Source organism: Syngnathoides biaculeatus, chromosome 5 (assembly GCF_019802595.1).
Source record: "Syngnathoides biaculeatus isolate LvHL_M chromosome 5, ASM1980259v1, whole genome shotgun sequence".
Lineage (NCBI taxonomy): Eukaryota > Metazoa > Chordata > Actinopteri > Syngnathiformes > Syngnathidae > Syngnathoides > Syngnathoides biaculeatus.
Genome location: NC_084644.1, coordinates 10853232 through 10997410, shown reverse-complemented (window position 1 = coordinate 10997410; position 144179 = coordinate 10853232). Strand labels below are relative to the sequence as shown.

Here is a 144179-nt window from a genome sequence, read left to right as displayed (position 1 = left end):
CTGTTTTTTCATTAATAACACTAAAAAACATCCATTTCATGACACTTGACCTTTAAAAAAGCATGGCAACACAAAGAGGCTGAAATCTAATTGGACAAGAAATCTAACATCTACATAGACACACAGCTAAGGGAAAGGCTATGAAATGGAGAGAAAGAATAGAATACTGTGAATAAATGAATACAAATTGAGGTTTCATATGCGTTAAAGCAGCAGTTCTTTGAAGATTTATAGTGATTGTAATGTATGATCATTTTTGTTAGTCCGTCTATGGTGTTTCATATGATACGGACGCTTAATTGTCTTTTGTTGAACGTGTCAAGCCGGCAAGTGTTTTTTTTTACATGTTTAAAGCCTATAGGAGTTGTAAAACCGTTTATAAATGTTTTTACATGGATTATAAAATGCAGATTTTCACTTGTCAAGGGTGGAACGTCAACTTCATTAACGACAACGGGGAAAATATGCAGTGAATAAAAAGGGGACCTTCATTAATTAGCTTTCATTAAACAACGAGCACACAAACACACACTCTCCCACAGTGGAGCACATTAAAAAGCAATTAGGCTTTTTAATTTTTTTGGATCAGTGACCTGCTGAGTGCAGCTGGCTCCCCCCCTGGCCTCAGCGGGGCGCTGTGAAGCGAGTCAGCAGCTGAAAACCCGAATCAGCAAATTGCGGACAGCAGTCGGCGACAATTAGCCGTGGCAATTAGCCGCTCTCGGATGACAACGAGATGACAACACCGCCAAGTTGGGTCTTTTTGTATCTGACAGCTCACAGGCTAAAATGATAACATGCCAACATGCTAATATTCCTATGTGTTTTTGGTTTTCGGTATTTGTCGGTATTTATCACCAGGTAGCAAAAGACGACACGTACGCACCGCTAATTAGAAACGACAAAGCCGCTCGCTTCCTCCAGGCAGGTAAGCTTTATCCTATTACTCTTCATGTGGGGTTTAAAAGCTTTTCTTAAAGCACAGCAGATGGCGACATTATTGATATGTTAGCAATGCTAACATGTAGCCACCTAGCATGATGTCTCAAGGGGAAAAGCAGAGGCAAGTAACATAACCGGGAGGTTAGCAAACTGTGTTGTTGAACAAGAAAAATGGAATCTGATGGCATCACTTGGAAAAATATTTCACGATGTAACGCATACTCACGTGTAGCCGCCTAGCATGGCGACGTAACGGTAAGATTTGGATCACGTGGCCCAACCAGGAGAATTTCCTGAAGTCTAGACCATCCCGTTTAGCAGAGAATAATTACATTTTCCATGGTACACCTAAAAGTATCAACTCCACTTCGTGTTACGTGTTAATCGGGTTGCAAATGTGCGCGTGTGTTTTTTTCACGCAATTAGCGTGCGGCACAACATTCATCAACAAGATAAACATACGCACAGTAAGATCTTCGTGTTAATAGCTCGTTGCAGATGAGCACAAACTCATGATTAGCGCTGGATTATGTCCTTGTACGTGTGTGTGTGTGTGTGCGCGCCAAGGAAGCGTTGTGACCTTTTGCAGAAATGTCAAGGTCAGATGCATAAATGGGAAACATTGAGGAGACACCCATCCTCACATACACATGCACACGCGGTGGTTTTTGTTTAGATATTAGGAGGCTTGGTGTAAGAAGTTGGAAACCAAAATGGGATGTGTGTCCTGAGGCTTGTTGACTGTAACTGTACCGCACAAACACACACATGTGCAAATCATGCACACCTTACACACACTTTTTGTGTGAGAAGTTGGCAGCCATTTTTCCACACTACTGTCATGCACCCTCACCACAACTCCTACATCAGGTACAGTCAACAAGAACTAAGTTGTGCATCTTTACCTCGGTTTCCAACTTCTTACAACAAAAGCTTTACATGAATATAATTTTTAAAAAATTATATTTGTGTGTGCATGTGTGTGTCTCGCCGTGTGGGCTCACACATACTGCAGTTGCATTCAAGAAGACCTTGAGTTTTTTCTTGGTTTGCAACTTCTCACGCCGAAAAGTCTCTTCACCTTTCCTTCATCCACTCTTACCACAACAACAAGACTGCTTGCAAACATAAACACACACTCGGGAGGCTCTTAAATCAACATTGTTATTGTTTGAGTCAAACTTCCTGTGCAGTGTTCTTAAACACTTTGTCAGAATGTACCAATAAATTATTGGATTTTTATGACATGACATATTTGTCAAACTGAGAAGCGCAGGCTGGTATAAAGCTTCTGTTGTTCTTTTTTTTGGTTTGTTTGTTATTTTTTTTCACATTTGACACCCTGCCAGAGTGCTCCTGTCTTGTCTCATAAAATGTAAATAGAATAGCAATGTGATATATGTCCTCCTTTTGCCTCCTAGCATCAAATACTCGCTCGTCTCTCGCTGTTCGCTCAATTCAGCGGCAGATTAAAAACATAAAAAATATGAGCATAACCATCTCCATGAACCATAACTGTGAAATAATGGGCAAACCATACAAGAAGTTTGCGGGAAGAAACGCAAACACGACAATAAACCTTTCGGGAAGTTCTCTACGCAACTGTTGGGAACTACATAGTCAAATAATACAAAGTAGCGTGTAGACTGAATTGCGGGGGTCTATTTTAGCTGACTTTTGCGAGGAGAAGCAAGGGAAACCCTAGACTACTCGCCAGGCATTGACAGGGCAATTTTAGTCTTCAGTGAATCTCACGTTTATGGAAAACCCACAAAAAATACAAAGAGTCCAGCCCAAAACCCATCGACTATGTGACATTCATGCTAACCAATAGTGTTGTGTGCTGCCCGCCCCAAATCCAACTGCTTATCTTGACATCTTGGTCGTGGGACCGCTGGAGCCTATCCCGGCTATCTTCAGGAAGTAGGCGGGGTACACCCTGAACTGGTTGCCAGCCAATCGCAGGGCACATGGAGACAGACAACAGTCGCACTCAAAATCGCACCTAGGCGCAATTTGGAGTGTCCAATTATTGCATGATTTTGGGATGTGGGAGGAAACCGCAGTGCCCGAAGAAAACTCGCGTATGCACGGGGTGAACATACTAACCCCAAACAGGTGGAGCCGGGATTTGAACCCCGGTCCCGAGAACTGTGAGGCGAATGTTCTAACCAGTTGGCACCAGTGTGCCGCTCCACCCCACATACAATTCACAAATACAGGGAGTCCTCGGTCTCCGACTGAGATCTGTTCCTACAATAGTGACTTAACTCGACTTTCTACTTAAGTCAGATTTAAAAGTCAGAATTTACGTCAAAATACTTTGTATAAAAAACAAATACATTAAAATAAACAAGATGATGTATTTAGCATTACTGCTGAGAGGTGGATGGAGAGAAGGGGAGGCCGTGCTTAGCTATTGCGAAGGAACCTGGTCCTCAATCCTCTCCCCATCCCGACAAGTATCAAAGAACCTTGTTTTGTGATCATTGTATCCGACACAGGAACGGAACCCTTCACATGTGCTAAAATATACAGGCTTTGTCTTTAATAACTGTCACCAAGGTCGACCGGCTGAAGCCTTGGTGGTCTTGCCGTCTCTCCTTTCTCCAATCTTTTTATGATCTTGAGCTTCGTTTCCATGGTCATGGATTTTCTTTTGGCTGCAGAAGCATTGCTAAAAGACACAGCTTTCTTCTTTGGGGCCATAATGTCTAAAAAGGAGGCCAAAAAATGCAAAGATAAAAACACGGACAAACATTTGCCAGACAAAATGGCGGACGGGCGACAGGTGTTGTAAAGTCGAAACGTCTTAGGCTGAGACCGTCTTAACCCGAGGACTCCCTGTACAGTATTTATAAGTGTAAAAATAGCGGAAAGGAAGTAGAGGCACAGGTGGAAAAAAATGCACACACACACACACACACACACCTATCACACTTGAGGTATATGGCGCTTTTTGCGGGCCTTCATATGCTTGAAAACTCATAAATTTTGGCAAGTGCTTCCGCAGTAAATTATCCATCCATCCGTTTCCTACGTGGCTTATGCTCACTCGGGTCATGGGTACGCTGAAGACCGTTTCAGCTAATTGCTTGAGAGAGGCGTGGTACACCCTGAACTGGTCGCCAGCCAATCGCAGGGCACATTCACACCTACCGGCAATTTAAACTCTTCGATTAACCTACTATAAGTGGAGAAATCTGGAACACAGTGGCCGAAATGATTTGCCCTGGAAATAGGAAAAGGAATTTAGCTGCTATCATCAGTTTCACCATCCATCCATTTTTCACCAATCGACGCAAAATGTGCTCGTCTATCATAACGTGCATTAAAAAAACATTCTAAAGAGCCATGTCTGAAATTGAACAGGAAAGAGTCCATTTAGATTTGAAGCAGCTATTGGGGGGGGGGGGGGGGGTCTCACACTTTAACAAAATTCACCCAAAAGGGCCCCAACTCGAAGCAGCAATCTTTGGACACATGTTTTTTTTTTCCAACCCCACCATCCAATGTGTGTCAAGTATGGTGTCAAACCCATTTCAAAGACTTAAAAAAATAACAATAAATCTGCCCCGACACTAGTTTCACCAGTGGAACTTGGTCGACGTGGCTATGGTGACAAGACAGGCAAAATAGTCCCAAGGACGCATAATATGAAATCGAAACAGGAAGTCAGCCATGTAATTGCAGTCGGGCCGCAAATGGAATTTTCCACGACGGCAACGTCAGAATGACACACCTGCGGAGCGAGGCCACACTGATAGATATTTCACAAAAGTTCATCCGACGTCCCCGTGAGCAAAATGGACTCTGCGACGTTGTTTATTTGTGCTGAGCTAGGCAGAAGGCGCCCGCTCCTCCGCTTCGAATGCCGACTTTCGAAAAAGCGGGAAGCGACGCCGGCGGAATGTCAACGCGCGTCTTTGACCTTCGAAAGGTTATTAGCCGCTGTGCTAACACGCCAACCCAACGGTTGCATTCAAGTATTCTCATCACGCTAACACGCTAACAGTTGACGGTGCGTTCGGGGCAGATGGGAAATATGTAAATTCATATCTGGGTTAAGGCAGGTGAGTGAATACTTTTGGCAAAATGAAATGGTCAGAGAATCAAAAAATAAATGAATAAATAATCCAGAGGAATCTAGCTTCATCATCAAGACGATCTATTGTCATATTAGCTGATGTTCAAACAATCATGCGTCGAAAAAGAGTAAAAGTGCTGACTAGGCGCTTTCAATGAGAATGAAGTGATGAAAAATGTGATAAATAATGCGTGCGATGAATAATGCGCGTTATGAATAATAATACGTGATGAAGGATGCGTTTCATTTGAAGGAAGGGTCTCGTGCGTTCTGTAATTTCCCAAAAGACAAACACGACAATCGAGTGAGGCCGCGGCTGATATTAAAAACACCGGCGTTAGATTGAAAGCGCAATAATCACATGATGCAATATTCATGATAAAAGTAACCTCACCAAATATCCTGTTCACGGTGTACATGCACACTGCATCATATTGGATAAAGAACATGCATACATAATCAGCAACGCGGACACAGGATGAAATAAAACATACGCAAACACGGGATGAAATAAAACATACGCAAATGCGCGATGATGTGTCATATATGATGTATTATTCAAGTGAAATTCATCACGCGCGATATGACATTGAACATACTGTAATGCGGTGATCAAAGCGCCATTGGGCTCACGTTAAACAAAACTCGCAATGACTATGAACGTATGAATAATTGAACTACGGATCAATTACAGTCAAAGAATTGCACAAGTCAAATATTCATGTACGTATGGTCTCATTTGAATAATTCCTGCTTTACATCGAAAACCCGGAAAAGCTACGGAAAATGAAAATGCATTTTATAGCTCCGTGAAAAGTTCATGTAAAATATTATTGTCAATAAAGTCATAGAAATATTGTATGGATGGCATAAAAGAAAATGGGACAATGTCAACCAATCACATTCAAGCACACATCACGTCGTCATCATAAAAATGCACAACAGAGCGCACACCCATGTCGGCCTAACAATAAAACGCACATCATACATTTTTTTTTGTCATGATAAGTTGTCATTTTGACCAACTTAAAGGGCCACTGGCGGGAAAAGCACGATTTTTAGGATGTTTTTGATGAAAAAGACGCAGCCGGAATGGACCCATCTGTTTTTTCACCACACGTTATGATCTTGTTGTATATGGATTTTTGTATCTCCTGCCATGAAAATCCTTTCGAGGCATACGTTTTGGAGAAGAAACAGGAAGTGATGTTTTTACCAGAAACCCACACTAGCGGTTTCGCGTATTTTATCCCTGTTTTACCGACGCGAATGTCGCCATTTTTTTCCCCCTGCGTGTTAGCCAAAACGCCATCTCGTCGTATTGCTGGATTTTGCTCGAACACTCGGGAGGATGGATTCGCTCTTCACACCTTTCCAATAGACTCGCTTCGCCGTGAAAAATGAATTGCACAGGTGCGAAGGACGAGAGGTTCGTCGGTTCCAAATGACAAATTGGTGTGTATAGCGCTCTTAAAAAAAATAATAGTTGAGGGTGACGACGTAACGCTCTCAGAAGTAACAAAAGATCTGCGTCATAATAAATTAAAGTACATAAGTCTGGGGTGTTACAAGTGTTAAATGTGTCGCGGCGTTCGTTGTCGTCGCTCGCCGGCGGCGTTGTTCATCGCCACGGAGGTGGCTCGGGCGGGAAGGTGGTTTACCGTGTGCAGGAGGAGAAATGAGCTTCCCCCACAGCCCCCATCGGCCACTGGTGTTTCCCTTAGCATGGGTCCTCCTGAGCACGCTACATACTGTCATACATACTGTAAGGGAGTCTGTTTTTAGTTAGAAGTGATCCGCATATCATCTAAATATGGTTCGAAACGATAGGGTAATATTGCCCTGGCCACTTCACTCGATTGTGAGATGTTCTCTTCTCTTCTTCTGTTGTTCCTCTCCCATAGCAGGTGCCACTCCGTGTTTTCAATGGCGACTGTACCGGTGTGAGGTCTGCTGATGACGTAGCAGGCAATATGGCTGCCACTGGGATGTCGAGCGAGACTTCCGCAACTTGGCGTGTGGATGACACCCTCTCTGCTCATATTTATTTTTTCGTATAGACATTGAGTGAATAATGTTATATGTATTTTTCATTACAATATCTATTTTAGAATGTTTATGGGGATGTCAGTGGCACTTTGTTTGCGTGATTATTAATTAAATGATTAATTCATTCATTCTCTTCCGGTTTTCTGAGTAAGAGGTGAGGGGTCGCGGGGGGCAGTTTATGTGAAGCAGCCCGACTCCTAAGAATATTGTGACACACAAAACCTCCCCGCCAGAATAAAGTGATGGCTTGGGGGTGGTGGTAGGGGGGGGGGGGGGGTGTTGATTATTCTGCACAGAATTCTAATGAACGCAGAGCAAATACCGGCGCACAGCCTGACACCTTGTCTTTACTCTCGCTCTCGCTTCCCCTGCCATCACTTTTCCAGCTGCGTCAGCAGAATAATAAGAAATTAAAAAAAGAAATAGAAAGAGAGAGAACGCCGCCGCCGCCGCCGCCGCCGCTAAGCAGATCTTCTTCAAAGGTGGATTAATCCGGTCTGTCATTCAAACGGCGGCCATGACAGTCAGCAAGAAAATGGTCAATCAGAGTCTGCCGGAGTCAGCCAGAGGTTATGCGTGGAGCAGTGACGATATTTGACAATAGTGACGGACGAGTGCACAATAGTACACCACAGTACACACGAGCACACCATAATAGACATCAGAGTTGGCTACAGTACACCACAGTACACGGCAGTTCAGTAATAATCGACATATTGGTAAACCAAAATACATGATACTCCTGTATAGTCAGCAATAGTACACTATAGTACACAATAGTGCGCTATTGTGTATACAGTGTACAGCACTCAATGTGAGTAGTAATACACTAATAATAGAGCACAAGGTACACAGTAGTACATCACATTACACAGTAGCACACCATGCTACACAGTAGTACACGTTTTAAACTTTTGTATACAATCGTGGACCACAGTGTGAAATAGTACACCACAGGACACGTTAGTAAACCAATAATCAAGCATAGTAGTACACTTTAATATAGACAAGTAAATCGAGTACACACTATGATGTTCTATTAGTAGACCACATAAGTTCAGCAATTTCTGGAATGTATTGCTATGAAATAATACACACCGATATTCATAATACATACATACATACATGAACATAAGTGTACATCAGAGTCGACTCATATGCCATAATACACGCTATTACACATTCTATGCTACACACAAGTTCAGCAAATATCAAATATATTTGTACCCCAAAATGCACTCCAGTATAACAGCACACACTATTCCAGAGTAGTACACCACAGTACACACTTGCGCACCATAGTACACTGATACACCATAGCAGACTAATAGATGCAAAGACTGGTACAGCATTGTATGCAACAGTACACAATGGTACACACGCAGTAGTAATAGCGTAATAACTAATAATACACTGATATGGAACAATCCACATCGTTACACTACTATATAGGTGATACACTATAGTATACACAACCACAAAGCAGTACAATAAAATACACACTGGTACACCATATTACACTCAATACACCATAATACTTACTCATATATAGTACAATAGTATGGATAAGAACACCAACAATACAAAACACTTTGAAAAAACAGAACATCTTATTACACTATAGTGGCAATTGTAAACAAGTACACACTAGGACACCATAGTAGACAACTGTAAATACTAGAACATCGTGGGAGACAACAGTACACATAATATTGCACTACAGTACAGACTGCTACACCATATAGCCACCAGTACACAACAGTAAACTACTGTACACAATAACAGTGTACTGGTACACAACAATATGCACTTGCTGACTTTACACATGGTATACAGTAATACACAATTGTAGACAATCGTAAGAAAGATCAGATCACAGTAGACTCAAGTACGCAAATTTACACACTAATACAATAAACCATAGACTACTACAACATAGATACAATAATACACTAATAGTAAACACTAGTACACACTAGGACACCATAGTAGACAACTGTAAATACTAGAACATCGTAGGAGATAACAGTACACACGAATACATCTTACACCACAGTACGTACTGCAACACCATATAGCCACCAGCACACAACAGTAAACTATTGTACACTGCTGTACACAATACTTGGGCAATAACAGTGTACTGGTACACAACAATACGCACTTACGATAACACGTACAGATGGTATACAGTAATACACCATTGTAGATAATCGCAAGAAAAATCACATCTCAGTGAACTCAAGTACGCCAATTTACGCACGAATACAACAAAGCATAGCCTACTACACCATAGACACAATAATACACGATAATAGTAAAACATAGTACGTCGTGGTAGACAACCATAAAAACTGGAAGACTGGTCCACACCATTATTTCACAGTACACCACAATAAACACTAATTCAACACGAAATACCCAAGTAGTACACCGGAGTGACAATAGCACACTGTAATACACTCTACATTACAGATATGAAATGAACAAAAAAAAAAAAGATAAACCAATGAACGGAAGATTGAAAGCGGATTGGTCGACCGCGCGCGGTTGCTGAGCGCCTTTTTCTGCGACTCATCACTCTTTTGCTGCTCTCATTGGGTTATTAATATTCATGAGCTCTCCACTTTTTTTGTTCCGTTTTTTTTTTCCTCCCAAGGTGTAACTCTTCTCTTCGCAACACGACGTTTGGCGCGCCAGCTCAACGCAAATCTTCACCGCCGCGCTGACGAGCCTGCGACGAGCGCGGCGGAAAGAGACACAGCGGCGCTTTTAGTAGCCTGTTAACAGGTTTTTTTTTGGTCCCTCTTCATCACACTTTAATTGAAAGTTTCACCACGACACACCTCTTTATCGCGACAAATGCGACGTCTCGTCTCGCTCCCTCGCGACACACGGCTACGCTAGCAGCGCCGGCGGCGGCAGTACAAGAGCTAACTTTATCATCGTTTCAAACGGACACTTAATGTTCGTTTCTCTGGTTACTCTGCAATCGTCTAGCCGGGTCGGCTCTCCGCTTGTTGCTCCGGCGGTACAATTTTGCGGCTCATCCAGACTCGCAGGAAGTGGAGGTGCGTCAATCTGCCTCTTTGAAGAAACACGTCACAAGCGGTTAAGTCCGTTGGCATTAAAGCCTGCTTGCAGAAGACCCGATTGTCTTCTCCAGCACGGCCCGTCAATCTGTTGGGCCGCCGCCTGCTGAGAAATCTCCTGACAGCGTGATACCCGTGTGGAATCTTAATGAAAACGCCAGTCGCCGCCTTCAGCGGCCAAGTTGTGAGAAATTGATTAGCGTCTCTGGGGAGTTTTGACGAGTTAACTTAATCCCTCGCGGAAGAACCGGCAACAAAATCCTTATGTGTCCGTGCAGGTCTGAGAGCACGGAAATAAGATGGCGGTGGATGAAAACTGCAGTTAGCCTCGCTAGCTCTGGCTATTTGGATCACCGCTAGTCTTGAAGTAGTTTTGCCAGCTGCAGTGGAACCGCGGGACTATTTAACAAAATATTTCTCGACGTGAGACTGATCCATGACACAAAAAAACGTCGGGAACTGCTGCATTGCCTTTCAATCTGCTTTCATTCCAATTTCATCATTTTATCGTCCGTTGAAAAAAAAAACTAAAAATCTCAAATCATTCACCATAAAATTTTTCCCCCCATTCTGTTTATTAAAGAGGAAATACAGTGCTTTGCATGAACAGTGTATCACTAGATCATGTAATACTGTATGTACCCTATCTTGACAATGTGATGTTAAATTAAATTCTCATTTAATAGTGTTTTGAGAAGATTTTTATCGACAATTTCGAATTTTCAGCGACGCTGCCATTTCCGCCAGTCACATGATCTACGTGGGCGTATGTGACGTGTACCGTGCCGTTCCAAATGCTGGATTACACGGGACACCATTTATGCCCAGCGCCGATTTCTCGGATTTATCTTCACCTGATGAAGAAATAGCAGTATCGGTTGATCGGAAAGACGGAGGAATACTTCCATACACATTTGAACCTGTGGCTGTAATTAATGTTGAATATTCGGATGGTTCTTCTTTAGCTGAGCTTCGGTGGTGGCGGAGGCCTTTAGCCTAGCTTCGGCATCCAGGGCTAACGGCCTCCACACGCTTCGTTAGCCCCGGACGCCAAAGCTAGGCTAAAGGCCTCCGCCACCATCGAAGCTCAGCTAAAGGCCTCCGCCATCCGAAAGCTCGGCTCGCGGCCTGACGCCGAGCTCGCTCGTCAGACTCTGCGTCATTCGCTTCCGAAGAACCATCTGGGGCTGCCGGCCCGGAGCTCCCAGGGACCTTTGCTTACGCACTTATGTCACGCGTAGGCCTCCACACTCCGCGTCATTCCGCCCGAAGAACCATGCTGCTATTTCTTCATCAGATGAGGATAAATCCGAGAAATCGGCGCTGGGCATAAATGGTGTCCCAGGTAATCGAGCCTTTGTTCCGGCACGGTACACGTCACATCCGCACACGTAGGTCATGTGACTGGCGAAAATGGCTGTCGCCCCTGAAAATTCTCAATTGTCGACAAAAATCTTCTCAAAACGCTATTAAATGAGAGAGGATTTAACATGACGTTGTCAAAATAGGGTACATATTACATGACCTATTGGATACATTATTAATGCAAACCAGTGGATTTCCCCTTTAACGTTATCAATTGTTAACTTTTTAAACCAGGCTTTTATACTGTCAAAATTATGTGTTTCCATAGCATTGGTAACGACGTGAACTGAATGCTAAAAATGGCTAACGATAACTACTGAAAAAACACTTACATATATATATATTTTTTTTTTCCGATTAGACAGAGAATTTCTGACTGCCAGAAGCTAGTGACAGCAGTTCTATTTCTTTTGTGAAGAAGTTGATCTTTGGAGTATTGCAGACTTTAATTGCAGCGCACGGCTTTGGGAGAGACTGCAAAATAAAAGCCCGAGTATGCGTCGTCTCCCTTGAAGACGCCGAGGCTGAGACGACCTCGAACGGAGCCAGATCAAACCCGGGACACCCGCGGCGGCTACGGGCCACGGAGACGAGAACGAGCGTGGAGGGCCCGCTTCAAGGACGGTGTTCAGAAGTGAAGTTGCCGCGGGAATGAAGACGGAACGTCGGCGTCAATAGTGCTCGGCGCCGCATTTTCAGGGGTCGCAGTGCCGGCGGACATGCAAATGTTTCATTTTGTTGCTTGACTTTGAAAACTTAGCACATAAAGAACACGAATAGCATGTATGATGGCGGCATGGTGACCCGCCTGTGTGGAGTTTGCATGTTCTCCGCGTGCCTGCGTGGGTTTTCCCCGGGCACTCCGGTTTCCTCCCACATCCCAAAAACATGCAACGTTAATTGGACACTCTAAATTTCCCCTAGGCGGGATTGTGGGTTCGGCTGTTTGTCTCCTTTTGCCCCGTGATTGGCTGGCGACCAGTTCAGGGTGCACCCCTCCTCCTGCCCGTCGACAGCTGGGATAGGCTCCAGCACTCCCCGGAACCCTCGCCAGGATAAGCAGCAAAGAAAATGGATGGATAGCATGTATGATGGAAGTAGCGCAAGAGTAGAGGAAACCATGCTAAAAATTTCTGTAGAAATTCTATAGAAATCTATAGAATTTGTACAAAACATCACCAAAACGTCACCTCAAGCTAATCCACGCTAACACCAGCTAACATGCTAACAAAGATCCAGCAAAATATTTCACATTTTTCATTCTGTTAGTCTAAATCATTTTGTATAGGCTGCTGAATGCTACTTAGTTAGCTTAGAATTTGGCCAGTTATTCAAAGGGCACTGTCATGAAATGCATGATTTTTAGTATGTTATTAATTTAAAAAAAAACAGCAGCCGGTATGGACCCATCTGTCTTTTCACCACAAAACATGATTTTGACGTGTATTGCAATTTTGTAACTCCTGCCATGAAAATCCTCTCGAGGGATTTGTCTTTGACAAGAAGCAGGAAGTGATGTACGGGGCAGGAGCGCCATCCGGCGGACTTGTTTGTCTGGACTAGTTTTACCTGCGGGAAGGAAGCTCGTTGTTCCTTCATGTTAGCCAAAATGCCGGCTCGTTGCATTGCTGGACATTGTGTGAACACTCGGGAGGATGGATTTACCCTTCATAAGTTTGCAAGAGACCCGGTTCGTTGTGAAAAATTAATTGCACGGGTGCAGAGGACAAGAGCTTGGTGGGCTCCAAATGACAGGTAGGTGTGTGTACAGCTACTAAAAAAATAATAGTCTGGGACAGACCACGTAATCCGTCTCTCATAATGTAACAAAAGATCCGCGTACCTATAACAGGTGTGCTAAATGTGTTGATGTGCGCGTCGGACGGCGTCAGGCTCGCCGGCGAAGGCTGCCGTGTTGGCTCGCGGACGGCAGCGGCTATGAACAACTCTCCCACAAATGGCGCACTCAGCTGCGTGCGACGACCACGCTGTACAGCAACCCGGCTCGGCTCCGTGATAAGCCCCCTCGGCGGCGAAAATGAGCCATCCTGGCCGAGGCACTGCGTCCGCCGGTCACGGCTTCAGCGAAGGCTGCACATCGGGCTCGCGGATGGCAGCGGCTCGGAACAATGCTGCCGACAACGCCGCACTCAGCCGCGTGCAACGACAATGCCGTAAAGCGCCCCGGCTCGGCGGTGTTGCTCATCGCGGATGGCGGCGGCTATGAACAACGCCGTAAAGCGGCCCGGCTCGGCGCCATGATAAGCCACCCCGGCCAACAAGGGGTAGTTCACCTCTGCCACGGAAGGGGATCGGACAGGGAGGCGGTTTGGTCGTGATCCTCATATCATCTAAATATGGCTCAAAAGAATACGATAATATTGCCCCGGTCACTTCACTCGATTGTGAGATGATCTCTTCTTCAAAAAGAGCTTCCGTGTCGGAAGGGGCGTGTTCGTCTCCCATAGTAGGAACCACAGCGTCTTTTTTCAATGGCGAATGTCTGGGGTGACGGACAGGAGATGCAGCCAATATGGCGACCACTTGGATGATGAATTACATTTCCGCAACTTTGCGCATGGATGACGCGCTCTCCGCTCATATTTATTTTTTCGTATAGACATTGAAGTGAATAGTGTTATATGTATTTTTCATTAAAATATCTATTTTAGAATGTTTATAGGGATGACACTTGACTTTTAAGATCACTACAGGCCAACGCTAGCTAGCCTTCAAACAATGATGCGTCAAAATCAACCTTTTTGATGGTGTGCTGCTCTGCCTACGTGAAAATCATTTTGTAAAGGCTGCATGATGCTTTTAGCTGAGCATTTTTGATGGCGATTTGCTGCTTATTACTGTATTTGTTAATGGTTAGTTAAAACTGTTAAGTACTAACATGGTTTTTCTAGGAGAGAATGTGAAGATGTTTCATTCCTCACCGGCCTCTTGTTTTAATTTTATTTCTCCCCCCCTTGCCTTGTTGGCTCGGTGTCACCGTGGCGTTGCGAACAGCCCATAATAACACCGGGACACGCTCCAGCGCCCACTCTTTCTGACTTGTCTAAAAGCTTGTTACGTCCTAATTGCATTTGGAAAATACGCCGTGAAATCAAGCCTAATGCACAGCAAGAACACACACGCGCTACTACACAATTTATTACTCAACTGTGTGTGTGTGTGCGTGTGTACTTTACCTCAAGTATTATTATTATTTTTTTCTTTGTGTGCTCCGAGCACACACGCCAGACACGCACGCGTTCATGAAGGTGATGCTGAGGTTTCATAAACAGGAGTAATTTGTTTACGCAGATCAACATTAATGCGGACTTTTACGCAGACACGTCGATTAACATTAACGCGAACCTTTATGGAGACATTTTGACATTAATGCGGGTGTCATAAAGTTACATAAACGAGGCGCGCAGTTAGTTGGGGATCCATTAATGTGAACAACGTGAACGTAAATGTCACCGTCGTAAAAAACACACACACGAAAAAAAAAAAACAACAATAACAGTGACACCGACACGCTGCTGCGAATTTACACTTTAATCCATCAGACTTGTTGAATCTGTAGAGCGCATTTTACGCTGGCGCGCGCGACGTGTCGTGATGTCTCGCCTCGTAAAGGAAAAATTGATAATCGTGGATCTTCTGCATCGTGCCTTTGTGTGTATTTTTATGGAAATTAGTGTGTATGTGTTCATGTTTGTATTTGTGTGTACTTATTTTTCTATAAATGTGTAATAATGTATCTTATGCGCGTAGCTATATTGCATATAAATAGCTGTATGTATTTCTGTGAGCGTTTACTCATCTGTATTTGTGTGTGCATGTTATGAATTATAGTGAATATAAAAGGTCAGCACACCACTGTTTAAAAGACTCAAAAACTTTTCCACCATTATTATATCCTGACAAATCAAAAGAATATTGTTTGTACTGTTTTGAGAGTGGAGGAAAAAATAACCGAGACAATCTGGTTGCATAAGTGTGCACACCGTCTTGTTACTGGGGGTGTGGTTGTGTTCAGAATCGACCAATCAGATTCGTTTAAAGTTTTAACTGTTCTAGGGGCGTCTTCAATTGTGTTCAGGTCAAATTCATGATTTTTTTTCGTGTGTAATGCTTTAGCTTTGTCTATTTTTACATCACAAAATTCTAGCATTGGTGTCCCTGATGGTGTACACACGTCTGACTTTTGTGCGGGCAGCGTGGGATCGATTCCCGCTCAGTGATGGTGTCGATATCTGCCCTGCCACTGACTGGCGACCAGTTCAGGGTGTAGTCCGCCTTTCGCCGGAAGGTAGCTGGGATGGGCTCCGGCTCTCCAGTGACCCTTGTGAGGATAAGCGGCTTGGACAATGGCTGAATGGAATCCTAGTATTTTAACAGGGGTGTGTAGAAATTTTATATACACTACATATTAATGTGTGTGTGTGTGTGTGTTTGTATTGATGTGGTTATATACTTTTCTTTGTGTCTATTTGCGCGCACACAGGCTCGTGTTTATGCCCTCCAGAAACCTCGTCGGAACATTTGCTGCCTCTTCATCCCGTCCTGAATTTTCTTCCTTAGCGGATCGGCGAGGAGGATCGCGGTGGCTCAATAAAATACACAAATCATCCAACCACCCAACACCATCCCTCCTTACCCGTGATACCGCACCCAAACCCCCCACCACCTCCCCAAACACCCACCAGGCAGATTTAGGTGACAAAAGCAGAAGGTCTGGTGCGGGGGAAGCGCCGTCTTCCCTTTCAGGCATCTAATGAGGATAAGAATAAAATATGGAGTCTTTTTCTGAGCGTTTCAGCTCCTTGGGAAGTCTGGCGCGGATGATAAAAGTGTCGGGAGCTGATGGAGCAGCTTTGCGCGGCCTGGATCGGGGACGAGGCGAGTGGGGAGCACGGGAGGGGGGCTGAGGGATGGGGGCGGGGGGTGTCCGGATATAGACAAAGACATCTCAAGGATGGAGATCAACAGAGAGGGAAAATGGCCATAAGGTGAACTTTAGAACTCATCTCCTTGAAAAGTTTTCATCACTCCAGTATCCCACACACGAGTCGCATCAATGGACAAGAAGGAGAAGAAGAAGAAAAGGAAGAAGAACAAGAAGAATCTCTTTGTACTCGTCTCCGAGAATAGAACAATCGTCATTGTGTCACTAATAAGTAGTCACGGTTCGCAAGTAACTCATTACAAATTACATAATTTATCAAATCTATAACCTTACTGGGAGAAATTTTCTCGTTAAATTATAGTTGTTTTTGGAGGTCTGAATGGTTACAATTTTAGTTTAACTTTAGTATGCTGGAAAAATAGCAGCGAAAGCTCTGATTTTTATCCCCCATACATCACAACCACCCTCAAAAGATGACGACACTTCTGATTTTGTGCCAATCTGCTGTAGTCTCAAAAGTGACATATTTTTCCAAATATGACCTTGAACCACCACTTTGTCATGCAATCAATTTGTCCGAGATGTTGAAAAGGTTGAACTCTCAAGTTAGATTTTTGAAGACACACATCTTTTTCTGAGCGTTTCAGCTCCTTGGGAAGTCTGGCGCCCATGATAAAACCAATTTTCAAAACCTACTGCAATTCTGTACGCCAGCCCTGAAACGCTAGTATTTCAAAACCTTAACCATGTCTTAAAACCCGACTTTGAAATCCTAATCCTAATTTTAAAACCCGAGTTTGAAACCCTGTTTTAAAACATAACCCAGTCTTGAAACCCTATTTTCTTACCCTATCGCTAATATGAAACCCTAATCCTGTCTTCAAAACCTACTTTGGAACCGCTAACATTTCTTGAAACCTTAACCTCAATTTTAAAACCTAACCCTGTCTTGAAACCCTAACCCAGGGCTCAGCAACCATTTTGAGGCTGAGGGCTACTTCGTGAGCACCGATTACATGAAGGGCTCCATGACTTGTTTGCGGCAAATTTCAGACTCAGTTCATGACACGTACGTAAAATATTTTGGTTTTAATTTATTGTAGTAAATGACATTACAGGTATTTTAAAATTGTAATTCACCTAAGCAAGTCAGATTCAGAATTTAAACCACAAATAATAGTAACAATTTGCGGCCTATGGTATTTTTAGAACATACCCCGAGGGCAACTTATATGGTCCTCGCGGGCTACCATTCGCCCGCGGGCACTGCGTTGGTGACCCTTGCCCTAACCTATGAATTGAAACTTTGAAGCCGGACCATGTCTTGAGACCCTATTTTGAAAATCTACTTTGAAACTCGAACACAGGCTTGAAACCACAATTTAAAACCCTAACATGAAACGTTAATCCGTGCTTAATACCTTACTTTGTTTGATTTGATGGGCTGAGGATGACATACATTATGTGAGGACCCATAGTGTCCAAATGACTTCAAAAAATTGAAACTTGTCAGTCATTTCCAATAATACCAATACATTTTGGGGGAATGGGTAAACAATTAATTGCCCTGTAACGCCAGTTTAGATTTCCAAAATTGACATGCCCATTATCGATGTTTGTAACAGAATTGGAGACCAAATTCGCCATGAACAAAGGAACGTACTACCATATAATATTATATTATCGCTGTCAGGCTGAACACCCCCCCCCAATTCTCAACAGCTTTTCAGGAAATACATTTTAAAAATGCATCTTCAAACAGAGCGTTGTTGAAATTAGTATCATACTTTCCATTGCTGTTACATACTGTTGCTATATACTGTTGCATATTCACATCAACAAAACAGCGCCTCTAAATCATGTCAAGCAGTAATTTAAAGCTCAAGTGTCATGCCTTTAAGCATTCTAAAATAGATATTGTAATGAAAAATACAAATAACATTATTCACTTCAATGTCCATACGAAAAAATACATATTTTACGTGGTAGCCATATTGCCTGGATCGTCTGTTCATTACGTCACAGTGGGACATTCGCCATTGAAAACACGCTGTGGCCCCTACTATGGGACAAAGAAGAGAACATCTCACAATCGAGTGACGTGACCGGGGCAATATTACCCTATCTTTTCGAGCCATATTTAGATGATATGCGGATCACTTCTAACTAACAACAGACTCCCAGGCAGTATGCATGAGCCAGCCTGGCTGAAGCCGTGCTTGGCGCCGACGGGTACATTGACACATTTAGCACCCCTGACTTACGTGCGCGGATCTTTTGTTACATTCTAGAGGATTATGACCCCCCTCCCTCCCAAACTTTTTTTTTTTTTTAGTAGCTGTATACACACCTATCAGTCATTTGGAACCCAAAAAGCTCTCATCCTTTGCACCCGTGCAATCCATTTTTCGCGACGACCCAGGTCTTTTTGAAAAGTGTGAAGAATGAATCCATCCTCATGAGTGTTCGAACAATATCCAGCGATACAACGAGCCGGCATTCTGGCTAACACGAAAGAACAAAGAGCTACCTTCCAGCTGGGAAAACTAGTAGAAACATACGAGTACTACTACTACTACTAACATCACTTCCTGCTTCTTCTCGAAAACAAACCCCTCGAGAGGATTTTCAATGGTGGGAGTTACAAAAAGCTGGATACGTCAAAATCATGTTTCGTGGTGAAAAAACACATGGGTTCATGTTGGCTGCCGTTTTGTCATTAATAGCATACTAAAAATCCTGCATTTCATCACAGTGGTCCTTTAACCAGTTCCTTTGAGCACCACGGTCTGTTACAAAAAGCCATATACGTCAAAATCATGTTGCGTGGTGAAAAAACAGATGGGTCAATTCCGGCTGCTTTTTTTTTTTCATGAAAAACATACTAAAAATCAGGCATTTCATGACAGTGGACCTTTAAATCGATCATTTATCATGCTGTCATTGACTAAAACGGTACCAATACAGTGCTAGCTAGCTGTACCCATCAAAGTCCGCCAGAGTCACATGACGCCACCGACCGCACAAAAAGCCTCGAACGTCACAAAAGCAAACGCCCGTGTTAGTCATCTTCTTGAACTCTTTTTCAAAAGTGGGAGATGCAATGAACAATGAACTGACTAAAACCGAAATGAAATGAATTTGCGTGCTTACATCATGGCTGCATTTCTGCCGCGAAGCATTACAGCATAGCTCCCAAGTGTCCTGTTTTGGCCCGGACAGTTCTGTACCTTACCTTCTGTCCCGCTGCCCTCCGGATTAGTATTATTCTTGTAAATCTCCATCGCTGCCCCAAAAAACAAAGAGGCCCTGTAAATATTTAGAAAAATGGGCCAATGAAAGTATGTCCCTAGATGGGGCACAATAACCCATTTTGTAAGCTCCGTGACAAGGATTTTGGTGTCTCATATGGATCATAAATAGTAATGCTGGGTGCCATAAACTTTGCTTTCACCTTTTCTGACGACTTCAACAAGTGCATCGCTGAGTTTTAAAGTCCAGAACTATGGAATAAGTACCTGTCATGAGCAAGGCTGGACCACGGCCGAGAGGGGCGTGGCCTGGCCCCCGCTCCAAGCGGTTTCATCTCTGACACCTGTCGCCGGTCACATGAGGCACTGTGATTGGACAATGGATTTAAGTTGGAGTTTTACCACTGGTTTTTGCCAGTTTGTTGAGTATGCTTTCCCGCATCCAGGGTTACTCCGCCACTGTGCCAGTAGAGCCCAGTTACGCTCTTTAGTTGACTCGTAGTTATCGGACATTGTTTCTTGTGTTTTGGATCCTGCCTTCTTGGACAGTGTTGTCATGCACAACTTTCGTTTATAATAAAACCCACTGAACATCATGTCCTCTTCTTGGAGTCCTGCATTTGGGTCTGCCCGTGCAACGTTGGTTCGTGACAAGTACCAATGTTCACAGCATTTGAGAGGTCATCTTCGAAGGTCAATCAATGGACAAAATGATGCATTTAAGGGCTCCACTAATCACGTCTGCTTGAGTTAGGTCAGGACACAAAAAAAGGACAGAACCATGGCTGCTGGGAGAGCGTTCGCCCTGATTGATGCTTCGCGCACGCCCATCTCCGCTTTTGGAGCAAACTTTTGGACCTCCCGAGGCTGCCTGGCCAGTCGTCATGGCAACCAAGCGAGTCACCATGTCCCGCTCAATGGAGACATCTCACAATGACAAACACCCCGGGAATGTGTCCATTCAGAACAAGGTCACTTTGGGCCAGGGAGGGAGGGCCGGGGTGGTGGTGGGAGGTGTGCAAGCGACCGGTGCTGCCCTGACACGTCCAATTAGAGGGACGCCATCCTCGTTAGCCACGGGTCAAATTCAATTAGACTCACGCTCTGTACGCCCTGCTTACAGTCCAGGAGGCAGTGCTTGCGGGGGCCGACGTTTCTATTATGTTTGTGAGCGAAGGGGCAGAAAGTTCTTTACGTTACGCGTGTGAATGTAATAAATCATATTGCGGCATCGAAATGAATGGAAATGTCAATAATCTGTTCAAGCCGCCACCCCCCCCAAGAAACAAAACACTTTCTGATGTATTTTTTTTTTAACCAGGAGAACACTCTGGTGGGACTTGGGGCTTCAGTGGGGATTTACTGTAATCCATCTCTTAATACCACGACTATTTTGCCACAATTACTGAAACCATCTATAATATTCAGAAACACAATATGCCATGTGTTGTTTAATTATGGCTTTATATCATAGTTAGCATTTCGGCCTTGTTTCACTCCTTTTATTGCTTATTCTATTCGCCATCTGTTCCCTGTTGCGCTCCATCCATCCGCTGTTTGAATTATTGGTTATTTCCAGGGTTTTTTTTTCATTTTTTTTCATTAGCACTTTTTGTTGTGATGATTTTATTTTCCTGCCATGTTACTGTTGTTGTTGTTCAGCAGCTGGTGCTTTGTTGGTTGGAAAGGTTTTTCTCTCACTCAACCTTGGTTGCACGCCTTGGCGTCTCACTTTGATGTTACATTCCATAACTGTGAGAATGAAATCTGTCTGAAAAAAATTTAACTAATTGTTCATATGGTTTAATACTAACAAACAGAAATCCTCTACTAGCACATTATGCTAACACATGGAATGGAAGAAAGGAAAACGGAATGGCCGGGACGGATTAATGGCATTTTCATTCATTTCAATGGGTAAAGGTGATTTGCGATATAAGGGTCTCTCTAACACTGACCTCAAGGGGGCGAAAATCTGATTGGACTAAAACTCCAACATTCTTATACAGTACAAGTACTGGAAGCGGTGCAGCCAAGGCGTGATGTGATATGAAATGAAGCGAATGGACTACTGGGAATAAAGTTCGTGTGTTTAAGAAGAAAGGCGGTGAGAGCTGTCGTGTTGGAAATCTATTAATTTTCCCAGAGTGCACAAAGGATGTTCTCGCTCCGGCCCGGCAGACGACATTTATTCCACCTCTGCGGTGGCGCTTCACAATCGGATACGGATCCCCACCCCCACCCCCATCCCAGCACATGATGGGGTTTCACAGCAGATTAGAGGACAAAAAAAGGAGTTATGAGGCCGACAGCTGCACCGGCGGGAGATACGGAACCGGGCGGGAGGCCGGGAAATGGATTCCTGCTCCCGACTCTGCGGGTTAACAGCCTGTCGGCCGTCCGGCTTCCTTATCGCTTGGCCCAGATCAATGGCGCCGACACCCACAACGCACCTGCGGGACGCTGAAATAAAATCATTATCCCGCTTTCTCCCGCAGAGGTTTCGCACCTCCCGACCACACTCGTGCGACCGCTCCGGAACTTTCCATTAACACCGGGACGCCGACAAAGGGGGGAAGGAAGTGAGACCGGGAAGGACAAACGTGGTACATAACAGAACATAACAACGAAACATTTCATTTTACAGCCGTTTGACATCCATAGATATTTTAAACACGATGTTTTTTGGGCTGAATCTCAGTACACTGAAAATTTGCCTTTAGACTGTATGTCCTTTTTAACCAACCTAGGTACAGTGAAGAAAATAAGTATTTGAACACCCTGCTATGTTGGATGAGCTCCCACTTAGAAATCATGGAGGGGTCTGAAATTTTCATCGTAGGTGCATGTCCACTATGGGAGAGATAATCTAAAAAGTAAAATCCAGAATTCAGAAGGTAAGATTATTTAATTATTTGTTTGTGTAATACCGCTGCAAATAAGTATTTGAACACCTGAGAAAACCAATGTCAGCATTTGTTACAGTAGCCTTTGTTTGCCATTAGAGAGGTCAAACATTTCCTGTAGTTGTTCACCAGGTTTGCACACAGTGCAGGAGGGATTTTGGCCCACTCCTCTAAACAGACCTTCTCTGGATCAGACAGGTTTCTGGGCTGTCGCTGAGAAACACGGAGTTTCAGCTCCCTCCAAAGATTTTCTATTGGGTTTAGGTCTGGAGACTGGTGAGGCCACACCAGAACCTTGATATGCTTCTTCCGGAGCCACTCCTTGGTTTTCCTGGTTGTGTGCTTCGGGTTATTGTCATATTGAAAGACCCAGCCACAACCCATCTTCAATGCTATGACCGAGGTAACGAGGTTGTTCCCCAAAATCTCACAATACATTGCCGTGGTCCTCCCCTCCTTAATACAGTGAGTCGTCCTGTCCCATGTGCAGGAAAACACCCTCAAAGCATGATTGCTACCACCCCCATGCTTCACAGTAGGGATGGTGTTCTTGGGATGGAACTCATCACTCGTCTTCCTCCAAACACGGTTAGTGGAATTATGACCAAAAAGTTCCATTTTGGTCTCATCTGACCACAAAACTTTCTCCCGCGACTCCTCTGTATCATCCAAATGGTCACTGGCAAACTTAAGACGGGCCTTGACATGTGCAAGTTTAAGCAGGGGAACCTTATACCAATATAACAGGGTGTTCAAATACTTATTTTCTTCACTATAAGTGTAAAACCAACAATGTGACTTAACAATTAACAATGTGACTTTCCTTGACCCCCCACCAGACTGTTTATGACCTCCAAGGAGAAAACCACATCCAATAATGAATGAGTGGTCGAGAATGTTTCCATAATTTATCCATATGTATAATGCTGTAATCCTTCCATAATACATTCATTGACTTTATGGATTAATGTTTTCAAAATGTCACCAGATATTCCCAAATGTCTTACTAATGTCTCCATAATATTTTCATGCTCTCATTTTGTGTGCATACTGCTATTTTTATGTCGTATTCTCATGCCTCCATATTTCATATTATCATCATTGTGTCTCCTCATGATGTCTTCATAATTCTTCAGTCCGATCGTATTTTCATTCCTCCACCTCGTCTACAAATGTCATCGTAATCACTCCATTTTCTTAACACCTTAAAAATCTCCAGAATATTTTCATGTCTTCAAATTCCCATAATGGATTCTAATGCCCCCTTTTAATGTCTTCATATTTTCTCATAATGTCTCTTTATTGTTACAAAAATGTCTCCAAACAATGTCATATTTTCACGACGTCTTTTCAATGTCTTCTTAATTTCTCCATATGTTACCACAACGTCTACGTAATACCTTCAACATTTTTAATAATTTCTCCTTTTGTAGCGCGTCCCTCATCTCTTCATCATTTTCCCATAATACATCACAATACATTCCAATTTTTTTCCCCACGTAATCCCTTCATTTTTAAATAATGTCTCCCGTCCGGGGTCTGTTGCCGTTGAGCCGACGCGTACGTTTATTGTATTATTTTTATGAAGTTAAGCACTCATTGAGGGAGGCGTAAAGTTCACAGCAGTCTGCGGCTGCTGCGCTTTCTTTTTACAGCTGCAAACGAGACTCGCTGGAAAACAAGTCCAAGCTTCGGTTTTTAATTTTTTTTTTTTTTAAATCCCCCCAAAAGTGACTTCTCCACAACTAGAAAATATGAACGTGCTTTCATCGCCCAGCAGGGGGCGCTATAGTAAAGTTTAAATAGTCACTGTAAACAAACAAACAAACATAATCATATGTAAGATATTTACTGCGTTAAAACGACTCAACTGCCACATCTGCTCTGTGTTGTATTGTCGAACGGCAAGCGGCGTATGTGTTGTTGTTGTTGTTGTTCGTCGTTGCCCCGGGTCCAAAAGAATCAGGGGTGGCATCATTGGCAGCTTGATAAAAATAGATAGATGCGATGGCTGCGCTGTTGTAGTGTTGAAATGAACACAATCATTCACATGATGTCTTCAATTTACCAGTGAGCGCGCCCACTGTATTCCATCATAGCAAGCGCGCGCATGTGTGTGTGTGAGTGTGAGCGTGTGTTACACCCTTATCACAACACGATCCACTCCTCTCACTATCAACACTGAAGCATGGAAATACTCCAAAATGAAATCAACATCTGTGTTTGTGTGTGTGTGTGTGTGTGTGTGTGTGTGCATTATTTGTGTGTTACTACTCATTATATGAAGACTGATGGTACGCTCTTGTTGTTCTACATTTTTCTGTGTGTACGTCCGTGAGTTGTGCGTGCGGGAAACACAAGCGCTGACAAATGGACGTCAAACAAAACGTGCTAAACAAGAAGGACCGGTCACGCAAACATTCTAAACACACGTACGCGCGCATTAAAAGTTTGGACATACATTACTTTAAGTATATGATACTGTATGTACAAAGAACATGCAATACACATGTATGTCAATATACATATACCGTAATTTTCGGCCTTCAAGCCGTGACTTTTTTCACACGGTTTATGAAGTGATGGGGCTAATTTGTGCATTTCTTCTAACGCCCGCAAGGGGGCACTTGAGCGGAAACAGTAAGAATGAGACCGGCGGAATATATGTGCCGAGGAAGTGACCTTTATTGGTCCGGCCCTGTTAGCGCTGCGCTACCGTGTTACTGCCATGTCTCAGTGATTTTTACCAGTGTGTTTTTTATTTTAACCGGCACTGTTGGCACAGCGGCGCTAGCGTTAAACCAGGGGTCAACAACGCGGTACCCGCGGGCGAATGGTAGCCCGCGAGGACCATATGAGGCGCCCGCGAGGTATGTTGTAAAAATACCATAGGCCGCAAAATGTTACTATTATTTGTGCTTTAAATTCTGAATCTGACTTGCTAACGTGAATTAAAATTTTAAAATACCTCTAGTGTCGTTTACTACAATAAATTAAAACCAAAATATTTTATGTACGTGTAATGAACTGAGACTGAAATTTGCCGCAAACAGGTCACGTAGCCCTTCATACGATCGGTGCTCACGAAGTCGCCCTCAGTCTCAAAAAGGTTGCTGAGCCCTGCGTTAAACTCTCTCCGTGCTCTCTTTCTTTGTAAATATCTCGTGTTTCAATGTCGGTTTCAATGTGGGCGCTTGCGGCCTTTACACGGCTGTGGCCTACGTATGTACCGAATGGTATTTCCTTGACAAATGTACTCGGTGAGCCTTATAACCAGATGCGCTCTCTAGGCCGGGAATTACGGTACTGTATATTTATACACTGCCTTAGTCGTATGATGTTGTATCATCTTTTTGTATAATTTCGATCTTCTCTTCTCTTCTTCTTTTCCTTTCGGCTTGTCCCGTTAGGGGTCGCCACAGCGTGTCATCCTAGATGAACGCATATTTGTTTGGCACAGTTCTACGCCGGATGCCCTTCCTGACGCATCCCCACTGCATTTAGCCGGGGAGAGAAGCTTACAGCACCTGGTATTCCCAGGCGGTCTCCCATCCAAGTACTAACCAGGGCCAAATCCGCTTCGCTTCTGAGTTCTGACGAGATCGGGCGTTCTCAGGCCGTAAGCCTTTTTGTATAGTTTCGAATGTTTCTATAAATGCAATGTGATAACCGTGCTATTAACAGGTAAATTACATAAGTCGAGCAAGTACTCATTGAAGGCCTCGATAATCAGAATTAGTTTTAATGGCCAAATGTGTAGAACACACGAGGAATTTTTCCTCCAGCAATCGGTACTGCCCCGATACGACATACAGAACAGAAAATAGAGAACGAGAAAGCAACAAGAACAAAGAACAAGAGACATTTCTGTTTATCGGAATTATTCCTTAAAACAGTAAACGCAAAATTTCGCGAGTACACACTACTGCATTTGGAGCGACTTATTGCGCCGACAGCAGGCAGCGACAACAAACACGACCCCGCTGCCAAGCTAAAGAGCGGTAACGTGCACGTGCGGAGTCGCAAGGACACGGCGGCGACACGGCGGCGTGGCGCGCCGCCATGTTTGGCACACGTGCAAAACCGTCTGGCGTGTCCCCGCCACGCTGCTGGCACGCCGTCGCCATTTTATCTCCGGCGCACCGGACAGAACGCTCAGTCGGGATTAGTATTGTTATACAATGAACCTTCTTCATCAACTGGGATATGTTGGTTCGAACCCCAACAATGATTTCAAATATTTGAAATGAAACGCAATAAACATTGGTCGATTTAAATTCCTCAATCATGCTAACGTTTTTGGAATGTGGGGGGAAAGGACACCCAAAGCCGCACGTGCCGACCACAGGCTGCACCGCGCCGTCCTCCCTTCCAACACACGAAGTCACATCCTTCTCCCCGCTCGACGCGGCAACGACTATTATTATTCTTTGGCAGAGGAAGCGCACTATTGATTCCATCGGATCCTCTTCTGAGCGTTTACATTCGCACTGTCTCTCGTGACCTTTAAAATGTGTGTGCGCACCTGCCCGCGCGCGCGTATGGCTGCTGAAATTGGATTAGTGTCACCTGTGATGAGGCGAAGGGGCCAACGCGGGAAAAGCATTAGAAGAGGAAGCGGCTATTCCCTCTATCCCTCCACCCCCCCACAATAATTTCATTTGGGCGTCCATGCTGAATACATAACGCTGTTATGGAGCCGGCTCCGCTTAATGGAATATTTATATGCACGCTTCTTTCCTTTCTGCTCCTCTGCAAAAACGCCGGCTGACTCGCTTCACTTTCTTTTTAAAGCGCCGCAGAACCTCCGAGCAGGCAGAACAAAAAAAAAAAAAAGGAAGGCGGTGGCCTCGCCAGCTACGACGGTGAAATCGAACATGCCGTCACACGTGTCATGGAGTCTCGGAGATTCGCATAATCAGCAACCGGCGTATTTTTGGAGGGAACCTAACCAAAACTATCCATCCATCAATTTTCTTTGCCGCTTATCCTCACGAGGGTCGCGGGGAGTGCTGGAGCCTATCCCAGCTCTCAACGGGCAGCCGGCAGAGTACACCCTGAACTGGTCGCCAGCCAATCGCAGGGAACATAGAGACAAACAGCCGCACTCACAAACGCACCTAGGGGCAATTTAGTGTTTCCAATTAATGTTGCATGTTTTTGGGATGTGGGAGGAAACCGGAGTGCCTGGAGAAAACCCATACAGACACGGGGAGAACATGCAAACTCCACACAGGCGGGCCCTTGAACCCGGGACCTCAGAACTGCGAGGCCAACATTCCACCAGCTGATCCACCGTGCCGGCGGAAGTAAACACAAAACAGAAAATTTAAAACATCCACAAAGCGAAAGTCCCTTGACAAACAATTTGCGTCGGCGTTGCCGTGTTGTAACCTTTGAAACAACACTGCGGCGCAACACATGTAGACAGACAATGTAGCAAAACACACTGGCAATTCTTTATCCTCTATGAAAAATGACATTTCCTGTCTGTCCCTCCTGAAGTCCACCACCATCGGCAAAGTTTATCTGTCCACCTCCATGCGGTGTGAAAATGCTTGGAGTACAAACTACGTGCTGAGCTCTAAGCCAAAGTTGTCGGATGAGTTTGAAGGAAAACATTTTTCCCCATCTTCTACTGGCCAGTTTTTGCTTTCGGCGACCAGTCTTTGTAACCTCAGCCAACAGCTGGGATTGACTGTAACGTTTTAATTCCAACACAATGCACGAACGTGCACGCACACAAAGAGCAGCTGAGCTGCGAGAGAAGCAGCAAAGATAAAGACGCTGTCAGGTGGGGAGCGTTTGAGGGGTGGGTGACGGGGGGGGGGGGGGCAGAGGGGGGGGGGGAGCCCGTGGGGATGGGGCGAGCGAGAGATTTAGATGGGAGAACTCACAGAGGAGCAATAAATGCAACACAGAGACTCGTTAGCATTCAGGTAGCGTAGCCCCCGCAGCCGCCATGCGAACCAATGAGGAGGCGGCGGCAGGGGACTGTAATGGATTGTGTGTCAATATGTGGATGTGTGCGCGAGAGACCGTGCGTGCGTGCGTGCGTGCGTGCGTGTGTGTGTGTGTGTGTGTGTTGTGTGTGTGTGTGTGTGTGAGCTAAACGTCAGACTGCAGACGTCAACTGGAAAATCCAAAGACTTTCGTAATGAAAGGGTGAAAATGGCATTTCCTAAACAAATAAAAGGCCATCTGGGAGAAAGAGATACCTTCACACGCGTAAATAACGTGCACAAATTGTGTGTGTATGCGCGCGTGCATGTAAATAATTTATCAATCATTGAGATATCATTTCACTTTCTTCACTGCTGCGAGAAGATGAACTCTTATCGAGTGGATGAGATCGAGCAGGGTTGCACGATGGGACTTTTGTTTTGGTGGGAGGGGGTCTTTTTTCATTTAGTTTTGCTCTCCACCTTGGAGGGAGACATTAATTGAAGTCTATTAATTTAAAATATATATTTTTTGGCTTGATTTGTAATTCTCATTTGATTACAAAAAATCAATTAAACTAGAAAGATTTGACACTTATGTTTGATTTACATTTTACAATTAGAATTTCATTTTTACAATTTATGATACATTATACAATTTATATACGCACATTATTAAGTATATATTTTGAAAAATTTAAATTTTGGACAAATTCAACTAGACAAATTTGACACTTATGCTTGATATACATTTTACAATTAGAATTTCATTTTTACAATTTATGATACATTATACAATTCATACATGCAAGTTTTTAAGTATATATTTAGAAAAATTCAAATTTTGGACAAATTCAAATTTTTGATATTATTGTTTGTCTGTATTTGAATAATTTTAATAGAAAATACAATTCAAATTTTGGACATTTTGCATTTGGTTGATTTTTTTTCCTATCAAGGAAACAACATAAAATTCAAAATTTTAGCCCCTCATTATCTTTGCAATTAAAGAGAAAATATTTTCCTAATGAAGAAAAAATTTTTTATTATTATTTTTTAGTACAGAAAAAAGTATTTTTTTCTATCATGTTTGCATGGTTTCATTTTTTTTTTAATGCATAAAAAAATCTGTACACACGTCCTTTAACAGAATGTAGTGAAAAAGCATGTGTTCACATAATTTAGATTTTTCTAAGAATATGCAACGGTAGCATATAGCTTGTTGCTCCACCAGAATTTCCGCTTGTAGAAAGCGCGTGACTATGAAAAAAATGATTTATTTGCAGCTTATCTCACCGGCTAAATAACGCAGAGCAGAAACGCTATCAGTATTGGCGCAGGAGCTTCTCGAAATCAGACGCGATAACGCCGTCGCTGGATAAGGGGCGGGAAAGATCCACCTGCGCGACGACGACAACGAGAAACTCATCGGGTCGCGCTAATGATGGCGGCGGCCGCCTTCAGCACATTGTTATCTCCTGCGAGGTTCCGCCGCTATTGAGAGGTGCCGGGGCGCCGCCGAGTGGCGGCGCCGTGTGCTGCTAACAACCGGAACCTGAGACTGAGGCGGGTAGACAAGTGTGTGAGCGCGCGGGGGCCATTAGCCTCATTAGCACTCTTGAGCCCACGTAGCGAGGGAGGCCTCACACGTTGCGGTGTGACCTTGCTTGAACACCGCATTTCTGTGTAAGGTACAGGGTGTGGGTGTAAAGTCATTTTAAAAGAGACTTCAAGCTGTTTAATTCCACTCCTAGCGCTGAAGGTTACGATCAAAGTAAACATCAAACAAAGACAATTACACATTCTGCATTTAAAAAAAAACAAACAGTGCTGCCTGAAGAGTGGCCTCCGAGCTGAATGCTAACAATGGAAAACACCAAAGACATGCTAACGTTTATCATCGATGGTTGTGGTTTTAGATCCTTTTCAAGTAACATTTGAACACAAAGGTTGGGGCGAGACATGTAGACAGATAATTTAACAATATTCAATTAAAAAAATATATATACTTTCTTCTTCTTTTTCTTTTCGGCTTGTCCCGTTAGGGGTCGCCACAGCGTGTCATCTTTTGCCATCTTAGCCTATCTCCTGCATCTTCCTCTCTAACCCCAACTGCCCTCATGTCTTCCCTCACCACATCCATCCACCTTGTCTTTGGTCTTCCTCTCGCTCTTTTGCCTGGCAGCTCCATCCTCAGCACCTTTCCACCATTATACTCACTCTCTCGTCTCTGAACATGTCCAAACCATCAAAGTCTGCTCTCTCGAATCTTGTCTCCAAAACATCCAACTTTGGCTGTCCCTCTAATGAGCTCGTTTCTAATCCTATCCGACCTGGTCACTCCGAGCGAGAACCTCAGCATCTTCATTTCTGCCACCTCCAGTTCTGCTTCCTGTTGTTTCTTCAGTGCCACCGTCTCTAATCCGTACATCATGGCCGGCCTCACCACTGTTTTGTAAACTTTGCCCTTCATCCTGGCAGAGACTCTTCTGTCGCATAGAACACCAGACACCATCCGCCAACTGTTCCACCTGCTTGGACCAGTTTCTTCACTTCCTTACCACACTCACCATTGCTTTGGATTGTTGACCCTAAATATTTGAAGTCCTCCACCCTCGCTATCTCTTCTCCCTGTAGCCTCACTCTTCCCCCTCCACCTTTCTCATTCACGCACATATATTCTGTTTTACTTCGGCTAATCTTCATTCCTCTCCTTTCCAGTGCATGTCTCCATCTTTCCAATTGTTCCTCTGCATGCTCCCTGCTTTCACTGCATATGACAATATCATCTGCGAACATCATGGTCCAAGGGGATTCCAGTCTAACCTCATCTGTCAGCCTATCCATTACCACTGCAAACAGGAAGGGGCTCAGAGCTGATCCCTGATGCAGTCCCACATCCACCTTAAATTCCTCTGTCACACCTAAGGCACACCTCACCATTGTTCTGCTGCCATCATACATGTCCTGCACTATTTTAACATACTTCTCTGCCACACCAGACTTACGCATGCAGTACCACAGTTCCTCTCTTGGTACTCTGTCATAGGCCTTCTCTAGATCCACAAAGACACAATGTAGCTCCTTCTGACCTTCTCTGTACTTTTCCACCAGCATCCTCAAGGCAAATAATGCATCTGTGGTACTCTTTCTAGGCATGAAACCATACTGTTCCTCGCAGATACTTACTTCTGTCCTGAGTCTAGCCTCCACTACTCTTTCCCATAACTTCATTGTGTGGCTCATCAACTTTATTCCTCTATAGTTCCCACAGCTCTGAACATCCCCTTTGTTCTTAAAAATTCTTCAGGCATCTTTTCGCCCGCTAGTATTCTGTTGAATAAGTTGGTCAAAAACTCCACAGCCATCTCTCCAAATTGCTTCCATACCTCCACCAGAATGTCATCAGGACCAACTGCCTTTCCATTTTTCATCCTTTGTAGTGCCTTTCTGACTTCCCCCTTGGTAATCATTGCCACTTCCTGGTCCTTCACACTTGCCTCTTCAACTCTCCCTTCTCTCTCATTTTCTTCATTCATCAACTTCTCAAAGTATTCTTTCCATCTATTTAGCACACTACTGGCACCAGTCAACACATTTCCGTCTCTATCCTTAATCACCCTAACCTGCTGCACATCCTTCCCATCTCTATCCCTCTGTCTGGCCAACCTGTAGAGATCCTTTTCTCCTTCTTTCGTGTCCAACCTGGTGTACATGTCTTCATATGCCTCTTGTTTAGCCTTTGCCACCTCTACCTTTGTCCTACGTCGCATCTCGATGTACTCCTTTCGCCTCTCCTCAGTCCTCTCAGTATCCCACTTCTTCTTCGCTAATCTCTTTCCTTGTATGACTCCTTGTATTTTGGGGTTCCACCACCAAGTCTCCTTCTCCCCTTTCCTACCAGATGACACACCAAGTACTCTCCTGCCTGTCTCTCTGATTACCTTGGCTGTCGTTGTCCAGTCTTCCGGGAGCTTCTGCTTTCCATCGAGAGCCTGTCTTACCTCTTTCCGAAAGGCCGCACAACATTCTTCCTTTCTCAGCTTCCACCACCTGGTTTTCTTCTCTACCTTTGTCTTCTTAATCTTCCTACCCACCACCAGAGTCATCCTACACACTACCATCCTATGCTGTCGAGCTACACTCTCCCCTACCACTACTTTACAGTCAGTAACCTCCTTCAGATTACATCGTCTGCACAAAATATAATCCACCTGCGTGCTTCTACCTCCGCTCTTGTAGGTCACTATATGTTCCTCCCTCTTTTGGAAATAAGTGTTCACTACAGTCATCTCCATCCTTTTTGCAAAGTCCACCACCATCTGTCCCCCAAAGTTCCTTTCCTGGATGCCGTACTTACCCATCACTTCTTCATCGCCCCTGTTTCCTTTACCAATATGCCCATTACAATCTGCACCAATCACAACTCTCTCGCTGTCTGGGATGCTCAGAACTACTTCATCTAGTTCCTTCCAGAATTTTTCTTTCAACTCTAGGTCACATCCTACCTGTGGGGCATAGCCGCTAACCACATTATACATAACACCCTCAATTTCAAATTTTAGTCTCATCACTCGATCTGATACTCTTTTCAACTCCAAGACATTCTTAGCCAGCTCTTCCTTTAAAATAACCCCTACTCCATTTCTCTTCCCATCTACTCCGTGGTAGAATAATTTAAACCCTGCTCCCAAACTTCTAGCCTTACTACCTTTCCACCTGCTCTCTTGGATGCACAGAATATCAACCTTTCTCCTAATCATCATGTCAACCAACTCCTGAGCAACATTCAAAGTCCCTACACTCAGTTGTAGGCTCTGTGCATTCCTCTTTTTCTTCTGACGATGGATCCGGTTTCCTCCTCTTCTTTGTCTTCGACCCACAGTAGCTGAATTTCCACCGACGCCCTGCAGGTTAGCAGTGCCGGGGGCGGGCGTTGTTAACCCGGGCCACGACCGATCCGGTATGGGATTCTTTAGATGAACGCTCATATTTGTTTGGCACAGTTTTTACGCCGGATGCCCTTCCTGACGCAACCCTCTGCATTTATCCGGGCTTGGGACCGGCCTACAGATCGCACTGGTTTGTGCCCCCATAGGGCTGCATTAAAAAATATATATATACTTTGGTCTCGAAATACCACTAACACAAAGTAGCGGAGAATATTCTAGAGTGCTATTTTTCGTGATTGAAAAACCAATATTTGTGTGTACGTTACTGCAATGAATTACTGGAGTTTCGATGATTTTATTAGTATTTTGAGTTTCGAGCACCTCGTGGTCATGGAACAAATTCAGTTCACTATCTCAAGGCACCACTGTCGGTGAGATTTGATTTCTTTCTTTGTGCTATTTCAATTTGGTCTTTGTCAGTGATATCATCCAAGACTGAGTTCCTTCATTATCGTTCTTTTGTTGAGCCCTCTCTCTGATTTCTGTCGTATTTGTTCGTTTATTTGTGAGGATAAGTGGCTTGGAAAATGGATATGGATTTTTCTCATTTGCAGCTCCATTTGTGGCTCCTTCCACTCACTTTTGATATTCATTCTAGAATCTGATATTTAGCATGCTGGTTCATAATTGTTCATTTCTTTACATTCTCCTTGATTCTATGTTTTGGGGATTTAGATTTTTACAGTAAACCGCCATCTGTGTGCGTGCATATGTTAAATGCACATATGTTGTATGTTTTAGCCTCTCACAAATCTGTCGTTGCCAATAGGTCACCCACATCTTTTTCTGCTTCATTTTTAACTCAATCTAATTCAATTTTAACTCGCACCTTCCTCTGCATATGCAAAAAACCTTGATGTGCCAACAGTGCCCCCTAGTGGAGCGACCGTACACCAACACTAACAGCAAGCCCATGTATGTTTCAAGTGCTATATATCAATGTGATTGTGTTTACACTCACAGAACACATGAACTAACACGCATCCACAATTACACGGCTACAAACACAAAACTTGAAGTCAATACTAATAAATAAAAATGTAAACATTCAACATTGGTGGCTCAGCGTTGGCCTCACAGTTCTGAGGTCCCGCGTTCAATCCCGTAGCCGCCTGTGTGGAGTTTGTATGATGTCCCCATGGCTGCGTGGGTTTCTTCCATGCACTTCGGTTTCCTCTCACACCCCGAAAACACGCAACATTAAATCGGACACTCTAAATTGTCCCAAGGTGTGATTGTGAGTGCGGCTGTTTGTCTCCATGTGCCCTGCGATTGGCTGGCAACCAATTCAGGGTGTTCCCCGCCCCCTGCCCGTTGACAGCTGAGATAGGCTCAAGCCATCCCTGCGACCCTCGTGAGGATAAGCAGCGATGGATATGGATATCAACAGTTTGCCTGGACTGACTCTACTTCCAATTAATTAAAATGAGCGGAACATACACATTACTACACTGGCCGCCATCCAAAATAATTTTCATTTTATGATGAGGGACGCACCTTTAAGTAGCAAAATTTACTGTACATCTCATTTAATGTGTATACAGCTGTAATGTAGCATACTGTATTTAGTTCATATCTATTGGATAGACCTCCGATGAGATGAAAAAAGATGACACGCTGTGGCGACCCCTAACGGGACAAGCCGAAAGGAAAAGAAGAAGTATGGACCTCCAATGTAGCACATTTATATCATATTGTACTATTCTACAAATTACTGTAGCATAGCAATGTAGCATACCATAGTAAAGCAACATTAGTGAAAATATACACAGCAGCTCATGAGCGCTCACAGCATGACAGTACAATAATAATAATAAAAAAAAAAAATGGATAGTTATACTATTCTGCAGCTCAGTCATTGGCGGTCAGGGTGTACCTAATAAAGGGGCCAGCAAGCCCACATCGACATCAAGCTATTTGTGAATTAAAATTTAAATGAAATTGGAATTGGAAGATGTACTTTTAAAGAGTGACAGCGCAGTCCAAATGCTTTAATTACTATTTACTAGAAAAATGTTCAACATTTAATAGAAAGCACACTCTTTCAAGATAGTAGTCAACATTTTATAGAACCTATTCAGATTGCAATGAATGTCAATGCTCGCTTTTTATCGAATACGTGATAGAAAATGTTCACGTGAAATTTTGTAAATCAGTCAGTCAGTTATTTAGTTAATGAGTCAGTCTGTTAGTTATTTAGTTACTCGGTCGGTCAGTCACTCATTTAGTAAGTCAGTTAAATTTTGTTAGTTACTCAGTCAGGCATTACTTTATTTAGGCTCAAATTTCGTTCAGTCAACAGTTAAACATTCTGCCAGTTACTCAGTCAGTCAGTTAATTATTCCATCAATTTCATAGTTAGCTAGTCAGTCATTGAGTTTGTCAGTCAATCGGTCAGCTACTCAGTCGTTGAGTTAGTCATCGCTTCATCAGACAGTTATTTATGAAATTAATCATTCAGTCATATAGTTATTATTTACTTATTTATGATTTATTTCTAAACCAGTGAGTCATCTACAGTAGTTCGTCGTTCATGAAATCAGTTATCACGCTTGATTGCGACCCACGTCGGAGTGTATTTTGTTTTGTTTGTCAGCTGCCACAAACACGCCTCGGTTGGTCTATTTTGGACCTGCTCACCTGTTGACCTGACAGCCAAGTGCCCGCGTGGGCCTTCTGCCTGTCATGTGCAGGTGGTCTCTGCGAGCGCTGACGCGCCCTGAGGTTCAGCCTCGCGCACTCGCAGCCCGAGACCGCACAGGGCTGAGCCTCTGCAGGTAAGAGGACTTTTGCTGGCTCCGGTTCCGATCCGTTTGCCTTTGGTGGGAGCCCACTTGGTTTTGTTATCATTTTCCTCCTCCAAATGGAGCAGTTTTGAACTTCCAAGAGTTTTTCATGAGGTTGATCGACACGCCGAGGTTAACCAGTCCGCTCCGAGAACCGCCGCTGATACAATAGGTCTTCTCACCGGACCCGCCTCCCCACCCTCAGTCCGCGTTCTCCCCTCAGCTGAGCAGTTAAGTCGGGCAGCGGTACGGAGGTCCCTAGCGCCACCAGCGCCGCCAAGATGTACGGTCTGTACCTGGAAGCGGTCAACGACTACATCAACGAGTCCTACGGCGAGGACGTGTGGCGGCTGATCGAAAACCGAGCCGAGATCCCGCACCTCAAGTTTGTCAGGCATCAGATGTACAAGTAGGTCACCAGGATTGGTCCGTTACACTATGTCGCACCTCCGTTATGGAGGCTCCATGAGGTCACCTTTCATTGAACCCATTGATGGGATTGCGGTTCGTGCTGTGTCCTTGTCGATAAGTTGATTCGATGGACAGCAAGCAGCGATTTTGTGGCAAAAAGTTGCTTCGCGAGTAGGGTTAGCAGCCAAAACTGAGAATGAATGTTGTAATTAACTAACTAACTGACCAATCATAAGCAAACCAAAAAAAATGACTGTGACCGAGAAATTAGATGACTATGAGCGACTACCTAGAGTCAGTATCAAAGTCTCACGGCTTCTCCCACGTCAGTGACAACTTGATCCTGCGTCTGGCCAAGGCGGCAGGCGAAGTCTTGGGAAAGACGCACGACGAGCTGATGTACGCCTTCGGCGTTTACATGGTCAAGAGGATCGGAAACTACGGCTACGAGCGCATCCTCAAGGTGAGCCTTTTATCTTCACGACCATTGGATCGCTTAGCATCTCTTCTTAGATTCCCAGGCAGACCGTCAGGCGTATTGAATCTCACTTAACTGGTCTGAAAATAATTTATTTACAACAGATAATGCATCTTTGTTCGTCTATCCAGGATGTCTAGCGACAGGCAGATCGTAGACCAAAGCGCCACGCTGTTGTTTTGCAGGTTTTGGGTCGCAATGTGCGCGACTTCATCAACGAGCTGGACAACCTGCACGAGTATTTCCGCTTCTCCTTCCCCAAAGTGCAGCCGCCCAGCTTCTGCGTGGAGGAGGAGTGCGAGACCAGTTTGACGCTGCACTACCGAAGCACGCGCAAAGGCTTCACGCAGTTTGTCAAAGGTCTCGGCACATCCACGTCAACATACCGCCATGACAGTCGTGTGCACGTAAAGGCTTGGGCAAGACGGTCTTCAATGAAAATCTCTTGAACTTTGAACTTTTCCTTTCCAGCGTTGCCTTCATATTCACATTTTTTTTTAACCTATCCTCGATTATTTGTTATTTTTGTGCTCAGACCAAAGCCCCTTTTAATATAAAAGTAATTGGTTTGGCAGTGTCTAGGTGCCAAATAACTAGAGGGTAGGGTGGCTTCTTTTAAATAGACGTTCTTTTTTTAAATAAATAAAATTATAAACCTTTTGAGCAACAATTATTCACATAATTTTGCTAGTCGCGGCAGTTTTACAAGTGAAGCAAAATATTTGGTGCAATGTGGATATATTACGTCTTTTGCATTAGGTAAATATGCAGCACGTCTTTGTCTTCTCATGTTGTCTCAATTTGTTAGCGGGTATGAAAGTCACAAATTCGCTTTTTTTTTTTTTTTTTGACTTGCCTTGATACTCCGTGCAGGCCAGCTCTCCCAAGTGGGCCGCCAGTTCTACAACACGGACATCGAAGTGGAGATCTTGTCTAAGGAGGAGACAGAGAAGATGACTTATGTGGTATGGACTCCGTGATGAATACGCCATCATGACTGTCTTTCCGATCGATATTGTGAGATACCGGTACAAAGAAATGCGTTTAAACTTCCTTACTCTCTGCCTGTCAAGGAATGCTCATTCGAGTAAATGAAAAGGGCGCACATTTCTCCCGAAAAGATGCAAAGCGTCCTTGCTTCAATGTGTTCACTTTGTTAGTTTACTGAAAAAATAAGTCGTAAAACAAAATAGAAATACACATATATACCGTAATTCCCAGCCAACAGAGCGCACCTGGTTACGGGCATCACCGAGTACATTTGTAAAGGAAATACCATTTGCGACATACATACGCCGCAGCTGTGTAAAAGCCGCAAGTGCCGACATTGTAACACAAGATATTTACAAAGAAAGACGGTACACAGAAAGAGTTTAACGCTAGCGCGGCACTAACGCTAGTACTAACGTTTGCCCTGCACTAAAGCTCGTGCTAACCATAGCACTAACGCTAACAGGGGTGGTTAAAATGAAACTTACTGGTAAATATCACTGAAACACAGAAGCAACACGGTAGGACAGCAATATACTGGTAAAAATCACTGAGACACGTCAGTAACACGGCAGCAACAGGCTAGTGCAGCTCTAACGCTAGCGCAGCGATAACAGGGGCAGTAAAAGTCACTTCCTCGGCACACATATTCCACCTATCTCATTCTTACCTTTTCCGCTCGAGTGCCCCGTTGCGGCCGTTCGAAAAAAATGCACAAATGAGCCGCATCGCCGCGTAAACCGCAGGGTTGAAAGCGTGTGAAAAAAGTCGCGGCTTGTAGGCCGGAAGTTACGGTAAAAGGACCAAAATGTGGAGCCAAATCATCTCATTTTATCTAAGTCTGCTAGCTTAATGCTAACGTGCTGTGCAAAACGCCAAAGATGGTCTAGCTGTAATTAACACAGACGCCACAGTAATTACAACCTTTCAAACAAATGCTACATTAACACACGCAGAGCAGCAGCACATACAAACAGAGCACTCGACAAAAATCAGCTCCAAAGATCCTGCAATACTGCATAGATGCAGACGATAAACAAAGTTGTGGTGTTTGTCAGGTGTATAAGATGAACTTTGACAACGCGGCCTTCAAGCACCGCATGCCGCAGCAAAAGACGGCGCCCAGCTACGAGAAGCTTCCCATGAAGCGAGGTATCTTTTTTGACATGTTCCCCTTCAGCGTAATCTTCCGCCGCGACATGACCATGTACCGCATTGGCGACGGCCTCAAAGAGGTCTTCTCTGACCTCCAGGGCAAGAAGGTGAACGAGGAGTTCACCCTGGTCAGGCCCATGCTGGAGTTCAGCTGGGACAATGTGAGTGTCTCAAATGAGGCCTCGCCCGTTCCCACCCCCCCTTTGTAAGCGTAGTGCCCTGACTGCTCAGTAATATGTGTATCCCCCCTCTTCCTCCCCACTCAGATCTACACCCACCTAAACAATGTCTTTGAGCTGCTGTCTAAAGCAGTGGTGGAGAGCAAACAAAAAGTGAATATTCCCAAACTCAACAAGGAAGAACCTGAAGAGAAAGAGGAAAGTGAGAAGACCAAGAGGGACGAAGAACGAGGTATGGAATGATGAAAGCACGATGAAAAACACACTAAGCGCCACCGTCGCAGGAAGGCGGTGCATGGGATAGCCCGGTCAGCTACGTAGATAGCACAATATTATAGTGTCACGTCATGGAATGACATCACAGCATGACATCATAGTGTTACGACACGTATGATGACCCCCACAATACGAAAACACGCATAATCATCATGCTGTACTGTCACAATAAGACAACGCGCTAAGAATTGTTTACCACGCAATGTCAAGTTTTGTGTCACGTATGATGACACGCTACGATGTCAAGCTACCCACACTACAATGTCACAATTTTAAATCATGTCAAATCATGATGTTGCACTTCCACGTCAAAAGATATTCAGCTATGGTGTCATGTAACGATTGCAGAATGTCATGCTATGTATGATGTCACGTTATGAAATCACATTTTAACATTACGCTGTCTTCGTCCAGTTAGCATTAACATGATGTTCCTGTTCCCTATGAATTAGCTGCCGTTATGCCCTTTAGGTATCACTCCGTGACCAGTACCCCAACATAAGGATCCAGAACCAGAATACTTAATACTGAATGAGAGCCCTCGGTGTAAACGGGTTTTTAAGAGTTCCTGCAAATGTTCTTCTATATGACCTCCTCTCCTGACTGTTTGTGGTCCGTGTAGAGCAAAAGTCTGAGGACATGAAGGGCACAGATCAGGAATACAGCAGCACTCTGGCTCAGTACAATAGCGCGGCCAACTCGGGAGGTGAAGATATCGAGTTGCTAGCCTTCCAGACAGTCACAGGTAGGTAAAACATGACTTTCAGCAATAAAAAACAAATCAATTCCTTCTACAAGCTATCGAACATAACCCAGAGTGAAGGGTTGCATGTTCCACTCACATCAGGAGAACCACGCTACGCTTTTATCCCAAGTAAACTTGACTATTGTAATGGTCTTCTGACTGGAGTACCCCAAAAGCACATTGAACACTGCATCCTGGGTTCTGACCAGAACAAAGAGGATAGAATTTAATACTCCAATTCTGAAGTCTCTACAGTGCTCATTTATATGATAGACTTAAAAGTAGTGCAACTGGTCTATAACTCACTAAATACTGTAGTTTAGGTACTGGATACATGGAAGAAACGCTCATGGAATGTAAACACGATGCGCCTTGGACTCAGGTCAAATAGTGGAGCAGAGAGATTAACCAAACATGGTAGAGTTTAGCTGTTATTATGCAAGAAAATGGAATTAAATAGCAATAGAATTGAAGTCGGCCTTTGAACGTTTTTAAATCTATGTTACTGTGTATACATTGGACATTTTAGCACATTTTCATCAAAAATAATGTTTTCTTGAACTGCACTTGCTTTTCGCAATTTTAGTATCCTGTTTTTTATGTTTTGTACTTTAGTTTTAAATTTTTAAATCATGTAAAGCACATTGAGTTACCGTGCACATCTATAAACGCATTATGTAAATAAAGTTACCTTTCCTAAAGTAACAAAGTATATATGATGATGTTACACCGTGTTGCTCTCAGGCAAATGCAGCGAGACCATCTTTGAGGACATGAGAGAGCCCCCCAAAAAACCTCTCCACCTGAAGGGCCAGATGAAGTACGTGCCTCAATGGGACTCGCTCATCTTCCTGGGGACACCCATGTAAGACCACCATCACGCGCTCTCCTGTCTCCACTCCCCCTCCTCGGTCTTGAGGTGACCTCCCAACCGTCTCTTTCTCCTCCCCCCTCGTGCAGCATTGAGACGGTGGAAGACATGATCAAAATGGGCGTTTACGTCAACGACTTGAACCTGCACGACTCCAGCAGAGAGCTGATCCTGGCCGGGACTCAGCAGTCGGCCGAGCTGCAGCTAGCCCTGGATCAGGTGAGGAATTTAGGCTAGGAGACAGACCGTGGTGCTCAAAGGAACTGGTTAAAGGGCCACTGTGATGAAATGCAGGATTTTTAGTACGCTATTAATGAAAAAACGGCAGCCGACATGGACCCATGCGTTTTTTTGACCACAAAACATGATTTTGACGTATACAGCGGGAAGGTAGCCGGTTGTTCCTTCATGTTAGCCAAAATGCCGGCTCGTTGCATTGCCAGACATTGGTTGAACACTCGGGAGGATGGATTTACGCTTTATAAGTTTCCAAGAGACCCGGTTCGTCGTGAAAAATGGTTTGTATGGGTGCAAAGGACGAGAGCTTGGTGGGTTCCAAATGACAGGTAGGTGTGTATACAGCTACCAAAAAAAAATAATAGTTTGGGGCGGACCACGTAATCCGTCTCTCATAATGTAACAAAAGATCCGCGTACGTATGACAAGGGTGCTAAATATGTCGATGTGCGCATCGGACAACTGCCGTGTCGGCTCACCCGCGAAGGCTGCCGCGTCGGGCGCGCGGACGGTGGCTACGTACAACGCTGCCGGCAATGGAGCACTCAGCCGCGTTCTACGACAACGCCCGGTTCGGCGCCGTGATAAGCCACCTCGGTGGCGAAAATGAGCCACCCCGGCCGCAGGCCTTGTCGGCCAGGGTGGCTTGTTGCAGCGCCGGGGCGCAAATGCTCACCTCCGCCGTGGAAGTGGATCGGACAGGGAGGCGGTTTGGCCGTGATGGCATATCATCTGAATATGACTCCAAACAATCGGGTAATATTGCCCGGGTAACTTCACTCGGTTGTGAGATGTTCTCTTCTTCAAAAAGAGCTTCCGTGTATGAAGGGGCGTGTCAAATAGAAGGGGCCACAGCGTGTTTTCAATGGCGAATGTCCGGGGTGACGTCACGGGCAGTCGATGCAGCAAATATGGCGACCACTTGGATGTCGAATGAGACTTCCGCAACTTTTGCGCATGGATGATGCGCTCTACGCTCATATTTATTTTTTCGTATGGACATTGAAGTGAATAATGTTATATGTATTTTTCATTTCAACATCTATTTTCGAATGTTTATCAGGATGACACTTGACCTTTAAAAAACACTGTGGAGGTGAAACCACTTTCAAATAAGTAGAGGAAAGTTTTTCAATTAGATATTTATGTTCTACAGAACAAGATGAAGGTTAACTGTAGTTCCATTTAAAACAAAAAAAGTCATATTTGAGTAAAAGTTTTGTAATTAGCGAATTGTTGAGAGGCAAATCAGCATGCGTTCATTTCCCTCTAACCAGCTGAGTCCCAGTGGATCAAGAATCGAGTACTAGATCATGACTATTTGAACTTCTTGTAGGAGCAACAAAAGTACGCGCAGCTGCAGGAGATCATCAAGAAGCTGGACGAAGAGAAGAAACGCGGAGACTCCTTACTGTACGCCATGATTCCCAAAGCAGTGGCCGACCGCCTCAGGAAGGGAATCACTGCCCTGGAGACATGTCAGGTATATCTTGGAAACCGTGGACTTGGATGAACCTTTGACCTCTTGTGGGATTATCAGTGGAGGTGTTTTCAAATTGATCGTCTTGTTTCTTTGCTTTCTTGTTTGATCGTTGGTGAGGCCCTGATCATTGGAACCATTGTTGCTGTCGTTGTGGGACCATTAGTTGGTAACACAGCTGTTGCGGTGGCCATTGAACGCTCGCCCCTTTGATCCTTTGTGCTGTTTTCTCGCTTTGTTTCTGCTCTGTCACTCTATCTCTCCATCTCTATCCATCGAGGCGAGACAAACGGCCGTCACGTTCTGCTGGAGTTTGATTCCTTTAAGAGTATTTCCTTGACTCACTTGCCAAGTGATGTTCAGGTGGTTTTATTTCATGATAGAGGAGAACAATTTTCAACCGTCTCAACGCGTAGAATGCCTAAAAATCACTTCGGATGTGAACTAGCGCCATAAAAATCTAATTGACTTGACTTTGGTTGTTATGTTGCAGGTCTTTCCTGATGTGACCATCTTGTTCAGCGATGTGGTCAAATTCAACGAGATCTGCATCCACATCACACCCATGCAGGTGGTGGACATGCTCAACGAGATCTACATCGTCTTTGACACGCTCAGTGAGAAGCACAACGTTTACAAGGTGGGCTCCTCCCGCACCCTCTCCATCTATCATCAGTCAGAGGCAGGGATGTCAAACTTGGTGTCATCATAGTTAGGAAACTTGAGTCAGACTTGGGTTGCCAGTTTTAGGACTTGGGATTTGCTTAAACAGTAGTCAAGGGAAAATCGTGACAAGGTTTCACACCCACGGTCCTCATGTTTGACACCTGTGGATTAGTTCACAGACACTATGAATCTCAAGACTGTTTGGTTCACGTGGATTGCAGGTGGAAACCATCCGCGACGCCTACATGGTGGTGGCGGGCGTGCCCAACAAGACCACCTTCCACGCGCATCACATCTGCGACATGGCCCTGGACATGCTGAGCTCCATCGACCACCTGAAGGACCCGTCCACGGGGGACAACATCCAGATCCGAGTGGGTGAGTGCAACCACCGCAATTTCTTCTTGATGTTGCACAACTGTTGGTGTCAGCGATTTCGTTTTGTTTCTTATATCAATGAGTGGATGCCATATCCTGCTGATCTTGTGGTGCAGGTATCCACTCGGGAATGGTGGTGGCCGGCGTGGTGGGCCTGAAGATGCCTCGCTATTGCCTCTTTGGTGACACGGTCAACACCGCCTCAAGGATGGAGAGCAATGGCGTGGTAATTATTATCGATCCATCCATTTTATTAGCCGCTTAACCTCATGAGGGTCGCGGGAGTGCTGGAGCTTATCCCAGCTGTCAACGGGCAGGAGGCGGGGTACACCCTGAACTGGTTGCCAGCCAATCGCATGGCACATAGACACAAACAGCCGCACTCACAATCACACTTTGGGGCAATTTAGAGTGCCCAATTAATGTTGCATGTTTTTTGGGATGTGGGAGGAAACCGGAGTACTCGGAGAAAACCCACACAAGCACGGGGAGAACATGCAAACTCCACACATGGAGTGCCAGAATTGAACCTGGGTCCCCAGAACTGTGAAGCCAACGCTTTCCAGCCGCACCAACGTGCCACTGTAAACTATTCTATTTTATCATTTTCAAAAAATAGAATCCACACATCCATTTTCTGAGCTACTTATCCTCATGAGGGTGAACAAATAATTATCATATGAGAAAAAACAAATTCCATATGCCATTTAGGAATACACATTGTAGACGGACTACTTCAAAGATGGTTGGCAAAAAGTCCCTGGACACCATCGGTTTCTTTCTGAACCGCTGCTTGTGGAAAATAAACGTTACACCTGCTAAGTGTGTGCATGTGTGTGTTTACAGGGTATGCAGATACACATCAGCCAGACCACCAAAGACCACCTGGAGCACGAACCATACATCATCGAGGAGAGGGGCAAGATCTTTGTCAAGGTCATAACCTTCTCTTTGTGGCAACTCCGAACAATTTTGTTGCTAGATTTAGCAATGTATTCAACCACTACAGCGACTACATAAAAAATGAACACGTAAAACGCGACGAACAAAACAATAAAGAGAGCAATCGTACAAATATGGATATACAGCATGTGGTGGAAGCAGCACTTCATTTCCAAGCAAACCAATTACAATTTGTCAAGTCACTGAAATGAGGACAATTAAAACTGACAATAATGAGCCATCATCATCAAAATAGAAACATAGAACAAGCTTGCAGCTATTCATACAATATTTTGAAACATTTTTTAAACCAATACATTTACTTTAACTTTTAAGTGCTGTAGTACAGTAGATTTGCATTTAAACATTGACTTTTTTTTTTTACTTTTTTTCAACCACTACATTTTTTTACTTCTTGTGTACAGTACATTGATTTTTTTTTTATAAAATGTAATATTTTTATGTGCAGTTGAGTTGTATATGACTTAAGTGTTTTTAATTAATATCTTTATATAATTTATTTTTTCCACACTTTTATAGACAAACAAAGAAAAAGAAGAGAAGAAAAAAGGAAATAAAAAAAATACAATTTACATTCATTAACAGTGGGATAATAATACTTTTAAAAATGACAGAATCAGGGTTTCTCTCATCTCCAATTTATCTTATCTAGTAGGTCATCCTCAACCATGTTCATACCCGTAAATGAGCAAAGAAATTAACCTTAAAGGGAAAACAATAACAATAATCATAGTAAAAAAAAGAAGAAGAAAAATGATACCATCTCAAAGCACCTTCCAACAAATATTCCAAAAACTTAGTACAATTAACATTTATGTAATGTTGGCTATGTTACCGTATTTTCCACACTATAAGGCGCACCTTCAATGAATGGCCTATTTTGAAAACTTTTTTTCACATATAAGGCGCACCGCATTACAAGGCGCATACAGTAGAGGCTGGTGTTACGTCATGCATCCATTACATGGAGCTGCACTAACGGTTCAGTATTGATCCATATATAAGACGCACCGATATAATAAGGCGCACCGTGGGCTTTTGAGAAAATTAAAGGCTTTTAGGTGCGCCTTATAGTACGGAAAATACGGTACTTGGACAGTATTTTTATATTGAAATGTCAATAGTTGGTGAAAAATGCTGTGACGAGCACCGCTTTGGATATTGCCCTTTATGTATTTACATTCTATTCACATCGTGTATGTCGTACGTATGACCTGGTAACACGGCGCGTTGCAGGGGAAAGGCTACATGAAGACGTACTGGCTGAAGGGAAAGAAAGACCTGTCCTTCAAGACTCCGGCCGAGTTGCGTTACAGCAGCGAGCAGAAAGACTCGGAAGACAAAAGCTCGAATGGGTTAGTGAAGGATAATAGATACACGGCACATCTCGGGTTTCAAGATTTTGTTCGCATACTTGAAACTATTCTGCCTTGTTTTAATCAAAACACGTGCCGACATTAGCCTGTGAGTACATCTAGTCCAAGTGAGTAATTGGAGAGCCGCCAAATATACGACCGGACGAATGATGATTTTGTTACCATGACGACCGACGGCAGAACTCGGGCATTGCAATTAGGCGAGTGACTTCTACTTGCTGATGAAGAGTCCACAGTATGTAAAAAAAAAATGATTTTCCCTGTTGGAAACAGCACTTCATCAACAAGTTTCAGAATTATAATGAATCTCTTGTTGCTTGAAAATGGCTCTGGACCTTCACCTGAGCTAGGTTCTGAGTCGTCAGCTGAGAAACTCGGCATTGTAAAAGGCTATTATGCAAATTAGCCTCACTCTTATGCCACATTCGGGCTAAAAATGAGAACAGCTCCCTTGCAGACATATTTTGAGAAGCAATATTTGTTGTTCCTTCCAGAGGATAAGGAATATAAAAAAATACATGTCAATTTTGTGATATTATCAAGAGCAGCTCATCTGGTAAAGCGTTGGCCTCACAGTTCTGAGGACCCGGGTTCGACCCCGGCCCCGCCTGTGTGGAGTTTGCATGTCCTCCCCGTGGCTGCGTGGGTCCTCCCACATCCCAAAAACATGCAACAATGACTGGACACTCTAAATTGCCCCTAGGTGTGATTGTGAGTGCGGGTGTTGTCGGTCTCTATGTGCCCTGTGATTGGCTGGCAACCGGTTCAGGGTGTACCCCGCCTCCTGTCCGTTGATAGGCTCCAGCACTACCCATCACCCTCTTGAGGATAAGCGGCAAAGAAAATGGACAGATGGATGTCGACTTGCATTCACTGCCACCATACTCTCCGCTCTTATCTCAAAAATTACCCGAACGTAGCTCGCGTCACTTACGTACCCGTACATCAAGGCACCACTTTAGTGAGCTAGCAAAAGATTGACTTGGTTATTTGATCTCACACTCCAAGTGCACGACTTAGTAACTTTTCTGCAATAACGAGAAGGGTTATGTCAAATTTTGCCATGTGACGCCTTTAACTCTCCCCTATTTGTCAGCTCCACGAGTACCAACGCCAAGCACATGTCCTCCAGCCAACCCATCAGCGGCGGCGAAGAGCAGGCAGAGGGCAAGCCCAGCCCCAGCGACCTCCCCCAGGACGTCCTGCCGCCGCCCGAGTCCGCCAACGAGCCCCTGGACGGGCTGGGCGACCTCCAGGAGAAGGAGAGGTCCAAAAAGACTAAGAACAGCAAGGCCGCCAAGGTGGAGGCGGGGCAAGGGAACGCGGCGACGGAGCTGGCGGTGCCCGCCGACGGCCCCGAGAACCCGGGACCCCTCCTCAACATGAAGAGGAACAGCTTCCGGCAGCAGTACGTCAAGCTGCCCGCCAACCTCCCCATTCGGAGTGCCTCTTGTACTCTCCTGTGAGCTCGCGACATTATTATGATGTCATAACATCACAACGTCACGATAAACAAGGTTATGGACCTTGTCAAGAAACAAGGTATGGAAGGTCGTATTGAGCATGTATTGTTATATCCTTGACATTCAGCTTCAGGTCTTTGTTTTCACTAGTAAGACAATTTGACATATGCGCAATTTTCTTCTGCATTCAGAAAAAAAAAATCAATCACTCAAAAGCCTTCAATGATATTCATGTATCGGTATTTTGTCCAAAGACAACAGCCGTTAACAAAAGAATTTTGGATATTCAGCTCCAAAACAACGATGTCATCAAACCAGTCATGCTTGTTAGCGTAGCATGCAGCGTGTCAGCTAGCTACTTTTCCCACATTTGGTTACGTGACTTTACGCATGTAGCAGGTTCAGCACAATAGTGGAAGAAGTAGGAACCCTGGTAGAACAACTGGGTCTTAATAGCACCATGATCGCACTATCAGTGACACTTTTAGGCTACTAGTACGCACCTAAACCTTACTAGTAAACTAGTGCATGTCACCCACACTGGTGGCTTCCTTATCAAGAATATCAAATAAATGCTCAGTTACTACTGAGACAAAACCGCGCACTAGTTGACAACTGTGTACTACTTGTACCACAAGTGACACTGTATTTTCAAATTCTACTAGTTAACATCTCGAACGTCACTAGTAGTACTAGTAGTGGGTAGAATCAAGAACCCTTTTTTTAAGTTATAATTTATTTTGAATATTTTTAATCCTGCAAAGTGAAATGAAACTAAAATTGTATGCGCAAAACACACGTGAATTGACAGTGTAGACGTGTCAACTGTGTTGTTGAAAGTAGACATGATGATTATTGTTCTGATTATTGTTGAGTGAGACCTTCTGCTTCCTCTTGTATATTATAGATTGTATTCATATAAATGGATGGACAGCCTCTATGCATGTGTGCATGTGTTTGTTTACATAATTTACAACAGTTTGCACTCAAGAGCCACATTTGACTTTTAAAACAGTTGATTGGGGCATTTGTACACGAAAAGATGTAAACGTGTCAAATAGTTTTTTCGAATTAAGGCCACGAAACCACACCCCTTAAAGACGTCGACAGTCAGGCGTGTGTTATCTTGATTACACATAAAATGTTATTATCTTTGCTTTTCCCGCTAAAATATTGTAATTTCCGGCCTATAAGCTGTGACTTTTTTCACATGCTTTCAACCCTGCAGTTTATGCGGCGATGCAGCTAATGTGTGCATTTTTTCTAACGGCCGCAAGGGGGCACTCGAGCGGAAAATATGTGCCAAGGAAGTAACTTTTACCGGTCCGGCCTTGTTAGCGCTACGCTACTGCTGTGTCTCAGTGATTTTTACCAGTATGTTTTTTTTTTAACCGGCCATGTTAGCGGGGCGCCGCTAGCGTTAATGTTAGTGCGGCGGCAGTAGCGTTAAACCCTTTCTTTGTAAATATCTCGTGTTTTAATGTCGGTTTCAATGTGGGCACTTGCGGCTTTTACACGGCTGCGCTGTATGTATGTACCAAATGGTATTTCCTTTACAAATGTACTGGGCGAAGCTTATAAGCAGGTGCGCTCTGTAGGCCGGGAATTACGGTTTATTTAATTATGTTTTCACATGTTGTCGCTGGAGTCAAATGAAAAAAACTGAGCACATAAGGTACTGTAATGCCCTCGCATGTCGGTAAGGACAGCCACAGTTGCCGATGCGCTTTCAGCGGGACGGTTGGACACAAAATCAAAGTAGAAAAATGACACCACTTGCAAGGAGCAGTTCTAGGCCACAAAGATTTTTGAAAATTTGATGTGTGAGACACGGCCGTGATACAAATCATCTTATTTCTTTATCTTTAAAGCTTAATCTGAGTGTTTCTTTACGTATTAAGAGTACTGAGCTAATTTTTTTTACACCACTACGACAATTAAGATTGTTATTGTTGTCATGGTAACGACATGAAAGCGTTACCAATATAGACTAATAGTGCCACATGCAAGCATTTTAAACACACACACACAAGCAAACACACCCAGATATTGTTGATATTGTCGCATGCACGCCTCGTGAGATGTCATTACGCGATAAAGAGGAAGCTGACAGGAAACCACTTAAGCACTACTTCCTGTCTGTTGCTGTGGCAACAGGCCTCCTTCTACCCCTGCCCAGCTACTCGCTCATTTGCGTCGGTAAGACAAAGAGGCAGGTGTGCTCCGGGGGTCCGCGGTGGGCACGGCCCACGCTGACTCTTAGAGCCTCTTAGCGGCTGCAAAACCGCACCAAGTGCTAACGCTAACATCTGGCAGCAATTATCCTATTGGTGGGAGGGGGGACCTTAATGATCCCAAGTGTCCACACAGCTGCATTTCATTCACACACGACCACACCATCACAGATTCCGTGTTTAAATAATCGTAACAGAGCCGAAGATTTGTTGGTCAATATTTTGCTTTTGTATTTATTTATATTTTCAAGGGGGCAAATAGCCCATGACTTCATGAAACATCTTGTAGGGGAAGTTATGATGCATAGCCGTGTGCTACATGTATAAATAATTTTGACTTAGCTGAGCGGCGTCACAATCCATTGAGTATTGGCTGCATTACAGATTTTAAACATTTATTTAAGTATAAAGCGGTGTCTTAGGATATGAATAACCTGAATCACGAGACGTCGTCTGGCCGATTTCTTGCTTTGACTTGCGAGCGCAAACTTTACATGCGAGCGCGGTATAGCAGCAGTGAACTCAAATAAACTCACTTTACAATAATACTTAAAAAAAGAGGCTTCAAGCTGTTTAATGTCACTCCCACTTAAAGTTTACTATCATACTAAACTTGAAAAAAAAAAAGAGAATTACACATTACATCTTTATGAGTAAAACTACCAAAAGACTTTGCCATTAAGATGTCTCCGCTAGCGTAATGCTAAAATACAATGGAAAACATCATTGACTAGCTAACACTTAGCCTCAATTTTTGCGGTGTTAGCTTAGTGTATCACCGTGGGTGCACATAAGTGTGGCGTAGGTGATTGTATCGCGTCGGATGAATGCTTATTTCCATTAGCTTGTCTATGCTGTTCCACATTAGTAAAGTGCCTTGAGATCCAGTGCCTTGACGAGCAAGCTTTTTAGATTACAAACTGTCTGTCACTGTCTTGAGATACGAGCAAATATTCAAGATACAAATGAACTTCAGGCCAAACTTCACAACATTGGTCACCTTGCAGTAGAATGATGGCACCAGTTGGTGGCGGTAATATGTCATAAATCTGTTTTGTCAACCGCCAATACAGCCCGCAGAAGAACGATGAAGGAAAATTCAGTAAGTAAGGTCACGTTTTGTGTTTGTAGCTTCTGTTTTTTACACGTCGTGTAGAACAAATTTTGTGACTGGTTTTATGTATGGTACAATACTGTTGATTCCAAAGATTCTTATGAAAAAAAAAACGTTTTGCGGGGGTCTGGATAAGATTGGTTGCATTTCGTAACTCAAGGCTCTTCTGATACGTTAGCATGAAGCTAGCAGACTTTTGTTTAACGAAATGATATATTTTGGTTGAATATTTTGGTGAATGATTTCACTGATCGTGGCTGGGTTGGGAACACATCTGCGTGAATTCACTGTACATAATTATAAAAAAACGTGTTAACTAGTATTAATATTTTCTGGTGCAAATGGCTCATTCAGTCATCTAAATTGAATGCTGTAAAATAACTTGGACTTGATTGTTCTCTTACCCGGGAAGGCAAGTGACTAGGGCATCTGCGTCGTAGCTCCGAGGTTCCGGGTTCAAATCTGGGCTGATGTGGAAATTACCTGTGAGGGGGAAAAAAAGAAAAGTCTATTTTTTTGGTCTTTCAAGTGTCATCTTACTTTATTTTAGTTTTACCCTTTCTAAAGAATTTCTAAAGAACTTCAGGACCCAAATCCTCTAGAATTTCTATAGAAATTCTATTGTTGTGGAGAAATTCTATAGAAAATCACAGCCAACGTTGTATAGAACAAGTTGTTCTGTAAAAATCTATAGATTTTTATAGAATTTCTATAGACTTTTTTTAGCTGGGTATGTAGTAACTGAATTATAAACTATTTTAAAGGTAGCTTGAGGGAACACTTGTAAAATGATTCATACTACAGTTTCATTTAAAAAATCAATTTCCCCCACTGAAATCAACCTACCTACCTCGAATTTTTGCTCAAATGTTAAAAACATGACTCAGCCACGGCTCGTAATTGCAACGACTACTAAGTTAAGGCGTCCGTGAGTACTTTTGGAAGAACGTTTAAACCTAAACAATACATGTAGCTTCGACATTTGACATGTCCACATTTCACTTTCTGCCTTTAATAAAAGCGAGAGCGTGAACGCAGCACTGACAACCACATTCCAGTCAAGGTGGACGCGCACACACTACACTACACGCGTACACACGCACACAAATTCACAAAGGTCTAAGCCGCTCCCCTTTCAGGCTGCAGCATCTCTGGCTTACATTCTTTGTGTTTTTGACTTGTCAGGACAAGCAGACTTTTTACAACGTCAGCAGTCGCTGTGATGAGCGCCGGGACGCTGCAACTTTTACATGTCAATCCAAAAGCAGCCAGTGAGAGAAAGCGAGTGCAAGAGAGAGAGAGAGAGAGAGAGAGAGAGAGAGAGAGAGAGAGAGACACACACACACACACGTTGCACACACACTCACACTTGAGCATCAAGGGGTGTGTCAATACACGTTTAGTTCCTCAAGGAAGTACAAGTCGACAGTATCTCAAGGCGGAGTGCTGAGGAGCGAGGCCGGCTGCTTTTGCAAACATGAAGCGCTGAAGTTGAGAGAGCCTCGTCGTCGTCGTCGTCGTGTTCATCCTCGACCGGACCAACCGCCGCACGAGCGAGGGGGAGGCCTCCAACTCAGGTAAGGGCATTCTACAACATTCCACTAGGCGAAACCAACTAAAAAAAGCAAACTGTCTGCTTCCCAGTTGCATCTACGTAGCCTACACGTACACGTAGTTGTTCAATGTAAGACCGCGGGGACCCCCCGACCCTTGCACTCCCTGACCGCTTATCTTAAAGGGCACGAGATGCCGGGACGATGGTACAAAGCCGCTGGCAGCTGTCAGTTTCACTTCCTGTCAGAGGGGCGGGGCCGACGGGGCCCGCCAGCTTGAGCAACGTCCACTTGAGCAAGAGCGAAGCGCAATGTCCGCTTTGCACTTACAACATCAACTTGAAGTCGGGACACTTTGAGGAAGCCGCCGTTGGCCGACTAGCGGCAACGTGTGTCGGGGAAAGGGTGGGGGGTCGGGGGGCTCCGACACGTAATAAATCAATTCAAAGAATTGCACAGAAAAGTGTCATACTAAATTCCATATCAATAAATGTTTGACAACTGTTATAAAAGATTACATGCAAATAGATCGTCCTAAATTGACAATTTAACTCAACTCGATTTAACCTTTCAGGATTAAAACAGTTTTAGGCACTTATGCACAGTTTGAACATTCAGAACTTGAATATAGGAAAATTTCAATCTGATAAAGCAATTAATTCAATTATGATGTATAGCACAATGTACCGCAATAAATATTTGAAAACAAACAATTCTAAAACATTACATGCAAATGTATTTTACTTGTAAATTACATTTGTAGCCCATGAAAACTATCCACAATTTCTGTAAAGTAGCCATAAACCCAATTAACACCAATCCAATCAATTATAACATGGGATGATTATTACAGTTCCCACACAGAACATATAAAATACTCAATTTTTTTTTTTTTTGGGGGGGGGGCTTATTGTTCCAAATGTGAATCAACCGTGAGCTCAAATCCAAGGTACAGTATGTACAGAATTGTGATTTTTGTGAATGAATATATATATATATATATATTTTTTTTTTTTTTTTTTTGTCTCACTATATCACCCCTAAGGCAAGCTTAAATATGTTGCGGCTCGTGATGAAAACGAGTTATACAGCCCTGGACTAGCGGAATGATTCTCTCCTGGGATTGGATCTCAAACGAGCCCCAGAATTGTAAAAAAAAATTCATAAAGCCACCAATAAGCCTGCGTTTTAACTAGGGTGGGCAAAATTTGTGCTCAAGGGCCACACTACAAAATTATTTGACAAGATACATTTGGATGTAAATTATTTCCATTTTTATTGTCCATCTATCCATTTTCTAAACTGCTTATCCTCACGAGGGTCGCAGCAATGGTGGAGCCTATCCCAAGTGTTAACGAGCAGGAGCCGGGGCACACCCTTGAATGGTCGCTAGCCAATCGCAGGGCACATAAAGACACACAATAGCCACACTCACAATTGCACCTAGGGGCAATTTTAGAGCGTTCAATTAATGTCGCATGTTTTTTGGGATATGGGAGGAAATTGAAGTGCCCGCAGAAAATCCACGCAAGCACGGGGAGAGCACGCAAACTCCACAGAGGTGAAGTTGCGATTCGAACCCGGGTCCTCAAAACTGTGAGGCCAATGCACTAACCAGTTCCCTCACCGTGCTGCATACATACATATATACACACACACACACACACACATATAGATATGTGTGTCTTATACACTACGGGGTGTGTATGGTAAGATAGATAGATAGATAGATAGATAGATAGATAGATAGATAGATAGATAGATAGATAGATAGATAGATAGATAGATAGATAGATAGATAGATAGATAAAGTTTTTTAAATGAAATTTAGTCATTTGAGGAATTAACCTTATTCTACATTGATAATGTGACAAAATAATTCTAAAATGTATAAATACTGTATATAGGATCAAACTTCTTAAAAAAATTCCAATAATATAATTACAATAAATATGAAAGTATAGTAATTAAATGCAAATTATAAAATGAAAACCTAAAACTTAACTTAAGGAAAAAAAAATTAATTAAATTTAATGAAATGTATATTTTAATTGCATTTAATGTGTTTACTGTAACAGTAAATAAAAGCATCATGCAAGGCGATAAATGAATGGAAAAAATGTTGATTACACTTAAATTCAAACCATTAAAGCATTGTAAAATGGAAGGGATGAATTAATGCGACAAATATTCCAGTACCCTTGATACGGTAAAAGCTCGGTCGGCCATATTAAAGAGCTAATTTGAGTGAACCCCTTCTTGTGGTTCTTCTGTACTTCAAATACTCCTCCTTCGAGGTCAGTGTTCTTTGGAGAAGGTAATTTGAGAGAAATATTTCTTAAATGTATTTTTAAAGGACTTTTTTTTTTTCTTTGAGGAAGGTTTCTCAAAAGGTTCTTTGAGTAAGATTTCTAATAGTTTTTTTTTTCCTTTTTCTTTTGGGGGATGTTCTTTGAAGCAGGACTCACAAGAGTATATGAGACAAGTTTCTAGAGTTTTTGTTGAAGAAAGTTTTTCAGGTGTTACGCTGTGAGGTAATGTTCTTTGGTTCTTCTTACGTTTGTTGCAATCCATATTTCTTTTTCAGAAGGCAAAAGAACAATTGTCAAATAAGCAAACAAGCAAAACGAGACCGCTAGTCAAAAAGGGTCCGGTCTCGAGTGGTTTCTTCTGCTGCGTCGGTCAGCTCGTCATCCTTTGACTTCAGTTGGAAATGAGTTTTGTATCGACGGGTTTTTACATGTGAATCATCCCAGGAATGCTAAATATTTACTAGCCCCGCAGTCCGCCAGCGCCAGCTCCATTCTCCACCGGACAAATGTTTAAAATCCAGGTGGACCTCAGCCTCATATTGGAGGTCCTCACACGGCACCGCTTGGGATGAGATTCTTTCACTTGAAACCCTAAATCTGGTTTTGAAAGTACACTTTTAGCCTGACTGGGAAGTCTCAACTTTGCCTGGAAACCCCTGACTAGAAACCCAAAACCGGGCGTTAAATCCTCATTTGAAGCAGTTGAGGAGGTTTTGTGGTCCCTCGTATTTGAGAAAGATTTCTTTGCGAGACCTTCTCATGGCCTTGATTTGGAGAGGGGTTTTCGTAGGTTCTTTGAAGAAACTGCTTCTTTGCGGAAGGTACATAGGGGTTTTTCTTTGAAAAAACTTTCGAAAGGTACTTGATTGAGGAAGAGTTGTAGAGGTTGTTTTTTTTTTTGTTTTTTGTTTAAGGGTTCTGTAGCTTCTTCCCTGAGGAAGCCCGAGGTTTTTCGTATTCAGGGAGGGTTTCTTGAGTTTCTGCTTTGACAAACATTTCCGAGTACTTCTTTTCAGAAAGTGATGCTTCTTTGAGGAAGGTTTGTAGTGGTGCTTTGAGGAAGGTAGTCCCATGTGAATCAAGACAGTACTGGTTCTGATTTGTGATGTTTTTTTTTTTTTTATAAATTATTATTTCAAACATGCAATACAAAATAAGAAAACAAAATGAAGTTTTGACAATATCCAACATTAAAACACTGTGTACTGGCACTCCAAAAAGGAGTACAAAGAAGTTAAAACGTTGGTTTTTGGGTTAGGAGGCGTTCTAGGAGTTTTTTGACCAAAGTTTTAAATGAAGGGTTCTAACAGTTCTATGCCCAACGATTCTTCTTTGCGAAACAGTTCTCACAGTTCTTAGAGGAAGTGTCTAGTAGTTCTTCTTTGAGGAAGTTGACAACAGTTGTCATTTGCATGGTGCTTCTTTAAAGAAGGATTCTAACCAATCCTGACTAAATGTTTCAAATAGCTCTTTGAGGAAGTGTTCTAGCATTTCTTAAAAGAAACCTCTCGTGATTTACAGGTTTACAGTATGTCATATTAGAGGAAGCTTCCAATGGTTCCTTTTTGAGGAAGGTTTTTAGTGGGTCTTCTTTGAAGATGGTTCTACCGATTGTTCTTTCTGTTTTGGTTCTTCAACAAAAGTTTCTAGTGGTTCTTCTTTAAAGGAATCATTTGTGGTTCTTTCTCTGAAGACAGGTTTTAGCAGTCTCTCTCTGAAAAACCTTCCAGAGACATGATAACAATATCTGCTGCTGTGTACTGCAGTGCTGACGACATGTGCAGTAAACAGGCGTGGGCTTGCCTCAGCTATGTCACTCGCCTCCACAACTTGCCAGCACAGGCCAGAAGCTGCACACAACAGCTTCATACATTTCTCTCGCATTCTATTATTCCAGAACATGAGTCCATGGCTTGGATACAGTTGTCCACAGGAAACAGTCATTGCGGTTCTGGAGTAAACATTGGACTGGTGTATCTAGGTGGGACAATAGAAATATAGGAACCTTTATTCAGTTCACGTAGGCTTCAAGAGCTTTTGATCTTTGTTCAAGTTGTCAAATGTTGTCAAAGGGTTCAATTTTAAGAACCCTGGACACTCATATTTCGAGGCCTTTGCCTTTGATAGAACTATAGTACTTTTTTTTTTTCTTCTTTCGGCTTCTCCCGTTAGGGGTCACCACAGCTTGTCATCTCAGATGAACACACATATTTGTTTGGGACAGTTATTATGCCGGATGCCCTTCCTGACGCAACCCCTCTGCATTTATCCGGGTAGAGAGCTGGACCCTATCCCAGCCGACCAGCCGACGACGGGAGTAGGCAGACTACACCCCGAACTGGCCGCCAGCCAGTCGCAGGGCCGATACCGACACTGTCACTGAGCGGGAATTGATCCCACGCTGCTTGCACCAAAGGGAGTCGTGTGTACCACTACAATAGATACCAAAACCAGCACTTTCTAGTAACGTTACAACCCTTTGCGAGGAATTTCTTAAACAGTTGTGGTAGCGCCATCAATCAGTAGTACCAGATAATTGGGCACTTCATAGGGCTTAAGACTACTTGTACATCATTGTTTGTTTACGTCATGTGCATATTGTGTGAGTGTCTTTTAGCTATTTTATTCGAACCACTTCAACTCCAGGAAACAAATTCCTTTAGCGTTTTCACATTCTTGGCCAATAAAAACTATCGCGATTATTGTTATGTTCGGGAGAGAGAAGTCCAGTCGAGGGACGGACCCGGAAACATTCAGAACATTACAAATGGTCAACTAAAGATAAACAATTCACAAACCCTCCTGGGCTGGCTTGCAGCTTGTAATTCTTGGTTCTATACCTGGTGTGGTCTCAAAAAAAAAACCATACTGTAATAGAGGAAGATGGTGATTTTCCCGACAGTGTGTCATCACACCGTGGGGACACCTCAGAGAATACCTACATTCGGTACTGATGACCTCTCCTGGGTGTGTCTACTGTGTGTGTTGGATACAAAGTGTGCTTGGCAATCCCAATGGAGTATAAAAGCCTTGGTTGAATCCACTTTGGTGCCGGTTTGCCCCATTAAGCCTCAGAAGACAAAACAAGCAAACAGAAATGCGACACTGTCTGTCCACCAGCCGCTTTCACACACTGAACATTTATGTTATTGTTTCGATTGTCAAACGTTAAGGGTACTAAAATAAGTGAACTCCATATTCCCTGTTTGGTATTTGCAAATTCCCCATTTTTAAGATTGAGTTTAAGCCAAAAGAGGTGCTTTGCTGACAACTTTGTGCCAAGAAACTATGCTGATGTGAATTGAGGAACTTCATCTAGAAAAAAAGTAGTGCTTTGTCACTGTCTGCTGAAATCTAGGTCCCGAGGAACTATGATGAAGAGAGTTAGTATGCTTCATTTAGAACAAAGTGGCGTTTTCCCTCCCTTTTATGACAACTTGGTGTCAGTGAACTATATTGAAATGAGTTGAGGAGCTTCATCTAGAAAAGAAAAAGTAGTGCTTTGTCACCGTCTGCTGAAATCTAGGTCCAGAGGAACTATGTTGAAGAGAGTTGGGATGCTTCATTTAGAACAAAGTGGCATTTTCCCTCCCTTTTATGGCAACTTGGTGTCAGTGAACTATACTGAAATGAGTTGAGGAGCTTCATTTAAAAAAAAAAGTAGTGCTTTGTCACCATCTGCTCAAATTTAGGTCCCAAGGAACTATGTTGAAGAGAGTTGAGATGCTTTATTTAGAACAAAGTGGCCTTTTGCCTCCATTTTGCAACATCTTGGTGTTACAGAACTGTACTGAAATGAGTTGAGGAGCTTCATTGAGAAATATGTATCGCTTTGTGACAAGGAACTATGTTTAAGTGAGTTGAGGAACTTCATTTAGACAAAAGAAGTGCTTTACTGCTCTATTGTGGCATCTAGAGGCAATTCTAAAACTTTTGGGGGGAACGAAGGAAGGCTCATGTCCTAACACAAAGATAAACAGTTCAGCGTAGTGATTGGTGGAGAAAGAATGTTTAAATCAAAACTTGAAACAAAGATGAAAGGCATTCTCCATTTTGGTTTCATATGTCAACACCCTTCCTTTCCTTTGTTGAATTGACTATGATGTCACGCTTTGGTATCTCGCTGTGGACGTCCTGTCGTCGCTGATTCTCCACACGTGTCGGGATTTACATTTTCATACCTTCAACTGGACCAGATGGCTTGGAACATGAATCGAGACTGATATGTCACAGTAAGAATGATACAGCTAAGATGGATTCCGATTTGTGACAGAATTCATTCATTATTATCATCATCATTCATTCCTTCCTTGATGCACTTAAAATCGGATGTGGTTAGATCGGACTGAGCTTCTTTCAAAAATGTGGATCAAAATCGGAGTACGATATTTGACATTGTGACTGCTAAGTAAACGGGTACAGATGAAAATTTATGGAAATCTATCGTCACAATATTCCCTAATGCAAACCCAAAATAATGACAGTAACATGCACCTAAAGCTTTGCGACAAGTCTTATTTTGCATATCATTAGCTTAAACCATAATTACCCGTGTCATTTGACTGTCACAATATAAATAAAACGTGAATTTCTTTCCTGGGCTTTTTTTTTTTCCCCTCGTTTTCCAAATACCGTAATTTCCGGCCTACAGAGCGCACCTGATTATAAGCCTCGCCCAGTACATTTGTAAAGGAAATACCATTTGGTACATACTTAAGCCGCACCTGTGTAAAACCCACAAGTGCCCACATTGAAACACGAGATATTTACAAAGACAGTACACAGAGTGAATACCATAGCTTAACACAGCAACAACACGGTAGCATGAACAGGGCTGGTCAAAAAATTTAAACAACAGCCGTGGCAGCAACACCGTTGCGACACGGTAGATCAGCACTATCAGGGCCGGTTAAAAAAAAAAAAAAAAAAAAAACATACGTAAATGACTGAGACGCAGCAGTAACACCGCAGCAACCCGCTACCATGGCGCTAACAGGGCCAGTTAAAAAAAAATAAAATAAATACCAAAATCACTGAGACACAGCAGCAACAGTCTAGCGCAGCGCTAACAGGCCGGTTGAAAAAAAAAAATAAAAATAAACATACCGGTAAAAGTCACTTTCTCGACACATATATTCCACCAATGTCACTCTTACCTTTTCTGCTCAAGTTGCCCCCTTGCAGCCATTTGAAAAAATGCACAAATTAACCACATCACTGCATAAGCAGCAGGGTTGAAAGCGTGTGAAAAAAGGCCGGAAATTGCGGTATGTTAAAGTATGACTTGGGCAACTACGCTATTAGGCTAATGACAATCCCCCCCCCCAAAAAAAAAAAACAATAACCCTATTCAATCTAAAATACATAAATAACAAGCACTTATGCAATTCTTTTAAAACATGTATCTAGAAAGATCTAAAAAACATGTCACAACAAACCATGTAACCTCGCTCTCCTCTCTGATTGGTTAGTAGAATTTAAACAGGAAGACTACTCGGGAGTGATAAGCCACACAAACACTAAATGGTGCAAATATTTACATTTATTTAAGTATTTAATAACCGCGAGGACAACCGCGGCAAAAATAAAAGTGATGTGAAATGTTCAAACTGCATAATGTTCCAGCAGCCAGTATATTTGTGCAATACAGTTCAGCTGTTTCACTTTTACGTACAAGTTTCACTTAAATAGCGCTTATCTTCATATATTTAAATGTTTTTTTTTTTTTTTTTTAAACTTTAGTACAGTACATTTGTTTGGTAAAATTAAGTTGAATTCAACCTACGTAAGTACAATTCATTTGAGTTTAATCTTCGGGAACCTTTTGTCGTCAATCTTTTTTTTTTTTCCAGTATAATTTCAGCCGCGCAATGTAGTTTAAAACACGAATACAAATATTAATTATCAGTACAGAGATCATGTAGTGGATATGCATTTTTTTTTTTTAAATTATCTTGTGAAAGCTTTTTTGTTTGTGTGTGCCACGTTTCCTGCTGCTGTGCATTTCACTTGGCAAGCGGCAGAGGGAATGTCACTGGTCCTCATACCTCCATGAACATCCGGACGTTTGTTCACGTATCAAACCCCGACGGGAGTGCGACGTCGTCGTCGTCGTCGTCTCTATTGACGAAGGACGCTTCGCGTGCGAGGAGGGAAAGTAAAAATAGAACAAAAGAGGCCACCACGTAGGAGACGCAACAAGTTCTGAAATGCAAAAATCGGCGGATCCCAGCCGCTCTGGCACCGGGATCCACATTTTCCCCACTGCCGCCAAGTCGTGACCCACTTTTGTACAAGTTGAGAGCAGTGAAAATAAAAATGATTTCTTAACGTAACTCACACTTGCTTAGATTTTCAAACTGCATTTCAGAGCAGGAAATTTAGGACGACGACTTTTGAAATACTGCATCACAAATGCACAAAATACGGCCGTTTTGTATACATTTGATTGTATTAACTTTTTTTTTTCTTTTGCTGCTTAATTTCTATTTTCACATATGCATTCTTTATGTAGTATGTCTTTATTTCTTTTCCTACCATTTGGGTATTTTTTTCTCAATATTTACTGTCTTTACAAAATATTTTGCTTTTGTAACATAAAAAGCTCAAAATGTCAATCATGTCTGTACGTCATAAATCAATGACCCCCTTTAACTTTGTATTATTTTGCAATTGGATACTTTTCATATTTGTCCATTTTCATCTATTTTTATTTTTTAAACATAAAGAATGTTTTCTTACCTTATTGTCATAAACTGAGGGCCTTCAGTAAGTACTTTTTTCATCAAATGTTTTTTTGGTGTCCGATTAGTACTTTTCTCCCCCAATGTTTTTTTTTTTTGTTATTGCATTTTACACTCAAATATTTTCCACAATATTTGTGTATTTTTTTCTGATATTTTGCTTTTCAAAAAAACAAAACAAAACCTCAAAACAGCATATTTCAATATCATTGCACATGGACGAGCCCCTGTACTTCTGTAGAATTTCCTTTACATTTTTTTTAATTTGTATTTCTTCCTGCTATTTCTAACCAGATTTTTATATTTTTCCAATATTTGTGTAAGCAATATTTCCCCTTTTTAAAAAGGTAAACAAATAATTACATGTTTCTATAATATCTTGTTATTTTCCTTTTTATATTTGTGGACATTTTTTTTCCCAAAATGTTTTAATACATTTACAACATTTTTCTTTTTTTTTTTACCATGTTTACAATATTTTTCGTTTTTAACAATACAAGTGTTTTTCCCATGTGTATTTCTTTACTTTTTTTTTTAACTAAGTGAACCTGAAAATGTCGCATCTACAGGCACAAACAAACAGATGATTCTTCGCATTTGTGCATTATTTTTCCCACTTTTATTTTTTTTTTCAGATTTGTGTACATTTTATCTGATTTTCTTTAGAGTTTATTCCTTTATTTGCATCACGCTTCTATTTTTCCAGATATCTTTTAACATTGGTGAATCTTTTGTACATTCTCATTTTTTTGTACAAAAACAATTCTTTGAATATTTGCCATTAGTGTATTTTTTTACTGAATTATGATTACCTTTTATGTAATATATTTTCCACCCTAATATTTCAATATTTTTATGTCTTTTTTAAAACCCCTGGCATATTTCCTTCCGCATTCATATCCAGAATATGTATTTTTCCTGTGCTGACATAGCAATGGCATACGCAGACTGGGTCTTTCGGGTTCTGCAAAACCAGTTAAGAATTATTATTATTGCTAAATTCCGAACTCATCAATCATCATAATTTGATTTCCAGACAGCCATGGACCACTTCAGCTCCCGGGACGCGGCCATGAAGATCCAGAAGAAGATCCTGAGCGGCATGGCCACCAAGAGCTCCGTCCAGCTGTTCATCGACGACACCACCAGCGAGATCCTCGACGAGCTCTACCGCGTTTCCAAGGAGTACTCGGGCAACAAGGCGGAGGCCCACAAGGTGGTCAAGGACCTGATCAAGATTGCCGTCAAGATCGGCGTCCTGTTCCGCAACAACCGCTTCAGCACCGAGGAGCTCGTCTTGGCCCAGGACTTCAAGAAGAAGCTGCGGCAGGGCGCCATGACTGCCATTAGCTTCTACGAGGTAGACACTCACAACTTCTAGATCTATTTCTTCGAAAAGACAGTGACCGTAGTTTTCCACAGAAGCGCCGCATCGGATCCATACCGGAAGGTCCGACATTTAACTCATTCGCGACCGCTCTGGATTTGAGATAAGCACAACTTTTGACTCAAAGATAAAGATTAGTGGGGTGATAATTGGCCAATCATATTGTTTATTGCTTGATATACAGCTTTAGCTGCTCAACAGTCCAGGGTCTCCGTTGTCTTATTTTACACTTTGTAATGCGCTGCATACTTTCAATGACAGACAAGTCCTGACCGCAGGCAGGCCAGTCGAGTACAAGCACTCTTGTACTACGAAAACAGGCTGTTGTTACACGGGCAGAATGCGGTTTGGCGTTGTCTTGCTAAGCACGGGCATCCATGAAAAAGACGTTGCTTGGATGGCATGTTTTTCCAAAAACATTTCAGCAATACCGTACCTTCACAGATATGTAAATTCCCATTGGCACTAACACGACCCCATACTTTTAGCAGATGCTGCTTTTTGAACTTTGCGTACATAACAGTGCAGATGGTTCTTTTCCTCTTTGGCCCAGACGACACGACGTCCACAATTTCCAAAAACAAATTGAAATGTGGACTCGTCGGACCACAGAACACTTTTCCACTTTTCATCAGTCAATTTTAGATGAGCTCAGGCCCAGAGAAGCCGGGGGGCATTTGTGGGGGTTGTTGAGAAATGTCCCTGCTTTGCATAGTAGAGCTTTAAATTTGACTTACGGATGTATGGCCGAACTGAGTTGACTGACATTGGTTTTCTGAAGTATTCCTGAGCCCATGTGGTGATATTCTTTCCACGCTGACGTTGGCTTTTGATAAAGTGGCATCGGAGGGATCGAAGGCTACTGGCATTCACTGTTGGCTTACAGCCTTGCCGCTTGCCTGCAGTGATTTCTCCAGATTCTCTGAACCCTTTGATGATAGTATGGAACGTAGATGAAATCCCTAAATTCCTTACAATTGTATCTTGAGGAACATTATCCTGAAACCGTTCCACTATTTTCGCACACACTTGTTTACAAAGACGTCAATCCCGCCCCATCTTTATCGAGGAATAACTGAGCCATTCAGGGAAGTTCCTAGTTCCTGTTCCCAATTAACCTGTTCACCTGTGGGATGATCAAACAGATGTTTGATGAGCGTCCGTCAACTTTCTCAGTCTTTTTTGCCACCTGTCTCGGTTTTTTTGAGAATGTTTAGCAGCCATAAAATTCCAAATTAATGATGATTTGGCAAAAACAATCAAGCCAACAGTGGTTAGAGCATTGGTTCGGTAAACCAGGGGTCGTGTGTTTGTTTCTCACTGGGGCCAACCCTCCCCAAGAGGAAGGGCATCCTGTGTAAAAACTGTGCGAAACAAATATGAGTATATATTTATATCTGAGCTGACACGCTGTCGCAACACCTAACAGGACAAGCCGAAAGAAGTTTGTTTGTTTTTTGTTTTTTATAAATCAAGTTTAATAGTTTGATATATATTGTCCATATACAGCATATATATTGTCCTCGTACTGTATTCAATTACATATAAGTGGAACGTCATTTGCAAATCATTGTATTCTGTTTTTATTTGTTTATCTAGTTATCCTGGTGCTTTGTGAAAGTTACGCTACTAAGGAGGTCAAAGAACATATTAGCGCACGGACTTGAAGCTGGTTATCAAATCAGGTTATTCGAACATTGAGGTTTTGTTTACTTGCGCCCCCATTTTGACCACAGTACAGTACGGTACTGCGTATATGCACATGCACGGTTGTGGCCACAGTTCACCTAGATCAGTAGTCTCACGTAGAGCAAAACTCTGCCTCGATATGTTAATCGCCATGCGACCTGACGATGGTCGTAAGGAGCAGCATGGAAATTCATAACAGACTGGGACCGCGGCAAAAGATTTGGATAAAGTTAATCAAGATTCGTTTAACACATTGTCTCAGATAAATGACTAGCAACTAATTAATCTAGCTAGCTTGGTAGCTTGGTTGGAAGACGAAAAAATAGAATATGGCCATTATGCAGTGATAAATCCTGGTTAAAGTAAGCAATTTTAAACTAAAATGAGTCCTTTAAGAACAGCTTTTTCTGGAGGCAAGCGCTAAAATGTGTCAACTAAAATGTACGTATGCTAATTGTGGTAGCGTGACAAAATCTGCCAGGCAAAACAAACTGCGACCAGTAGTTTTTGATTGAACAAATTGTATTTTGTACGGTGAACAACTGGATAGTGTCAGGACCAGAACACGGGGTTGCACCCAAATGCACGACTCGGGAGACATAGAAGCAGTTCGGGAAACGTATTTATTCAGTCCAGTGTCAGGAATCAGGCAGGCAGTCGATGGGAGCAGCAGTAACAAGGACGTTAGGCGCAAGAGGCAGGTCAGTGGGCAGGTTGGGGTCGGTACACGGGAGATCAGGAACGGGATTACGAGAGTGCGGGAACAAGGCATGAAGCAACGATCTGGCAAAGGCCAGACCATACGCGTGGTTCGATATAACTGGGACTTAATTACTAGAGATCCACTGATTCGTCGCTGATTGCGGCAGGTGCGTGCTGCATCGGGGAGCGGTAAAGCTAGGACAGAGACTGGCAGGGCCATGAGGGTTAGGTCGTCTACCTCATAGTTCGGGGGACCGGGGTTGAAATCCTGGCCCCGCCTGTGTGGAGTTTGCATATTCTCCCCCATGCCTACATGGGTTTTCTCCAATGGCAATGACAACCGCGTTCCCGTTCCACAGGTGGACTTCACCTTCGAGAAGACGGTGATGTCCGAGCTCCTGACGGGCTGCAGGGACCTCTTGCTGCAGCTGGTCAACAGCCACCTGACGCCCAAGTCGCACGGCCGCATCAACCACGTGTTCAACCATTACGCCGACCCCGAGCTGCTCACCCGGCTCTACCAGCCCGACGGGCCCTTCCGGGACAACCTGACGCGCATCTGCAAGGGACTCAACAAGCTTGTGGAGGACGGGACAATATGACAGCCCACCACCCCCCAAGCGTCCCTTGGGACTGCACTGACACTCCACACTTGACACTGTCCTGCTGCTACGAGAGCGCACACAAGGAGGGAGCCGCCTGCCAGATGGTCCACTTGGGAAAAAAAAACTGCTGAATATGGACTTTTTTTTTGTTTGTTTTGAGGTGTTGTTTTGATGACAAGTCGGACCAGATCCAAGTGTTTCACAGTTTTTGAAAAATATGAACTCCTGTATTGACGGTAACAAGGAAAGAGGAGGCAGTCTGCTCATACAATGCTGCCCTCTGGTGGTTAAAATATGCTTCGTCAACGGGGGGAAAACGGCGAAGCGTCCAGAAATCAAGAAAATAGCCAATAGTAATAATCATGATGATAATAAAAGCAAAAAAGGCCTGACTGTGATTCCAATGCTGTGTGGTCTCTGCACTTCATTAAATATGTGCATGGTAATGTTATTTTATTATCATAACATGTTGGACAAAGTGAAGAAAATAAGAATTTGAACACCATGCAATATTGCAATTTATCCCACTTGGAAATCATGGAGAGCTCTGAAATTTTCAGCGTAGGTTCATGTCCACTATGAGAGATAATGTAAAACGAAAAATCCAGAAATCACAACGTATGATTTTTTTAACAATTTATTTGTGTGATACAGCTGCAAATAAGTATTTGAACACCTGAGAAAACCAATGTTAATATTTGGTACAGTAGCCTTTGTTTGCAATTACAGAGGTCAAACATTTCCTGTAGTTGTTCATCAGGTTTAATTTTGGCCCACTCCTCCACACAGATGTTATCTACATCAGACAGGTTTCTGGGCTGTCGCTGAGAAACACGGAGTTTCAGCTCCATCCAAAGATTTTCTATTGGGTTTAGGTTTGGAGACTGGCTAGGCACTGCCAGAACCTCAATATGGTTCTTACGGAGCCACTCCTTGGTTTTCCTGGGTTAGGGTTCTTCGGGTCATTGTCATGTTGAAAGACCTAACCCATGACCCATCTTCAATGCTCTGACTGAGGGAAAGAAGTTGTTCCCCAAAATCTCACAATTTATGGCTGTGGTCATCCTCTCCTTAATAAAGTGCAGTGGTCCTGTCCCATGTGCAGAAAAACACCCCCAAGCATGATGCTACCACCCCCATACTTCATAGTAGGGATGGTGTTCTTGGGACGGAACTCATCATTCGTCTTACTCCAGACACGGTTTGTGGAATTATGACCAAAAAGTTTTATTTCGGTCTCATCTGACCAGAAAACTTTCGCCCACGACTCCTCTGTATCATCCAAACTTAAGACGGGCCTTGGCATGTGCTGGTTAAAGCAGGGGAACCTTCCGTGCCATGCGTGATTTCAAACCATGATGTCCTCGTGGATAACCAACAATCACCTTGGAAACGGTGGTTCCAGCTCTTTTCAGGCCATTGACAAAGTCCTGTCGTGTAGTCCTGGGGTGATTCCTTACCTTTCTAAGGATCGAGACACCACGAGGTGATATCTTGCAAGGGGCTCCACTCCGATTGAGATCGACCGTCATATTTAGCAGAACGTCAGCACTGATTTGCTAACCAGTCGGCTGTCATGCCGCCGATAAGTTAAATAATGACAACAACAACCAGTCTGCCAGAGTGGCAGAACATTCTAAATTGTTTGTGAGTATGAATAGTTGTTTATGTGTCCCCAAAACTGTGTATTGCTCCAACACACCTGTGACCCAATTGACAATAAGCAGTACAGAGAATAGATGGATCTAATAAAATAAAAGAATAATAGTACAGTACAAAAACTGTGATCAAGTATTAATGTGTATTACGCCTGTGACACACTGCACATTGACATGAACAAATGCACTATAACCTGCTGTGCAGTTCTTTTTAAACAAAATATTTAATAAACCTTACAAAAGTTACAAAATAATCACAGCCTTTTCTCTTGACAAGACATAAATTTGAATTAATAATGAATTAAATCACTAGTGTTCTCTATCAAAAGTTTCAGTTGCTGGAGGGAATAAGTTTAGTTTCTTGACCGCTAACATGACACTTGTGTATACCTGATATTATACATACTTCATATGCATCTGTACAGATGGATTAAATAGTGTTAAGAATATATTCAAAAGCATACCAGGCTTCAGTGTCACACTACGTTAGGGCGGTCACGTCACAACTCAAAGATGTCGTCTTCCCGCTCCCTCAGCTTCAAGGTGAGCTTGGTGGTGGTGACGGGCACCGCGGCGGCGGGCGGCTCCGGCCGCTGGCGCTTCCCGGAAAGTGACCGCGGACGCTCGCTCGTCCCGCTGCAGCAAACCTCCTCCAGGTGGGCCAGCCTGTCGGAGGCAATCGTCCAATTAAAACACGGCCTTGTGGTTGGTCGGTAGTTACCTTGGTCTGACCTCTTCTCTGCGTCCGGCCATCTTCTGGCGGTCGCCTGCTTGGACTCGTTGATGAAGCTGTCCAATCGGCTGAAGAAGTCCCTCGCCGTCAATTCTCCGGCGGCGCGAGAGGGGCTCGCCGTCACCACTTTATCAGTACGGAGCACATCGGTGCCCAAGCAGACACCTTCGTCCACATCATCGTCAGCTTCGGTAGCGCCAGTGTGAGCGTCCGAGTGCGACAGGACAGGGATGGTCAAGGACTTCTTCAGGAAAATGGAGTCATTGGTGTACAACCGGTTGACTCTTTTGATTTGCTCTGTCTAAAAGGTTTTGGCAGCTGTTAGAATACACATTCATAAAAACCAATGGTGTAACCACCTTTTAATTTTTTGTATAAAATAGAAATAACAGTCTTTCGTGTTTCATGTGGATGCATTTACAATTTACGAGCAGCATAATATCATGATTTATTTATAACTTCTACGTTTCATATCTGTACTTTGTACTCCAGTCTTTACCCTGTTAAAATCATTTAACATAGGAAGAAAGTAAAATACAAATATTGATAGGGATTATGATAATAGAAGACAAAGGAAGAAAGTACTTACGGTGACTCCATATTTGAGGGCGAGACCTTGGAGAGTTTCGCCGGGCTGGATGCGGTGTTCGACGTGTCTCCGTCGAACCGGGGAAAGACCGGACCGGACCAGACTGCCGTAGGACCTGCTGCTAAGGCTGCCGCCGCTGCCGCCTCGCAGCAACCCGCTCCCACCGGCGTCCGCGGGCCCGTTCCCCGCGGACATGACAGCAGCGGAGGGGCGGAAGGAGAGTCAACTTTCGTCAGCTATCGTAGCATCACTGGATAACAAACATGGCGACTTGTTAATAACCAACGGGACTTTTCTTTTTGGGAATTTTTGTCTGGTTCGATAAGTAAACTGCTTCATCGTCGCTCAACTTCCGCGACTCACGGATTTCACATAACGGAAATGAGTGTCGCCATAAGAACGTTTTAAAAAAAAAAAAAAAGTGACTAAAAGTTAATGTGGAAAGAGGACACAGTTGTGCTCTCCGTCGCCTCCCACCAGGTGACATAATGTTAGTGCCGTGGATGTCTTGTGAGTGACAGGTCCCGTGATGCATCGCGCGTGATGCATTCACCCCCACTCGGATTAGTGTGCACTCGTGAATTTAATAAACCATTCACGTTTTACAATTAAGTCGAATACTTCATTATAAACACAGATAAATGTCATCAACATTTGACTATCAAAGACATCCAAGGGACGGAAACGTAACGCAAAGACTACATTATTGGTCGGTTCGATTGCTAGCTAATACGTTAGCTCGCCTGCTAATGTGCTGACAACCGCACTTCATAAAAAAATTATGTCATTTAGATGAAAAGCTAACAAAGAAAGTCAGGTGAAAATCATTATTTTCCGTGTATGAAATATAACATTGATGTTATTTTAATAGATACGTGTTTAATAGCAAGGTGCCACGTTAGCCAAACAGAAAATGTTGTCATGGCTGCCATATGGGCGACAGTTCCCATGATGCATTGCGTATGATGCATTCACAGACAAGCGTTACCCTTTGTGATAAATGAACCCATTACTGTTATATTTAAAAAAAAAAGTAGCACAAAAAATAAATTACGTGAGTAATTTTATAATATTCTAACGTACACAAAAGCTGGGCGCTATCCGTATTAAATAAGTTTAAAAACTAAAATAGTTTATTTGCTATGACATTGAACGCCACAGTACTTGTAGGTTAGATCGCTAGCTAGGTTGCTAACCTTTCACTACACTGATCATACATCATTTGAGCAAAAGAATCATGTCTTTTAAACGCGAAGGCAACGACAAAAGTCAGCTGAACATCCTCAAGGTAAATATTACAACGATAGCGTGTTTTATTGCCAGTCGTATTCCATATTACAGTGTGCTGAATGAATTTATTGCTAGCAAAACTGACGTTTAAATTCAACTACAAATACAGGGGGGGGGGGATCTGTAATACTCAGAGTTTGTTGCTAGCCGACTTTTAATTTTCTTGTTGTTCCAGAAACGTCGCGTCGCAGATCTTCTGTCTAACTTTATTCCAGAAGACGAAGCAGCACTTCTGAGCAATGGAAGGTGGAATGTAAACACAAACTTGACCGACCACGTTGACTGCAGCCATTGTAGCTAACCTAAATACACAACTAACACACTATGTTTATTTTTTAAAAGGTATACTTGTCTTGTCTGCCAATACCGCCCCGTGTTTGACACCGTCGATATGCTGACAGTCCATAGGAAAGGCAAAAGGCATCTAGAAGGTGAGCTACGTATATCTTACCACAAATCTTTGGGATAAACTTGCAAATTAATTTGGGATATGTATTGTTTGCAAACCTAATCCTCAGAGTTGTTTCTTCAGAGAGATGACAACTCTAAAGTTGCCCATCATCCATTTTCTGTATCGTAATGGACACAAAAGATGCATTTAATGTGTTTGGAATGAGAATTGAATCATGGAATAGAATACATGTGTTTATGTTTAGGTTTAAAGGCATTTTATGGTAAGAAGGCCCAGCTGAAGCATGAAATAACAAAAAGGAAACAAGAAAACTTCATCCAAGCTGAAGACCAGAAGCAGGTGAGTGACTCTAAACTGCACTTTTAAGTTGCGATTTTGAACTTACTTTCCATTAAGGTAAGATCCCCCTTTTTTTCCTCAGGAAGTATCCAGTTCAGAAGCGCCTTTACTGGCTCAAACGCGGAAGCTGACCCATCACGCTTTGCTGAGGACCGGCCCGTACAACAGCTGCCATCGTAGAACCAGGCACGCCTCGAGCACCTTTTCATGTGAGCTTACAAAAAATCAAATGATAAAACACGTTTGTATTTTCTTTTGTTTATCCAGCAAAACTGTAAAAGGGCCAGTGAGCAGCAAAAGTCTACTCGAACATACAGCGCCACCTTGTGGACCTGAAAAGTCAGAAGCGGTTCACTGCACGTCAGGTAACGTTTTTATTTTAGCAATCAATCTGAGTTAATGGTCGAGCAATTTTGAAGGAGTTCAAAGCATATTCCTGTTGGAGGAATTATGAACGGTTCCATACAACCAAATACAAAACCTTCAATCTTATGCGATAAATACATTTGCATATTGTATAGGAAAAAAAGAACAAGCAACTCTAAAAGGGGAGGAACAAGAGCAAAAAGTAAAAAATAAAACTTGTCATTGTCATTTGCTTTTTCTAGAAGCAAAGGGGAATTTTTTTGGGGGGGGGGGGATTTAAATAATTAATTTTTGGACCCTCTCATAAGAGTGAAAAACCTGACTCGGTTGCTTGCAGGTCCCGACCAGTCACACTCATCTAAGACCACAGGAGGGCGTCCCCGGGCTGCGGCTGACCCGGCATCCGAGGCCATGTCGGCCCAGAGGAGACGAGAGCTGGAGCATTATCTCAAACTGAAAAGGTACGCAACCTCCTTTTGACTGCCAGTCTCGGCGATGTCACACACGAATGGCCTCTTAAGGGTGTTCGTCCTACCCGTAGCGACGGATGGCTGCGGGACCCGAGCGGCCGCTGGGTCAAAGACGGCGACGTGGAGTTCGACTCCGACGAGGACGACGAGCCTCCGTCGCTTCCCGCGCTGCCTTCAGGGGACTCCTGTGAAGGGCCATGAAGTCCCCACGCTGACACTTTGATCCCCGTTCTCTGTGAAAGGCTCAGACGTGACTCGAGGGGATGAAACTGGACGCTAATTGTGTGATACCACACATCATTTTGGCAGATTTTCATCCATATTCAAGTCTTTCAAAGTTTTATCACGGTCTGTCGTGGTAACTGTGATGGACTTCAGGGAGAAAGCGGGTGCTGACCGGCTCTCAAGTTGCCGTCAGATTTGGGGAACACGTACCACTGCTCAATAAATCATTGACACGATTATTTTTCTGTCAACAACATTTTCAGCAATCTATCTCTTCTACCAAAACTGGCAAAACACATGAAACAGGGCGAGCCAAAAGACGTTTTAGGCTCCTACATTCACGCAGAAGGCGTGCGTCACTCGGCTGAATCGAAGCAAAAAATAAATCATCTTATTTGACTTAATTCTGTCATTACTGAATGTTTTTTTAGGAAGTACAATCTTATAGAGTGTCATCCTGTGAATGAACATCAAAATATTTGTATTTTTTGGGAGGCTTTTATGTACTCATGGAATTGCCATACATTTCAATGATAATTGTAAACTTGATGATTATTATAATTTGAATAAGACCGTCGCAAAATTCCCCACTTCGCATCAGTTCGTTTTAGATGAGCTCTTGGTCGTTTCTGGGTATTGTCCATATATGGCTTTCCCTTTGCATGGTATAGTTTTAAATGAATTGCTGTAGTCTTAATTCATCCATCCATCCATCTTCTTAGCCGCTTATCCTCACAAGGGTCGTGGGGAGTGCTGGAGCCTATCCCAGCTGTTAACGGGTAGGAGTTAGGGTACACCCTGAACTGGTTGCCAGCCAATCGCAAAGCACATTGAGACAAAGAGCCACTTTAGGGGCAATTTAGAATGTCCAATTAATGTTGCATGTTTTTGCGATATGGGAGGAAACCGGCGTGCCCGGAGGAAACCCACGCGGGCACGGGGAGAACATGCAAACTCCACACAGGGGGGTCCGGGATTGAACCCGGGACCTAAGAACTGTGAGGCTAACGCTTTACCAGTTGATCCACCTTGCCGCCATAATTGTAAACTTATTATAATTCAAATAATTTTAAACTTGCAAAAGGCTTTACAAATATTATTTAAAGTGCGTATACATTTTTTGGGATACCCCGTATACATATAGTTTTGAGTTGAGAGCTTGTTCACAGAACAAATTGAACACATGTATTAAAGCATCCAATGCATTCCTTTTGTTGAGTTCTGTCTTACATGAAAAAAAAACCACCTACACTAGTTCTACATGTGCATGTTTTTCTTTTATAAATTTGTAATTACATTACAATTGCCACTACATGTTATTCTGTATATCATATTTGAGCAAAATTACTTGTGTGTACTAAAAATGCAACAATTTTTAAATTTATGTTGTTGAAAAATCCAAATATTTGAAGTAGACCTAATTTGCTTTCACTGGTCATGTACACTGGGGGGCTTCAGTTTGACACTTGTGCTGGGCAAGTATGGCGAATCTGTGGCTCCACTGGCGTACCCCCTCATAGCTCAGACCTAATCCCCCCTCAGCTTAAGTGTAAACCTGCAGAGTGCTAGCTGCTCGGGTGCTAATTTGGTTCGGGATTCCACCGGTTAGCATCGCGTTCACCGAAGCGGCGGCGAATTACAGAAGCACGCGTGGGTCAGGACAACTGAGGCCGGACGCGCCTCTCGATGCCACTAATGCGTCGAAAGCGCCGTGCGTCCAGGAGGATGCCTTTCACTGCGCCCGGTCATCTTGGGCACGTTCAACTGCTCTTCTGTGCTTTGTCTTGAAAGGAAAAGTTCATTTTTTTTTCCAGCATCTTTCACAAGTAAAGGGGCTTCCTTGCAGGTTTGTGTGCACTTTTTATACAGTACTAACAACATGGCGGTGAAATCAATGTTGCAAAGGAAGAGTCAACGTTGCCAATTTAGCGATTATTTCTACCCCCTAGTAACTACTTCACAAATACTAAAAAAAAGCAGTGTTGAGAGCTCATTTTATGTTAAATTGTTGCAAAACTGAAAATGTCAGAGCGGTGTAAGGAGAGGAAATGTGAAAAACATGGCGGGTGGCGAAGTGAAGGGAATGCAGGCCACGTTGTGGAACTCCTGAGAGGTTAGCAGCTGTTAGTACCCGTAAAGCGCCGAGGGCACAAACCTCTTCTATGCGGAACGCCGTAACCGAAGCCAGGCAGTTCGGATCACTTTGCGCCCCGCGCGGGTAAAAATAGCTCAGGTGCTCGTGGGAAGTGCGAAGATCAGGAACGACTTAAAGGCGCGTTCGGTGATTAAAGTGAAACCTTAGAACAGGGGTGTCAAACTCATTTTTGTTGCGGGCCACAGTGTAGTTACGATTGCCCTCAGAGGGCCGTTATGAATCCATGAAAATCTTTGCTCTCGTGATATTTACGGATGAAATTAATGAACTACTTTTGAATCGGAACGGGTTTTTCAACTATTGTTCATGTTTGGTAACACAACAGTGCTTGCAATCTCTCAACTTTATCATTGATGATATCCATCCATCATCCATCCATTTTCTTTGCGGCTTATCCTCACGAGGGTTACGGGGAGTGCTGGAGCCTATCCCAGCTGTCAACGGGCAGGAGGCGGGGTACACCCTGAACTAGTTGCCAGCCAATCACAGGGCACATGAAGACAAACAGCCGCACTCACATTCACATCTCGGGGCAATTTAGAGTGTCCAATAAATGTTGCATCTTTAGGGGATGTGGGAGGAAACCAGAGTGCCCGGAGGAAACCCACGCCGGCACGGGGAGAACACGCAAACTCGACACAGGTGGGTCCAGGACCGAACCCGGGACCTCAGAACTCCAAGGCCAACGCTCCACCAGTCGAGCCACTGTGCGCCCTCATTTATGATATGACAATTTGAAATTTTGTTACAGATTATCACAAAAATCATGGAAGTTGATATACATGATTTGCCTTCGCGGGCCACATAAAATCACGCAGCGGGCCGGATCTGGCCCCCCTGGGCCTTGAGTTTGACACCTGTGCCTTAGAACGTTGTCAGGAAATCATCGATTTAGGACAGTGTGACATGTAGATAAGATAAAATCTCACTTTTTTCAAACAATTTTAAAAATGCAAATGGAAATCACATCATTCAGAATAAGTTTTGCTATTTTATTTTCAAATATTATTTTTTTAAATAGCCCCTGGAGGGGTCATAAAAGTTTCTTATTTGATAATAATGACTGTACTTTTTTTATTCATCCATGTTTGTGTAAGCGCTGGACATTTAAAAAAAATTGTGAGTCATTCCTCTCTTGTTTTGCGTGTGTTACTGCCTTCAACAAACACCCAATGAAAAGGTGTACAAATGTTTACAAAGGCGATTTGAATAAATATTTTATTGAAAGTATTTACAGACGCTCCTTCCCCCCACAAATGAGATGAATCATCATGTCACATGTCCTAAAAAAAAAAAGAAAAAAAAAGATGCTGCGTGTGACAAGTGATGTGTCCTTCTACTCTTCATCTCAGCCGCTGCTGCCGAACTAAACACACAAAAGCATCTGAGTCACACGGCGAGGCCAAACGGGTCAGAACATTTTAATTCAAGTCCTAGTTGTACGTTTTAATTTCCAATTGGTTATCAAAACTTAAAAATGGAAGAAGTGTGTGCGTGGTTAATGATTTATTCATTTATTTAACTAGGAACGGAATATTTATATTTATTTTTATTCGCAATCCTGACCTGGATGCAGACAGGAGACAATAACAGGCAAATACCGTAATTCGTGGCCTAAAGAGCGCACGTTAAACTCTTTCTGTGTACCGAGGCTGATAACCAGGTGCGCTAACGCTAGCGCCGCATAAACATGTGCTAGCGTTAAACTCTCTCTGTACCGAGGCTTATAACCAGCTGTGCTAACGCTAGCGCCACATAAACGTGTGCTAGCATTAAACTCTTTCTGTGTACCAAGGCTTATAACCAGGTGCGCTAATGCTAGCGCCGCATAAACGTGTGCTAGCGTTAAACTCTCTCTGTACCGAGGCTTATAACCAGCTGTGCTAACGCTAGCGCCACATAAACGTGTGCTAGCATTAAACTCTGTTTACCAAGGCTTATAACCAGGTGCGCTAATGCTAGCGCCGCATAAACGTGTGCTAGCGTTAAACTCTCTCTGTGTACCGAGACTTATAACCAGGTGCACTAACGCCAGCGCAGCATAAAGGGGTGCTAGCGTTAAACTTTCTGTGTACCGAGGCTTATAACCAGGTGCACTAACGCTAGCGCCGCATAAACGTGTGGTAGCGTTAAACTCTTTCCGTGTGCCGAGCCTTATAACCAAGTGCGCTAACGCTAGCACCACATAAATATGTGCTGGCGTTAAACTCTTTCTGTGTACCGAGGCTTATAACCAGGTGCACTAACGCCAGCGCCGCATAAAGGGGTGCTAGCGTTAAACTTTCTGTGTACCGAGGCTTATAACCAGGTGCACTAACGCTAGCGCCGCATAAACGTGTGGTAGCGTTAAACTCTTTCCGTGTGCGGAGCCTTATAACCAAGTGCGCTAACGCTAGCACCACATAAATATGTGCTGGCGTTAAACTCTTTCTGTGTACCGAGGCTTATAACCAGGTGCGCTAACGCTAGCGCCGCATAAACGTGTGAAAAAAGTCACGGCTTGTAGGCTGGAAATTACGGTAATAATAATAATAATAACAATACTTGATCAGCCACTCTATGGCCTCTTATATCCTATTGCCAATTGAAAATTGAAAGAACCGAAAGGAGACGCGTGCTTTTCCTTACGCATGTCGTTGTTTCGCGTGATGGCCATGGCGGCACGGGCGCGCGGGCCCTGCTGCGTGAAGTGATAGCCGAACTTGAGGATGCTGGAGTTGTTCTCCAGCATGGCGGCGATCTCCATCTCCACAGAGTCGCCGAGTTTCTGTCGCTGTGAGCGAGAGAGCGCAAGAGAGAGGATCGATGTCATCAATGTTACAGTAATCCTCAAGTGGTCTGTGAGTAACTTCCAATCATCCATTTTCTACAGCGGTTGTCCTAAAGCCTGTCCCATCTGACTTTTGGTGAGATCAGCGGGGCACGTTTGGTCGCCAGCCATTATATGGGGAAGTGCAGACAACCAAGCATTCGCACAGTCACACCGATGGACAATTTAGACTCCTGAATTAAGATAACGTGCATATTCCAAAATGTGGGTGGAAAAACACGCAATCTACACACAGGAATGTCAGAGTCAAAATTCAAACCTCAAACTGCAGCTCTGTGACAAAGACGTGCGAACCACTTAACCGCCGTGCTGACCGGTGCACTTACAGTGAATACTCGGTTCTCGGACGTCCCCGTTCTCAAACAAATAGGTTTTCAAGTGAAAATTTAGAGATTTTTTTGCTTCTGTTTTCAAACGAAAATCGGCACTCGAACGCCCCCGAAAAAACCCGGAAATAACATAGCGCGCGCGGCCTGGCCAGCTGACCCACGACGAGCTTTGTTATTGGGTATAACGCAACCTCTGTCTGCAGATGTGTCGCGGTAGCTACATTTAATGACTGTTAACTCCCAATCATGGCTCCAAAGAAGTGACACTAGATAAGTTCTTTTGGAAAAAGAAAAGAACTTCCAGGGGGCGAGTCACCCCCACTGAAGAGATTTGATAGTTGATAGTTTTGCATTGCTTTTTACTTGTGAACGATAATAATGCTCTGTTCCATTAGCATTTCTGCATTTTTGTTTTGTTTCAAAGATTTCGATAACTCGGTAACTAATGGGTTAAGAGTTAAGCCATTTGTGGGCAGCGTCCCATTTTTGCGACATCATGATTTTCACTCACTATATCGTTCAGTATATCAAAATGTTTAAGTGTTTTAATCTGATTCTGATTCTGTTTTTTGGGACGATTTACTAAGAAAACCCAATACGCATTTTCGGTACGAGATTATAAATTAGTAAAGTTATCATGTAATTTAACCATAAATGAAAAAGAAGTGTTATTTCCTTGATTTGGCCTGTTAGGACAGTTTTATCTCAATAAGGCAAAAAATAGCCACCATGCCCATGAAAGGGTTAATGTTTTTGTATGTTGCTTTTTGGAGAAAAAAAAAAACACATTTTCTTTGCTTTTTTTCCCCCACCTCATTATTGCTTGTTTAAAGTTATTCTGCATTTTTGTCAATACAAAAAACTTGGGGGCTGAGTTGCTCCAGATACGGCAATGCACTCCCAGCCTAGCCTACTCTACTACTAAAGCATACATTTTAAGCAAAAAATATATATTTCCCAAATTATTTTATGATACAAAGTATTTCAACTAGAGATGTATTTGTACTATGCAGTTTAGGATCAGGAAAAGCTAAAAAAAAAAAGCGTTAATAGCCTAATTTTCTTGGGCTTGAAACAGATTAATTCTTTTTCAATTGATTGTAATGGGAAATATCAATTTGGTTTTCGAACAATTCACTTCTCGAACCGCTTTCTGGAACGGATTGTGGTCTAGAACCGACGCTGTACTGTATGTCCGACCTGGTTGTCGATCTTGAGCTCCACAAGCGTGGCGTTGTTGGCCATGGCCTTTATGACGGCCATCATGCCGTCCGAGGTGATGAAGTTGGACTCGATGTTAAGACTTTGCAGGCTGGTGTTCTCCTGCAGCATCTCCGCGCACGCCTGACGCACAAATACAAACACCCATGTCAGTTGGTAAAACCTGATATCCGTTCATATTGCTGATGTCGCAATAAGACGCTGCACTCACGTAGGCCACGGGGTCGTTGCTACGGGTGGCGGCGATGCTCAGAACCTCCACGTGAGAGTTTCCCTTCATTGCCTCGAAGATCTCCTTCAGCGTCGGGATGGGAATGTCCTAAAAACCATCAGGTAGAGGTGTGACAAAATTATGAGTAAGTCCTATCTAGCTAGTTGCAAGCAAGTCCCAATGGACTGTGGCAGGTTTTAATGTTTTTTGGGGGGGTGGAAGGGTTATTATTTGAGTACTCAACAAAATAGCTCTATGCTAATCGATTTGAAAGAGATCTGATCGTGACAGCACTAGTTAGGGTTTAACTAACTAACCTAACTCTAACCTTGATGTTGTTAAAGTTGACCTCGGTCAGGCTGCTGTCATTGTTGTGGATCCTCTCCAGGGTCTCCTCCACGTTGGTGGGGTTGGGCGGCTCGTCGGGGAAGATCTTGAAAGGGTCTCCTTTCACCACGCCTGACGGGCAAGACGAAGACATCGATCGTCTCCCAGCGCCGCAAGCAAAGTCACTTTTTTGACATGAGCGACTACGTACTGTTGATGCCCTCCGTGTTGGCGATGGTTCCGGTGGTGCCCAGAGCGTCGTAGTACTGCTTGTTGCTCATCAGTGTGTACATGCCCAGGATGGCTGCAGGGGCAAGAATTATTACATTCTCCTTTAATTGGCGAGTCGAATCCTCAAACTGCCATCAACTGAAGGTGGATGGCAACGAAGAGACCATTCGTTCAGATCAGAGGCTTAAAAAAAAAAAAAATCTTCATCACCACTTGTCCGTCAGTCAAGATAATGATCTTAGTGTGATTGATGCTGGGTCAGTGTTGACGCAGCGTAAACAACGTAGGGGAACCATTTTGCTCTGCTTCGTTGGTCTGAATTAACTCCAGAAGAGTCCGTCTGATATTTGACTGCATGTAAACGAGACCTTGACACCGGCAAAGATCTTTAAATTTAGCGCAGAGCATCACACAAACTTTCTATTCTGGTGCTTCTTGACCTCATCCAGACCTTCACAAGTTGACCGTGGAATTCTCTTTCAGATACATGACCGCCGGGTCAGGCCCAGTCGGCCTTCTTGCCCTCTAACTGGACCCATTGGGAGTAGCGGTCCAGATTTTTCAGTATTTCCCATCAAGTCCAGAGGGTCCCGTAGGATTCTCGCGGAATGGTTGTACATTTCACGATTAATCGCGTGATTGGTTAGGAGCGGGATCGAAAGAGTTTCTAAACCAGACTGTGAAGTTGTGAGGCGCAGATTGTGATCACAGAGCGAAAATTGAGATGGCGTGTAGCATGTTACTGGACACATGAAATTTCAAAGATATGATTAATTAATTGGCGGCACAGTGTACAATTGGTTAGCACATCTCCCTTACAGTTCTGAGGAGGTGAGGTTCAAATCCAGCCTCACCTGTGTGGAATTTCCACGTGCCTACATGGGTCTTCTGCGCCACACTGGTTTCCTCCCACATTCCAAAAACATGCATGGTAAGTTTATTGAAGATTATAAACCGTCTTTTAACCGTAAATGTGTGGATGAAGGGTTGTCCGTTTCTACGTTCCCGAGGATTTATTGGCAACCAGTTCAGGGTGTACCATCACTCGAGATTGGGAGGGCGTGGGATCAATCTAAGTAGGAACGGGAGGGAGCAGGAGTCATAATACACTCCGAGTCAGCCTCCAATTGGGAGGCCCTCAGGGGTCTGTTCTGTGACCAATGATTTTTATCTTGGTTTGGAGTTTTTGACCATTTACAATACAATTAAACACCACAATTACTTTCATGACAATTGCATTGTATTCATGGTCCTGTTCATGGTCCTATTGTCTTAAACTTAGACCTGGCGGCACGGTGGTCCAGCTGGTAAAGCGTTGGCCTCACAGTTCTGAGGACCCGAGTTCGATCCCGGCCCTGCCTGTGCGGAGTTTGCATGTTCTCCCCGTGCCTGTGTGGGTTTTCTCGGGGCACTCCGGTTTCTTCCCCCATACCAAAAACATGCAACATTAATTGGACACTCTAAATTGCCCCTAGGTGTGATTGTGGGTGCAGCTGTTTGTCTCTATGTGCCCTGCGATTGGCTGGCAACCAGTTCAGGATGTACCCTGCCTTCTACCCGTTGTCAGCTGGGATAAGCTCCAGCACTCCCTGCGACCCTTGTGAGGATAAGCGGCAAAGAAAATAGATGGATGGAAGTTTAGACCTATATTTTGATGTTACCAGGAGGGGGACCCATTGTGTCTTATGCCGTTTTCTGCCTCCCACCAAAGTGTGTCACACACCAACTGCTGTGACACCCTCCCACCACCTCTTGTGACCCCACCAGAGAAAGGCAGGCCAGTGAGACAGCTGCCTGCTTAGCCATAAACACCCACTGTGGCCCTGACACTAACCCCGCTAGCTTTACGGCTCCAGTTAGCCTAGCGGGAGAGCGGCGACTGATGCTAATATTGTAAATAAAACAGGTAATTAAATTGCTGATCTGCAGTTTCGCCATCGCTTTTGCACCGAGCTTTTCATCAGCGGCTGACGTGTCGGCCAAAAAGCCCAACAAAAGGCTGACGGAAGCTCACTGAGCTTAATCCTCATTTGGACCCGGTCCAGATCCAAGCCCCCATGCAGCCAGTTGATGTGCCTGGCTCTGTGGATCTTTCTATCGGTCCACATTCGTTGGTCCTTTATAATCAAGAATCAGTCCTTAACATCTATGACTTTTACACACACCCCCCCTCCCACAAAAAAACAAAAAAATCCATGTTCATGCTGTTACTACACTTCCTCGTTGACGCTCAAAACCTGGCTCATAATTTGAGAACATGTGTTTGAACAATTAACAGCTTTAAATATAAAATATGCGCCACGGGCAGTCTTGGGCAACCTACTCTGTCAACGGGCGTGTGTTTTACAAAGATATCCTATCTTCTTCCTACAGAAGAAACACCACCCGACCAGCCCAGCCCAGCTCGTTTTATTTTTGAGCTGCTGACTTCGGGGAATCGGATCCCGCCGCATTTCTGTCATGGCTGCTGGAACGTCCCGGCGCAACTTATACAGTAAGTGGGTCAGCCCAATGGCTGCACAGTTTTCTCTTGTATCCGTCTCAAAAAGATACATCTTTGTACATCCCTTCAAACTTTTTGGCGTGAGAAGTGGGGTGGATTCAGTCAGCGTTAGGACATATTTAGACACAGTTGCATTCACTCCTATGGATAATTTGGGGTTGTGCTAGGGTGAGGGAAGTGGGGTAAATATGATGAAAAGTGTGTTACAAATAAAATGTATTATTATGGACTGTTTGGAAGTTATGTCAGCGCTCATTCAGCTCAACAAACATTTGAACCTACGGTAATTCCTGGCCTACAGAGCGCACCTGGTTAAAAGCCTGACCCAGTAAATTTGTAAAGGAAATACCATTTGGTACATACCGCAACCGTGTACGAGCCGCAAGTGCACACATTGAAACATGCGATATTTACAAAGATGGTACACAGAGTTTAATGCTAGTGCCGCCACGCTAATGCTAACGCCGTGGCGCTAAAAGGGGCGGTTAAAAAACAAAACATACTGGTAAAAATCACCGAGACACGGCAGTAGCACGCTAGCGCAACACTAACAGGGCCGGACAGGTAAAAGTCACTTCCTCAGCACATATATTCCGTCTCACTCTTACCGTTTCTGCTCGAGTGCCCCCTTGCAGCAGTTAGAAAAAATGCAGAAATTCGCCGCATCATCGCAGGGTTGACAGCGTGTGAAAATGGTCATGTCTTATAGGCCGGAAACTATAGTAATTTTAAACCTATGCACAATTTCAGGTAGGTCACAGATGAGGTGGAGCCATTTGAATTGATTTTTGGCAGTCAGAGAGAGTGCGGCACATCTTAGTCCCCTGTCATTGTCAGGGCACAAAGAGCCTATCTTCGTTGACTTGTGGTGAGAGAAGTGGGGCACGCGTTGAAATGGTTGTGGGCAAAGCTCTAAAGATGCGGTCTCACCTGCGATGTCGCACATTTCGGCGTCGGTGGCGTTCTTGAGCGCTTCCTCCAGCTCGGGCTCTAGGATGACCTGCTCGTGCACGGGAATCTCGGCTGCCTTTTTTGCCACAAAGGCTTTTCCTGGAGGTGCACGGATCGAAAACTCAGCGTTGAGCATGGACCTTTTAGCTTGGAGCCTTCACCATCAGCAATTATGCTATCAAGCTAACGACATGGTAACTGTGTTTAATTAGCATTGGGGCTAAATGCGTGAATCCTTGGAAAAATGTGTTTTTTGTCACCTTTCTTCTCCCCTGTGAAAGGCACCAGCTCCTCTCGGTCCGGGTGCTCCATGGCCTCTTTCTCCAGGTGCTGCATCAGAGCATCGCGGTCGAACGGTCCCGTCGGGTTTTTCTTTGTCTGGTCACGCTGCCGAAAGCCAGCTGGCAGCATGGCATTCTGGGAGGACGAGGAGGTCGTGTTGATGTGACAAGAGAGCAGAAGCGGGACAAAGTCATAAATCATAGGTAAGTCTCGAGTCTTAACCTTCAAGTTTCAGATGAGTGCTAAAGTTACTGTGGCTATAATCAACTAAGACGAGTCAAGTCATGACTTGGGATAAATCAAAGTCATACAATCTTGCTTAGTCACAAGACGAATTTGCACATTAGCTACTTTGCACTCCTTATTTTTACCTGCTTTAAGTTAGCTGTAGGCACTAAGACATGTTTCTCGTGGTCCAAAATCAGTCTCCATATTGTTAGTTACTTTATCAAACGCATAACTGAAATGAAGCAAATGTATGACAAGCTATCGGTTAGCAAATGTGAAACTGTTAGCTAAACTGTTAACGTAGCTTACTGTAATCTATCTGTCTTTGCGGGTCTTAAAGAATGAAATTCAATGTTGAACTTATGCCTCTTATTTTGAAATGTTATATGTTGCCATTCATCAAAAATAATCCTTGGATGCAAATCTAATACTCTTCGCTGCTCCCCCTATGATTCTTGCTTCACGGGGTGGACTCTGTAGCGATTTCACATTACTGTATAGCACACTTGCGTATGTTGAGCAATAATTCAACATGTACTAGTATGCTCTTTTCCTCACTACAAAGACAATTCAGCACACTCCAAGAACAACTGTCACTAGTAACATTTTTACACTATTATCAAACTCTGGCTTTTTGAAATGTAAACAGGAAGATTTAAGGACATGTAAATTCCTAGCAGAGTCAAGCCTTTTACAATTTTTAACCAGGAGAGTCCCTAGTCCTAAAGTTGGTGACTCAAGACACTCAAGTAAAATTATAGATTTGTTTTCGGAACACAATATATGTTTTGAGGAAAAACATGTGAAGAAGGAAAGCTTTAGTACTGTGATGTACTTGTTTCTCGTGTCTCGAGACGTGTCTCCCCCACTATGTATCATCATTAGCATCAGCAGTTAAGCGGTGAAATTGTGGCGTGCATTTAGCTAGCCTAAACCCTGAAAATGCATCTTCCCTTGCAGTACTTTACTTTAGAGTGCCTCATTGTTGCCCATGAGTACGGGCATGTGATGTTGAGAAAGCCAGAAGCGCGAGAGGGGGAAAAGAATGGGACATATGAAGTGGTACTTTGCACTACTGTGCTCGCTTAAGAGCGCCTCGTTGCTGAATACGAGTGCACACAGCCCAAAGAGAGAAGGCCGAATAGCAAGCCAAATATATTACAGCCACTGGAGGCTTCAAGGGGATATATATTTTTGCGGTTCAATTATCTTGGTACAGTAATGTGGAGGCATAAGAAAAGTTCTAGCTGATGTAGCATCAATTTTACCAGGTTGTCACAGTGCTATTTGATTGACAGTTGAATGGTTTCAGCACATTCAGCGCATATTTGTACACGGCGTTTGAGTATGGCGACGAAATCTTTATTTTTCACAATTTCAACGGCTTTTTGTAATCACCTACATTTGGCAGGTTTGCTAACAACACTCTTCTCTGTGGTGTGCCAAACTTACAAGACATTTATTATCACAATACAGTAAAGCCTCGGTTCTCGGACGTCGCCGTTTTCGAACAAATCGGTTTTCAAATGGAAATTTTGAGCTTTTTTTGCTTCTGTTTTCAAATGAAATTCTGTACTCGAACGCCCCCGACAAAACCCAGAAACAACATACTGCTCGTGTCCAGACCAGCTGACCGACGACGGGCTTTGTTGTGAATTCCCAGACCGCCGAAAAAAAATGGAAATAACATAATGCACGCGGCGGAAGAAGTTGACTCACCCACGACGCGTTTTGTTAGTCAATACGAATGCCTCCCCGAAAAAAAAACACGGAAATGACATAACGCGCGGCGCAATCAGCACACTTTTGATATTCTGTATAACACAACCTCTGTACACTGACGTGTCCCGGTAGTGACCGTTGTTTTTCTTCTTATGGAGGTCTACCGTATTAACCCCCAATCATGGCTCCAAAGAAGACAAGTTGCTTGTTTAAAATTATTCTGTATATTTGTTAATAAAAAAAAGTTTACAAGGCTGGGGGGCGAGTCGCTACAGATACGGCAGCTTGGGGTACTCTACGACTAAAGCATACAATTTAAGCAAAAATATATATATATTTCTTAAATTATTTTATGATATGGAGTATTTAAACTATACATGTATTCCTACTATTCAGTTTATTATCAGGAAAAGCTAAAAAAAATGCTTGAAAAAGCTTACTTTTTTAAGCCTGGAACGCATTATTTCTTTTTCCATTCATTGTAACGGGAAACATTGATTTGGTTTTTAAACAAATCACTTCTTGAACTGTTTTCTGGAATGGATTGTGTTCGAGAACTGAGGCTTCACTGTACATAATCATTTAAGTGCAACTGCTGTCAAATTAGGCGACTCAAACGGAGCCTTTCTCGTACCTCGGGGTCCAACTCTGCCAATTCATACTCCAGCTGGTCCAGCTCCTCGGCACTCAGACCCTTGAGGATAGCGTCCTCATCGATGTCCCTGGGGTCCGTCATGACTCACTTCTTGTGGGGGGCGGGGTGGGGTGGGGGGGCACCCACTCACATGCAAGGGTGGACCGGGGTGGATGGGGTTCTGCTAAAAAAATGAGTACATGTAAAAAAAGACATTGAACACATCACATGACATCATCATAGAGGGTGAGCGAGGCCGAGCGATGATGGAAGCGAGAGAGAGAATGAGGCGCGAGTAACTCTATACCATTAGCGCCGCTAAGAATAGTTTGGAGGCTGCGCACCCTCATTTATCAACGGCGCACCCTCATTTGTCATCCGTGCACCCTCTTTAATGCCTCACAAACGTGTGTACGTGTGCCTCGTGATGAAGAGCGACAGTCTGGTAGTTGTGCACGACGGCAGGAAAAGCGCGGGTGTCGGGACCTTTCACCGGGGAAAGTAAACTAAACAACTTTATACGGGTAGTATATGGGTCTTGAAACACCTGCAGCCCTTTTTTTTTTTACTGCACGTGTGCAGTAAAAGTGTGGGTGTTTTGGTGCTGTGACAAAGTGTACCTGTTGGAAAAGGTTCCAGGGAAAAAGCGTGGGTGCAAAAAAAAAAAACCCAAAGTGTGCTTGTTGGACCCTTCCACTGGGAAAAGTGCGGGTGTTTAAACCCATGCAAAAGCACATTTGTCTTCTTCCTGTTCCCGTCCCGGCACGTCTTAGCGCCCAAGTGTAACATTCCAAATCACGCTGGGCTTAATTTTAGCTTGACAAGTCGGCTACTTGCAGCCGCGTCAAGCCTCAGCGCCTTAGGTTGCTCGTGCACTCCCTCACACACACGCGCGTACACGCCGACCATCGACAAGGTGTCTTCTCACAAAGTGTCACACAGCCAACAGTACTCATTAATCCATGGATAAAATCCCAAAAACATTTGTTTTTAAAAGTATACCTCCCAAAATGTATTTGTGCTGCACTTCCAAACCTTAGACTTCAGCCTCTAAATCTTTATTTTCATCCACCAAAAGTTCTCCGTCACCTTTAAGAAACCTTCATCGCCAACGTCCCAAAAACATCTCTAAGGTACTTCCAAAAAATCCTGAATGTTAAACTTCCACATCCCTTCATCTTCCAACCCATACCCTCATTTTATAAAAAAAATAACATTTTGATTTTACAGAAATGTTCCAGTTCTAAAAGCCTCCAATCGTCAACCTCTTAACATCTTAAAACTTTCATCTCCCACTTCCAAAATCTTTCATGTTCAACTTCTGCAAATCACAAATTTCAAACACATTCATCTTCAAAGTACATTAAACTTCTCAAAACCTTGATTTTCAACTTGCTTTCAAAAACGTCCTCCTCCAAATACTTTCATGTCCCCAAAACCTCCATCTTCAATGTCATCCTCTACATTCACCCCCCCAGAAACTTTTAACTTCCAAAAACATTCATCTTGTGCATCCAAAAATCATGGCCTTCATGTTCCAAAAACTTTTACTTCTAAAACCTCAGCCTTGGGTCTCTTAAACATCCCGAATTTGTATTACTATATCCCGATTTCTATTGACTTTAAAATGTTCATCACGCGAATTCTGTTACTGAGCGGCAGCGAGGAAAAGTTGAACGTGTATCTCACCTACCTCAAGTCACAGCGTCCGAGCCTCCACTGAGACACAAACTACACCCACTCTAGAACCCCACAGCACCCGGCAACACCCCACCTCTCTCGTGACGTCAGCCTTGTATCTCAGGGGGGGACGGGGGTGGGGTGGGGGTCTGTGATAGAAAAGGCAAAACTTTCAAGATTGACAGCAACAAGAACAGTAGAGCACATTTCAGGAGAAACGGTGACACCCACGGTTCCAAACTAGCCATCACAATACCACGATTATCTAATGTTTGCTGTATAAGATGTGGAAACACTGGCACCTAGTGGCTCAAACTAAACATATTTGCTGAAAAGTGCCTAGAAGTGAGGGGAGAAGCTTCTATTACACAAGTAAAAGTCATATCCAACAGAAAAGTAGTGCTTTAGTACCATCTTGGTACCATGAAACTACAGTAATTTCCGGCCTCCAGAGCACACCGGATTATAAGACTCACCCAGTACATTTGTAAAGGAAATACCATTTGGTACATACATAAGCAGCACCCGTGTATAAGCCGCAAGTGAAACCCACATTGAAACACTACATATTCACAAAGATGGTACACAGAAGTTTTCGAAGTTTTAATACCTTAGCTTAGCTTAACATAGCAACAACACAGTAACATGAACAGGGCTGGTAAAAAAAAACAAAAAAAAACATACCAGTAAAAAAAAAAGACAGCCACGGCAGCTACACAGTAGCAACATGCTAGCACAGCACTAACAGAGCCGTTAAAAAAAAAAAAGTCACTGAGATACGGCAGTAACATAGCAGAAAAACGCTAGCGTGGCGCTAACAAAGCCGGTAAAAAAAATAAAACATACCGGTAAAAATCACTGAGACGAGGCAGTATTACAGCAGCAAAACGTTAGCACAGTGCTAACAGGGTTGGTTAAAAAAATAAACATACTGGTAAAAATCACAGAGACACAGCAGTAACACAGCCCCAACATGCTAGTACAGTGCTAATGCTAGCTCAGCGCTAACAGGGCTGGTTAAAAAAAATAACATACTGGTAAAAATTACTGGGACGCTGGAGTATCACAGCAGCAACCCACTAGCACAGCGCTAAGAGGGCCGGTTAAAAAAATAAAATAAAAAATGAAAACATACCGGTAAAAATCACTGAGACACAGCAGTAACACAGCACCAACACGCTAGCTCAGCGCTAACAGGGCTGGTTTAAAAAAATATATATACAGGTAGAAGTCACTTCCTCAGCACATATATTCCACCGGTCTCACTCTTACCTTTTATGTTCGAGTGCCCCTGGCGTCCATTAGAAAAAAATGTACACATAAGCCGCATCACCGCAAAAGCCGCAGGGTTGAAAGCGTGTGAAAAAAGTCGGAAATTACGGCATATTGAAGTGAGTGGAGGCATGTGCCACAAGTAAAAAAAGAAGTTGCTTGGTGGTGACTGGTTCGGGCATACGCCTCACAATCCTGAGAACTGGGGTTCAAATCCCGACCCCGCCTGTGTGGAGTTTGCATGTTTGTAGCTAAAACCACCGAGAGCGCAAATGGTGGTGACGTACTGAAACACACCTAACGGTAAAGACATAAACAGCCTCATTAAAAAAAAAAATAATAATAAAAATCATGTGAGTAGCACAATGTTTATATGCTCCCCTCCAAACTCTGCAGAGGTGCATAATAATACACATTACACCATTCTCATATATATCTCAAGAAATATATATATTTTTTTCCCATCTACTGTTGTGTGACTGCATATTTACTGTCCTATCCTGTTATTTCACCTCAGAAATCTTAATTGAAACACTTATATCAGTCAAATGCAACCATTTTCAAAAGGAAATTCAGTGGCACGCATCTTTACCGCTATTGATCAAATTATATGAAAATAACCCAAACTCGGTGGAGAAAAATGATTATTGTACGTAGTGAGTGGATGAGTGAAACACGTTTGTCTCCATGTCCAGCAGGGGGCGCCATTAGAATAGTCTAATCACAGTGCAGCTGTAACTATGACAACGTTTTAGTTTGGAGGAAACAAGGCTGCCCTCCGAGATATTGTCATTATCATCATTATCATCGTTGTCATCGTTCTTCCCTTTGTAACTATGATGATGCAGAAACGTGACAGACAAAGTGACGTCACTAGTTGAGATACTGACACATTTTTGTCGTCTGTATCCAAAACTGATACTTGTCTTGTCGCACGGACATTTTCACACATTTTGAGTCTTGCGTTAACATTTTTCTTTAGTTCTTCCGTCTTTTGCCTCTCATCTCAACTTCAGACTTCCACTCTTTTTGTCTATTTTTGTGTTAAGCGCTGACTTTTTGTCCCTTCCATGACCCCATTGTTCTTACCTTGACGACACTGAAGTGACATGCTTGAAATTGCAAAGCCGTGAAACATACCCGCTGAAATCTCGCCCATCCTTACCTGCGGCAATAACACAAAAACACACACACAAAACAAACGCTAGACGGTACATGTTTAATTAACATTCTCGAACTATGGAACACACCTGACAACATTGTGTACTGTCAACAACAAGGCGCAACTACACTATTCTGTTTTGGTTGGGATCCACATGCACATATTTGTTTTTCCTCATCTTTCTACTGACACACTTTTTTTTACATGTTCAGTCTTTTTGAGTCTGATGAACAATGTTACTTGCTTGGGTTTTTTTTTTTCTTATTTTTGATATTCTGACAATTTTTGGGACTTTTTCCACACCCTTACACATTTCACTTTCTTGGAATTTTTTTTGTGTCCAAAATTTATATTTTCTCCCCATTTTTGTCTTTCTAGTGACATCCTTCCACTCTTTTTGTGCCACATCGACAGTTTCACACTATTGGTGTTTCTTGTGACCTACAGTGACAATTTAAAAACTATTTTTTTTTTCTACTTTGACATTTCCCCACTTCCTTTGTCTTTTTGTTGACAATCTCGGTCTGAGCTGTCACTTCTTAAAACGTTCCCGTCTCGCTAACGTATTCAGATTGACTTTGCACCTGTCTCGGAAGAAAAAAAAAGTGTGGACTTTATGAACCAAAACATGGATGTGTATTTGAAACATATCTATGTATAAAATCTACATATTAAAGGTCAGCGGCAGAGTTGATGTTTCACCAGGAAATTCTAACTTGTTGTTATGATACGAATGACTGCATAATTGCTCCCATCGTAAATGACATTAATTGCATTCATTAGTTTATGTTGTTGAGCAACAGAGCTCAGAACATTCCGTATTCAAAGAAGAACGTGACTGACGACACGCTGACACGAAAGGTCAACCTGCGGAGCGCTAACTTCTGACTTCTGCCAACGCCACCATCGCTTATGGAGCTCACTTTATGTAACAACTTCTACATGAAAAAGTTCATTTCACAGAAAATCCCCTACACTAACCCCTTAGCACAAGAGTATACAAATATTAACTTGTACAAATTGACGCATCAAAGAAGCGTTCACATGTAAACCCCCAGGCACATAACTAAAGAAGTAAGTAATCAGATTACTGAGCAAAGTATTTGTGATTAGCAACAAGCTTGATCATTTGCTAGTTTGGAAACGTTGGTTAAAACTGTTGTTTCACCTGACAAGGATCATTAACCAAATTTCTGGACTTCCGAGCAAGTCACCGATACCTTTCGACTTTACACCGCGCCGCGTCCAAGACTGCACACAACACAAAACAGAAACTACAAAAAAAATATATATATGCAACAAAAACAGTGCAAAACACCACAAAAACACAAAATCTGTCATTAGAGGGGAAATCCAGTGGTTTCCATTAACAATGTATCCAATACGTCATGTAATATGTACTCTATCTTGACAATGTGATGTTAAATCCATCCATCTATGCATTATCTACCGCTTTTCCGGGTCAGGGCGCATGGGAAGTAGCTTTAGCAGGGATACACAGACTTCCCTTTCCCCAGCCACTTCTTCCAGCTCGTCCGGAGGGCTCCCGAGGCGTTCTTAAGCCAGCCGAGAGACATCGTCTTTCCAACGTGTCCTGGGTCTTCCTCGGGGTCTCTTTCCGGTGGGACATGCCCGCAACACCTCACCAGGGAGGCGTCCAGGAGGCATCCGAATCAGATGCCCCAGCCACCTCATCTGACTCCTCCCAATACGGAGGAGTAGCCCCTCCCGGATGACCGAGCTTCTCACCCTATCTCGAAGGGAGAGCCCGGACACCCTGCGGAGGAAACTCATTTTGGCCGCTTGCATCCGGGAAGACGGAGGAATACTTCCATACACAGCCGTGAGCGGCTCGGCCACTCAGTTGATCGGGAAGACGGAGGAATACTTCCTTACAGATTTGAAGCTGTGGCTGCTCCGCCGCTTGGCTGTAAATAATGTTGAATATCCGGATGGTTCTTCGGGTGGAATGACGCGGAGTCTGACGAGCTCGCTACGCCGAGCGGCTCTGCCGCTCTGTATGGAAGTATTTCTCCGTTTTCCTGATCAACTGATACTGCTATTTGTTCATCAGATGACGATAAATCCGAGAAATCAGCGGTAGGCATAATGGTGTCCCAAGCAATCGTGCGTTTGGAACGGCACATAACACGTCACATCCTTGCATGTAGGTCATGTGACTCGCAGAAATGGCAGCGCCCCTGAAAATTCCTAATTGGCGATAAAAATCTTCTCAAAACAGGATTATCACATTTTTCAAGATAGAGTACATATCACATGACCTATTGGATACATCGTTAATGCAAGCCACTGGATTTCCCCTTTAAACACAACAAAACACAAGACAACACCAGAAACAACGCAAAACAACACAACACAGCATCCCACTATGCAAAATGACAACACAAAGCAGCACAGACAATTCAAGCCACAGCAACACTCAAAACAAAGGTACACAAAGCAAAACCACATAACACAACATAACACAACACTACACAAAATAACATGACCTAAAACAACACAAGTTAATGCAACACAAAAAATACAAACAACAACAAAAAGTACACAGCACAAAACTACACAAAGCTTTCCACTATTTTGAAATGAATATCAGTGCAGGAAGCGAAGTGATTTGGGCTTTTCGGCCCTGGCACCTGATCACCAGTCAACCCTGGGCACCTTTTGGGTAAAGCACAGGGAACAGCACACACACACTTTCCGTCACAACTTCCTGTGGAACCTGCTGCCCCCTTAATCACCGAGGGGGTGGCTTCCCATTCCAAGTAGGAAGTGAGCGGGCCATTCGCGACACACAAAGCAGGACTGGTCTCCCGTGACGACAGTCATAGCCCTCTTCTGCTTCCAAAAAAAAGTTACTTCCCCGTCCTCCTCCTCCTCAGAGGCCACAAAAAAAAAAAACACATGTGCCCACCCACACGCAAAAATAGGAATATGACATGTAGGTGAGCGATTTGCGATGATGCATTTCCCTCATCATGGGGATGCCAGAGATTAGTCTGTCCACTCATTCAGAGCTATTGTTTATATGAGGTGTGTGTGTGTGTGGTGTGTGTGTGTGTGTGTGTGTGTGTGTGTGTGTGAGACCGTGCATGTGTTAGAGACAGAGGGTGAGTGCGTGTTGGCGTCTATTTTTACATGTCTCTGCGTTTGTAAGGGTGTGTCTGTCTGGCTTTGAACAGAATGTGTGTGTGTGTGTGTGTGTATATCTGTTCATGTTTGCACGTGTTTCTGTGTGATATATATATATATATATATATATATATATATATATATATATGCGTGTGTGTGTGTGTGTGTGCGCGTGCATGTGACCGACGCCATGTCGCATTAAAAAGTACTAAGGCTATGGTGGACGACTGGAAGCCGCAGAGGGCGAGCTGGTTTTCCTGATGATGACATTCACAGGTGTGCCAGACACATGATGGACATCTGACTCACGAGTACCAGAAGTGAACGCGCATGTTTGTTTATGTTGCCATGGCAACGATAAAAACATGCATTGAAATGTACATTGCGGTGCTTAGCTAGCCGGTGTGACGGTCTGAGCGCTCCCTCTTGCTGAAAAGTCTCTTTGTGAGTAATGCGCAAGTGCGTATATTTTGTAAACGTCCGGCCATTCTGAAACATACCCATCCATGCTTCGACATGTGCCATTTGACAAACAGTCCACTCCATACAATCAGTAAGACACAAACTTGTAACATGGCCAAGACCAAAGAGCTGTCCAAAGACACCAGAGGCAAAATTGTACAACTCCAGACGGCCGGAATGGGCTACGGAGAAATTGCCAAGCAGCTTGGTGAAAAAAGGTCCACTGTTGGAGCAATCATTAGAAAATGGAAGAAGCTAAACATGACGGTCAATCTCAATCGGAGTGGAGCCCCATGCAAGATATCACCTTGTGGGTTCTCAATGATCCTTAGAAAGGTGAAGAATCGGCCCAGGACTCAATCACCTAAAAAGAGCTGGGACCACCGTTTCCAAGGTGACTGTTGGTAATACTCTAAGACGCCATGGTTTGAAATCATGCATAGCACGGAAGGTTCCCCTGCTGAAACCAGCAAATGTCAAGGCCAGTCTTAAGTTTGCCAATGACCATTTGGATGATACAGAAGAGTCTTGGGAGAGTCAAGCTTTGTGGTCAGATGACACCAAAATGGAACTTTTTGGTCATATTTTAACCGTGTTTGGAGGAAGACGAATGATGAGTTCCATCCCAAGAACACCATCCCTACTGTGAAGCATGGGGGTGGTAGCATCATGCTTTGGGGGGTTTTTCTGCACACGGGACAGGATGACTGCACTGTATTATGGAGAGGATGACCGTGGCCATGTATTGTGCGATTTTGGGTAACAACCTCTTTCCCTAAGTCAGAGATAGGAAGATGGGTCGTGGCCTGGACGCAGCCAGGAAAACCAAGGAGTCGCTCCGTAGGAAGCATATCAAGTTTCTGGTGTGGGCTCGCCGGTCTACAGACCTAAACCCAATAGAAAATCTTTTGAGGGAGCTGAAACTCTGTGTTTCTCAGGGGTTAGGGTTATTAAACCTGACAGAACAGAAACCTGTCTGATCTACAGAAGATCTGTAGATCTGGAGTGGGCTAAAATCCCTCGTGCAGTATGTGCAAACCTGGTGAACAACAACCGGAAACGTTTCACCTCTAATTGCAAACAAAGGCTACTGTACCAAATATTAACATTGGTTTTCTCGAGTCTTCAAATACTTATTTGCAGGTGTGTCACACAAATAAATTGTTTTAAAAAAAAAAATCATACATTGTGATATCTAGATTTTTCTTTTTAGATGATCTCTCTCACAGTGGACATGCACCTACGATGAAAATTTCAGACCCCTCCATGATTTCTAAGTGGGAGAACTTGCAATATAGCAGGGTGTTCAAATACTTACTTTCTTCACTGTATGTGTATATCAACTTTTGTTTTAAGGTTAGGTTAGGGTTAGGTTATAATGTATGTTAGCTCCCTCTATGTAGAAGAAGGGGAACGATGAGACCGGGGGTTTCACAGTAAGCGTCTGCTACGAAGCCAAAGTTCCCCTGTTAGCAACGCATGCGCATTCATCACAAGGAGACTTTTCAGCACGGGGGAGTGCTCATACCATCACACCGGGATTTATTCTTCTTGCAACAACTGAACCTTTGTAATATGCAAAAACTATTGGTGACGTATCTGTTTTAAGGGTCCCCAACCACCGGTCCCCGGACCGGTACCGGGCCCTGACGCATTTGTTACCTGGCAACCGAAAAAAAAATGACCAATTTATATATTTTTTGTTGTACTGTTTTGCATTTCATCTTTTATTTTGAAAACTGAAGAGATCTTTTATTTATATATATATATTCATCCATCCATGTTCAGAAGTGCTTATCCTCACAAGGTCACGGCTGTGCTGGAGGTTGGGGAACACTGCCTTACATGATGCTCTGAAAATAACTCTTTAGTTACTCAGTAATTATTTCAAACTTTCCGTCTGGGATGGAGAAAAAAAAAATCTGAAGACGGGACAAAGAAAAAGCGTTTGCGCGTCGGTCTCGGACGCCTTGTTAAAACTGTGAATGGCTGAAAATGTGAATGGAGACAGACGGCCGACCTCCCTGCTCACATGAGCGCCATCACGTTCTGTTTGTCTCTCAACGCAAAGGCCTGCTTTGTCCTACACGGGTGGGGAGGGGGATGCCATTTCCCTTTGACTTTGATGTCTCCTCCCCCCATCTCTCTCACACACACACACACACACACACACACCACACACACACACATGAGCGCATGGGGAAAGAATTCCAAAACAAATCTGTTGATGGAAAACAGAACGAAGCTAAAGAAGAAGAGGAAGCAGAGCATAGAATAACATGCAAGAATCCCACTTCTCAAAATTTGAGGACATATCGCTTACGATTCAATTTTCAATTCACATTTTCTCAGGTTCCTATAACAGCAGACAAAGGGGTGGGGGGGGGGGGTCATGGTGTGACTCCATTCAGGTCCACAAAAGACTACAGTTAGAAAGCGGATGCATCATCATCAAGGCGACAATTATTTAACAAATGATACAACTATACCACGACAGGTTAAGATTTACAATTTCCATAAACACCCAAAAAAATGTACATACCGTAATTCCCGGCCTACAGAGTGCACCTGGTTATAAGCCTCACCCAGTACGTTTGGAAAGGAAATACCATTTGGTACATACATATGCCGCAGCCGTGTAAAAGCCGCAAGTGCCGACATTGAAACCAACATTGAAACACGACATATTTACAAAGACGGTACACAGAGAGTTTAACGCTAGCGCCGCCACGCTAATGCCGCCGTGCTAACAGGGTCCGTTAAAAAAAAAAAAAAAAAAAACATACTGTTAACAATCACTGAGACACAGCAGAAACACGCTAGCGCAGTGCTAACAGGGCCGGACTGGTAAAAGTCACTTCCTCGGCACATATACTCCACCGGTCTCACTCTTACCTTCTCCGCTTAAGTGCCCCCTTGCGGCTGTTTGAAAAAAAAAAAAAAAGAGCATAAACCGCAGGGTTGAAAGCGTGTGAAAAAAGTTGGACGGAAATTACGCTACTTTGAACGTGTACATTGGTTGCACAGGATTAAAATGTGTATAACATGCAATGTAGCATTTGATTATTTTCAAAGCAGGGGACTTTACCACATTGTAATCGTGTGCAACCAAAAAAGATGTCTTTTCACCCTTTACATTTTTAAAAATATTTGTATCCCTTTCAGGCTTGCTTTAAAAAAAAAAATACAGAAACTTAGTGAAGAACAGCAGGGAGACTATCATATAACATCACAGAGAAAATGAAAAGAAGACTGGTTGCAGCAGTTAAAGTAAAAGTGACACATTAAAGACAATTAAACATGATATACTAAACCAAAGAATGTTGTAATGAAAAAAAAAACTGCTATCTTAATGCTAACATACGACGTGGATATTAGCAAGGCTCACAGAAATTAGCATAGACGTTAACGTATTTGTAAACCTTCAAAATGTTTTCCTTTAACACAAAGCAGCAAGACATACTATCAGAGTAAACAAAAATACTAATAATCTCTGATATACAGTCATCCCAAACTATATCGTGGTTTACATGGTTATTAATGTTGTGTTCTTATACAGTTTGGAGCATTTCTTTTGTTTTATCTGGGGCGGCACGGTGGATCAGCTGTTAAAGCGTTAGCCTCACAGTTGTGAGGACCCAGGTTTAATCTAGGCCCTGCTTGTGTGGAGTTTCATATTCTCCGCGTGCCTGCGTGGGTTTCCTCCGGGCACTCCGATTTCCTCCCACATCCCAAAAACCTGCAACGTTAATTGGACACTCTAAATTGCCCCTAGGTGTGATTGCCAGTGCTGTTTGTCTCGATGTGCCCTGCGATTGGCTGGCAACCAATTCAGGGGGTACCCTGGCGCCTGCCCGTTGACAGCTGGGATAGGCTCTAGCAGTCCCCGCAACCCTTGTGAGGATAAGTGGCAAAGAAAATGGATGGATGTTTGTGTTGTTCTAAAAGCATGTATAAAGATTTAAAATAGCTTGAAATGCTGTAAAAAACATGTCTTTGGTGAACTTTAATCAGGTATTTCTATTTTGCAAATTTCACTTATTGCGGAGATAGTCTGGAACTTGACACCAGGAACCGAGGTGCGATGATTGGGGGGTAACAAATATTACAAGTGATTAGTTGGAGACCTTCTCTGCCTCTTCTTCTTGCTGTTAATTAATGCTTTAATATTCATTTGTTAAAAACCTTTTATTCTTAAATGTTTATAAGAAAGGGATGGAAATATGATGAGTTGGATGAGAAATTGGAATCTGGAATTTGGGAAGATCGGAAGCCTGGAATCTGAGGCAAAATCATATCGTACGCATCGGATGGTCACGTACACAAACACGTGGAACACACACACACACAAGAGTCCAAAAATTCCACAACAAAAACAACCCAAGTCACAAAGACTAACATGTGGGCAAAGCAACCACATTGATGGAGACAAAGAGGAACGTTCTTGACTTTGCTTTCTCACGTGTTTGTGGACAAGTTGAAAAACAAATCAATAAGACATTTGTTGACATTTATGTTATTCATCTTGAGTTAAGTGTGGGCGTGGAGATTTTATGTTGACATTCTTTTGTTACTTAATGGACATGTTATAAAAATTATTTTATTGACATAATATATTGGAATACATAAAATAAATATCAATTCTCAGTTTTCACTTGTTTTAATTTTAATTAATTGATCAATTATGACAAAATATGTCCTACTTTATTTAAAATAAATCAATAAAACATTTTAATTAGATAAATAACTAAAAGAATAAATGAATACAATTAAATTCCTTTTAATGAAAGGATTTTTGGGGAAAATATATTTTTTTATTAATTTATAGATAAGTCAAAATAATAAAATAATATTTGTAAATAATTTAAAAATGTTAATCATATTTGCCTCTTCTTTGTTAACATCTTCAAATTCAATTTAATACCAATTTACAAGTTTAATGTAATTGTAAAATTGTTTGTTCTTTTCAAATTATTATTTTTTATTATTATTTAAAATAAATCACATGAAAAAATGTTAAAATGAGAAAAACTGATAAAAAATATTTTGATTAAAAAAATGCTACATTAATGCAGCAAACATTCTTGGACTCTTGATAATGCAAATGCTCAGTATTACTATATATCCATTTATCATTTTTGACAAAAGAGCTGTACAACGCATATTGGCTTTTCTACTTTGCTCTACTGCATGTACGTGCATTAAACTATTTTGCATGTGTATTGCGTTTCACATCAAGCAAACTAAATATTTATATTGAGCATATGACCTCAATTTCCATATGTGGCGTCAGTGATGGGGTGGGGGGCAGTGGAGGGGGGTGTTAATCCATCTTAACGGTGGCGGGGCCTCAGACCCGAAGCGGCAAACAACATGTGGCGCGTAAAGCGTCCCTTTGATTGCATTGTTGCTATCGGAGGCCGCGCAGGCCCATCGGGGCGGGCTGCCAGACTGCAGCCGCCCGCCCCCGCATTCACGGCGCCCCCTCGGGCCCCCCCACGCTGAAGAGCGAGGCCGCGTCCTTCCTGCAGCAGGCTGATGTCAGGCTCCAGGAATGTCGAAAACAGAGCACACTGGGGGGCCTTGTTCTCCCCTTGCGAAGTGAAGGCGGTAGGCCGAAACACATGCCACACACATACACACGCGGCCAGGCCTGGGGGGGGGGCACCAGGGGGGCTTTTTTTGCTGCGCGGGTGGGGGGCACACAACATAACACAGACAGTAGTTTGAGGTCATGCAGACCCACTTTTAGTCAGGTTTCATTTACGACGAAATGGAAACACAACTTTCTGGAAACCACTTGAATGTCAAGGCGTCAAAACAGGAAGTGCAAGGTCAGCACCATTTGGCAAACTTTTTTGTCATCTTTTTTTTTTTTTAAATCAATCTATAATCAAGTGAGGCGCAAGGGGGTGCTGTAGACCCCTGGAAGAACAATTATTATCTCTCTTGACTTTGGGGAGAGAATTGACCCCTCCGTACAGGGCACTTAACCACGCCTCCTGAAGTGACGTCACGCCACGTGCGCTAACGTAAGACAAACAGTAAAAATGGCAAATACAATACAATACATTCTGAACTGAGACAGACGCCATGCTTCTGATTTCATTCAAATCAACGATATATTATAGATTCTAAATACAATACATTCTTAACTGAGAGAGACGCCATGCTTCTGATTTCATTCAATCATTCACACGGAGCAATGTTATGCTAGCGGAGAACGTCTCATTCATTTATACGAGACGTGTATTAAAAATCAAATTTAGAGCATATCTTCGTGCAAACCCAGTCTGGTTAACTTTCGGCCGCAAGCCAGCAAGAAATCAATACGTTTGTGCAGTCCGATCATTGCTAAATATCGCTCAACAAAGAATTAAGTGTGGCAATCGTTCACACGGAGCAATGTTATGCTAGCGGAGAACGTCTCATTCATTTATACGAGACGTGTATTAAAAATCAAATTTAGGGCATATCTTAGTGCAAACAACGTCTGGTTAAGGTTCTGGCCACGAGCCAGCAAGAAATCAATACGTTTGTGCAGTCCGATCATCGCTCAACAAAGAATAAGTGTGTCAATCGTTCACACGCAGCAGTGTTATGCTAGCGAAGAACTTCGAATTCATTTATACGAGACATGTATTGAAAATCAAATATAGGGCATACCTTCATGCAAACATGTGTTCCGGTTGATATTAGATGGATTTAGTTGATGATGCGGTCTTCCACAAAGTTTGATCCATCGAAGGCATTTTTCATACTGGGTCTTCGGTTTTGGAAAGGGTACGAATCGAACTCCACCAACTCGCCTTTTAGGATACCTGTCGTCACTATTACAAAGTCCGTGACTACACCTCTTAACCATATTTTTTGTTAAATAACCCAAATACGCGATAAAACGCTAACAAAACCTATACTGGACCATGTAATGTTGTCTGAGAAAATGGCGGGAGCAAAAAGGGGCTTTGGTTTATGCAGATCTCTGGCCTCTGATTGGTCAGTGACGCGGACTGCGCAATATCCACGGAGGGGTCAATTATGAAAATTTCAAGTGTTCAGCAGGGATTCTTCTTCTTGCTGTTAATTAAGATGCATCTCTTCCAGTAGAGCTCAGTGCTGCCTGTCATTTTTTTGGCACAATGTGGTACTACACGGCAGACACACAAGTCTAAAGTCAGGAAATTAAATAAATTTTTTTTTTTTTAAGCGCTCCGATTTTTAGGGACCAAATTTCCTGTGAAAAACGTAAAATTGTCTTATTAGCCAAAGTAACTTCACAGTGGCTTTAAAAAAAAAAGTCATGGCCGCATTGGAGTTCATGTCAAGTCATTTGCTGGCATGTCAAAACTTGTACCGGTTAAAAACAGTCAAAACAGCACATTTACTTTTAGTCACTTCATTACAAAATACAAAGTTTAGGCTTGGAAGGGATTCAAAGAATGTAGCCAAGCATCAGGAGAACAACAACGAGCTTCAGAACGAAAGCAAAGGAGAAGTCGACATTATCGAAATCATGTGGATTCCACAAAGCGAGGGGCAGGAAGTCGTCCATTTCAAAAAGTGAGAAAATTTTGACAACACCGACAGGGAACACGAGACCCGAGGAAAGCATCTTGTGACGTCGCCTAGCAACCGCCAAATAAAAAGCACAAGGGTGTGATGTCAGCGTCCCAACACGGATGACAAACGCTGAGGGGTCACGTCCGAGCCCAGAGTGACAAATGCTTGACAACCGTAACGGAACAAAAAGAGCAAAAGCAGAAGCCGGTGGGACCCATTTGGAACCCAATGACCTCATTCGCATTCAATTGAGTAATCTGCAGATGAGCATCAGCCGTTATTGTGTCTTGCCGTGACTTTTTATCTGCTAAATGCCCGCAACTAATAATACAAACAACTACTACTACCGCAATTACCACTACCATTCCCACCACTACTAAAACTACTACTACCACCGCCCCTACCAACGATACTGCTAGTACTACTGCTACTACTACTACCACTACCTCTAACAACAACAACACCGCTGCTACTCCTACGACTACCGCTACTGCTTGAAACGCCACTAGTACCACTACTTCTACTACCACGAATACTACCCCCACCAATAGTACTTCTACCACTACTACTTTTATAACTAATAGTCCTACTATTATCACGACTAGTAACAACACCACTTTTAAGATTACTACTGCTCATACTACCAACTGTACCATGACTACTATTACTACTTCTGCTGATCCAACTGCCACTACTACAAAGACTGCCAGTACTATTACTAAGAATAGCACAAATATGACTACTACTACCACCCCTACCAATTCTACTGCTAGTACTACCACTACTACTACTAACACTACCTCAAACAACACCACCACTACTACTCCTACTGCTTGAAACACCACTGGTATTACTACTTCTACTACCCCTAATACCACCACTACCCCCACAATAGTACTTCTACTACTACCACTACTACTAATAGTTCTATTATTATCACTAATTTTAAGATTACTACTATTATTACTACCAATAGCACAAATATGATGACTACTACTACTACGACCACTACTAATTCTACTGCTACTACTACCACTACCTCTAATAACACCACCACTGCTACTCCTACTACTACTGCTTGAAACAGCACTAGTAATACTACTTCTACTACCCCTGATACCACCACTACCCCCACCAATAGTACTTCTACTACTACCACTACCACTAATAGGTCTACTATTATCAATACTTCTAAGATTACTTCTACTAATACTACCAATAGCACAGTACCATGACTACTATTACTACTGCTGCTGATCCGACTGCCACTACTATAAACACGACCACTACTATAACTACCAATAGTACAAATATGACTACTACTACCACCCCTACCAATTCTACTGCAAGTCCTACTGCTACTACCACCTCTAACAACAATACCACCACTGCTACTTTTATCCTACTACTTGAAACACCACCACCACTACTACTACTATAACCTCTACTACCACAAATATCACCACTACCCCCACAAATAGTACTTATACTACTACTACCACTACCACTACTACTAATCGCTCTACTATTATCACTACATTTAATATTACTCCTACTAATACTACAAATAGCACAGTACCATGACTACTATTACTACTTCTGCTGATCCGACAGCCACTCATATAAAAACAACCACTACTATAACTACCAATAGCACAAATATGACTACTACTACTACCACCGCCCCTACCAATTCTACTGCTACTACTACCACTATCTCTAACAACAACACCTCCACTGCTACTCCTACTACTTCTACTACCACTAATACCACCACTACCCCAACCAATACAACTACTACCGCTACGACTTTTACTACTACTAATAGCTCTATTATTTTCACTACTACAGTACTACTAACACTAGATTTAAGATTACGACACCTAATACTACCAATAGCACTAGTGCTACTTCTGCTGATCCAACTGCCACTACTACAAACACCACCACTACTATTACTCCCAATAGCACAAATATGACTACTATTACCAGCACCATCGCCACTGTCAATGGCACTACGACCACTCCCCCCGTTGTTATTACCACCATCATCACTCACTTTTTTTTTCTTTTTCCCCGTGTTGTGTGCTCAGTCCCATTTTCAAACACCAGTTGCGGTGCAATGCTGGAAGTGTCCGCGTGCGTGTGTACAGTTACACATGAAAGGCCTCGGCGGTCCCTCCCGGCGTGAGTTGATCTCACGATCGCGGCGCGGTCACGTCTGCGGCGATGACGTCGTCGCTCTTATGTAAGCGCCAAGTGCAGACGTGCCCTCGCCGCCAGATGTTTCGGGACAACAATGGTGGGCACGAAGTCCAAATACTTTCTGACTTGAGCAAAGCGACAAAACAGAAGTGCTCACGGATGCAAATGTAAACAGATTTGCGAATGATATTTGAAAGAAATAGGGCAGGATATTTCAGCTTATCCTCACGGGGGTCATTTGACTTAAATGATTTGAATCAGTATTTCTACTTTGCACACATGTATCTGTACTTCTGCTCAAGTACACTGAGTACTTTTGCCACGTTCTGCATCATCTTTAAGGATTGCGCCCGAGCAAAGACAACAACAGCAAAGCTCATTAAGTTGACTCAGAAGTGTGCCAATTAGTCACCCGACATTAAGTCTTTGTCACATCACACGTTGTGCAATGCTTTGTGGGACAGGAGTCAAAAACTAGAAGCCAACGAGCATGTTCTTTGTTGTCATAAGAAGCACGCGGAATGATTTCAATATTCACATCGATGGACATGAGTGGAATTACTTTGTACAGTTGCATCGGAACTGTACGTTCAAGATAGTTTTTATCCAAGGGCATTGTTGCATTATTGGCGACACGGTGGATAACCTGGAAAGCGCTGGCCGCACAGTTCTGAGGTCCTGGGTTCAATCCCGGACCCGCCTGTGTGGAGTTTGCATGTTCTCCCCAGGCCTGTGTGGGTTTCCTCCGGACACTCCGGTTTCCTCCCACATCCCAAAAACATGCAACATTAATTGGACACTCTAAATTGACCGAAGGTGTGACTGTTGTCTGTCTCTGTATTCCCTGCGATTGGCTGGCAACCAGTTCGGGGTGTACACCGCCTCCTGACAGCTGGGATAGGCTCCAGCACTCCCGGGACCCCCGTCAGAGAAAATGGATGGATGGATGGATGGATGTACTTGAAATTGAGGGTGTTATGAATAACAGGCATGAGGATTTCGGCAAGTATGGTAACCGATCTTTCGGTTCCGTTGATTTTTGTCCTGGGAAACGATTTTTCAGTTCCCATTTATAAAGCTCTTGGGAACCGGTTTTTACATGTACTTCAGAATAAAGCCTTAGCAGGCATGAGCATTTTGTCTTTTACACTTAGCAACCGACATGTTTGATTAGCGTTTGAGTGACCCGGATATGAATAACTCGACCTTGCGCATGCGTAGCGCAGAAGCGGAAACCGGTGCTGTTTGTAAACCACACTGACAAAGCTGGGTGTTTTAATCATTAAAATTAAAGGGGTTCATGTAGGTTCGTTTTATACAGATTGTTGTATTTGGTTGAGAACTTGTTTTACATTCCACACATGGGCGAATTTTATAAAAAAAATAAGCCCTGAGATCTGGGAAACGGACTTTCGGTTCCGTGTTTTCTCAGACTGGCTAACGACACGGTAAGGGAACGATCGTTTCCGTGAAATGCTCATGCCTGTATAATGTAATTAACGGGTATGCCCCAAAGGTAGGATTTGACCTAGAGGTGAAGGAAATTCTGGAAGGAACTGGATGAAGTAGTTCTGAACATTCCAGAGAGAGAGAGAGAGAGAGAGAGAGTTGTGATTGGTGCAGATTGTATTGGACATGTGGGTGAAGGGAACAGTGGGGGGGGTTGAAGAATTTACGGGTAAACACGGCATCCAGGAAAGGAACTTTGAGGGACAGAATGTCGTAGACTTTGCTAAAAGGATGGAAATGGCAGGAGTGAACACTTTTTCCCAGAAGAGCCAGGAACATAGAGTGACCTACAAGAGCGGAGGTAGAAACACACACTGAATACATTTGGTGCAGAGGATGTAATCTGAAGGCTGTTACTGGTTGTAAGGTAGTGGTAGGAGAGAGTGTGGCTGGAAACCATAGGATGGTGGTGTGTGTAGGATGACTCTGGTGGTGGGGAGGAAGATTAAGAAGACAAAGGTAGAGCAGAGAAACAGGTGGAGGAAGCTGAGAAAGGAAGAATGTTGCGCGGCCTTTTGGAAAGAGGTCAGACAGGCTCTCGATGGACAGCAGAAGCTCCCCGAAGACTGGACTACGACAGCCAAGGTCATCAGAGCGACCGACAGGAGAGTACTTGGTGTGTCTTCTGGTAGGAAAAGGGGAGAAGGAGACTTGGTGGTGGAACCCATGCAAGGAAAGATTAGCAAAGAAGAAGTGGGACACTGAGAGGACTGAGGAGAAGCGAAAGGGATACATTGAGATGCGACGTAGGGGAAAGGTAGAGGTGGAGAAGGCTAAACAAGAGGCATATGACGACATGTACCCCAGGTTGGACACGAAAGAAGGAGAAGAAGATATCTACAGGTTGGCCAGCCAGAAGGATAAGAGATGGGAAGGATGTGCAGCAGGTTAGGGTGATTAAAGACAGAGATGGAAATGGGTTGCACCAGTAGTGCGCGAAATAAATGGAAAGAATACTCTGAAAAGGAAGAAAATGAGAAAGAAGAGTAGAAGAGGCAAGTGTGAAGGAATGGCAATGATTATAGTAAGGGGGAAGTTAGAAAGGCACAAAAGATGATGGAAAAATGGGAAGGGAGATGGTCCTAATGAATTATTTGTGGAGGTATGGAAGCATTTTGGAGATGGAGCTGGTGACCAACTTGTTCAACAGAATACCAGCGCGTGAGAAGATACCTGAGGAATGGAGGAAAAGTGCGCTAGTGGCTATTTTTAAGAACAATGGTGATCCGCAGAGCTGTGGGAATAATGGAAGAATTGAAGTGATGTGCAACACAATGAAGTTATGGGAAAAAGTAGTGGATTGTAGACTCAGGAGAGAAGCGAGTATCTACGAGCAACATTATGGTTTCATGCCGAGAAAGAATACCACAGATGCATTATTTGGCTTGAGGATGCGAACGGAAAAGTACAGAGAAAGTCAGAGGGAGTTAACTTGTGTCTTTGTGGATGAGGAACTCAGTACTGCATGCGGAAGTCTGGAGTGTTAGGGAAGTATATCAGAATAGTACAGGACCTGTGTGAGGGCAGCAGAACGGCAGCGAGGTGTGCCGCAGGAAACGGGCTTACATGGAATTCTGTTCATGATATATGAAACAGATGTTCATCACTGTGGCTTTATGGAGGTAACAAAGTGACCTTTAAATGTGTTTAAAAACAGCAACATGCGTGCTGGTGCTCGAACGAAAGTAGTGTTTATCGTCAATTCTTCAGAACGCATAAAAACACCACTTTCTATTTCACTCTGAAGTCCACTAAAAATCCCCAGCGGTAATCCAAACGCCTACACACAGTCACAATCGCACCACAGTGGCGGGGTGGGGGAGAAAACCGCATCGCTACCCGGAGGCGTACTTGGTGGCATTAAAGCGACAACACAATGGAAGCTAAGCCATAACGCGCAACGCATTTACATGTTAAATACTGCACGAGCATGCACACGACAAATTTGAACATGTGTGGGAACAAAGGCAATTCCATGACCGCCCACGCACAGAAGGAGGGAGAAAGAGAAAGAGAGAGAGAGAAAAAACAACATTTTTGTTCCAGTGAAGTCAACTTGCAGAATAAATCAAGGAAGCGAAAATAACCATGAAGGCGTGAACATATTTCTTCAGGCAATGAAAGAAAAAAAATAAAATGGGACAAATTCAAATAGACACATCTTTTAAAATATAAACTACTTTTTAAGTGCTATAATGTCACCTTTTGGAATCCAGGAATAAATCAAATAAAGAACAAAAATGTTAAATATTGTTGACGTCAATAAAGTCAACATCTACAGCAAAAACCCACATTTTTAATTTTCAAATTAATTCAAATTAATTAAATAAAATTTTAAATTAATTAAAAAAATACCAAATGAATTTTCAGCAATTACGCCAACTTCATGATAAAAAAAAAATCAAGGAATAAACGAAATACACATATAAGGGTGAAATATTATTAAAGTCAGTAAAGTCAAGTTTTTTTGTGAAAAATAATCAAGATTGAATAATAAAAAAATAAATTAAAAATACAAGTATAAGTAACAATATAAAGGTGTAAAATATATTTGGAACTTTGACATAAAAAGAATCATTCATGTGCTTTCAAAAATGTAATGATTAACCAGAACTAAAATAAATAGAGTATATATAAATGTATTTCGAAAGTCAATAAAGTCAACGACTGAATCAGAACAAGGGATAAATAAAATACATTTAAAAGTGTACAAATAAATGAAGTTAGTAACTGGTGGTTAAAATGAACTGGCTTATTTATGCAAACAAAACAAAAAACAAGCTTGAACAAGCATGAAGAACCAGTAAAACCTCCTGGTCCAAATCTTGTGTAGACCACTAGGTTCATCAAGACCACAACCAACAAACCAATCAATCAATCAGAACGACAAATGAGTGCAATTCTTGCCATTTTAAAGATGTTTTCTGTCCACTTTTCCTGCTCGAGCGAAACGCGCTGAGTCAGCACAACATGTTTGCGCTATTACTGATTGACATGCTGCAGTGTGGGCGGGCTGATAAGAGTTTCTGCCGTGTTTTGCTTGGACACGCGAGTGCAAAATGACTGCCGTCAATCATCCCCCAATCCAAATTTGCCCGTTCGGCACGACATGACTCGGCGCTTTTTTGGCCCTTACGTGGGATTTCTTGTAAGTTTCTGTTTTCTTTCGGGTAAATGGCACAAACTAACTCACTAAGTAACTAGCAACTGTAACGGCTGGATTAGCCACAATGTTTATTAGCATAGTTTCACCACTTTTGTTTGCAATCATCAAACAAAAGTAAATACCAGACTGAGCTAATCCAACCGCCAAACATCGACGACACATTGTGAATATGTACATCAGTTGGGGGATACCCATTCTTCAACTGGGGAAGAAGTGAGAGGTGTTGGCCAAGAGCATCCAATTTTTGTGATTACCCCCCGAAAAATGTGGCCTTGTCAGACCGTCGCAAAATTTACGTCGTCGCATCAGTTCATTTTAGATGAGCTCTTGGTGGTTTCTGGGTATTGTCGATATATGGCTTTCCCTTTGCATGGTAGAGTTTTAAATGAATTGCTGTATTCTTAATTCATCCATCTATTTTCTTAGCCGCTTATCCTCACGAGGGTCACGGGGAGTACTGGAGCCTATCCCAGGTGTCAACGGGCAGGAGGCAGGGTACACCCTGAACTGGTCGCCAGCCAATCCCAGGGCCCATTGAGACAAACAGCCCCACTCACAATCACACCTACGGGCAATTTAGATTGTCCAATTAATGTTGCAGGTTTTTTTGGGGGGGATGTGAGAGGAAACCGGAGTGCCCGGAGGAAACCCACGCAGGCATGGGGAGAACATGCAAACTCCACATAGGGAGGGCCGGGATTGAACCCCGGTCCACAGAACTGTGTGGCCAACGCTTTCCTGCTGTTCCACCGTGCTGCCATGAGCTCCTTAAATCTTTGCAATTGTATCTATTGTATCTATCTATCTACGAACTATTTGCTCAAATAGAGGTGCAAACTGCAACTGAGTCTTTCAGGAATGCCCCTTTTATTCCCAATCATGACATCTGCTTCCAATTAACCTGTTCACCAGTGGAATCTTCCAGATAGCTTTTATTGTTTAAAGCATTCCTCAATCTTCCTATTTTTTTTTTTTTTTTTGCCCTCGTCGCAGCTTTTTTCCAAACAGAAAAACAATGTTTATCACTTTGAATATTAAAGGCAAATCTTTGCAGTGTAAAGCATTGGATAGAGGTTGCAAAGAAATGCGAAATTGTCGTTTTCATTTCAGGCGGCACGGTGATTCAGTTGGAAAGCGTTGGCCTCACAGCTCTGAGGTTCCCGGTTTCAATCCCGGACCCGCCTGTGTGGAGTTTCCATGTTCTCCCCTGTGCCTGGGTGGGTCTTCTCCAGGCACTCCAGTTTCCTCCCACATCCCAAAAACCTGCAACATTAACTGGCCACTCTAAATTGCGCCGAGGTGTGATTGTGAGTGCGGCTATTTGTCTCAACGTGCTCTGCGATTGGCTGGCAACCAGTTCACGGTGTACCCCGCCTCCTGCCCCTTGACAGCTTTGATAGGCACTGGTACTCCCCGCGACCTTTGTGAGGATAAGCAGCAAAGAAAATGGATGGATGGATGCGATTTGGTCATTGATGGAATCATTGATTGATTTGATTTCATGTTACAGATGTTGGTGCTAATGTCGTTATTCTAGATGTGTAGTCGACATCTTTGTCGTCCACTCGCTTTTAGAGTATGAAAAATGAAAAAGCTTCTCAGCTGCATTAAGGCCCGTCAAGGTCAACTGATTTCGGAGTCTCGGGTACTTTCCTTTGCCATCGAAAGCTCCGTCGAAAGTGGCTACGCGCCACCAAGCAAGGACACGCTACATCGCCACTACTTCCGCCTTTTACATTTTCACGCGTCGACCAGCTCTGAAGGGTCACGCTTTCAAAGACTTCAAATTCATCCATCCATTGTCGGGGCACATTCGTTGGAGACAAATGGGGGGACAGATTGGTCGGCAGTCGATGTACCGGCGCATTGAGAGAAATAATGGAAAGGTCACAAGTAAATGGCCGATCACAATGGGACAAGCGATGGAATGGTCGCCGGACAAAGTAAGGGAATGTAATCATTTTAAAGGTCAATTTATTTTCCATCCATCCATCCATTTTCTTTGCCGCTTATCCTCACGAGGGTCTCGGGGAGTGCTGGAGGCTATCCCAGCTGTCAAAGACTTCAAATTCATCCATCCATTGTCGGGGCACATTCGTTGGAGACAAATGGGGGGACAGATTGGTCGGCAGTCGATGTACCGGCGCATTGAGAGAAATAATGGAAAGGTCACAAGTAAATGGCCGATCACAATGGGACAAGCGATGGAATGGTCGCCGGACAAAGTAAGGGAATGTAATCATTTTAAAGGTCAATTTATTTTCCATCCATCCATCCATTTTCTTTGCCGCTTATCCTCACGAGGGTCTCGGGGAGTGCTGGAGGCTATCCCAGCTGTCAAAGACTTCAATTCATCCATCCATTGTCGGGGCACATTCGTTGGAGACAAATGGGGGGACAGATTGGTCGGCAGTCGATGTACCGGCGCATTGAGAGAAATAATGGAAAGGTCACAAGTAATGGCCGATCACAATGGGACAAGCGATGGAATGGTCGCCGGACAAAGTAAGGGAATGTAATCATTTTAAGGTCAATTTATTTTCCATCCATCCATCCATTTTCTTTGCCGCTTATCCTCACGAGGGTCTCGGGGAGTGCTGGAGGCTATCCCGCTGTCAAAGACTTCAAATTCATCCATCCATTGTCGGGGCACATTCGTTGGAGACAAATGGGGGGACAGATTGGTCGGCAGTCGATGTACCGGCGCATTGAGAGAAATAATGGAAAGGTCACAAGTAAATGGCCGATCACAATGGGACAGCGATGGAATGGTCGCCGGACAAAGTAAGGGAATGTAATCATTTTAAAGGTCAATTTATTTTCCATCCATCCATCCATTTTCTTTGCCGCTTATCCTCACGAGGGTCTCGGGGAGTGCTGGAGGCTATCCCAGCTGTCAAAGACTTCAATTCATCCATCCATTGTCGGGGCACATTCGTTGGAGACAATGGGGGGACAGATTGGTCGGCCAGTCGATGTACCGGCGCATTGAGAGAAATAATGGAAAGGTCACAAGTAAATGGCCGATCACAATGGGACAAGCGATGGAATGGTCGCCGGACAAAGTAAGGGAATGTAATCATTTTAAAGGTCAATTTATTTTCCATCCATCCATCCATTTTCTTTGCCGCTTATCCTCACGAGGGTCTCGGGGAGTGCTGGAGGCTATCCCAGCTGTCAAAGACTTCAAATTCATCCATCCATTGTCGGGGCACATTCGTTGGAGACAAATGGGGGGACAGATTGGTCGGCAGTCGATGTACCGGCGCATTGAGAGAAATAATGGAAAGGTCACGAGTAAATGGCCGATCACAATGGGACAAGCGATGGAATGGTCGCCGGACAAAGTAAGGGAATGTAATAATTTTAAAGGTCAATTTATTTTCCATCCATCCATCCATTTTCTTTGCCGCTTATCCTCACGAGGGTCTCGGGGAGTGCTGGAGGCTATCCCAGCTGTCAACGGGCTGGCGGCGGGGTACAGCCTCAACTGGTTCCCAGCCAATCGTGGGGCAGTCAATTCACTTTTCAAGGCTAAAATATAGTTAACGATAGTCAGCTCCCTGTGATGTCACGATGATGACATCTCACAATTAAGTCAAATAAGTGAAATGGAAAAATCAGAACAAAGGATATCAAAAGTGACGTCATGAGAACAAAACTGGGTGGGAAAATTTCGGGATGTGAACGAGTCAGACAAACAAAAACTTAAATGACACGATCGTACTTGTGTAACAAAAAATGACATCAGTGTGCATGTGTGTGCAGCATGTACCAGCATGCAGTGCGTAGCTTTTAACTTCGTGTGTCATGTGACCTGAGTTGAGCTATGTGAGGCTCATGGGAACATGAAAATGACTTCATTGGCACTTCACCCATGCACAAACACACACACATACACACAGACCATCAACCTACGCACGGAAAACACACACATAGATTACATGGACTGACACACACTCACACGAGCAATAACCCCAGTGCTAATACTTGTGTATATGTATGACCACGCACACATGCACAAAAACGACACTCACGTATCCACACGCAAATGCACTTACACAAACAACACTTGCATACACTGTCACACACTCAAACAAGACCCCAACATGCACACACACGCATTCATACACACACACACACACACAAACACACACAGAAACAACACACGCACACACACTTCAACACTCACATAAGCTATAACATATTGCAAATACTAGTATATATGTATGACCACACACGCATGCGCACGCACACCTAAACACACACATACCAATAACAACCCTCATGTATACACATACACACGCACACAAACAACACTTGCACACACTGTCAAACACTCAAACAAGACCCCAACACACACACACACACACACACACACACGCACACGCATACATACACTTGAAGAAAAACCACACACATTTGCAAAAGCAACAACACACACTAACAAACACGATCAAGATGTTCACTCACACACACACACAGTAAATACACACCCTTTCATAACCTACTTAGTCACGCAAATGTACACACACAAAACAACACGTACAGGCATGCATGCACCTCCAAATACACACATAAAGTGAAGACAAAACAAAAGCAAAGCAGTTAGTAGGTCGAGTGTCGCAAGTAAAGGTTTAACCACCTGTCATGTAGTTGTTTACTTCATTGCTTTGTAGTTGTAGGTACAGGTGATGTAATGATGCGTAAAATGCAAATGAGATGCGAAGAATTGTTTGCTGAGGACGGGGAGGCCAAAAGCCCGTCCCGATTATCCTCACCACACAGGTGCAGGCCCCGCCCGGCAAGGGCAAGCCGTCGCTTGCGCTCGGCTGTCGAAGCGTCCGCTGGCAAAGTATGCGCTCGGTAGCACAAAGCAAGACAAGTTTCACACAATTTCAACAAAACATAACGCGAATATAACCGGATTTTTAGCGACAACTGATTCAACGACAACACAAAAACAGGAAGTTGTTCATTCATTCACATGAGATCTGCATTCAAAATGGCCTCTAAAAGCAGAAGCTAGCACGCTAAAATGGCCATACTTACAGCAACCTCAGTCATGTGGTTGTCCACTTCCTGTGCGTGGGCGTGTGTGTGTCTGTGTGCGCGCGTATATACGTGTGTGCGTGGGAAGGGAGTCAAAGTTCTCATGATAGCGGCATAATTTACATTTTAATTGTTTTGCATTTGCGCGAATCATCGCTCTTATCTCGCTTTTGACACCAATGCTCGAATCCAGTCATCCAAAGTCAATGCTTATGTGGAAACGGTCACATGACAGACAGGTCAGCAGAAATGTGAGTCATCTGGAGAACAAAATAAACTGATACAACCTTTGCACTTGGTTCCATTCGGCATGAGCCACAGTCAAGCTGTCGCTGGAGTCCAGCCCAGCTTCCTTCTGCGGGGGGAGAAGCAGGTTTCACCCCGGACTCTCCGCCATGCAATGTTGCATTTGTTACATTATTGAAAACAAAACATTTGCACGCATATTCACAGCTACGGAAAATGATCTCACCTCAAATCAGTCACCTTCCCCCCTCCTGGACCGGTTGCAGTTCGCCTCCACAGCCAACAGGTCTGTAGACGGCGCAGTCAACATGGGCGTCCACTCCATTCTGTCACGACCAGAACACGGGGTTGGACCCAAATGCACGACTCGGGAGGCGTAGAGACAGTTCGGGAAAAGTGTTTATTGAGTCCAGTGTCGGGGATCAGTCAACGGGAACCGCGGTAACCAGGACGTCAGGCATAGAAGGCAGGTCAGCTGGCAGGCGGGGACCGGTACACGGGAGATCAGGAACAGGATTGCGGGAGTGCAGGAACGAGGAATTAAGCAATGATCTGGCAAAGGCCAGACCGTACGTGTGGTTCTATATAACTGGGACGTGATTACTAGAGATGATTGCGACCGGTACGACCAGGACAGGGACCGCAGGACCATGACGGATTCTGCAGCATCTAGACTCCTAGGGAATCAGAATCAGAATCCTGTCTGTGGACCTTCAAGTCCAAGCTCCCAGCTTCCTGACAGACCTGAGAAGCATCAAGTGCGGCTGGGGAAGACACTCGGACCATCAACGCCAGTTCCCCTTGGTGATGTGTACCCTTCCCCCACCCCGGTTCTTGTCCCTATGCACCACCTGCTGCACCTCCAGCCTTCAGTCCGTAAAACTGATGAAGCTTGCGGACGACACCGCCCTCATCGGGCGTTTACCGACAACAGCAATGATAAGATTCTGATTCTGACAAGCAGCGGGCTAGTGGCCGGGCCGGGCAGTACTGAACCTTTTGGTTCATGAGAAATTAAAACGCTCACCTGTTCTTTGACTTTCGTTTTGATCACAAGGTTTTCAAATGATGCTAACGTCTTGAGCCAGGGGCAATTACGATTTTATTATCTTTATCTGCAAGGGCGTGCGCTCTAACCTGGAACATTTCCAGCGTGCCACGGTTCAGGCGAGCCGCGTGACAAACCATTCAAATAAGATCCAAAACAGAATCCGGAAGCATGTGCGCAATTTATGAATGTTCCAAATTCCTCATTGTCGGTCACACAGAACTGGATGAGTGTTTTCTTTTCTCAGGTAGAGATAAGATAACTTTTATTAGTACCTGAATGGGGAAATGGAGGTAGTTTTTAATAGTAAAGCTTTATCATGGATGACATCACCCGAAAACCACGTCCCAAATAAAGCTAGAAAATAGAAAGAGCCCTCAGAAATTGAAAAAAAAAAAAGGGGTGTCACATGTTCTGGCAGATACAACAAAGTATTATTGTACTACATGCCAGCACTGGGATACACTCAACACAGCCCGAGGGTCAAAATGTTCCTATCTTGTCTTCACGTGCGCCTCCCCTCTGCCAGGAAATGTTCTCATTTGCACACGCCTCACAAATTTTACAACTAATATATTCATAAATGTGCGGCAAATATGACAGAAATTCTTCAGAAATTGCGTGTGCAATAAAGCGAAGCAACTGGAAAGCTGATAATCCATTCCGGTCTTGAAAATACAGGTTTTCTTTGTGTTTTTAAATAACGTAGATAACCCTGTATTGTCAACAAACATAATGAAACATCCACCCATCCATTTTCTTAGCAGCCTATCCTCACAAGGGTCGCAGGGATTGCTGGAGCCTATCCCAGCTGTCAACGAGCAATAGGCAGGGTACGCCCTGAACTGGTTTCCAGCCAATCGCAGGGCACATCGAGACAAACAGCCCCACTCACGGTCACAACTAGGGTCAATTTAGAGTATCCAATTAATGTCGCATGTTTTTGGGATGTGGGAGGAAACCGCAGTGCCTGGAGAAAACCCAGGCACGGGGAGAACATGCAAACTCCACACAGGCAGGCCCAGTATTGAACCTGGGACCTCAGAACTGTGAGGCCAACTGCTCCACCGTGCTACCCCCTTTATTTTATTTATGTATTTATTTTCCAATCAACCTGCAGGGTGTGCAAGTATAAGTGAGTGTGACTGTCCTCTTGAGTGTTCACGTTGACGTCCATGGTGACAGTGTTGTCGGTTGCGAGGGTCCAGTCAAAAGATTCTCAGCATTCCCCTACGCTAAGCTCTTGTTTTTTTTCCCTGACACGGATCAACGGGCTCAAGCACTTCACGTGAACTTGCCCCCAGCGAGTGGCGGCGGCGAGGTCGCCTCCCGCATCGCCGGCACCAGAACGTCGGACGTCAACGACACCCACAGCGCGACTTTTATTACAAAAGGTTACTTGAGTTTGTGTCAACAATCACAAGCGGCGATCACCTCCACATTTGGTTCCTTGGTGACCACTTTGGATTTTGTGGGCTGTAACAGTGCCCCCTGCTAACAAATACTTTTCATTGTACTCAAGATTTTTCAGGGATCTGCACTTTAGATGCGGATTTATTTTTATGACAGCGTTCCTTATTTGAAAACAACAGATGTCTGTTTGTCAAAATAAGTAAATTGTTACTTTTTACCTCCGCAGATGCTGACACAAAGTCAAAAAAGAAACAAAGAGTGGTCACGTTAATCGTAGCTGCACTCATTGTAGGATGAGATTTGGGGGATTTATAAGGAGGGAAAAAATAACCTTGAAGCTATGCTAAAAATGTCCTGAAAGGAGAAGCTTACATGCTAAGGTGTCCCTCAGAGACACTCAAATGTCTCTCAGAGTGCTAAAGGAAGCTAACAAGCTAAAATGACCAAACAAATACGTGTAAAGGTGGTGCTAACAAGTGTTAAAAACAAATGCTAACACGCTAAAACTCCTCAAAGGGTACAGAAAAAAAGAGCCGAAGCAAACAATGACTGAGATGTTGATTGATTGAGATTTTCTGGAATAAACGACCAACAAAATCAAAGACAGTAGCGACGCGTAGTAGCAAGTCTTACATGATAGCGTGATGAAGCAGCAACACGCTAATGTAGCATAATGTTAAGATTGATGATACGTGAAGCGTTCATAGAAATTCAACACGACCAGGAAAGAGCACTATAACATTATAACGCACCGATAACCAGGTTTTCCAGGAAGTAGGCTTGGTCACATGACTAATGTGATAGAGCGTTAACAGGAAGTTACCAATGATTGTAGCATGTCACATATTCAACAGAGAGATTGGAAGAGTCACAGAAAGGATTTGAAGAGGGACCTCTTTAGATATTTTTATGTCTGCGGCTTGGCGACAGTTTGAGGAAGCAAACCCAAAATTGTAACGTGATATTATTTTTCTCACACGTGCTTGTTGGCGTCAACAATATCCATTATGAATCCAACCCTCCCACGCCCGTTCAGCTTCCCCCTCGTCTCACGCCGATCGCCTTTCTACGGCTCAACGTGACACACTCCAAGCGTGGCCTGCGTTGCTGACGGCTTGTTTACCCGCCGGATCATTATCGCCGCCTGTGGAACGGAGGTGGCTTTTCTCACGCGGGTGTCTTTCCAACCACAAAAGGACAGAAAGAATTCTGCCGATGTCGTCATCTTTGACACCGTGTAAACAATGCCGGACTGTGGGATCCAGTCCGAGTACCCGTGGTGTTCATTCCATTCCGAGGATGTCTGAACCAAACCAAATCGAAACACATCTGCTTGTCAACAACACGTATGCTAGATATCAAAGTCTACGCCGCAGGGTGTGCACACTTCTGCTATCACAGTTGATTATTTTGAGTTACCCTGTTGAAAAAAGGAAATCTAAGTTGCGCAAGTTCCATTTTTTTTAACGCGCAAAACCCTGGCAAGCAAACATAGTTTTTTAAATCCACCGTGCGATCGCATACAGACGACTTCCTGCACCTTGGTGCCGCCTCTCGCCACATTACAGTCGGGTTTTGTCCTCGCAGAGTTCTGATAAGCTATCCAGTTTTTATCTGCTGGCTGATACCGATGGTACAAACTACAGCTTTCGTTGCGGCATCAAAGACGTTCGTTATCGGCAAAAAAAGATGTTGGTGATGAAATGGGTCACATCCAGGAGAACAAACCCAACAGGAAAAGTTGCCAATAATTCTGCCATGTTTGGTTTGAACTGATGTTAGCAACGTAATTTATTACTTTATTATAACCCCACCCCCTCACCACAAAGTGTCAAGCCACAGAAAAAAACAAACAAAAAAAGAGGGTAATGACAAAAGTTCCATAAATTACTTCTCGTTATTGGCATAACATCACTTTTTTCCTACTCGTACATGAATAATTTTACTAATGCTTCTTCTAATTCCTCAAGGGAAAATGAAATTTCCATGTGAAGTCCAAACTCTATTCTACCCTTGTTATCTTGTTATAAAAAGATAAAGACACACTTGATTAATCCTGTTTATCACTGCACTTTTTTAAACATATAAACTTAGAGTAATTTATATGTAAACAACAAATAAACACAATAAAACAAATAAAAGAGCAACAATTAGATATGCAAAAAAATTTAGACAATTCCAAATGTTTGCATACGTAAATTCATAAAGAGTCCATCCATTTTCTTAGCCGCTTATCCTCACGAGGGCTGCGGGGAGTGCTGGAGCCTATCCCAGCTGTCAACGGGCAGGAGGCGGGGTACACCCTGAACTGGTCGCCAGCCAATCGCAGGGCACATCGAGACAAACAGACGCACTCACAATCTCACCTTGGGTCAATTTAGAGTGTCAGATTAATGTTGCATGTTTTTCGGATGTGGGAGGAAACCGGAGTGGCCGGAGAAAACCCACGCAGGCACGGGGAGAACATGCAAACTCCACACAGGCGGGGCCAGGATTGAACCCTGGACCTCAGAACCGTGAGGCCAACGCTTTACCAGCTGATCCACCGTGCCGCCCATAAAGAGTCCATCCATCCATCCATTTTCTTTTGCCGCTTATCCTCACGAGGGTCGCAGGGAGTGCTGGAGCCTATCCCAGCTGTCAACAGGCAGGAGGCGAGGTACACCCTGAACTGGTCGCCAGCCAATCGCAGGGCACATCGAGACAAACAGACGCACTCACATCTCACCTTGGGTCAATTTAGAGTGTCAGATTAATGTTGCATGTTTTTCGGATGTGGGAGGAAACCGGAGTGGCCGGAGAAAACCCACGCAGGCACGGGGAGAACATGCAAACTCCACACAGGCGGGGCCAGGATTGAACCCTGGACCTCAGAACCGTGAGGCCAACGCTTTACCAGCTGATCCACCGTGCCGCCCATAAAGAGTCCATCCATCCATCCATTTTCTTTTGCCGCTTATCCTCACAAGGGTCGCAGGGAGTGCTGGAGCCTATCCCAGCTGTCAACAGGCAGGAGGCGAGGTACACCCTGAACTGGTCGCCAGCCAATCGCAGGGCACATCGAGACAAACAGACGCACTCACAATCTCACCTTGGGTCAATTTAGAGTGTCAGATTAATGTTGCATGTTTTTCGGATGTGGGAGGAAACCGGAGTGGCCGGAGAAAACCCACGCAGGCACGGGGAGAACATGCAAACTCCACACAGGCGGGGCCAGGATTGAACCCTGGACCTCAGAACCGTGAGGCCAACGCTTTACCAGCTGATCCACCGTGCCGCCCATAAAGAGTCCATCCATCCATCCATTTTCTTTTGCCGCTTATCCTCACGAGGGTCGCAGGGAGTGCTGGAGCCTATCCCAGCTGTCAACAGGCAGGAGGCGAGGTACACCCTGAACTGGTTGCCAGCCAATTGCAGGGCACATAGAGACAAACAACCGCACTCACGATCACACCTAGGGGCAATTTTGAGTGTCCAATTAATGTTGAATGTTTTTGGGATGTGGGAAGAAACCGGAGTGCCCGGAGGAAACCCACGCAGGCACGGGGAGAACATGCAAACTCCACACAGGCGGGGCCAGGATTGAACCCTGGACCTCAGAACCGTGAGGCCAATGCTTTACCAGCTGATCTACCGTGCCGCCCATAAAGAGTCTTATGTTCCAATTATATTTCTACATGAAGACCGTGCATTGTAGTGATGCACCAAAATGAAAATTATTTGTCCAAAAACCAAAAATGAAGAACCCCAGGCTGGAAACCAAAACACCAGAAGAAATTATTGGCCCTAAATTGTCCATAGATATGAATGTTTGCTTATCTATATTTATGTGCTCTGTCATTGACTGTACTTCACTCCGCTTCTGTCACTAAAACTAAACAGCGGCAAGCTCCAGCTCACCGTGACCCCCGTGTGCCGAAATATGAACGTGAGTGTTATTACATGTTTATCAATAAGTGCCCTGTGATTGGCTGGCAAACAAACCAACTGAGAACCATTCAACTGCGACCTGATTGAGGACAAGTGCGACACAAAAGAAATGGACGGCTGGATTCTGTTCAAGTTGAAAATATGAGCGTGATTATGATTTTCTACATGACCTGCCAATGGTTGGCAAGCAGTCTAGGGTGTAACCAACTTCTGCGGCCAAAAGTCAACTGGGATAGGCTCTTCTTTTCATCGGCAAACCTTCAAAGGCATAAACATGAGCGTCAATGCTGGTTTCATGGACTTGCAACCGGTCCAAGCTGTACCCCACTTCTCTCGGACTTGTGTTTTACAAAGGCGGCGATATCACAACAGGAAGTGGCGGCCTGATTGGCCGTAAAGTCACACGAAGTCAGGTGCGCGCTGAAGGCAGCAAAGAGAAAAAGCAGCTGGCCGTGAGGTGAGCAAACAAGACGCAGGTGCACGGCCCGGAACACCTGGTGGCGCCGTCATGAGCAAACAAACGCCACAGGAAGCGCTCCGGACGAGAGGCAAAACAAACCGGGCCTGCTGGCTAAATGTCAACAACGTGAGCGCAAATCTTATGCGGCGAGGGAACAGGATGAATTTCCCTGGGAAGAAGGCCGCCCGACCAGTCGTTACCAAGGAGAGGCCACACACCTCTCATTAGTGAGATTTACAGTCCCGATAAGGTTTTCATTCCCCTATCGCGCGGAGGACAAAGGCTGAATGCGCGGGTTCCCTGGCCAAGGGCGGCGGCCGTCGGGAGCACAATTAAATGTCAAAGACTGCATGAAAATCAAACGGCGCGCGCGGAAATCCCGAGACTTTTTAGGCTCCACCTCAAGACGCTATTTGCGGTTTTGTGCATGAATGTTCTACGACGTCGCATCATGAAATCTTTTGATGGCAGATGAGTTCCATGAGACGACTGGATGTCAGCTTCGAATTTCCACAGATATATTTTGGGACGTCATGTTTTAGTTGGAGGTCCAAAGTAATTGAACAAAGATTTTCATTTTTTACCTTAGATATTGTAATTTCAAAGACAAACAGAAAAGAGCGTGAGCAGAAATATTGGCATCCCCCTCCGTAATATTTTGGTTGCGCACAATTTAGCAAAGACAAATAGCCTCCAAATGTTTCGTTCATCTATCTCCACCAATAGCGGATTACAGCACCCCGCCAAAGATTTTTAATTGGATTGAGGTCTTTTTTTGCTCCGCTTTTAAACCATTCCTTTCTGTTTATGGATTTGCGGTTTGGGTCTTTGTCTTGCTGGAGGACAACATGATCTTCTTTTCCTTTCGGCTCGTCCCGTTAGGGGTCGCCATAGCACGTCATCATTTTCCATTCAAGCTTATCTCGTGCATCTTCCTCTCTAGCACCCACAGTCTTCGTGTCCTCCCTCACAACATCCATAAACCTTTTCTTTGGCCTTCCTCTCGCCCTTTTGCCAGGCAGCTCCAACCTCAGCACCCTTCTACCAATATAATAACTCTCTCGCCTCTGAACATGTCCATAGTCTGCTCTTTCGAACCTTGTCTCCAAGACATCCAACTTTGGCTGTCACTCTAATGAGCTCATTTCTAATCCTATCCAACCTGCTCACTCCGAGCAAGAACCCCAACATATTCATTTTTTGCTACCTCCAGTTCTGCTTCCTGTTGTTTCTTTATTGCCAACGTCTCTAATACGTACATCGTGGCCGGCCTCACCACTGTTTTATAAACTTTGCCCTTCATCCTAGCGGTGACTCTTCTGTCACATAGAACACCAGACACCTTCCGCCAACTGTTCCATCCCGCTTGGACCCGTTTCTTCACTTCCTTACCACACTCTCCATTGCTCTGTATTGATGACTCCAAGTATTTGAAGTCGTCAACCCTCACTATCTCTTTTCCCTGGAGAAGCACATATATTGTCTTACTTTGGCTAATCTTGATTCCTATCCTGTCCAGTGCGTACCTCCATCTTTCTAATTGTTCCTCCGCCTGCTCCCTGCTTTCACTGCAGATCACAATATCATCTGCGGACATCATGGTCCAAGAGGATTCCAGTCTAACCTCATCTGTCAGGCCATCCACTACAACTGCAAACAGGAAGGGGCTCAGAGCTGATCCCTGATGCAGTCCCACCTTCACCTTAAATTTTTCTGACACACCTACGGCACATCTCATCGCTGTTCTGCTGCCCTCATACATCTCCTGTAATATTCTAACATATTTCTCCGCCACACCAGACTTGGGCATGCAATACCACAGTTCCTCTCTTGGTACTCTGTCATAGGCTTTCTCTGGATCCACAAAGATACAATGTAGCTCCTTCTGACCTGACAAGCTGGAGGACAACATAATGTGCGCCTCAAAGCTGGGTAAAACATTTTGCTCAAAAATCTCTTGATGGTTTTCTGATTTCCTGACACCTGTGAAGGGCTCCAGTACCACATATCGCAAAGCAGCCCCAAACAGTGTTATGGATCCTTCACCATGCAAGGTGTCCTTTTGCTTGACGGGTTCATTGCGCCGTCCGTAAACACACTGATTGTGTGCAAACAAGTTCTCATGTTAAATATGTCGTTTCACATGATTCATTTTCTTCACGAGATATTGCACATTTAGGAATTAAACTGCATAGGAGCCAATAATAGTGAACACAACCACATTCATGAAAATCTGCCACATGCACTGATCTCATAAACATGGACACCAATTTAAAATATATGTACATTTTATTTAATGTCATTCTCACATTTGATTTTATTTTATTTTTGCTGTTCTTTGCAGCTAAAATGACAAAATTGTGACTACAATCTTATTAAAATGTAGAACTAACATGAATGCTTGCTGTAATTAATTTTTGAAGCCATTTATTTGGTGTTTTTTTTTAGGAAACTGTACTGATTGCATTCAAGTCTGACAGTATGAAAAAAGGGAAACAGTCTTGAAAAGATTTTTCAGGTACAAGTGGTGGACAGACGTGGCTGTTTATGACCTTTAAAGAGCTCAAGTTCTTAGGTTTTAAGGAATTTTGATTAAACTGGCAATACAGCAGGATTAAGATACTTAAAGGTCAGATTAGTGCATCGATAAAACACTCCTGATCTGGCAGTTTTTTTTTAACAGGATAATCTGCTCAGGCGCTGTTTTTCCAGTAACCTTTTCTTTGTGTCTGCGAAAATTGCCAAAGCAAAAACAGCAGGATCAACACTTTGGCCACGCAGTTCCACTCGTCTTTGTTGCCTTTTTATTTTGTCTGCGCTGTAAATCCCCCCCAACCGCTGCCCCCCTCTCATCTCCTTCTTCATCAGCAGCAATGTGGTCTTTGTCGTCATCCACGGGGGAGGATGAAAGACGTGACCCAAATTCAGGCAGAGACAAAACAATTGGCGACGCTGCCGATTGTGAGCAAACGTGTAAAACGCTGTGAAAGATTCAACGCAACACAGACAAAACACCCGCAGCGCCAACATGTTGTCACACCGCTATGGTTGCCTATGTATACACAACATGTGTGAGACAGTTCAATAAAGGGTTTCATATTATGGAAATTCACTTTTTAATGTTTGTCTACAAATCGTTGGTCAGCCATCAACCGTGAAACTAAACAAACCATTCTTTACTTCTACCCCACCGTGACATCACGGTTTGGCTAATTTAAACAAAACCACACCTGCCGTATTAGCCAATGACTTAGCAGCTAGCCTGGCTGAAGTTCCAGAGCCGAAAGAACCGGTTTGGTTAAAGAACTGTCGTCCGCCCATGTCAAAGCTAAAAGGTAAGCAAGGGTGCAGTGATCGCGTGGATTATCATTAGCTATCAGTGTCACCATCATTAACGCTTCTGACAATAGGCTCCCTTGCCTAGTTGCAGATTTTATTTTTGGAACCTGTCCTCTGGTATTTGCTTAAGGACTGCCAGAGCCACTTCTTCTGTGCTCTTTAAGTGCACTAAATTGCCACGAAATGGCATCAAAGCCCCGTCTCGTAGCACCGAAATGCCACAAGAAGGAGTTAAAGGGCCTTTCTTGGTGCCAATCATATACACACAAATGAAACAATGTGAGAGACAATATTCATGGGAGTTCATATAGTTGCACTTTTTCATTGTTTACTGCAGTACTTTGTCCCATGTCCATTTTCCAACACGCTTATTCTCACAAGGGTTGCGGGAGTCCCAGAGCCTATCCCAGCTAACATTGGGCGTAAGGTGGACTACTCCCTGAACTGGTCGCCAGTTAGTTACATGTTGCCACCATTACTGTAGCGTGCCTACACCGAAACCCCATCACTGTTTAATAATGTTCAAATAGTTTTTCAGCATAAGGGTGGGGGGTATTTATGTTTGGCCATGTCATGTACCACACTTCTATTTAATTGACAAGTCATCACAGTTGGACAGAAACCACCTATGTCCATCCATGTTCCTATCTGTCTTCCCGTGCGCCTCCCCTCTGTCAGGAAACGTTCTCATTTGCACACGCCTCACAAATTTCGCGACTAATATATTCATAAATGTGCAGCAAATATGACAGAAATCCTCCAGAAATTGCGTGTGAAATAAAGGGAAGTTGTCACTAACCTGGCCTGCAAACCAAAACCATAAATAGGATGTGGGCCAGGATGAAGGCTGGCAGACTGCGTGGGACAGATACCACACTAAAACCAGCCGGTTTCGACACGTCAAGAAATAGCGTCCAACAAAAACGCACGTTTCCTTTAAAACATAGTAACACGTGATCAGGAAATACCACATTTTGTCTCTAAACACTGCGGAACAACATGTAGCCCACCACAGAAGGACACTCACATACACAATGTTCTCTGTAATTATAAACAAATTCAGGATCACAAGTCTCCTTGATCGAGCGATAACGTGCTTGTCTTGAGACAACAAGCACAGGAGGCGATTATCGCTTCACGTGGCAAACACAAGGCCATTGAAAATTTCAGATGTTGCGGGCTCAAGGGACCTTTTAAAAGAACACATGCTTGGGAAAAAAAAAAAAAAGTTAAGTGCTCTCGTGCGCCTAACGAGAACAACAACTTTCATTGTGACTGATTTACTTTCGGGAAGTAAATAAACAATTGGTTCATTCAGGCAATCGTCAGCGATGACGACTTGGATGATGACGGTATACAAAGAGATATGTGTCTGAAGTTCCTCCCGATGCGTAGTGTGTGGAATTGTGACGGTGAAGTTCCCCAAAAATTCTACAAGAAGTGCCCCAAAAATGCACATGAAAGGACTCAGAAATAGGTCAAATTGAACAGGACCATCTCCAAAATGAACAGGAGGTACCCCAAAATAAAGAATAAGTTCCTAAGAAGTGCCCCAAAAAGGAACAGAAAGTCCCACAAAATCACATGAGAGAGCACCCCTATACGAACCAGTAGTTAACCCCAAGGAAACTTCAGCTCATTTCTATTCCAAAATTCAGTACATTTCTGAACAAAATCCCCAAAATATACCAAATATGTTTTTGTATTTACCTCTAGTTTCCACCTTTCTTTACTGACTCAAACAGTTCCAACTTGAATCTTTTCAGGTTTTTTTTTTTTTATATTGTTCTCAACTATTCAATAACATTTCATCCATCCATCCATCTTCTACCACTTCTCCGGGTCGGGTCATGGGAGAAGTAGCTTCAGGAGGGATACCCAGACTTTAATTTCCAAAGCAACTTCTTCCTGCTCTTCCGGAGGAATCCCGAGGCGTTCCCACGCCAGGCGAGAGACGTAGTCTCTCCAGCGTGTCCTGGGTCGTCCCCGGGGTCTCTTTCCGGTGGGACACGCCCGGGACACCTCACCAAGGAGACGTCCAGGAGGCATCCGAATCAGATGCTCCAGCCACCTCATCTGGCTATTCTGTAACGTTCTTTTCCTTAAGGGGGAGAGTATGTGTGCATGTGTATTTTTGTTCTCTGTTCTCTTTATTTTCCCATTATGTTTTTACGTTTTTATAATGCGGATCTTTGTGACACTGTTTACTTTCATACTTTTGAGTCCTTATGATCTGACGCGGTTTCCTCTAATGCTCTTGGGTCCGTGTGCAGCGAACGCTTTGTGTCCTTTGTGATCCGGAAGTCTGAAATGTTTCAAGAATTACCTATATAAGGACGAGAAAGACGGAGAACGAGGCTCCTTCTCACGACCTCACCGCTGCTCTGGGAAACTACGCTCCTTGGAACACTAACTACACGAACCCTTGCTGCCTTTCGTTTTTGGACCGGCCTGTACTTTCGCTAACTTGGAATACCCCCTGGGACGAACATTTGCTTGTTTGGGAACACTCGTTCAACATTGGTGACTATTTGCCCTTGTGGCTCAGCTACTCTATTCTTTGTACGCCCATTTTGTGTTAGCTATTTCATCGTGTATGTGTTGTGTTGACGTGTGTGCGATTAAATTGTCAGAAATGCAATACAACTGCCTTATCGCATTTTGCCTGCTCAAACAAAGGCGGCGTTAGTCGAAATTCACACGTAAGAAAACAATAACATCTCCCATTTTTCTATATCCTATCTCATTTGACATCATTCCATTTCATTCAATATAATTCCATGTGATTTTATTCAGCATTTAATCATCCAGAAACTGCATCTACTTATCACATAGACAAAACAGGTAGACTGTGACTTGTCGGTAAATTTCAAGACACATCTTGAAAAACTACTGCTGGGTCATCAGCCAATGGCTGACATGTATAGATGGATTGTGGACAATGGACTGACCACCAGTCAATTTTAGTGCACATTCCAGGAAAAATTCACTGGTTGTTGGTGAAATTCTAGACAAACAATGAACAAGATGTCAGGCTATTTAAAGAAATATGTGAAGTTGTGGAATTATGGTGGACGTTACGATATCTGCCTCACATTTCTGAGGATCGGGGTTCAAATCCTGGCCTTGCCTGTGCCTGCGTGGGATTTCTCCGGGTACTCTGGTTTCCTCCCACATTACCAAAACATGTATGGCATTTTGATTAACGACTAAATTGTCCATCAATCTGAATAGTTTTTTATTTCTATGTGCCCTGCAATTGGCTGGAAACCAGTTTAGGGTGTACACCTCCTCTCGCCCGAAGATAGCTGGGATAGGCTCCAGCACGCCGGTGACACCGTGCTACAGAAGACGGACGGAGGTGAAGGTGTATACAAACAACAGGTCAGAAGACATACGTTATATCCATCAATCCATTTTCTGAGCCACTTATCCACACAAGGGCAGGCACGGAGAAAGCATCCAAACTCCACACAGGTGGGGCCGGGATTTGAACCCCGGTCCTCAGAACTCTGAGGCCACCGTCCTAACCAGTCGCACCACCATGCCTCTCAAAACAATATATAGTTTTGTGCCGCACCTTATAAAGCTACAAGGTAAAATAAACCCCCTTTCTGTTCTTTGACTTCATTCTGATAGCATTATGCCAGACCTTCAGCATAGGCCTTTGGGACATAGTCTTTTTTTCTCTTCTTTAGCAGCGCGCAGGCCCTCAGTTGGGAAAAAAAGCTTCTAGAAATTTTCCAGCATGCTGCAGTTCACACATCACGTGAGAACCAGTCAAACAGAATGTCAAGGCAGGATCCGGAACAATGTGCAGGATTCCTGAATGTTCTGGATTCCAAAAGTCACGCCAGTGTATTTTTCTCCTCTCAAGTTTTTCTTTTTTTTTAAATAGTACAGCCATCCATTATCCAAACCACTTAACCTCACAAGGGTCACAGGAAAGCTGGAGCCTATCTTAGCTAGCTTCGGGCAAATGGCCGACTACACCCTGAACCGGTCGGCAGTCAGTCGCAGGGCAGATATTGACACCATATTACTGTGGTTGCCGCTTAATAGACTGTTTTCGACCAAGTGACTACATCCAGGGCACCTGGCCAGGTTGGATGGGTTCACTATACTGACGCGCTGTTCACTCTAAGGCTTTTGCATATAGACCGGAGTTACACAAATGTTTGTACGACTGTTACGAGTGACGCATGATGGCTAAAAAGACTTTGGAAAGTTATCAGTGCTCATTAGATGTTGTTTCAGGAAACCGTTAACGACAAGAAGTGCGCTTTGATCGACAATATCGAGCCATACGCCTTGGAGAAACACAAATGGAGCACACAACTGTAGGCGTCAGTAACCTATCCAGACATTGCCCACTATCTCCTCATCTCGACAAGCGCTTATACCGTGGACCAACTAAAAAATTATAAAGGTCTGAAGGCCTACAACCAATTCATCAATGGCTGGCTTCGTCATGCTGGGGTATCCATTGTATGCAACCTGTCTCCCCACACTGCTAAGGTTAGTTTATCACACAATGCAATTTAAATTATGTTGATTATACTAACAAAAGAGGTGTAGATTATTATTTTCGTTTATGTTACCTAGAGGGAGAGAAAGAGAGGTTTGACGGGGATGAGTTCCAAGTGGAGCCCGTCCCTTTTTCTCCACTTCCACGCATACATTTTTAACTCAACTCACAAAAGAGCTAGCGGTGCAGTAACTCGTTTTCGCAAACTTATTATAATGAAACAGAAAATACAGATTTTAGAGACATGCATTGCATTCACACACGAGTATTGTGCATGGCTGCTAGCTCTGCTAATACGAGACAGCCACAGTTGTCGCCGTTTGGTAGCGAACTGCCCCATTTTTCTCGCACTGGTTCTTGATCACAGCTGGCAGGTGAAAGAAAGACACTTTATAACGCCCATTTGAGCAACAGATAACATAGCAGCGCGCCCCCATTCATATGCCTTTCTGAAATGATTCCTGGTTAGTTTTGTGTTTTTACGTGAATTCACCAAACTAAGATGGCGCCCGCGTTCTAAATTGGAAGGTGTGTGACGTCGGACGAAAACAGTCTATAGTAGAGCACGTGGACTTGTTACCACAATGGACTTGGCAAACAACGGACTCGTTACCAGTCGTTGTTAGTACACGTCTAGACAAACAACAGACTGGTCGTCAGTCAATTTCAGGGAAAATAAAAACAAAACAGTGGACTGATCACTATAGTCAATGACTGGGCGCATAGAGAAACGCTGGCCTCGTCAAACCATTCCCACTCGTTCATACAGACGGACGATTGAGACTCGTCAATGACGCTAATGTGTTTTTGAAATAAAGGATGGGAAAAACCCATGGAATCTTCACCCAGGAATGTTGGAGCCGATTCAAACTCGGAACCTCCGAACTGTGCGGCAGATGTGCAAACCACTCACTCACCATGTTCCCATCAAAGGTATTTCTTCTTTTAAAAAAAAAAAAAAAAGCAAGTTGAACATGTGTTTTTTGTTTTGTGAAGTGAAAATAAATGCTGAATCCTACCTCCGTGTTGCTAACATGACATTTTTTTTTGTGTGTTCTGCTGGCTTTGCTGTTCAAAGTGAAATCTGGAGCAGAAGCACATTCATTCGGTTCATGTGTTCACTTTGTGCTGAGCAAGTGCTGAGCACAGCTTCGCACCGGGAAGGGCGTTTGGGGTGGGAGGAAAAAAAAAAACCATTGAAGATGGGTGGAAGGGGGGGGGGCTATAATTAGCTTCTCGGAGGTGAGCTCAACTCTTGAACTTCAACAAGTCATCAGATGGTGAGCACAACAACAGTCATCATCTGCTCAGAGGAAAGAACAAAAACATGTGAGGCATAGATGCGTGACTCGGCGTTTCGGTCACACGCAGGCCGAGCCGCCGCGAGTTGAGCTTCTTCATAAGACTGATGATGAAGGGGTGGCCTCAGTGTAGCTTCTGGGGAAATATGGTCTTCAAAAAAAAAAAAAAAATTCAATCTTTGCCGCCCCGCCGCCCGCTAATCAAAGAAGAAAACGGGAAGGACGTTCTTCCAGAATCACTTTTGGTTTACTCGTTTCAAGAGAAAATTTTTGAGCTCGTAAGTTATGTACTTACGGTTGCGACAAAGTAGGGCTCGGACTCACGCTCCAAATCTCATTTGCTGTTTGCATTCACAGTAACAAAAGACTAGCGAATCAGAAGCAAACAACTACCTTAATTCCTGGCCTACAGAGCGCACTTGGTTTTAAGCCTTACCCAGTACATTTGTAAAGGAAATACCATTTGGTACTTACATAGGCCGCAGCCGTGTAAAAGCCGCAAGTGCCCACATTGAAACATGAGATATTTACAAAGACGGTACACAGAGTTTAAAGCTAACGCTGCTGCACTAACGCTAGCGCCGCACTAACAGGGCGGTTAAAAAAAAAACATACTTGTAAAATCACTGATCCAAGACAGTAACACGCTAGCGCAGTGCTAACAGGGCCGGACCGGTAAAACTTCCTCGGCACATATATTCCGCCGATCTCACTCCTACCTTTTCCGCTCGAGTGCCCCCTTGCGGCCGTTAGAAAAAAATGCACAATTTAGCCACATCACCGCATAAACCGCAGGGTTGAAAGCGTGTGAAAAAAGTCACGGCACATAGGCTGGAAATTACGGCACTCCAAGTACAATTACGGAATGATTGTTCAATAAATGGAAAAATCCACTAGCCTGTTTTTGGCTGTCATGTTTGAGGTGCGGCATTCCCCTCTCTTTATTTTAATGGCTTACTTGAACTAGGAACCCTTGCCGTACTTTGACCCAAGGTAGAAACCCTTGTCTGTTTTGGCTTTCGGCGCAGGGAATCTTCACGCAAACTAGTGCATTCATGCCTTGGAGCAGACTGCTGTCTTTGCATCTAGCTAACGAGTTTGCTTTCGCTATCTTGATGTATAATATGATATGATAAAAAAAAAAAAAAATCACCAGGTATATAAAATGGCACTTGGACACTGTCTGCTTAATGTACTGAAACCAAGTGCCAACCACTCAGCTGCCTAGTGTCTATCTCATACCACTTCTATGACCTGGAAAAAATTGATGCGACTTCGTCACGGATGTTTCCTTTTATAAGTCAGCTAGTAAACCACTGATGTGAAGAAAGATGATCAAGTTCTTAAGTAGGGGGAGGGGAAGAAGGGGGCTTCATAAGAATCAAGAAAATTGGACTGATGACACAGTTCATTGCTACATCTGCACAATCGAGTACTCCATAGTCCTCAGTCTTTGCAGGTTTTTAGCTATTAATTCCAAACATCCATCCATTTTTTTAGCTGCTTATCCTCACAGAGGTCGCAGGAGTGCTGGACCCAACCCAGCTATCAACAGAGAGGAGGCAGGGTACACCCTGAACTGGTTACCAGTCAGTCACATGTATTTAGAAATCTGTAAAAGTTCTTTAGATTTCAGGCACATGAACTCCGCAAGTCGCAAAAAATCCCCAAAAAAAACAAAGATTTTGCCCGTGGCCATGCACAGGTGGCATGTCGAGGTGAGGTTGCTGATGACGACAACAAGACCACCAGACAACAAGACACCCAGGCGCAAGTGTACACCATGCCCAGACATACCCGTCTGACCACCCGCCACAATCATGACATCAACGCATTGCAAATATACAGTACTTCCTCTCAGCAACCATACAGGAAGAAGGTCAACTACTTCTTGGATATTTGTCACTCAGGTTGATTGCCACATCCTTGGTAGGAGGTCACACAGTTTCGGCGCGCTCGGGTTTTTGTTTCTGAGAAAATCCCAAGCGGCCTCACAAAAATCTGACAAAATGGAACGTCAGTGTTCCAAATGGAAATAACCGGGAATGCAAATGAAGGGGCTCAAGTCTTATATAACATGAATATGATTTCAAAATGCATTTTGAGCCGTCAGGACTAACAAGTCTGTGGACTCCGAAAGTCAAGTCAAGCAGATTAAATTTCTTGAAAACACAATTTGCTCGTCTTGAGTTTTCAAATACATCCACAGAAATAAAACGTAACCAAAGGTAAACAGCATAGTCCAATATAATAAAGTGACATTTCTACCATCTACATTGCTTCAAACCACAACAACCAATTACTTTTGTAGCGTTATACCTTTAAGAAGTGAGTGAATGAGGAAGCAGTAAGGATTGGTATGAAGGAAATCCAGCTCGGTGTGCAGGCGCCATTAAAACAATAGAGGAAACCACACATTTACGCTGTAATTCAAGAAAATGAATGCTAGAAGTCCACACTCGAAACTTTTATAACACATTTGTGATCAATTCTAATCCAAACCTTAAATGTTTGATCTGAGTTTGAGCCTGGATTCTTCATCGCGTTAATAGAAACGTTGACCCAATAGGACTTAAATGACTTTGTGGTTACTTGTTATTGCTATGACCAATTTTCTGTGTCCAAACAAACCTTGGAGACCACGTATACCAAGTGGCGCCCACCAACACTCAAGTGGACCACAGGAAGTGAGTCGGCACAAAGTTCTCTTGTTATTCACAAGTCCAGACGGAGGCAGGTTGAAGATGTCCACTTTTAGAAAACAAACAAGGCCTTGAACGTGTACGGCTTGAAACTTGCAGCCGCAATCTTTTCCTCACCAACAAACCAAAAAGTTATTTCTTGCCTTGTCATTTATATTCGAGTCAACAAGGAAAGCCTTCAAGTATATTTACTGTACACCGGGCCCCCGCACATTTGCGGGTCGGCACCCGAGGATTGAAGACTGCGGATCTAACAATCACCCAACAACGAAACTAAGAAAATAAGCAAAACAACCTCAACCAAAACTGCAAACATCCATCCAACCATTTTCTTTGCTGCTTATCCTCACAAGGGCCGCAGGGAGTGCCGGAGCCTATCCCAGCTGCCATCGGGCAGGAGGCCGGGTACACCCTGAACTGGTTGCCAGCCAATCGTAGGGCACATAGAGACAAACAGCCGCACTTACAATCACACCTAGGGGCAATTTAGCATGTTCAATTAATGTTGCATGTTTCTGGGAAATTGGAGGAAACCGGAGTTCCCCGAGAAAACCCACACAGGCATTGGAAGAACATGCAAACGCTACACAGATGGGGCCGGGATTGAACCCGGGTCCTCAGAACTGTGAGGCTAACGCTTTACCAGCTGAGCCCACCGTGCCGCCCAAAACTACAAACATTGTACTGTTAATAGACTCAGAGGTTAATACCATTGGTCTGTTGAATTTGTTTTCTTCTTTTACACCAATTATCTAGAGCCCATACATGGAAACCCTACACTGGAAGGCTGGATTCTACATTCAAACGCAAGTGTGCTAATCACTTGTCCATAGTGTTACCTACACCAAATATTCGCAAAATATTGCAATAATTTCACGCGTTATTCTTCAATTCCCACCCCAAAATGAATCCATCACCAAATGAACAATGAACAAGAACAAGAGGAGCTGCCGTATTGCTTATCTGATCTTTGATGATTGACAAGGATAAGACTAAATCAAGATTATACTAAATTTAGACGACAGAAAACTATGCTAGCTGTCGTCTCTCAGCATTCTCTTCCTCCCACCAGAAAGTTCATCCAACCAGCTAAGCAGGAACAATACAGACGTGCTGCATCTTGACTACACCGCCGGGCGATTTAAGCTCTTCCCTGCAGACTTTATTCTCACGCTTTTCCTTTTCCGGGATTTGCAATGAGGACGACAATTTTTGTTGTTAATGTCCTGGCAATTAGTCGCGGGAGCGCGGCCCTGCAGTGGATGTAAACAAACACGCGTGACCCACGCTGAGGTCAGGGTGCTGCTTTTCCGCGTGTCCGGAACGGAACACAATGTTCCCGGCAACGGCCTGCGGGGAACGCTCAACATTCCAGACTTACGTAACCGGGCAGTGGGAACACCCACAACGACAACTTGCATTTAAAGCTACTTCCATGCACTCAGACATTGTTTTCATACAATTTTTAACTCTTAGCATGCATCGTTGTATATCTTTTATACTGTTTATGCTAATTTTGAACCCTCTTGAAATGTTCTGTGCTAAAAATATTGAGTTACATAAGTTTTTTTCAATATATATATTTAAATAGATCATTTAAAGGGTAATTTTCACTTTTAAAACACCTAAAACTTGAATCAAGCCTCAATTCGCGAATCCCTCACCCACTGTCGGGTCTCTGACCATAGCCACGTCCCTCACTTATGTGCAGTCAACTCTCAAATATAACCATTCATAATTGCATATGATTATTTAAAGGATATAGTGGAGACAAATGGGGTGCATTTTGTGTCCCTTAAATGCAACGTTCCTAGCTCCTCGAAACATTGAAGGCGACCAGGAAGTTAGTGAGCGTCTCAAGAGTCTTAAATGTGCATGGAGGAGCGACCATCAGGGAGCCTCCACGGGCTACCTTAAACAATTCGGGATTGACCAATCATCTGTGCGCCTGCAAAACTGTAAAGACTGTGTTGAATATATTTGACTTGAATGTAATCACACTTAGTATATGAAGGATGACATTTGTGAGGATAGCAGTCATTGACCCATGCAGACAGTTAAACTGTGGCACATCCTGAGGTTACCTTTAGTCGACATTTCCATTAAATGAAACTGCTCATCTGTCAGTATCCTGGCTTCTTGATGGAATTTCTGGTGGGAGGAGTTAGCATGTAAACAGAGGAGTTAGGACCTCGTCTCTCTAAAAAAAAAAAAATGAAAAAAAATAAAAAGGAATGAGACACACCCATCGTCAGCTTCACCAAATAGCACCGCTAGCAATGCTAAGGTAGCATTAGCGCTATAAACAAGCCTTCATTAGCCATGACTGCTACCTAAATGATGTATGTGACTTATTGAAAATAAAACACTGCATTTTATGTTTCATTTTGTTTAATGTACAATGAAACAAAAATAAAAAAAGATCTGATAAGCATATCAGTTGATCAGAAATGCGGCTGATTGCGCATCTCTTCTGAATCAACTCAAGTGCCTTCACGGTTTCTGTTTGCTGTTCCATACGGTTGTTGGCAAACCAGGAACAGGCATTTTTCTTTTCATTTTCCACAGATGAATGTTCCGCCATAGTTTTAGCAGAGTTCGTAAAACCCACAAATGAAGGATAAATGACGGATGGCGCATGACTCAGTCATGCCTTTGGGTCCCAGATAGTTTGCTTTTAAAATGCAAACAACGAAGCCTGCTGTCGATTCAATTTTGCGACTAATCTTTGAGATAGCCAAGGCTAATCACCACAAAACCCCCATCAACTTATTACTGATTTCATTGCTATGAAAACATAATTGTCCAAGGAATTTTTCAAAGTTTCGAGAAAAAACTGAACATATAACTTCAAACAAATCCAGTTGCTTCAATCCAATATTTCGAGATTACCAATACTTAAATCAGTGATTCCCAACCAGTGTGCTGTGAGAAATGATCAAATTTCACCTAAGTGGTCAAAATATTATTTATTTACAACAGATTCCCATCTTTTTCTCTTGTTCTTAGCAAACAATTGTTTGGCAGTTTTCAGGAACCCAGATGACGTTTCAGCACTATTGAAGTATTGTGACTTTATAGCAGTGTGTTTGAGTCTGTATATTTTTGGCACAAAGGTATCCCAAAGGTCATAAATCTGACAAGAGCACAAAGGTTATGGACAAACTTTGTGACTACCAGTTTTGTTTGAATATGTTCTATTTTAATTGCCAATGAGTAAACCTCATTGTCCTCAACGCCGCCTCCTAACCTAAAAAAATAATAAAAATTCACCCTAGAGATTTTAATAGATGATTTCACAACTCAGCATCACGGTGCATTCACGTCCGCGTGAGAAACAAGAGCCTTCATCCAGGACTGTGAACGGGACTATTTATGGCGCCACTAAATTTACGCTCATGTTTATGCTCCATGTGAGCCTTCAGAGTTGCAGAGATAGAAAGTAAACATTGGCCCAAGTATTCAGTGTTGAGCTTCATTAATGTCTCTTGATTATCAATTGCATTGAGAGATGTTTTTAGTTTTGCACAACAGCTACATTTTGGAGCTACAAACGTTTAAAAAGTGTCACAAAGATTTTTTTTAAACTTTGTTTAATTCATTTAATCTGTCCTGTTAGGCCGCTGAGTCGTGCCATTTGGAGGATACGAAGCCTCGTCACGCTTGAACGGTTTAGCCATGTAACAGGACCGCTTGATACGGTTTTCAGCCTCTGTTGCTGTTTGGTGAGATGGATATTTATTTGAAACAGAAAAAGATCTTATAGGTTTGAGAAAAAACAGAACAGGGCACAAAAAGAAAACTGAACACCACCACATAAAGTACGATTTGAATTTCCGGAAAGCAGCGATATACCTTGGCCAAGAAGGGACTCTACGGGTAGCCAAAGGGTCACTCGCCCAATCGAAATACAGTAAAGCCTTGGTTCTCGAACGTCCCTGTTCTCGAACGAAAATTTTGAGATTTTTTTTTGCTTCTGTTTTCGAACAAAAATCTGTACTCGGAACACCCCCGCATTACTTCTTTTTGCATTCATTGTAATGGGAAACATCGATTTGGTTTTTGAACAAATCACTTCTCAAACCGTTTTCTGGTCGTTTGTGGTTGAGAACCGAGGCATCACTGCAGTAAAATATAGCAGAAATGAGCTCTCAATCAGAATAAGGGCACATCAAATCCATTTTTGTCAGTTTTCATAGGTCTCCACGTGAATGCTTGTGTGTGAAACTCTTCAAAAACAAACCTAAAACCTCCGTTAAGTTTCCCTTGTGTAAATGTAGCGCGCAATTTTAGTACAGCGTCTACTGAAAAAGTATTGGCCGAGCCGAAGTCGACATTTTCTTTCGCTCTCGCTTTCATCCACGCAGGCCATCTTTTGTCGTCTTTATCTGCACACTCAAGCACTCAAGAGACAGAGTTGAAGCATCAATGTTCTCAGCAAGAGCAGCTGAGAGGTTCGGTTAAAGATAAACTTGCGCCACGGCCCACTTCCCAGAATTAGAGGCTTTTTTTAAAAAAAGCGGGGGGCGGAGCAGTCTGTTGCCAACGACCAATGCGGACGCCAGGCAGGGAGGCCGATCCTCGAGGCTCAAGTTACCTAAAGTTCAAACTGCAGCAGGCAGGTTTTGCATGGGAAACTTCGGGAACAGATGTCAGAAGTCACATCATTTCTTTTTCTTGCAGAGTGGGGGCGGATGAAGTTCTGCAAAGAATCACATTTGCTGTGCTGGGAAACTAACCCTACCCACTTGATAGCACCCAGTAGCATAAGCTTGCGATTTTGTAGTGCACCAAGTAGTAAGTATAGATTGTCCCCATATATAGAGAACTCTTAATGTATCTGACAATACATCTGGAAAAATTGTGAACAACAGATGGTCACTAAAAAAAGCAATACGAATGCACCAGTAGAGAAAAAATATTTTCAGTTTCAGACTTGTAAGTTTCGAGAGTATGATCAACCCTTGGACAGTTTTATTTTCATGTTTTCCAGGGGGTGCAACTGAGATGTGAAAATTTCAATTCTCGGCAATGAACGAAAATGGATTTAATGACTAAATTGGGATATGAACTACGTCATGAAACAAATTTAACTCCGAAGTATAGGGAAATAAGTTATAGAAACTAATTCCGGAGGAGGGAATGAATGATTCTAGCAGCGAGTCTCTGAACGTTTGGCTTGGGCAAACATGAAGTTTAAAAGAAAAACGAGTTCAAGCCTGACGAGAATCAGTCAACACCGCCCGCAGAGTCACAATGTGAACTATGTGCTTGAGTGTTTCCAAAGCGACCGCGCCTGCAACGCCTCCGGGCTGCAATGTGAGTCAAGCAACACTTCCTGTTTGACGCTCTCCACTGTTCAGGTTTTCGTGACTGCTGATAAGCAAAAAAAAAAAAAAAAAAGGATTTTAATTCATTTATACCTTATCTGGCTCAATGGAATTTACAAACAGAATGAAACGGCACACATGAATGAGCGTGTTAGTAAACAAGAGACCTTTGCCAAGATGTCTATGTCAGGGTGTTATATTCTGAGTTAAAAAGTCATTCTGTGGGAATTAACAGGAATAAACCAGGAAGTATAAAACAATTCAGACGTTTAAAAGGTACCTTTATACAAATGGTCGCTTCTTTCCCACGGTTTCTGATTAATTGGTCCAGGATCATCACACAGAACCCAAACTTTCTGATACGTCGCTATCAGAAATTTCACTGGATTGTGTACTGAATGAACATTGAAACACTCGTTCGCTGCCATTGATGTTCAGAGGATGCCGGCCAGGATGTGGGCACCTACAATTTTTTTATTGAATGCGTGGGGGTAGATGATCATTGTCAGACGGGCGATTCAGAGACATCATGGGAGCTGTGGAATGTTACCACTCGATAGTTTCACAGGTTCTGACAACATCTGGGATGGGATTTGAATACATACCCATGCTTTCCACATGAGTCACTTCCGGTCTGTGCAGACCAACTACCCTCCCCTGCCCCCGTTGGGCAGATAAGGCAGAAATTAGTCACCCACAAGATGACAATCTCGACCTTTTGCAAGCTTACCAACACTAAATCTATGTCGCAGTCTCACGCAATTATCAAAAGTTCTGCATGATAGGTCAAGGTCTCACAAAATCAAAGTTTTGTTGAATGTTGTCTCGCAACCCTGTCAATTTTACGAGACGTCAGTGTTGTGAAATATGTCATAGTAAAAAGGAAAGGAAAAATTACAATGTAGGTTTTAACACTAAAGTGACAAGCTACAGTAGTTCTCGCGGCTCCCAACCAACCCGCTCGCCTCATTGCAGCAGCCAAGTTCAAAGAACGAACCATTTTATAAACTCATTTGGAACATTCACGAAAAAGATCCTACTTTGAATGAAATGTTAATGAATATAATATACGCCAAAGTCTCAAGATTCACAGACATTCCAGTGTCAAAATTACTCAAATGTGTTATCACGTTGGCTACCAAGCAGGTAGCAAAATGAGGAAAGCAGTTTTAATTATGATGATGCCAAGTGGAAGCCAAGGACGTTTCAGATGAAATCAAGGATATTGTCGGAGCTTTACACCCAATCTAGCTCCCCCGAGATGGTGCAACACAGTCTAATTTTTCACTGAATGATGCAAGGATTCCTGTTAAGTTACCCATAACCACCCTCTTTTTCCTCCCCCATCCCAATTCCCCCTCAAGTCACCAGGCTGGTGCTGGCGCAACCACGGCAGCCGACGTCATGGATCGTTGCGGCAGACCGGTGGCTGTCTTGAGTTTTGTCGCAACTCAGAACAACCGAGGAACCGAACAAATAGCGAAGTTGAAATTCACGGGCAGACATGTTTGACACATTGCTCTTATATAATTCTGGAGGTTGTGGGCAGAGGAAGGCGGGGGGGGGGGTATTTCTAAGAAACTGTGTTGTGGTGTGATAAACCAGAAATACAGCGGAAGTGTCGCATGGGCGAAAAAGAAAACTTCTGCATTTGCAGTAATTCCCCCAACAGAAAGACAGCATGAACAAAACCATTTCAGGTTATTTTCTTTTATTAACTAATGAACCCATTTTGTTCCAACAACACATTGTCGTGGTAGCTTACAGCTGGACCCGTGCCAGCGCAGAGTGTTCGCCCTTGCTGAAGACGTACGGTATTTGCGCGGTGTTTTTAACAATGCAATTCAAACTCAGTCCTTGGAACGACTCTTATGCGATTCAAAAACCTCCAGGCCGCAGTACTTCCGAAAGTTCTGCAGTTCTTCAACTCCTGGCGCCGATTCGACTCGAGAGGAAGTGCCGAGCGAGACCGATGCAAATGCACCGCGCTCCGCTCACAAAGCTGGATTGTTCCGTTATGGGACTTATGGAAATGAGTTTCGTCGTCGCTGTGCATGGAAGATGTGGCTCATGCTTCCCGCTACAGATTCATACAACTACGCTGGTGCAGAGTAATGTTTTCAGCACGTAAACCTCATCACAAAACAAGCGCAAAAATCAGACTTGAATCCTTTACAAATTTGCATAGAAACATATTTTACATCTATTAGAAAAATAAATTTCTTCGTAAATTAAATAACTACTAATTGCTGGACAAAGTCAACTGGTGAGAATAGTAGGCCGTGTCTGTGATCAAACTTTAAACTGCAGTCGGGAAAATTCAACTGCCACAACAGCGACTTTGCCTTCACTTCCATCTTTTATGTCCCAGGGAAATGTGGACGTTGCTTAAATGTATCCAGCATCGTGGTTTCAAAACAATGTCTTTAGAGAGTCCAACAAATTCACCTGATCAACAGGGCCAGTGTGGCACCGATACCGGCCACTCCAGCAAAGGCCATTAGAGTGTTCCTAATTGTAGACTCCGGGTCAACTTCTCGAAAGAACTCTACAAAGCCATCCTGAAGGGCAGAAGAAAAATCAATGGGATGATCAGTTCGGGAGTTCAGCGGTTCCATGACACGTAGACATTGCCGTGTTACACAATCACTTTACAGTCAGCCATGACTCACGAAACTTACCCAAGAGTTGTTTTCCACCAGCCAGTTGCGCTGGTGCACCAGCAGATATGACGAGATCTCCTGGGCCACTAGCTCCACGCAGTGACCTTGGCCCTTTTCCTTCAGGTACTGGGACACCACAGCCCCGAAGGCCACCAGGCTGGAGACACGGCCCCAGTTGGTGGTCCCGTCTGAGAACAGGCTCTTGGCAACTTCAGTGACGAAGCCCATGTTGTCCCCTCGGTCGTCCAGAGACAATTTGTTGATGATGCCTTTGAGTAAAAATGAGGTCCCATTAAACTTAGTGTCTTTCTATGATAATCATATTTGTCACAAGAAACGTGTCCATCTTCTCACGGTTACTTTGCCGTGGAACACTTAGCTATTCACATCTTGTAAAGTGGGCTTGTATCTAGATAATCCTCGCTTACATAAATATTTAATACTCATTGCTGAGGATACCTGAAGCAAATATAAATACCAACTAATCAAAGTGTTCTTTTGATCACAACTGCAACAAATATGTCCAGTCCTTTTCTTCCCCATAGTTCTATAGTACACGTTGTTTCTCACTTTTCATACATGTAAATCTACTCTCTTGATAATGTCGAATGCCCTTACAGTTTTGTTTTGTTATTTAAACATGCTCTTCTTATTGTTGGCTTTTTGTCGTGAGTTCCTTTCAAATTAAAACTGCTGCAATATGGTACTATGTGAGTACCTTGATGACGCCCATGAGCTTCAGAGAGACATTCAAATATTTGTTGACTACACCTTCAGCAAATACAAGGCCCAGTTTACAAAAGTGTCCTTTTATATCTTATTTACTTACTGAAACACATCCGCTCCCTTCCGGCTGCCTCTCTGGGCCCTTTTTTTTTTTTTTTTTTAATATTAATGCTGCGCAGTTGTTGAACATTACTACTCTGTTGTGTCTGTACAATGCCTATAGGCCTAAGAAATAAAACGAAAATTGTACTTTTGTGAATAAACTCTGAAAGTTGAACACGAAATCCAAGCCTGAGGAAAAATACCTTTTGAGTACAAGGCACTAGTCATTTCCTGGTTGTGAGTCGTAATGGCGGCCGAGCCTCAACTGGCACAATCACGTACTGTGCGTAAATTACACTCACACAAAAAAAAAGCAGAAGGCCCACTCACCATTGTACTTATATTTATGCTTTTCCAACAAACTCAACACGACTCTTTCCAAAGTCGAATATTCCTTGCTTTTGTTCCAGCGAGCCGTCGACAGGCCGGTAAAGTCAGTAAGGAAGAGGCTAATGAGGTTCCTGGTCTGGACGTCCAAGGCGTCGTCGCCGCCGCAGCTTCTGTTAGCGTGCTCGTCCTGGGGGTCGGGCGTACCCGGCGACGAGTCATCACTGCCTTCCGCGGCGTCGTTGCAATGGTTTACGGTGGCGAATCCAACCTTCGGGGGCATTTCCAGCGCCCCGGGTCGCGGCTTGGCGGTCCCGCTGTTGCCGTTGGCGGAGTCCAAGGTCGCCGGGGCCCGGTGGAGCTGCTGCGACGAGGCCGCGGCCATTGGGACGTGGGGAGAGCCGCAGAGGACCGAGCCGTCTACGATTCCATTTTGGGGTAACAGGCAGCCAATAAAGGGCCCGGTGACCTGTAACCTACTCATTTTTAGAGGCGTTTTTTTTTCTTTTCTTTGTTGAGGAAGGGAGGGTGAAGGAAAAAAAAAAGTCGCAGAATTGAACAAAAAGCCACTTTTGGTTCCAGTTCACGAGTCCGCAACCGCCATGATGTAGAAAGGCAGCAAGAAGGGAGCGCTCCCTCTTTTTATAACCACTGTTTCTGACGTCACCGTGACGCCACATGACTTGCAACCCTAAAAAATTCTGTACATACTGTACAAATTCCTAGTAACGGGCCGTTATATCAACCCAATGTGAGAATTAGAACACTTTTTTAAATTGTTCTAATTACAAACCATGTATAATGAATTTTAGGGTCTAATTTTTTGGGATACATTTTCTTTTAAGATAAACTGAAAATAATCAAACACTATTTTCTCAAACTGGATTTTCTTTATAATTCTCATTTTTTCCCCTCACCGATCATAAACACTGAATGGGTATCACAATGTATATTACTCACGATCATGGCCATAACCAGTACATATATACATACATACCTACATTAGTAATCCATATATGATTGATACGGATGGATATGTGATCCTCTCTCGTGGGATTAAGATAACAATTTAAAAACTAACACAATAAAATGGAATAATTTGAAAGGATTTAAAGAAGATTGAAGGGGAAAATCCCCAGGAACAAGCAAAAACTGAACGAGGATGCAGTCAAGGCCCGGAAAAGCATTTCAAGTGAAGAATTCAACTGTCTGGGGAAGTCAAAGGGATGCCACCAAATATTAAAAATTAAATTCAATATAACTAAGTCAGTTTGTTCCAATACTTTTGCTCACTTGAGAAGTAGATGGCTTCAAACAAAAGGTGCTCTGTACTGAGTTATTCAACACATCTAAATGTAAATACTGTAGAATGAAATATAAGATGGAATTCTGAACTTTTTTTTGATCTCACATCCATCTGGTAGGTGGTCGGCATAACTTGGTGTTGCGACACAAAAACTGCACACAGCATACGTGACCACATTTCTCAGTTTCAGAATGTTCCAGTCTATTCGAAAAGAGAAACATTCCATTCAGTCGTGAGTCATAAAATAAACACGCTGGAAGTGAAGTTTTGCTTCCCCCGAGTGGTGGACGGTGGCAAGCTCTAGTAGCCCTTGGAGTCGTGTGCTCAATAGATGGAAAGAATAAGAAGAATGAGAAGTTGATGATATGAAGAAAATGAGAGAGAAGGAAAAGTAAGAGAGGTAAGGGTGGTGGACCAGAAATTGCCAATGATATGTAAGTGGGGAATGGAAAAAAAAAAAGCACTAAAGATGGTGAAAAATGGAAAGGCAGTTGGTCCGGATGACGTACCGGTTGGAGGTGTGGAAACAATTTGGAGAGGTGGCTGTGGAGTTTTCGACCAACTTGTTCAGGAGAATACTAGCCACTACTACAAGAATGGAGGGAATATGCGTAGACCTGTGGGAACTACAGAGGAATAAAGTTGATGAGCCACGCGAAGTTACGGGACACATTCAGGACAGAAGTATTTGTGAGCAATAGTGTGGTTTCATGACTACAAAGAGAACCACAGATGCATTATTTGCCTTGAGGATGCCAGTGGAAAAGTACAGAAATGGTCAGAAGGGGCTACAGTGCGTCATGGTGGATCGAGAGAAAGCCTATGACAAGAAAATAAGCAAAGCGCAGCCATCCATCCATTTGCTTTTGCCGCTTATCCTCACAAGGGATTGCTGGAGCCCATTTCAGCTGTCAACGGGCAGTAGGTGGGGCACACCCTGAACTGGTTGCCAGGCAATCGCAGGGCACGTCGAAACAAACAGTCGCACTCAACACAGGGAGGGCTGGGATTGAATCCGGGTTTTTTTTAATTAAAAAAATAATAATTACTGTTTTAATTAGTAGGCGGCACAGTAATTTACCTGGAAAGCGTTGGCCTCACAGTTCTGAGGACCCAGTTCGATACCGGCCGTGCCTGTTTGTTTGCATGTTTTCCCTGTGCCTGCGTGGGTTTTCTCAGGGGACTCCGGTTTCCTCCCACATCCCAAAAACATGCAACATTAATTTGATGCTCTAAATTGCCCCTAGGTGTGATTGTGAGTGCTGCTGTTTTTCTCTATGTGCCCTGCGATTGGCTGGCGACCAGTTCATGGCGTACCCCGCCTCCTGCCCGTTGACAGCTGGGATAGGCTCCGGCACTCCCCGAGACCCTCGTGAGGATAAGCGGCAAAAGAAAATGGAAGGATGGACGGGTTTTAATCAGTTTCCTTTTTCTTTTTTGAAACAAACAAACAAAAAAGAATGAACCAATTAAATCAGGGGTGTCAAACTCATTTTTCTCACAGGCCACATGGTAGTTTGGGTTTCCCTCAGAGGGCCGTTATGACTGT

At 43.5% G+C, this 144179-nt stretch overlaps 7 protein-coding genes and 1 long non-coding RNA gene across 18 annotated transcripts; 5 read left to right on the top strand and 3 right to left on the bottom strand.

Annotated features, from left to right (window-relative positions):
* The first annotated feature begins 36038 nt into the window (after positions 1 to 36038).
* On the top strand, positions 36039 to 48840 carry LOC133500866 (soluble guanylate cyclase 88E-like). The gene is made up of 16 exons (XM_061820073.1): positions 36039 to 36687; positions 37020 to 37152; positions 37353 to 37527; positions 38041 to 38132; positions 39216 to 39473; positions 39579 to 39723; positions 40390 to 40512; positions 41257 to 41377; positions 41473 to 41602; positions 42957 to 43103; positions 43594 to 43740; positions 43988 to 44144; positions 44261 to 44370; positions 44991 to 45080; positions 46344 to 46462; positions 47580 to 48840. Exons 1-16 carry the CDS (start codon positions 36560 to 36562, stop codon positions 47947 to 47949), a joined length of 2445 nt encoding a protein of 814 aa, XP_061676057.1. The 5' UTR covers positions 36039 to 36559; the 3' UTR covers positions 47950 to 48840.
* A 2862-nt stretch (positions 48841 to 51702) lies between these two features.
* On the bottom strand, positions 51703 to 69905 carry lysmd1 (LysM, putative peptidoglycan-binding, domain containing 1). 2 transcript variants are annotated; one of them, XM_061820080.1, is made up of 4 exons: positions 69266 to 69905; positions 68676 to 68977; positions 68408 to 68609; positions 51703 to 51777 (listed from the first exon to the last, which is right to left on the bottom strand). In XM_061820080.1, exons 1-3 carry the CDS (start codon positions 69458 to 69460, stop codon positions 68444 to 68446), a joined length of 663 nt encoding a protein of 220 aa, XP_061676064.1. In that variant the 5' UTR covers positions 69461 to 69905; the 3' UTR covers positions 51703 to 51777; positions 68408 to 68443. The 2 variants fall into 2 exon arrangements, with proteins under 2 accessions (XP_061676064.1, XP_061676063.1); XM_061820079.1 differs by lacking the exon at positions 51703 to 51777 and having other exon boundaries at positions 68149 to 68609; positions 69266 to 69899.
* On the top strand, positions 52675 to 66674 carry tnfaip8l2b (tumor necrosis factor, alpha-induced protein 8-like 2b). 2 transcript variants are annotated; one of them, XM_061820081.1, is made up of 3 exons: positions 52675 to 52871; positions 62939 to 63262; positions 66040 to 66674. In XM_061820081.1, the coding sequence occupies exons 2-3, from the start codon at positions 62945 to 62947 to the stop codon at positions 66280 to 66282; spliced, it is 561 nt and encodes a 186-aa protein (XP_061676065.1). In that variant the 5' UTR covers positions 52675 to 52871; positions 62939 to 62944; the 3' UTR covers positions 66283 to 66674. The 2 variants fall into 2 exon arrangements, with proteins under 2 accessions (XP_061676065.1, XP_061676066.1); XM_061820082.1 differs by lacking the exon at positions 52675 to 52871 and adding an exon at positions 59212 to 59391.
* Positions 69906 to 70002: 97 nt separating the features above from the next.
* On the top strand, positions 70003 to 72766 carry scnm1 (sodium channel modifier 1). 3 transcript variants are annotated; one of them, XM_061820074.1, is made up of 8 exons: positions 70003 to 70319; positions 70731 to 70801; positions 70898 to 70986; positions 71212 to 71306; positions 71389 to 71492; positions 71574 to 71671; positions 72010 to 72133; positions 72214 to 72766. In XM_061820074.1, the coding sequence occupies exons 1-8, from the start codon at positions 70266 to 70268 to the stop codon at positions 72341 to 72343; spliced, it is 765 nt and encodes a 254-aa protein (XP_061676058.1). In that variant the 5' UTR covers positions 70003 to 70265; the 3' UTR covers positions 72344 to 72766. The 3 variants fall into 3 exon arrangements, with proteins under 3 accessions (XP_061676058.1, XP_061676061.1, XP_061676062.1); XM_061820077.1 differs by lacking the exon at positions 70003 to 70319 and adding an exon at positions 70326 to 70553; XM_061820078.1 differs by lacking the exon at positions 70003 to 70319 and adding an exon at positions 70494 to 70553 and having other exon boundaries at positions 70731 to 70808.
* Positions 72767 to 75722: 2956 nt separating this feature from the next.
* Positions 75723 to 134382, bottom strand: tmod4 (tropomodulin 4 (muscle)). Of its 7 annotated transcripts, none has more exons than XM_061821368.1 (12): positions 134261 to 134382; positions 113682 to 113781; positions 113497 to 113564; positions 85992 to 90108; positions 83386 to 83542; positions 83105 to 83224; positions 79652 to 79744; positions 79442 to 79572; positions 79114 to 79221; positions 78882 to 79025; positions 77151 to 77295; positions 75723 to 75888 (listed from the first exon to the last, which is right to left on the bottom strand). In XM_061821368.1, the coding sequence occupies exons 4-12, from the start codon at positions 86091 to 86093 to the stop codon at positions 75866 to 75868; spliced, it is 1023 nt and encodes a 340-aa protein (XP_061677352.1). In that variant the 5' UTR covers positions 86094 to 90108; positions 113497 to 113564; positions 113682 to 113781; positions 134261 to 134382; the 3' UTR covers positions 75723 to 75865. The 7 variants fall into 7 exon arrangements, with proteins under 7 accessions (XP_061677352.1, XP_061677356.1, XP_061677353.1 ...); XM_061821372.1 differs by having other exon boundaries at positions 85992 to 86172; XM_061821369.1 differs by lacking the exon at positions 134261 to 134382 and adding an exon at positions 125356 to 126848.
* LOC133500324 (uncharacterized) lies at positions 100390 to 103468 on the top strand. The gene is made up of 3 exons (XM_061818866.1): positions 100390 to 102111; positions 102849 to 103101; positions 103161 to 103468. Exons 1-3 carry the CDS (start codon positions 101932 to 101934, stop codon positions 103466 to 103468), a joined length of 741 nt encoding a protein of 246 aa, XP_061674850.1. The 5' UTR covers positions 100390 to 101931.
* LOC133501526 (uncharacterized) lies at positions 126905 to 129191 on the top strand. Its single transcript, XR_009795213.1, has 2 exons — positions 126905 to 128163; positions 128992 to 129191. It is a non-coding gene; the product is annotated as an uncharacterized LOC133501526 (long non-coding RNA).
* Positions 134383 to 139200: 4818 nt separating the features above from the next.
* On the bottom strand, positions 139201 to 141948 carry mcl1b (MCL1 apoptosis regulator, BCL2 family member b). The gene is made up of 3 exons (XM_061821373.1): positions 141328 to 141948; positions 140188 to 140438; positions 139201 to 140067 (listed from the first exon to the last, which is right to left on the bottom strand). The coding sequence occupies exons 1-3, from the start codon at positions 141806 to 141808 to the stop codon at positions 139951 to 139953; spliced, it is 849 nt and encodes a 282-aa protein (XP_061677357.1). The 5' UTR covers positions 141809 to 141948; the 3' UTR covers positions 139201 to 139950.
* Positions 141949 to 144179: the final 2231 nt, after the last annotated feature.

Bases quoted from the DNA above. Each gene is read 5' to 3' on its own strand.
- lysmd1 (XM_061820080.1), bottom strand. From the start codon at position 69,460: ATGTCCGCGGGGAACGGGCCCGCGGACGCCGGTGGGAGCGGGTTGCTG. The intron at 68,978-69,265 runs GTAAGTACTTTC...AAAACCTTTTAG, and splicing joins CCCTCAAATATGGAGTCACC to ACAGAGCAAATCAAAAGAGT. The intron at 68,610-68,675 runs GTCAGACCAAGG...TGCCTCCGACAG, and splicing joins TGGCCGGACGCAGAGAAGAG to GCTGGCCCACCTGGAGGAGG.
- LOC133500324 (XM_061818866.1), top strand. From the start codon at position 101,932: ATGACTACTATTACTACTTCTGCTGATCCAACTGCCACTACTACAAAG. The intron at 102,112-102,848 runs TGAAACACCACT...TACTACAAATAG, and splicing joins CCACTACTACTCCTACTGCT to CACAGTACCATGACTACTAT. The intron at 103,102-103,160 runs ATAGCTCTATTA...AGATTACGACAC, and splicing joins TACGACTTTTACTACTACTA to CTAATACTACCAATAGCACT.
- scnm1 (XM_061820074.1), top strand. From the start codon at position 70,266: ATGAACCCATTACTGTTATATTTAAAAAAAAAAGTAGCACAAAAAATA. The intron at 70,320-70,730 runs GTGAGTAATTTT...TTGTTGTTCCAG, and splicing joins TAGCACAAAAAATAAATTAC to AAACGTCGCGTCGCAGATCT. The intron at 72,134-72,213 runs GTACGCAACCTC...TCCTACCCGTAG, and splicing joins CATTATCTCAAACTGAAAAG to CGACGGATGGCTGCGGGACC.
- tnfaip8l2b (XM_061820081.1), top strand. From the start codon at position 62,945: ATGGACCACTTCAGCTCCCGGGACGCGGCCATGAAGATCCAGAAGAAG. The intron at 63,263-66,039 runs GTAGACACTCAC...CCCGTTCCACAG, and splicing joins CTGCCATTAGCTTCTACGAG to GTGGACTTCACCTTCGAGAA.
- mcl1b (XM_061821373.1), bottom strand. From the start codon at position 141,808: ATGAGTAGGTTACAGGTCACCGGGCCCTTTATTGGCTGCCTGTTACCC. The intron at 140,439-141,327 runs GTGAGTGGGCCT...TTTTACTCAAAG, and splicing joins GCATAAATATAAGTACAATG to GCATCATCAACAAATTGTCT. The intron at 140,068-140,187 runs GTAAGTTTCGTG...TCTGCCCTTCAG, and splicing joins TGGTGGAAAACAACTCTTGG to GATGGCTTTGTAGAGTTCTT.
- tmod4 (XM_061821368.1), bottom strand. From the start codon at position 86,093: ATGACGGACCCCAGGGACATCGATGAGGACGCTATCCTCAAGGGTCTG. The intron at 79,026-79,113 runs GTGAGTGCAGCG...TTTGTGCGTCAG, and splicing joins GCAACGACCCCGTGGCCTAC to GCGTGCGCGGAGATGCTGCA. The intron at 75,889-77,150 runs GTAAGGAAAAGC...TTGTGTGTTTAG, and splicing joins CACGCGAAACAACGACATGC to TTCGGCAGCAGCGGCTGAGA.
- LOC133500866 (XM_061820073.1), top strand. From the start codon at position 36,560: ATGTACGGTCTGTACCTGGAAGCGGTCAACGACTACATCAACGAGTCC. The intron at 37,153-37,352 runs GTGAGCCTTTTA...GTTGTTTTGCAG, and splicing joins GCTACGAGCGCATCCTCAAG to GTTTTGGGTCGCAATGTGCG. The intron at 39,474-39,578 runs GTGAGTGTCTCA...CTCCCCACTCAG, and splicing joins TGGAGTTCAGCTGGGACAAT to ATCTACACCCACCTAAACAA.